Genomic DNA, 113284 nt, shown 5'->3' with positions numbered 1-113284 from the left:
CTGATTTCTCCCTCCAGCCGCTAGAACCACCAAGGTCCCAGGCATTCGTATCTCCCCCTCCTCCTTCCCCACCACCTTAGAAAGCAGCCCAAGTCTTTGGGTTTCCGGGTGGGTGGTGTGACCCTTCAAAGAGCACTGATTTTTTTAGGGCTTGAAAGCGACTGACCTTCATGCTCAGTTGACCCACAGCTGACAGAAGGTTCCAGAGGGCAGGAGGGGCTGGCTTGGGGTCACACAGCCAGAGGCCCACGTCCCGCCTCAGCGTCAGCGGCCCTGCCAGCGCCGCCCTCCCCAGCAGGCCAGCCCCTTCCTGATCACAGCCACCACGTGCCGGGGCTGAGCCCGAGCCTGCAGGCGCCGAGGAGTAGCGGGGCAGGGGCGGGCTGTGAGCGGAGCACGGACCCCAGACCCCGGAAGGCCATCTGGCCGCCGTCCCCTCCTACCTGCCTTGAGCCTTCTGGGCCAGCCTGCTCCGGGCTGTCCAGCTGCGGGCCCCGGGGGGGCAACGGCGCTCATGTCCCACACAGTGCCGGGTGGCGTGGCTGCCAGGGGTCCCTGCGGGGGGAGCGTGGCTGCCTTGGCGAGGGGGCTGGGGCGGGGTGGTGCTGGATTCGTAGGCTCTGCTCTGCGCTCCCGCCCAGAACCCCTACTAGCCCGGGGGCTGAGAACAGCCACTCTGCACTCACTCCCGAGCGCCCACGCTGGCCGCCAAGCTCCTGCGGGAGGGAAGGACCGTGAGCAGCTAACTGCAGGGGACAGTCTCCTCCAGGGCACAGGTTTGGACGACGACAGGGGTGAAGGGTGGGGTGTGTGCAAAAGAAGCCGGGGAAAGGGGCCTGGGTCCCAGGTGGAACCCCACACTGCCCAGGCAAGAGGCCTCACCCTGGACCTGGTGGGTACCCGCTAGACTCTGCTCCTTAAAGTGGGGGCCAGGGTGGGCTACAGTCTCCAGAAGGGGCAGGGACTGGGGGCCGGACATCTGGGCTCCCCAGTGGCAGGCGGTGGCGTCTGGATCCCCCAGGAACACCGTGGCACTCAGCCCAGTTGCCCGGGGTACTAAGGGCCGGAAAGCGGTACCCCGTGAACCGCCCAGGCAAGAGAGGAGGTGGGAGATGGGGTGAGCCCCTTAACAAGGCCGGTGCCGGGGGACTGGGGCAAATGCCCGGCGCAAAAGCTCAAAATGGCGCCAGGCTCCTCCTCGGGAGGTGCGGAGGGCCACGCCCGTCGTCTGCGCGGGGGAGGCGGTCTCCGCACCGGGCGATGCGGTAGGAACGCTGCGGGCTGTGAAATCAGGCTGGGAGGACGGGACCCACCCGCATCCACTGCTACCTCTTCGACTCCCAGCTGGGGCACAAACCCGAGTCCAGATTCAGAGCCAGGGGCCTGGGCAGTGGGGCCCAGAAGGGCTCCAAGGCCCCCAGACCCGAGTGGGCTCATTAGGGGCTGCCAGCCTGGGGGGGGTGGGCGCGCATTTCCGCTCCAGGTCCATCCTCGATCCTGCCACCCCCGGCTCTGGACTTATGGTCCCCGCGGACGCCCTAGCATCTGGCCCTGCCCTGTCTCCCTCTCTCCTCCCTTAGTACCCGCCACTCCCGACATCTGTTTCCCCTTCTGCTCTGGGGACCTTAGGACTGGAGGGGAATGCGGGGGCTCTGATTCCCGGACCCTGAGGCCTAGGAGGGCAGTGGAGGGTGGGGTGGGCAGAGGTTATCAGAAATGCAAGCACAGGGTCCTCCCATCACGAGTCCCAAGGGGAAACCAGGGGTCTGCCTTCCCAGCCCAGGCTTCCAGCCCCCAGGCATCCCGGTCCCCATCGGGTCCCTGAGCACAGCTCTTGGGGCTCTGAACCTGGGTGAGAAAGGGTTAAGGGCGGGTGGAGGCTAGGGGTGGGTGGCAGGGAGGCCTGGTTGTTTGGGTTGTTTGGTGATAATCCCCCTCCGTGCCCTGGGCGTGGAGAACAAGGTTAGGGCCCCACGTGGGAAAGGGCCTCCACTCTGATCCCCAATCCCTATGGGCCCGGCCTCCTGCTTCGGCTCCCCTGGCCCAGCACCCCCGGCCTCCCCCGTCCCCCTTCCGCCTCCCCCCAGGTCAGGCCTGCTGGACTCCTCCTGCTCCACAGGTGTCTCTGAGCCCCCCTGCCCACCTGTCTGTCTGTCTCAGCCCCCAGGCTCCCTGGGACCCGGTCCCCCCCACCCTGTGGACTCTGGTTGCCTCCTGGTCTCTCCTGGTGTCCATCCTCTCTCCTCGTAGTTCCTTCTCCCTGCCTGGCCCTTGCCCTTCACTTGCCTCTCCCCCCCACCCCCCCTACCCCCCCCACCCCCCGCCACTCTGTCTTTGCCGTCTGTGCCTCTATCTGTCCCTTTCCCTATTTCTTTGTCACTAAGTCTTCATCTGTCTCTAACTCCCCCTCCCCTGCCCACCCGGCTCCTCCTTTCTCCCCCTTGCCCCCTCTTTGGGTTTCCCCATCTGTCCCCCCTCCCTGCCCTCTCCCCAGGGCCCCCTGCCCCTCGACACTGACGGATAGCTCTGGGGTGTTAAGCTACGGATTAGTTCAGGCAAAATTCTCGATTTTGCTTGCGTTCTTTCCCCTTTGGGTTATGTAAACAGTAATTCTCCCCAGATGGAACTATTTTCCTCGCTCAGAAGCAGCCGGGAGGGGTCTGGGGCAGGGCTGGGGGTGGAATGCCAGGCTTCCTCAGGGAGCCTGGGGAGTGGGGTGGAGGCTGACCCCCGAGGGCGGCCTGCGGCCCCCAGCGCAGCCACTCCTCTCCTCTCCAGGTACTTGCCTCTGCCAGAACCATGCCAGTGACCTTTGCCCTCCTGCTCCTCCTGAGCCAGGCCAGCGCAGACCCATGCTACCATCCAGGGGGCCGCCCCCGCTTCTGCCTCCCACCAGTGACCCAGCTGGCCGCCATGGCTGCCTCTTGTCCCCAGGCCTGCATCCCCTCCCTGGGGGCGGATCTCGGCCCCCGGGCCACCTGCAATGGCAGTCTGACCCTGGCTCTGGGTGGCCCCTTCCTCCTGACGTCCGTCAGCCTGCGCTTCTGCACCCCGGGACCCCCAGCCCTGGTCCTGTCTGCCGCCTGGGCCACCGGAGGGCCCTGGAGATCACTGTGGCGCAGACCCGCCTGGCCGGGGGCCTTGGGAGGTCCCGAGACGGTGACCTTCCGAGCCCCACTGGGCCCTAAGGCCAGGGTGGTGGCCAGTCACCTCCGTGTGGAGCTCGGGGGCCAGGCAGGGCTGGCAGCAGCAGGAGTGAGAGGCCGCTGCCAGTGCCATGGCCATGCAGCCCGCTGTGCTGCCCGTGACCGGCCGCCCCGCTGCCGCTGCCGCCACCACACCACCGGCCCAGGGTGTGAGAGCTGCCGCCCATCCCACCGCGACTGGCCCTGGCGGCCTGCCACGCCCCGGCACCCTCACCCTTGCTTGCGTGAGTCCTGGGCCCACCCTGTCCCGCCAGCTGGCCCACGGCTCCAGCAGCTGGGCCCTTCTCCCTGAGGGGCAGGATGTTCTCCCCCTCCCCAGCGCTGCATGCTCCTTGCTTCTCCCCGTACTGTCCTCCAGCTAGGCCCCCTCTTCGCTTCCGCCCACTCCCTCCCCACCACCAGTGCCGCCCCCAGACTTCCAGCTGCTTACATGCCCATTAGGGGGCTCCAGCGTCTCCCTGACACTTGATCATGGTGATGGTGATATGGATAACATTTCCTGAGCTCCCAGCCCAGGGCCTGGCTTGGTGCAGGTGCTCAGGTGGTATTTACTGAGTGGTTGTAGGAAAACAGGGCAACTGGACATTTTCGGAATCATCAAATCAACCACAGGGGGTAAGGATTTATTCATTAGACACATATTTATCCAGCAACTACTATGTGCAGGGCAGGTATTGCATCAGGCCCATTTTACAGATGAGGAGACTGAGGCTAGGGCTGGGAAGTCCCTTGCGCAAGGACATGCAGCCGGAAAGTGGCAGGGCTGGAATCTGAGCTCAGGAGGATAAGCCCAAGGGTCTTAGCTTGTCCTTGCCGGCCACCTTTATGTGCTGTCACACTAGATGTTCTCGGGCAGCAGACACAGGCATGGCCTCAGCAGCCAGCCAGACTGCCTGGGCTCAAATCCCAGCTTCTCTGCTTCCTGGCTGTGTGACCCCCAACAAATGACCAAACCTCTCTTTGCCTCCATTGGCTCACCTGTAATGTGAAGATAGTAACAGCCCTTCCTTTACAGGCTGTAGTGAAAATTCAATACGTTAAAATACATAAAGTCCTTAGAATAAAGCCTGATACAGGACCTGGCACGGAGGAAGAGTTATCTGATTCTGCCAATGTTACCATTGCCCAGACGAGGAGGGTGAGGCCCAAGGGGACGTGTCACTTGCCCTATGTCTCACTGTCAGCAAGGGGCAGTGCTGGGACTGGACTCAGAGAAGTCTTCCGAGAGGCTGGGCCATCCACCGGCCTTCCAGCTGGACCAGAGCTCCCCAGGCCCCGCTCAATGCCCTCCCCCATCCTCGGGGTTTCCAGACTGGCCTCCTGAGTCTGGGCCCTTCCCCATCCCTCCAGCGGCTCTCCTCAGAGACAGCCCTCCTCATCCCACCTCCAGCCTGCAGCCTTGCTAGAGGGTCTGAGTGTGTTACATGGCCCTGCTAACGCCACTCCATGGATAGATACACACCACACACACACACACACACACACCCCATTCTCTCGCTCCTGGACCTCCCTCTCTCTCCACCTCGCACATCCTTTACCCGTCTCCCCCTCTACGTCTTCCTGCAATGTCACGTGGACTAACTTACAGACCATCCCAGCTATCCTCAGCTCCCCACTCTGTCCTCATCACACTTGGGTCCCCTTTGACCCGCTGTTCTCATCATCCCAGGTCTCTGTCCAGTTGGCCCATTCCTACCAGTAAGACCTGATGCCCCTACAGGGGAGTGAGGGAGGGGAGAAACACGTGGCCTGAGCGTGGGGTGGGGTCCGTCCTGGGGGAGGACAGGGCCTGGGAGCTGGGGAGGCTGCCCCTCTGTGCATCACCACATCCCCTCAGGCTGAGCTGGGCAGCCGACCCTCCGAACCTGGGTAACAGACCAACAGTGTTGTGATGGAGGAGGGTCTGGGCAGACAGGATGAAACTAACTCCTGTGGCGGAGCTGTGGGCTTTACAGACACAGTGGCCTGAACCCTTCCCCCAATCCAAGTTTTCTAGTGGGGAGTGAGGTGAAGTGATCACTCTCAGGTCAGAAAGAATCCAAAGCCCAACTCTACTGACTGATAATCTCAAGAGCGCTGCCATCCCTAATGCCTATAAAAACCCTTGAGAGAGGAACTGAGATCCCCACTGGATGGGAGGAAACTGAGGCTCAGAGAGGGGGAGTCATTTTCCCAAGAACACACAGCTGTCTCAGCTCCCTGACCTTCCCGCTACTCCTTGGGGCCCTCAGGACCTGCCAGTCCAGGCCTCTCAAACCTCTTGGGAGTCAAAAACTCCTTACATCTCTCCAAAGAGCGGTCCATGAACCCCCTGCATCAGCATCTCACTTTGGGATGCTTGCTAGACATACAGGCTCCTGGACCCACAGAAGCCCTGGGTTGGGCCCTGGAATCTGTGTTGCTCTTTTTAAACATTTCCTCCATAATCTGGATAAGCGGTAAGGTTTGAGAGCCACTGCTTTTGAAAATCTGATCAACACTCCCCAGCAAAATGTACATGCTAAGTGGTCCTCATGTGAGCTGTGTGAGAAGCACTGGAGTGAGCCTGGGTGCCAATCCTGCCTCTGACCACCCCTCAGCTGCGTTTCTTTGGGCAGGTGACCTCGCCTCTCTGCCTCAGTGTTCACATCTGTAAAATGGGGATGATGACAGCCCCAATCTCACAGAGCTGCTGTGAGAAGGAAACATGCCAAGCACTCAGCACATGGCACCTGGCACGTGGATGTGCTAAATGGGCAAGGGCATGCTCTGTGTCAGGTACTGAGTTAAGTAAGCACTTTTTACGTAGGTGGTTGCATTTAAACATCATGAAGTAGACACTATAAATGCCATTTTACACCAAAGGAGACTGAGCTACAGAAACGAGTCGTCACTTGCCCACGGAAACAGTGAGACACTTACACGCGGGGGTCTGATTCCACAGCCTAGGCCCAGAGCCGCCACTCTTCTTTACACCCCCTGGTTTCACACAGACATCCAGCATATTCATCAGTCCTCTCGGGCTCACCCAGCTCCAGTCCAGTGCACCCATTTTAAAGATGACAATGAAGAGCTTCTAGGACCCACACTTACCCAGGGACCCCCAGGCAGTCTCTTTCCTGAGGGCAGTGGGGAGAAAGCTGGGAAAGGGGAACAGAAAGCCGGGCCTGATGTGCCCTCACTCCATCCTGTTCCTAGCCTGTTCCTGCAACCAGCACGCGCGACGCTGTAGGTTCAACTCTGAGCTGTTCAGGCTGTCGGGCGGCCGGAGTGGGGGTGTTTGTGAGCGGTGCCGCCACCACACAGCCGGGCGGCACTGCCACTACTGCCAGCCGGGGTTCTGGAGGGACCCTAGCCAGCCCATCAACAGCCGCAAGGCCTGCAGGGGTGAGTGCAGCCTGAAGCCCAGCCTACAGGGAAAGGAGGCAGGCAGGTCTGAGCAGGGAGGGGCTGGGGGGTCTGGATCCTGGGTCTGAGGGGGGAGGGGCCGGGGGCCTGGATCCTGGGTCTGAGGGAGGAGTGGCCAGGAATTCCAGTCTCCTCAGTCCTTGGGGAGGAAGAGGCTGGGAGCCTGCACCCCACATCCCCAGCTCCTCTCCTCATGTAGCCTGCCAGTGCCATCCTATCGGGGCGACAGGTGGTACCTGTAACCAGACCAGTGGGCAGTGCTCCTGCAAGTTAGGGGTCACTGGCCTGACATGCAGCCGCTGTGGTCCCGGCTACCAGCAGAGCCGCTCCCCCAGGATGCCCTGCCAGCGTGAGTCCTGAGGGACAGGGCCCAAGTCTGAAGTGGGGTGGGTAGGAGACATCCCAGATCTCCAGGGGGCAGGTGCCGTGAGGACCTGGTCCGTAGGAGACGGAAGCTAGAGAGTGAAGGCCGGACTCTGAGTCCTTAGGGAGGTGAAGACTGAAAGTCCAGTCTCCTCCATCTTGGGGACGAAGAGGGTGGGAGCCTGGATTCCTGGGTCTGAGGGAGGAAGGGGCTGGGGACCTGGACTTCTGAGTCTTAAGAAAGTGGCTAGGGACCAGGACTCCAGGTCCTGGGGGAGAAAGGCAAAGTGTGCTTCCACTCTTGGGCCTCAGGGGAATAGACATTTGGGGTCTGGATGCCTGGCTTCCTCGGGGGGAGCGGGCTGCGGATGGGAGGCACTAAGGCCCTGTCTCTCCTCTGCTCTTTCACAGGAATTCCAGAGGCAACCACCACCCTTGCTACAACCCCTCATGCTTACAGCTCAGGTAAGACAGGCTGCCCTAGAAACCCCTGGCAGCAAGAGGGATCAGGGATGGGCTGACTGGGCCGCCAGGTGGGGATCCAGGGGTGCTCCACCGAGCCCAGTCCCCAAGCGTTCAGGCACCCCAGCTGTCCGTCAAGATGAAATGCAGGGGATGGGCAGGGGCAGAACGCTGCAGTCCAGGCCTCAGGAGCCCACTGCAGACAGCCTGACCCTCCCCAGACCCTCAGTGTCAAAACTACTGCAATATCTCGGACACCAGGGTCCACATGAGCCTTCGGAGGTACTGCCAGCAGGACTACGGTGAGTGCTGGGGAGGAAAAGGCCAGCAGCGGCACCGGGGTTCCGATCTGCTGCAAGCCACCCCCTTCTCTGGCCTTCAGTTTCCTCAGCTTAAATGGGAAGGGGTGTTGGACTCTACAGGGCCTTTCCTGATCTAGAACCTAACAGGACAGCAGACAATGGGCAGAAGGGGCAGTGGGGAGGGGGTGCTCCCTACCTTCCTAGGTCTCCTCTCTCCCCATGTTATTGGCCTTGCAGAGTTTCACGATCTCCTTCAGCCTGACATCTCTGAGGGAGGGAGGTGGCCTCCTGAGGATGGAAGGAGAAAGGGGAACTGGTTGAATGGAAGGGACCCTTGCACCGTCTTGTCTGTCTCGGACCCTCTGCCTCCTATCAGGGTCTGAGATATCGGAGCCCCACTCCCACAGACTCACCCCACCATTCCATAATCCACCAATCCACACCAGCCCCCGACCCCAGGGCCTGTGGCTGCAGGCTCTCTTGGACAGTCAGTTCCGCCCAGTCCCAGTTACTTCCCTCAGTGGTATAGGATCCCAGACCTCTCCTCCCTGAGGCTCAGCATCTGGCCACTAGTGTCCTTGAACTTCAAAGGTGGAGGCTTCTCCCCCCACCTCCCACAGGGATCTTCTGCCCCAAAAACCCAGCTTGTCTGCCAGAGTCCTGCTCCCAACACGTCTCACCTCACCCCCTCAGAGAGGACACGTCTCTGAATCACCACTAGTATGACCTCGACCCTCAGCTTCCAAGGACTGATCTCCTTCTGGCCCACAAATTAATCCTAAATGCAGATCCCTCCCATGGCAATACCCCTGTTTTCCAAGGGCTCTGTCTGCTCCTAACACCTTCTGACCCCTTGGCATTAGAGACCTGGACTTGCCTCTTGGGCCTTGTTCCCAGCCCCACCCACTGCAGGGTCCTCCTGGGACCTCTAACCTTTTAAGTAATCCCTGTACCCGCTGCTTCTAATATGACCCCCAAAGCGCCCCATCTGGCATATTCCTGGTGGGCCCCTGGGTTCCTCGCCCTGTCTGGCCTCCTCTCCAGAGGGACCCCCACCCCCGCCTTCCCAATCACAATCCTGTGACCCAACCTCTCGCTCCATAAGCCCCGCCCTCCTTGCTTTGACCCATCTCCCCAGAAAGATCTCACTCCTCACAGCACACGACCAGACCCCCAGACCTCTCACCCTCAAAGGTTCAAGGTCTCTCCCTACTGATGCGATCCCGGAAGCCCACTCTCGGGTCCCGGGCCCCTCCCCACCAGGACTGACCCCACGGGACCCAGAGGCTCCCCACCGCCCAGGCCTGACATCTCCCCTCCCCGCAGTGCTCCGCGCGCAGGTGCTGGCGTCCGAGGCGGCAGGCCCGGCGTGGCAGCGGCTGGCCGTGCGCGTCCTGGCTGTATACAAGCAGCCGGCGTGGCCTGTGCACCGCGGCGGCCAGGACGCCTGGGTGCCCCGCGCCGACCTGGCCTGTGGCTGCTTGCACCTGCGGCCCGCCACCCACTACCTGCTGCTGGGCAGCGCGGCCGCCGGCTCCGACCCCGCGCGCCTCGTCCTCGACCGCCACGGCCTCGCGCTGCCCTGGAGGCCGCGCTGGGCCCGGCCGCTGCGGCGGCTGCAGCAGGAGGAGCGCGCCGGAGGCTGCCACGGCCTGCGGCCTTCGACACCGAGCCCCGAACCCAGGATCTAGAGCCGGAGTCGGGCGGCCTCGAACTCCAAGGAAGGAGCTGGAAGCAACCGCGAGAGGAGTCTTCTACCTCGACGGTGCGTCCCTCAGCAAGCCAATCAGACGCCGCGGAGCCCCTGACGTCACTTGCATGCGCCAGCACCGAGGAGGCATGAGGGACTTTTAAATAAAGGCGGCAAGCCTCTTGGTCTCTGGCTAGGACACTCGGCCTGTGACCTACGCAGCTAGTCCCCTCAATAAAGTCTCAACTCTTGGGGAAAGTCGGCTACAGACCCCTGACCTGTGCTGGGAGGGTATCTGAGGGGCAAATGAAGAAGGCCACGAGGAAATCTGTGGAGCCGAATATGGCTACAGCTCTCTGACAGAATAGCCAATCCAATGAAAGAGCTGATATGACGTCACTGGGTGCTAGTCGGATTTATGTTGCCTGATGATTGGTTAAAGCCGGTGGGAGGGGAGGGTGGCTAGAAAAGGCGGGAAATACAACTGAGGAAAGCACAGCAGTGTCAGATTTCCAGAAAGTTCCAGATTGAGAAACACTTGGTTTCTGATGGCCCCAGGATGGTCTCTGAGAAAAGAATAATGGAACTTTGAGTGACTATCTGAACAGGGTTCTCATGGGTTCACCTGGTCTTGAAGCACAGCCTAAACCCTTGCCTGAGGGAATAGCCAATTGGGAGCCACAGAGTGGTGTGACGTCACTTGGTGCTAGGCAGAATTCGATTCCACCCAACAGCTGGGTACCTACAGGCCAGAGGGATGGGGTTAAAAAGGCAGGAAGCTTAAGTACTATGGAATGGAAGGCCGTCGGGGCCTATGATCTTCCTTGTCACCCTGACCTCTGCCCCCACAATCAACAAAAAAATTTCAAATTTGGGTGACCTTGGTAGGAGAGGAAGTGAGCTAGTACTTTGAAGGAATCTCAGACAAAGTGATATGACTTAAGGTCCACTGGGGCCTAGAGAGCAACCTATTCTCTTTCCCTGAGAGAAAAGCAGACCTCTTAGCCAGTGGGGAGTCAGGCTGGGCCATGCTGTCATTGGGTGCTAGGCAGAGAGAACAGACCCTCCCGCCAATGTTCTGGGTATGCTCCTGAGGAGACTAAGAAAGGCAGGAAATAGCCTTCAGGAGGTGACTGTTTGACCCCCAGGCTACCAATACTATCCTATATATGGGGAGGCTTGCCTTTGGCTTCCAACTGGGCCCTGGGTGCGGGCATCTCTGAAGCAGGAGTTAGGAGTCTTTAAGGGGTTTTCTAAGAAGAGTTCTGTGTTTCAGAAAAGTTCTAGATTCCTTATCTTGCTCTTTCCATCCTTTCTTAAAATCAGTTCAATTGGGCACTTACCCCACTACTTCACCCTCACATCTACTTACAACTTTAATAATATATTGGCCAGGGACTTCCCTGGTGGTGCAGTGGTTAAGAATCCGCCTGCCAATGCAGGGGACACGGGTTTGAGCCCTGGTCCGGGAAGATCCCACAAGCCGCGGAGCCCGGGCGCCACAACTACTGAGCTTGTGCTCTAGAGCCCGCGAGCCACGACTACTGAGCCCTCGTGCCACAACTACTGAAGTGCGCGCGTGCCTAGAGCCCGTGCTCTGCAACAAGAGAAGCCAACGCAATGAGAAGCACACGCACCACAACGAAGAGTAGCCCCCTCTTGCTGCAACTAGAGAAAGCCTGCACACAATGAAGACCCAATGCTGCCAAAAATAAATAAATAAAATAAATAAATTTATTAAAAAAAAATATATTAGCCAGCTTTTTTACGAACAAAACTGAGTTTATTAGGGACTAGCAGAGAAATCACAATCAGCGATATGCAAAGATGGGTGACCATAAGCAAATACAGAGAACAAGCAAGGGGAACATGCTTTTATAGGGAAAAGAGGAGAGTTGGGGGGGCCGTAATAACCAAAGAGTCCATTGGAGGAAACTGGGAGTCCAAAGTATGGAGGTTTCACATTGGTTGGCCTGCTACAGTCTGACTGGCTGAGCTGCCCTGGATGGAGAGAAGTTTTCTTCTTCCTTCTGATAGTAGCCTAGAGGTACCTTCCTATCACAGATGTAGGTTTACTTCTCTCCTGTTAATTGAGGTCTCCTGGCAGGATCCGAGAGCTCCCCCTACAGGCCTGTCCCAACTCCAACTCTACCTGAGGTTTCTTCAGTTACACATACTAAATATGTTCATAATTCGGCCATTTTTTTTTACCATTTCCACTGCTACCACCTTGAGCCAAGCCATCACCACTCTTTGCCCGGATTACAGGTAGTCTCCATACTGGTCTCCCCACTACCCTCTTAGAGTCTTCCTCACACAAAAGCTAGGATAATGATTTCAAACCTAAGTCAGACTGTGCTGTTACTATGCTCAAAACTCTTGATTGTCTGCCCATCTTTCTCAGAATAAGATCCGAAGTCTTTGCCCTGCCCTACAAAGCCTTACTTGATCCACTCCCACCCCATACCTGACCTCACCTCTTACAACTCTCCCTCATTCACCCCTCTGCAGCTACACTGGTCTCCTTCCTGTTCCTTTAAAAACCAAGAACACTCTGCTTCAGGGCCTTTGCACTTGCCCTTCTCTCTTCCTGGGACACACTGCCTTGTAGAGCAGCAAGCTAGTTCCCGTACATCATTAAGGACTTCCATTAGTCAGGTTAGGCTAGCCCTGTTGGCTTGACACAATGAGAGTTGATTTCTTTCTCATGTCCCTGTCCCACGCAAGTCAGCAAGGGGCGATTTTCCACACAGTCATTGAAGCACCCAGGCTCAGAGGCAACCACCGTCTTGTCACTGCACCAGCTGCAACCCATGGTATCCTTGATCACTGGGGAGGGGGGAGAGAGACAGACAGACAGACAGACAGACAGAGGGTATTGAATGGTCCCACACAAGAAATAGATGCTTTGGCCCAGGAACGACTCTAGCCCTTCCACTCACAGCTCGTTAGTCAGGATTACAGTTGCACAAAGGCAGGAAAGCAGAATTCTCCTATGTGCCAGAAAGAGAGAAGAACCAGTGTATTAGTTTTCTATTGCTGCCATAACAAAGTAACACAAATTCAGCTGCTAAAACAACACAGATTTATTCTCTGACAATTCTGGAGGTCCAAAGCCCAACATGGATTTTACTGGGCTGAAATCAAGGTGTCAGCAAAGCTGCATTCCTTCTGGAACCTCTAGGGAAGAATGTTTCCTTTCCATTCCCTGCTCCTAGAGGCCACTTGCATTCCTTGGTTCATGGCCCCTTCCTCTAACTTCAAAGCCAATAATGGTAAGTCGAGTCCCTTTCACACTTCAAATTTCTCCTGCCTCTTCTTTTTCTCCTCCTTCTCCTCCTCCTCCTTCTTCTTCTTCCTCTCTTTTTTTTAAAAAAAAAATTTGTCTCCTGCCTCTTCTTCTGTCCTCACATCTTTTTCTCCTCACAGCCTGGAAAGTTTCTCTGCTTTTAAAGGCCAATGTGATTAGATGGAGCCCACCCAGATAATCTAGAATGATCTCTCCATCTCAAGGACCTTAACCTTAATCATATCTGTAAAGTACATTTTGGCATATAAGGTAATATAGTCACTGGTTCCAAGGATTAGAGTGTGGACACCTTTGGAGGCCATTATTCTGCCTACTACCACTAGATATGGGTGAGCACTAGAATTTTCCACCACAAGGCTCTGTTCAAATTTCAGAGCATCAGAGAAAACTTCCCTGATGACCTTAACTAAATAGAAGCTTCCTCCTATCATTCTCATTCTTTTGTCCTGCTTTATTTTTCTTTTTAGCACATATCTTTTTAGCACCTGATATATTAAATGTTCCTCTATTGTTTACTATTTCTCTATTTCTTCCACTAGAACGTGAGCTCCATGGGAGCAGGGATTTTGTATCCCCTACATCTAGAAAGGTGTATGACATGTAGTATATGCTCAATAAATACTTGTTGAAAGACTGGTCAACGAACGGTCTAACTTGCAGCCCAACTGAACCTGAAGTGGTACCTCAAGCATCTGTATTATTAGGAGCCATAGTAAACCCCAAATAACATTGGCTTAAACAAAATAGAAATTTATTTCTCTCTTGCACCAAAGAGGTCTGAAGATGGTCACACCACTAGGAACCTTGTTGCTTTCCTCTCCACCATCCTTAGAAGGGTCCTTGTCTTCATGGTCCAAAGTGGCAGCTAATGCTACAGCCAGCACATCTAGATCCATGCAGCAAGATGGAGGCAGGCAAAGAGAAAAGACCAAAAGCTCCATGCAGCTGACTTACCATGTTTTCCAAAAGCTGCTACACAATCCCTCTGTTCTCATCTCATTGGCCAGAATTTAGTCACATGGCCACACCTAGCTGCAAGAGAGTGTGGAAATATAGCCTTTAATGCTGGGCTGTCTCAGACCCAATTAAATAGGATGTTTTGATGTCAAGGAAAGAGAAGAGAAAGGATATTTGGGGAAATTAATGGGCCTGGCTTAATGCCAGGCCCTCAGCCAACCAGAATATACAGAGTATACAATGACATCATGAGGTGTTAGGCTGAGCAGTATTTTGACATTTCTAGAAAAAGAGAAGCTGAGATTGGAAGTAGATGATGTATGGCCATGACCTTTCATCCTATGTCCTGTTGCCCTCACCTTGGATTTGTGGCTGTTTCGTTTGATGCTCTAACCCAAGCCCCTAGGACACAGTAAGTACGCAAAAAATATTTGCTGAATAAATGGGCAGGTCCTATTATTATACCCATTATACAGATGAAGCAATTGAGGCTTCCAGGGGGACTTCACCTTGAGATGGGGGCAGGGATTAAAACACACATGTGTTTGGGTTTGGCTAGAATCCTTAACCACCTCTTCAATAAAGAAACTGAACGAGAGGAACTTCCCTGGTGGTCCAGTGGTTACGAATCCGCCTTCCAATGCAGGGGACATGGGTTTGATCCCTGGTCGGGGAACTAAGATCCCACATGCTGCGGGGCAACTGAGCCCAGTGCACTGCAACTACTGAGCCTGCGCACCGCAATGAAAAACCCCGTGTGCCGCAACAAAAGATCCCACATGCTGCAACTAAGACCTGACACGGCCAAATAAATAAATAAATACAAATCTAAATCTTAAAAAAAAAAAAGAAGAAGAAAGAAAGAAGCAATGATAGAGGCAAGGAGACTTAGCATCCATCACACAAGTAGCTGGCAAGTAGCCGGCATTCAAACTTAGTTCTCCAGAGCTGAGCTATCCAATCAGTAGCCACTGCCACATTGGTGGTGGATGGATAACATATCCGACAGAGCAGATAAAGAACATTTCCATCATCGCAGAAACTTCTATTGGACGGCACTGCTCTAGAGACGATTTTCATGAAGTGCATGGACTCTGGAGCCAGACCACCTGGGTTCAAATCCCTCTCTGTCCCTCAGTTTTCTCATCTGTGAAATGGGGGTGGTGATGATGATGATAATAGGAAGTAACCCACAGGGCATATTATGAGGATTAAATGAATTAGCATGTGTAGGTAATGGGCTTAGAACAGTGTCTGGCACAGAGTAAGAGCCATTGGAGTTTGTTTTTATTATTTAAACACTGGTGGCCACACATCCCCCAGGAGAGGCGAACCCAGAAGGTGAGAACACAGATCGGGAGGATTTTTCCCAGGCTCTCCCAGAGAGTTAAGAGCAGGGAAGGAGGGGCGAGGAGGCCAAGGGGGGGCTGTGGGAACCACCCGGGCCTGGAGAGTCCTGGCCCTGCCGCCTCCTACGCAGGGGTTGGGGATGTAGGAGACAAAAGTGAGGAGCGGGGCAAGCCGCATATGTTCTTTTTGACCCAAACTTTGTTCCCAGTGCCTGAGACGAATAGGCGTGAAATTCACATCTGGGACCCACCTCCGGCCTGGCCATTCCCTCCCGCCTCTGGGCATTGAGCCCAGTCTGTCTTGCTGCTATAATGGAAGCAGCACAGGTGGCTTCCAGAAGTCAGAAGAGGCCCCTGCCCACCACAGCATCACTGATGGCTTCCTGAAAGAGCAAGACTCCTGAAATGCATATGAGCTGAGCACGAATTTGCCCAGCGGAGGAGGTAGAAAGAAAGGCCAAGTTAGAAGTTACAGTTTGTGCAAAGGTCCAGAGGCCAGAGGGCCCGGTGTGGTAAGAGAGGAGGAATGAGGCTGGAGATAGGGAGTAGCCAGGGCATGTGGGGCCTCTAAGACCAGGCTGAGGGCCTGAGTTTTTCCCCAGTGCCCCTGGGGAGCCCTGGGAGGTCTATGACCAGACGATGGGCAGGATCAGCCCTGTATGAGAAACAAACGTGATATGGACCACCACAGAGGCGGCTCCGTTCACTGGGCCAGCCCCAAGAAGGCCTTGAATACAGCCTGCAAGTCAGGAAACTTCTCTCAGAGGATGTGACATCTGAGGTAGGTCTTGAAGGACAGAGGAGGGACTTGGACATGACAAGAAAGGTGGAGAGGTGGGGACTTTGTCCAGAGGTGCTGGGGAGTTATGGGAAGGCTATAACTAGGGGAGAGGCGAGGTCAACTCTGAATGTAGAAGACCGCTCCAGGGTCCCTGGAGGGTAGACTGGAGGGGGAGGGAGACTGCGGTGGGGGGAGGGGCTGGAGGGAGGATCCTGGTGGGAGAAGATGAGTTCTGAGCCAGGGCTGGGGTTATGGGGACAGAAAGAGGGTCAGGAAAATGTTACCTACACTGGGAAGACTTCCTCTTACCCCCATGTAAGAAAATCTTTTTCTTAGCCATTTCTGAATGCAATGCCACAGTCCCTATATTTTACTTCATTCACTCACTTATTCATTCATTCAACATATTCTCCCAAGTTCTCCCTGGGAAATGCTGGGACCAGGACCTGAGTCAGTCCCCGAATTTGCCCTGGAGGAGCTCCCAGTCTGGGAGGGTGAGGTAGGAGAGAGACCTGGGTACAGTCACATTGGTGTGATGTGTAATAATGGGGGCAGCACAGGGACCAGCCTGGGAGGTCAGGGAAGACTTCTTGGAGGAGGTGAGGCCCTCCCTGGGCCTTGAAGGAAACCCAAGTGTCTCCCAGGCTGATGGGAGGGGTGAGAATCTCTAGGGAGAGACATCAGGAGCATCGTCTCATTCAATCACGCCCGACTTCTCTCCTGAGGACGCCCATGTCCTTTATGCAGGGTGATGCTGGGAACTCAGAGATGGGTCAGGCCTGAGCCCTGGAGGAAGGGCACACAGGGACACAGTCCCTCTCCTAATGAGATCTGTGCTCTAATGGAGGTACCCAGGACATTGGGAAGGTCCACAGAAGACACAGACCTAGGCTGAAGGTCAGGGAGGGCTTCCTGGAGGAGGAGAGTCAAAGTGTGGGGAGAGCCTACTCTTCCTGTCATGTCAGTCTGTCTTCTCTCCCTCCGTGTCTCTCTGGTTCCTTCATTGGCTCTCCCTCTGATGAATTCCATGTCTTTCTCATGATGTCACCCCACCCGTGGGGTAGGTGGCTATAAAAAATTACCACAAACTGCGGGGCTAAAAATAACAGAAATTTATTCTCTCACAGTTTTGGAGGCCAGAAGTCTGACATCAAGGTGTGGGCAGGGCCACAGTCCCTCCGAAGGCTCTAGGGGAGGATCCATCCTCGCCTCTTCCAGCTCCTGGAGGCTCCTAGTGTTCCTTGGCTTGTGGTTGCATCACCCCAATCTCTGCTTCTGTCTTCACATCACCTTCTCCTCTGTCTCAAATCTCTCCCTGCCTTTCTTTTCCCTTTTTCTTTTTTTTAAGTTGAAGTATAGTTGATTTACAATATTCTGTTAGTTTCAGGTGTGCACAAAATGATTCAGTTATATATATACATATGTATATATCTATGTAGATATATACATATGTATATATATCTATATTCTTGTCTCTTGATTCTTTTCCATTATAGTTTATTAGAAGATATTGAATGTAGTTCCCTGTGCTATACAGTAAATCCCTGTTGTTTATCTATGCCTTTATTTTATAAGAACTTATCATTGGATTTAGGGTTCACCCAGACAATGTGGGATGATCTGATCTCAAGATCATTATCTTAATTACATCTCCAAAGACCCTTTTGCCAAATAAGGTCCTATTCACAGGTTCTGAGTGGGCATGTCTCTTTTTGGGGGGAGGGAGGCATCAGTCAACCCATGACACGTTGGGTGAGTTACTTCCTTCTCTGAGCCTCGGGGTTCTATCTGTATAATGGGGCTAATACTAACCCCCACCTGATGGGGCAACTTTGAGGGTTAACAAAACCTAAAGAGTGCGTGGTACAGCCCCAGTGTCTAGAAAACTCTCAATCAGAGTGGCTTCCATTTATTTATTTGGTTGCACCGGGTCTTAGTTGCGCCGGGCAGGCTCCTTAGTTGCAGCTCGCAGGCTCTTTAGTTGTGGCATGCAAACTCTTGAAGTTGTGGCATGCATGTGGATCTAGTTCCCTGACCAGGGATCGAACCCAGGCCCCCGGTGTTGGGAGCGCGAGTCTTAACCGCTGCACCACCAGGGAAGTCCCTGGCTTCCGTTTCTTACTGACTTATTAGTCTGTCAGAGCTGGTTTCTTCTGCCAGTCTTTTCCTGCCACTTCCCCATAGTCTCTGCACATATGTCTCCATCATATTTTCTCCATCCTTCTTTGCTTCCTTCCTGTATAACTCTGGGCAAGCCCTTTGAGACTTGGCTTACTCATCTGTAAAATGGGATAATGACATCTTCTCTTTCATAGAGCGGTTGTGATGATTACATGAGTCAGTTCATAGAAAGTGCTCAGAACTTTGCCTGGTATGTAGTAGGTGCTTTATGTGCTGGCTGCTATTACTGTAATTATTATTACTACTACTGCTTTGGTTTCCTTTGTCTTGACTCTTTTCCCTGTCTCCGCAGCTCCCTCTGTCTTCAAGAGTCTCTCCTGACACATTCCTGCCTTTCTGAAAACGTGTCTCACCAACCTCTAAGCCTCACAGGCCTTTAAGAGTCTGTCTCTCTCTTCTCTCCCCACCCGTGATGGTTTTAAAATAAGCCCACATTCTTTGATACCCCTCTGTTCAAGAGGAGGAGCTTAATCTCTTTCCCTTTGAATGTGGGCTAGACTTAGTGATTCACCTCCAATGAATAGAATAAAGAAGTGATGGTGTCAGGAATTCCCTGGCGGTCCAGTGGTTAGGTCTCGGTGCTTTCTGCTGGGGCCTGGGTTCAATCCCTGGTCAGGGAACTGGGATCCTGCAGGCTATGCAACGCAGCCAAAAAAAAAAAAAGGGATGGTGTGTGATTTTGGACATAGGTCATATAAGACCCTGCTCTCTCTCTCTCTCTCTCTCTCTCTCCCTCTCTCTCTCCAATCACTCGCTCTGAGGGGGAAGCCAGCGGCCATGTTGTGAGGACACTCAAGCAGCCCTATGGAGGGGCTTACCTGATGAGCAGCTGAGGCCTCTTGCCAAGCACCATGTAGGTGAGCTTGGAAGTAATCTTCCAGCCCCAGTCAAGCCTTCAGATGACTGCAGCCCTGGCCAATAGCTTACTGCACCTTCATGAGAGACTCTGAGTTCTCTGTTGTTATCTGAGCCAGAGCCACCCAACTAAACTGCTCCAAAATTCCTACCCCTCAGAAACCATGAGATAATAAATATTTGTAGCTTTAAGCCACTGAGTTTTAAGATAATTTGTTATGTGACAAGGGATAATGAATATACCTTTCTTTCTCGCGTTTTCTCTGTCTCTCTCCATTTCTGACTCTCCTGGGTGTCTCCATCTCCCTCCATCACAGGTCCTTGAATGTCCATTTCCAATTCTCTATCCCTGAATGCCTCTGTGTTTCTGAATCCTCTTTAGTCTCATCCTTCATGTCAGCTGACCTGTTTCTGGGACTCTCTCCACCTATCTGGGCCTCTCCGTCTCTGTCCATCTGTTGGTCTCTGTTCATACCTCTTCCTCTGCATGAGTGCGTCTCTTTATAGATGTGCACATGTGTCTGCCTCGTTCTCTGTCTCCTCCTATCTATGCCCCTTGTTCTGGGTGTGTGTTTCTCTGTCGCTCTGTCTTTAGATCTCTTTTTCTGTTTCTGTCTCTCCCCACACACTTCCTGCCTGGCATCTTGCTCTTCCATCTTTAACCTGGTATGTGGGACTCTCTCTCTCTCTAGGTCTCTCTGCTTCTATCTCCAAGTTTGTGTGTCTACATCTGTCTCTCTGTGGGTCTCTGTATCTCTTTCTCTGCCTCCATCTGCATTTGTCTCCTTTTGTATTTTTTCCCTGTCATTCTGGGGGGTCTCCCTCTCTATGTCTCTCTCTCTCCTGCCGCCACCACCTCCCCCAGCAACCCCCCAACCGCCCCAGCCTGCTTTCTCATCTCTACCCTGCATCTCCCTCCACCACGGCTCTCCGTACCCATCTCAGGCTCCCCTTCCCTTCCCAAGCCTCCACTGTTCCCTGACCTCACCTCTGCTCCCTCTTCTCTGCCTTCCCGGCTCCTCCAGCCTCTCTCTCTCCCTCTCCAAGTCTCTGCCTCCCCCTCCTGGTCAGCCGCCCACATCGCGCGCCAGTCTCCCAGGGGATCCCCCAGCCGGGTTAAGGGAGCCCCTGGCGGAGGCCCGAGTGATGCATTGGGCGGGGGGCTGCAGGCACTGATGCAGGCTCCAACCTGGGTCCCCGCGACCTGGGAGACGCCGGATCCTCCGGGGCCAGCGGCCCTGAGCGGGAAGACATCCGAGGACTCTCCCAGCTCCACCTTAAGCGCCCCCCTTCCCCCTTCTGCGGAGGATGGAAACTGCCAGCTCTTGGGCCCCAGGTGTCCGGGCCACCCCCGCCTCCATGGCCCCAGCGAGGCTAGGAGCTGGGGACCAGCCCCCCAACGACCCCTCCATCCTGCCCCTGGGGCACCCCCCACACACACCCACGCCAGCCCGAGGAGGAGGGTTCTCTGCTGTGAGAGCTCCCCCCACTCCCAAACAACGACAGAAAAATTAAATAACAGCAAGAGAGAGAAGAGAGGGAGGGGGAGGAGGGAGGAAGGGAGGAGAGAGAAGAGAGAGACGGAGAAACAGAAGAGGCAGGAGAGGAGGAGGTGGGGAGAGAGAGAGGAGCTGGAGGCCGAGAGGGAGAGAGTGAGGAGGAGAAGAAGGGGAGAAGGGAGAAGCGAGAAGGGAGAGGCAGGAGCAGAGAAGGGAGAGAGGGAGGGGGAGGAGGAGGTGAGAGAAGCAGGATGGAGGTATGGAGTTAGGTGGCTTGGGAGAGCGTAATGAAAAGAGAACGAAGAGGGGGGTGTGGATCAGAAACCCAGAGGTAACCCGAGGGAGAAGCAGAAGGCAGAGAGGAGTAGGAAGATCGGGAGGTAGAGGGAGAAGGAGGCTTCGGGAAAAGAGGAGAGGAAGGGGAGGCATAGAGAGGCAGGAGAGGAGAGCGGGGTGGGGGAGTGGGGGCGTCTCAGTCCCCGGCTGCCTCAGTAATTGGGGAACTGGGACTCCCTGTGGGTAGGAGAGGAAGGCTGGAAGTCCGGGTGGGGTCGGGGTTCCACAAAGAGAGGAAGAAGCTGAGAGAGGGCGGGCCAGGGCATTGGGAAGGGGTCGCCCCGAGGCCTCCCGGGGATGGGGGTTGCAGCTCGTCTGAACGCCCCTCGAGCGCTGCTACTCTGGGCCGCACTGGGGGCGGCAGGTAAGGCCTGGGGGTTGGGGCAGGAGCCCCTGACGGGGGTGGGGGAGGGGTGCCAAGGAGAGGGGTTCAGGCTGCTCTCTCCCCAGCTCACATCGGACCCGCACCTGACCCCGACGACTGGTGGAGCTACAAGGATAATCTCCAGGGAAACTTCGTGCCAGGTGCAGCCAGGGCGGGGACCCAGGAGTCTGGGCTGCCGGGCGCTTTCTTCCTGAGACCCAGGAGTTCTCTCCTTCCCGCCCCCCCTCCCCCCAGGACGCAGGAGTCCCATCCCCTTCCTCCCTCCCTCAGGAGGCCCAGCTTCTGAACCCGAGGGACTCAGCATGGGACATTATACATGCGCATTTCAAGTAGTGAGTGGGAGGGAGTGGAAGGTAAGGGAGTGTGGGGCTGGAAAAGTGTGTGTGTGTTTCCTGGGAAAGAGGCAGGTAGGTCCTGGCTCCTACTGAGAACCAGAGGTTCAGTGGCCCCGTTGCCCACCTCGTCCAGCCCTCTCTTGCAATTCCTCCTCCCCACTACATTCATTATCCGGCTGTGGGACAAGGGGGACCAAAGGAACTACAACTCCCATGGGCTCTGGGGCAGGCAGGCACTGGATGGGTAGGCTGGCAGTCTCAGGGCCTGCTGGGAGTTGTAGTTCCTTCCCCAATGACAATTTAAGAGAGGTTTGATCAAAGAGACTTGAGGTGTTGGGGGGGCCGGGGCGGTCCTTAGGAAGCTCCTCCAAGATTCTTCTAGGACCCAGGATTCTGGATCCCAGCCCCCTCCTCCCTCAAAGCCAGGAGTCCAGATTCCCAGCCCTTCGTCTCCTGGGATCCAAGGAGTCCAGACCACAGCCTTCCCAGCAGATCCCAGCCTTGGGATCCAGTCCATATTTCTGACTCCCTTTCCTCCCTGCCCCACCCCTGCTCCCAGGGCCTCCCTTCTGGGGCCTGGTGAACGCAGCCTGGAGTCTGTGTGCTGTGGGGAAGCGACAGAGCCCCGTGGATGTGGAGCTGAAGAGGGTCCTTTATGACCCCTTTCTGCCCCCGCTGAGACTCAGCACAGGCGGAGAGAAGGTAAGGGGCCTGGAGGGCGGGGTTACCAAATCCACTGGGGCTGGGCCTGAGTGGAGGTGGGGGGTAGGGCTTTGAGTTGGGAGGCTAGCCTTGGGGAAGGAGGCCTACAACACAATGGGTGGAGAGGAGGCTACTTACACTCCACAGTGGATCACCAATTGTTCCCTCCTCAAACATGGCTCCTAGTCTTCCCATCTCTTAGAATCAGTGGTAAAACAGACTCAGTGTGCCAGGCACTGTTTTCAAACTTGATAAATCCTCTAATTTTCACAACAACCCCATGAAATAGGTACTAATATTATCCTTATTTTATGGATGCAGAAACTGAGGCACAGAGAGGTTAAGTTACTTACCTGAGGTCAAACAGCTAGAGAGTGCCAGGGCTGGGATTCAAACCTAGGCAGTGTGGTCCCAGAATCCATGCTCTTGCCCGCTTTGCAATACCATTTCTTTTTTTTTTTTTTTTTGGCCGCGCCCCGCGGCATGTGGGATCTTGCTTCCCCGACCAGGGATCGAACCCGCAACCCCTGCACTGGAAGCGCAGAGTCTGAACCACTGGACCACCAGGGAAGTCCCACAATACCATTTCTTATAAGAGGTGGCACTACCTTTCACTCAGCCAAAAGTCTCAGAGCTATTCCCCATCCCATTTCCTCCCTCACTCCCATTTCCCATCCATGAGTCTCCTTGCTAAACAGCATTTCACTTCTTGTCCCTCCACTGCTCCCACCATCATCTCGCACCTGGACTGGTGCCATAGCCTCCTTGCTGGCCTGCTTCTCTGCCTCCTGCAGTCCATTCTCCATCCCACAGCTAGAGAGATGTTTAAAAACACAAACCAGATCATATCACTCTCTCCTACTCAAAATCCTTCTATTAGGACAAGTAATAACAGCACACACTCACACAGTACTTAGCATGTGCCTGGCACTGTGCCATGGGTGTTATATACATTCAGTTATTTAAATAAAAATACAAAATACCCCATCCTTGCCCACAAGGCTGTGCACCATCTGGCTCCCATCACCACTCTCTCCTTTGCTCACTGGGCTCTGGTCCCGCTGGCTTCTTCACTGTCACTAAAATAGGCCATCTCAGGGCTTTGCACTGACTGTTCTCCCTTCTGGAATGCCCTTCTCCCTGCTCCTTGCAACTAACCCCTCCTTATCCTTCAGGTCTCCATTCAAATGTCACTTCCTCATGGAAGCCTTTCTTGACACCCCACCCCCATCCCAATCTATGGGTCCCCCCCCCCTCCTTTTTTTTGGCTGTGCTGCTTGCAGGATCTCAGTTCCCCGAGCAGGGATTGAACCCAAACCCTGGCAGTGAAAGTGCAGAGTCCTAACCACTAGACTGCCAAGGAATTCCCTGGGTTTCCCATTATACTTTAACAGAACTCCCAGTTCTCCCCAGTGTGAGCACAGGATGTAATTAACTAAGCATTTACTTATATGATTCAGAATTTATTGTCTTTCTCTCCTCCACTGGAGCAGAAGCTCCATGAGGCCCAGAATTTTTGTCTACTTGCTCATTGCTCTTTCCTGGCAACCTGGCAACCATAGTAGCAGCTCAGTAAATATTTGGTAATTAAATCCACCACTGTTGAGCACCTACCATGGACCAGCCCAGAGTCTGGAAAGACAGTAGTGTTCAGACTATGCTGAATGATTAGATGTTTGTTGGCAGAGGGAAATGTACGAATGGAAAACAGTAGGGAAAAGATCTTCTCTCTGCATCCCTATGAAGGCCTCCACCTCTCCCACAGCTCCGGGGAACCCTGTACAACACCGGTCGCCATGTCTCCTTCCTGCCTGCGCCCCGGCCTGTGGTCAATGTGTCTGGGGGGCCCCTCCTTTATAGCCACCGACTCAGTGAACTGCGGCTGCTATTTGGAGCGCGTGACGGAGCTGGCTCTGAACACCAGATCAACCACCAGGGTTTCTCTGCTGAGGTGATGCCTGCTAACCTCTGACCCTCGACCTTCACCCTGAGTCGACCCAATTCCTCCCACCTCATCCTCCTCTTAATGCCTCATCCCATCCTCCTCCACAGAACTACCCCCCCCCCAACCCTGAACACTAATCCTTAACCTGACTTGGAACCCCAAAGGCCCAGAGCTGCACCCATTGCCCATTCTGTCCCCCCTGTCTGCCAGGGGACCCCACTCTCTGTGCTCCCCTCGCAGGTGCAGCTCATCCACTTCAACCAAGAACTCTATGGGAACCTCAGCACAGCCTCCCGGGGCCCCAATGGCCTGGCCATTCTCAGCCTCTTTGTCAATGTGAGCCCAGGCAAGATTCGGAGGGAGGGAGGGGCTGGAACCTGGGGTCTGAGAAGAGGGAGGCTGGAAGGCCCAGACTCCGGGGTCCTAGGGGAGGAAGGGGTTGGGGGCTTGGGCTTCTGGGTTCCTATCTCCTCACCTCATACCTCCACACAGGTGGCTGGTAGCTCAAACCCGTTCCTTAGCCGCCTCCTTAACCGTGACACCATCACCCGCATCTCCTACAAGAGTAAGTCCCTGGGCATTGGAGGGTGGAGAGGGTGGGGGTCGGGTGTGCACATAGGGGAGTTCAGCAGGGGCACCCCTCTTCACTCTGACCTGATATTCCCGCAGATGATGCCTACTTTCTTCAAGACCTGAGCCTGGAGCTCCTGTTCCCCGAGTCCTTTGGCTTCATCACCTATCAGGGCTCTCTCAGCACCCCACCCTGCTCGGAGACTGTTACCTGGATCCTCATTGACAGGGCCCTAAATATCACCTCCCTCCAGGTGACCCTGGCAGCCCATTGCCCCCTCCCTGCCACCCCCAACCCATTCCTTGGCCTGGGTGTCCCCTTGCCTCACCTACCCTCCTACCCCCGGTTGACAGGGAACTGGAGGGGATTCGAGAGTCTGACAACCCTGGAGAGTCTGGTGGGGGCTGAGCAAGACCCCGCCCACCCGCTCTCGGGGGCCGGGCTTCCTGCGTGACGTCACCAGAGCCATTCATTATTCACTCCCAGTTTCCCACCCCCCCTTCCACGGCAGATGCACTCCCTGAGACTCCTGAGCCAGAATCCTCCGTCCCAGATCTTCCAGAGCCTCAGCGGTAACGGCCGGCCCCTGCAGCCCTTGGCCCACAGGGCCTTGAGGGGCAACAGGGACCCCCGGCACCCCGAGAGGCGCTGCCGAGGCCCCAACTACCGCCTGCATGGTATGATCCAGTCTGCACCCCGTCCACGTCTTGGTCTAACCCGCCTATGTGTCTCCCCTTGGTGTCTTAATATGATACAGTCCTACCCCCCTCTGCTGCTCTGTATGATCCAGCCTCTTGAGCTCTCACTCGCTCTTTCTCCCTTCCCCCTTTGTGTCAAAGTGGTACAGCCCACCTCCCGGTCATAGACCATTGCTGATCCATGATTTGTCTTCTTCGCTGCTTGCAACTTGGTGTATAACCCGAGCCCCCTGGTTTCCTAATGGTACGATCAAGTACTGGTCCGTGGTGCCTATTACTATGGCTTTCCGAAATGGTACAGCCCGAATCCTTTTCCCTGTTTTCATGTGGTACAACCCACCTCCCTTACTGAGAAACAACATGGTACAATCCCCTTTCCCCCCCACTGCCTCCTCGTGGTTCAGCCCAGTGATCTAACGTCTACCTCTCTGGCTTCTCAACATGGTACAGCCCATTACCCCCCCCCCCACCAATGAATACCTTCACGTAGTTCCACCTAATGCTGAAACCGGATGTCCCTATTCCACCCTCCTGCTGCCTCCCTATGGTTCAGCCCAGTGCAGTATAACTGACCATTTCCCCCAGCTTCTCAACCTGGTACATTCCGGCTCCCCCTTCGCAGCCCTCCCTGTGGTAGAGCCCCGGGCGGCCCACCCCACCATCCCCGCCCCCTGCATGCTCCCTTCAGGGTCCATCCTACCGTGCCTTAAACTAACGCCCCCAACCCGTGTCATCTTACAGTGGATGGTAACCCCCATGGTCGCTGAGACTCCCCACCGAGGATTGCGCCTGCCTTTCCCAAGCCTCCCCACAAGGGGAGGGGAGTCACCCCCAAAACAAAGCTATTAAAGGGACAGAATACTTCCTGTATCTCAGTGGTCTGATTCTAGGGGCGGCGGGGAAATATTTGGGTGTTAAAGAATAGCAGCCTTCTTCTAGAAACCAATCTCCCTCTTCCTAAACCCCACTACTCGGTTTTTTGGCTTCCCATTTCACCAGTCATTTGGATTCGTGGCTCCTTTAAGCGGCTCTTCTCCCCTCCCACCCCTTTACCCACCCTCCCCGTCAGGCAGCACGCGCAAAGCCATGTGCTTCCCCCTCCCGTCTGCCTCATTGGCCCGAACTGGGTCACGGTCCCGCCCCCAGTGCCGTCTCCCATTGGGTGAATGTAGGTCAGGGTCCCGCCTCTCTCCAAAAGGCAAGGTAACTTCACGCACTGAGACCCTCTCTCGCACTCCCAGGACTTGGCGGATCCAGGGGTCCCATTGGCTGTGCGTCTCGAGGGGTCAAGACGCGATTGGCCCGCGCTTTCAGCCGGAGGGAGGCACGCGGCTGGGGTGCAAGGCCGGAGTCGGGCGGGGGCCGAGAGGAGGGGTGCGCGCTGTGGCGTCGGGTGTTTTGGTTTGGCTTTTTTTTTTTTTTTTTTTTCCGCGAAAGAAGTTTGCTTTGGCCACGCCTCAAGGCAGCCGCCTCCTCCTGCCCTCTCCCCGGCCCTCCGCGCACACCTCTTGGTGCAGATTGCAAAGCTCCTTCCTTGGAGAGGGCTGCAGATTTTGCAAGAGCCAGGCTCGCCCACCTTGTAGAGGAGCGCCTTGTGTCCCCTTGAACCCTCGGTTGCAAAGAGCCGGCCGCCTGATTTGATCAGCCCCTCACCCAGACTGTATGGTCTCCTGGGACCCTGTTGAGTTGCACGTTTCTGCACCGAGGACTGCAAATCCCCGTCGCTCCTAGGATTTGCAGTGTTCTGGATACTGGAGGCTTGCAAGCTACGCTCGCCCGCCCCTGGGCAGACACTCGCCCGAACCACAGGAGTGTGCTGCTGACTGGCAAGCCAGCTGTTCGCCTCTCCATGAACCCGTGAGCCTGCGGGCAGGTGCCGGGCGATGGCGCGGCCCGTGAGCGACAGGACTCCGGCCCCCCTGCTGCTGGGCAGCCCGACCGGGGCCCCCCCTGGCGGGGGAGCGCTGCTTGGGCTGCGGAGCCTTCTGCAGGGGACCAGCAAGCCCAAAGAGCCAGCCAGCTGTGAGTTCTAGCCCCCATCTCGCCCAACTCAGACACCCTGCTCCCTTAGTGCCGGGAGGGTCCACAGCTACCTCCTACGTGCCAAGAGTCCATCCTCCCAACCTTTACCTACCCAAATATTGTACTTAGCTGTTTAGGCCCCTAGATCCCTCAGCACCCAGGACCCAAAAGTACCGGTTCTCATGCCTGTCCACTCCCAGGACTCAAGACTCTAGGCCCCAGCCCCCTCTTCCTTTTGGTTCCGAGAGTCTGGACCCCTGGGGTCCAGGGAGAAGGGAGGGGGGTGTGTCGGATGCTCACACGGTTGTTACACGGGCTTGGGCGGGGCCTCCTGGGGTCACATGGAGTCTAGGGATGAGGAATGTGCCCCAGGAATAGAGCCCCTTCCTGCCCCTTAGAGTGTGGGGGCAGGGAGGAGGGGGTACAGTGCGCAGAGAGTGGGGGGGGTTGTAGATTACAGAGGAATTAACAGAGCTGTCATTTTTAAAATCTCTCCTGCCCAACCCTCCACCTACCTCTGTCTGAACTTCCATCCCCCTTCTGTGTCTCTTATCCCTTCCTGGGTCTCTGTCCCCATCTCTCTCTTTGCGTCCCTGTCCTCCCCTCTTTCTGAGTCTGTCTTCCTCTCTTTATCCCTTTCTCGGTCCGCCGCCCCCGTCTCTGTCTTTTCTCTCTGGGTCTCTCTCCCTCTCTGAGCCTCTGTCCCCTCCTCTCTCTGGGTGTTTGCCCTCCCTCCCGGGTCTCTCACCCACTTCCCTTCTGTCCCCCCTCTCTCTGGATCTCTGCGGTGTGGGGTTCCATCCCCTCGTTCCTCGTGTCTCTCCCCTCTCGGAGTCGCTTCTTCATCTCCGTCTTCCTCCTCCTCCCCACCCTGCCCGCTCTTTCCCTGGCCCGCAGGTCTGCTGAAGGAAAAGGAGCGCAAGGCGACCCCGCCGGCAGCCACGGTCCCCGGGCCGGGCCTGGAGCCAGCGGGACCGGCGGATGCCTCAGCTGGGGCGGTAGTGGGCGGCGGGTCCCCACGGGGACGCCCGGGGGCTGCGCCCGGCCCGGGTCTGTTGGCGCCGCTACTGTGGGAGCGGACGCTGCCGTTCGGCGACGTGGAGTACGTGGACCTGGACGCCTTCCTGCTGGAGCATGGGCTCCCTCCCAGCCCGCCGCCCCCCGGCGGCCCGTCGCCAGCGCCCTCGCCCGTGCGCACACCTGCACCCTCCCCGGGGCCCGGCTCCTGCGGCTCGGCTTCCCCTCGCTCCTCGCCCGGGCACGCCCCCGCCCGGGCTGCCCTCGGGGCCGCCGGCGGCCACCGCGCAGGTGCGACGGCTGGGGCGGGGCAGGGCCCTGGTTGGGCGGGGCTTGGACTCCAGGGGGCGGGGCTGTGAGAATCTGGGGGTCAGGACGGTGGGACTGGGGCTGCATGCCCGAATTCCGGGTCCCCTAATCGGGAGATGTCGAGAGAGGAGTCCGGATTCTGTGTCCCCTAATGGATCAGGGACTGCGTATCCTGGATCTATAGGAGATGAGGGACTTGGGACCCCAAGTTCCAGGAAGCCTGCCCAGTGGTGAGGTCGTGTGAATTTTTACGTGGGACGTGAGGACAAAGGCTGTGGATACTCGAGGAGTAGGGATTGGGATCCCAGAACACTGGAGTTATTTACTGGGGAGTGGACTGCACCCCAGAATCTGGACCAGGAAGCGGTGGAACTGGGATAGGACCGGAAATCCTAGGCCCTCTACGAGGGAGGAAGACGAGGGCCGGGCACAGACTTCTGTTTCCCCAGGACAAAAGGGACTGGCAGCCCTGCCTCCTCGGCCCCCTCCAGTGGAGAGGGGCTGGCGCCCCGGGTCCCGGAGTCCTTCAGAAGGGACCTTCATCCTGCGTCTTCCATTGCGGCAAGGACCGAGCTTTCTATATTCCTGGGGGAGGGGCCTGGGGTCCCAGAATCGTGTATATCCTAGTGGCTAGGACGTTTGGGGCCTGAGAATATCGAGGGGGTCGGTTCTCGAGTGTTCCCTAGAGAGCAGAGGGGTCTGCCTCCTTGGCGGTTGAGAGGTTCGAGCTGGGAGACCCCAGGGAGCAAGAGGAAAGGTGTGCTCCCTCGGGCACCTTGGGGTAGCCAGGGGCGGACTGCAGGTCGGGGATTCCTGGACACACCTGCTCCTGGTCCGACCTCCGGGCAGGACCAGGGCCCTCCCCTTCCCAGTCGCACATTCCCGCGCCACGTGAGTCCTCTCCTCCCTCCTCCGTGCTTCGTGCTTCGCGCACGCGCGGTCACGCGGGAGGGGGCGGGACTGGGGAACTTGAGGGCGCCCGTGGCGGCAGGGGGGCGGGGCGGGAAAGCAGGCGCCAGCACGTGACTCGGCCCTGAACCTGTGTCCTGAGTTGCCCCCAGCTGGCTCTCTCTTAAAGGTACAGGCCGCTCTTATGCTTGAACCAACCTGGAACCTCAGAGCCCTTTATGCTTCTCGTCCCTAACTCTGGACTTAGTAGTTCTTAAGGAGCTAACTTGAGGTCTTTTCGGTGCATTAAATTCCTTTTCCCTGAACAGCCGGGGGTCTAGGCTTTGGTTGGGGATTCAGTTAAGAAGGGTAGGACTATAGAGAAGGAAGCTAACACTGTAACTCTGAAGTCCTGAGGTTTTAGAAACAATAATTCAGGTTCCTGTGCTACTTAGGGCAAGTCACGTATGATTGGGCCTCAGTTTTCCTGTGTGTAAAAGTGGAACTGGTTTCATGATTTCTGAGCATCTCTGTGGCTTAAGGAGCCTTCATATTTTATATTAGGGAGGTTGATCCCTGGCGGGCTTTATGTTAAACCCCATAAGGGCCTTCCTTGTGGTGGATATGATACCTGAGCAGGGGGTAGCCTCTGGGAACCCCCTCCCCAAAATAAATACACACTCAGGCGGCACATTCTATTTCCCCAAGGCCTGACCTCTCGGGACACACCCAGCCCTGTGGACCCAGACACGGTGGAGGTGCTGATGACCTTTGAACCTGACCCAGCTGATTTAGCCCTGTCAAGCATTCCCGGCCATGAGACCTTTGACCCTCGGAGACATCGCTTCTCAGAGGAGGAACTTAAGCCCCAGCCAATCATGAAGAAGGCGCGGAAGATCCAGGTGCCAGAGGAGCAGAAGGTGAGCATTGCTGGGTGTAGGACACAGGCTTCGTGGGTTCTGGCTCCACAGCCAGGGATGGCCCTTTCTTTAGTCAGACCTGGGTTTCTCACTTGGGATTAGCTCTCACATTCTCCTAACTTACAGCCAAGGATCAGTCCTCCTTGGCCAGGGGCTGCACAGGGACAGAGGTTTGGGCTTGAGATTTGTGAAAACCGTATCGTTGTGGGATTCAGACTCAGCCAGCACTGATGGGACCAGTTTTACAGGCTTGGAGCTTCTCCTATCGGTTGGACCCAACACCCTCATTGGGGCAGGCTTCAGGCTCTACCAGGCCCAGTTGCTAAGGATAGCATTCTTTAGGAATGTGATATCAGCCTGTTTCTTCTGAGCAGCCAACTAGGCAGGGGTTGGTCCTTTAATCTCTGATCTGGGGCATCCTTCAGGGCGATTGCATCCGCCTAGGATGAAGACTTTGCCAGCCCCTCTAGGCCTTGTTTTCTGGACTCACTGGTAAGAGGCCTCAGGTTCTCATTAGCGGCCAGGGCCACATTCTGATTTGGGGTGCTTTGGGCAGTGACTGCATCTCTGTAGCATTCTGTCTTTGTCAGTCCTGGGTTCTTCCCTAACAAGAAGTACCTGGGCTTGTCTCGCAAGACTTTGGCATGTCCTTGTGTAAGACACAACTACTTGAAGCAGTGAGTACTGGCCTGTAAACCAAATCTAGACCAGTGGTTTCTCTTGCCATGAGGCCCTGTTGCTAGGGAGTGGGTTTACCCTAGCAAGCAGGGACTAGGCTTTAATGAAATGGGGATGGAGGGGCATCTTTCATAGCTCTGGGTGGTCCTTGTACTAAGGAGTGGTCCTCCTCCACAGCCAAATTCCAGGACTGGAGAACTCTGAACATAATGGTGTGGGGAGGTCTCAGGATAGACCCCTTTGCAACCAGGGACTGTTGGGGAGGAGGCAGCTCCCTGGCCTCTATTCAAAGCCAGTGGGTCAGAGACTGGCTGTGGTCATTGGGACCACTTACACCTCACTTTTGTTTGCTGAGGAGGGGTGAGGTTGCCTTGGCAGCAAGGTCAAAAGGGCCCAGCTCTGAGAGGATTTTATGGGACACCAAACCCCATCAGTAGGGAACCTAGGCTTTCCTTAGCAACCAGGATCTGGAAAGGTGATGTATAGGGCAGTGCTTTTCAATGGGAGAAGGCTTCAGACCCTGAAGGTCTTGTTGCTAGGGAACAAGAATCCTTAGCAAACCAGGAGCTAACTGCAGGCTTTTTGTCAAGTGAGAAGAGCTTGGGCCTGCTCTGCACAGTGGAGACTTGAAGCTCAGTTGCTTGGGGTGGGAGGCTATCTCATGCCTTAGCTGTTGCTAGGGGCCTGCTGTCCATAGCAACCGGGGCCCTAGAAGGCCAGACCCTTGGGTACCCATTCAGGGGAGATGGGGTATCCTTTAGGCCCCACTGCTGGGTGAGAAGCAGCCCGGGGGTTGGGGGGGCACGGTTTCTTAAGTGCACTCTGGTCCTTGAAGGCACAAGCAAAGCTGTTCCTCCCTTCTCTCGCTGGGCCGGGGCCCCTCTGGACCTCAGTGCTTTCCCACCCATCCAGGACGAGAAGTATTGGAGCCGGCGGTACAAGAATAACGAGGCAGCCAAGCGGTCCCGCGACGCCCGGAGGCTCAAGGAGAACCAGATATCGGTGCGGGCGGCCTTCCTGGAGAAGGAGAACGCCCTGCTACGGCAGGAGGTGGTGGCCGTGCGCCAGGAGCTGTCCCACTACCGCGCCGTGCTGTCCCGCTACCAGGCCCAGCACGGAGCCCTGTGAGGCCGCCCCCACCCCAACAGGCGGAGCTCTCCTCCTCCTCGCTCAGACTTGCGCCCTGACGCCCTCTTCCCTCCCCGCCCTGTGGCCCACGGGCCGGCCAGCTGGGTGCCCCAGGGATGTGATGATGCAGATAAATACATTTATATTTTTAAGAAAAAGTGAGCCTCCCCGCTCCCTCGTGGGGGCGGGGAAGGTCCTCAGTGTGTGCCCCCCGGCACGTCGGGGACCCCATCCTCCCACCGCCTCCGTTAACACGATCCTGAATAAATCTTGAGAACCCCAGAGCCAGCTGTCGTGGGGGAGGAGGCAGCTCCCTGGCCCCAGTCCAAGGCCAGCGGGTTACGCTGGCCGCAGTCCATGGGCAGGTCTGGGCTTCGATCCATAAAAGGCAGGAGCTGCTGGAAGTGCCTAGAGTCTGTTCCCTCCCACGGGCTGCTGGATGGAGGAAGGGGCGAGGGCCTGAGAGGAATGAAGCCACTACCTTTATTGCATAGACCTTTTCAATTGCTTTGAAGACTGAGGCTAGGGGACGCACAAAAGACAGAGGAAACGAACTTCCCCGCCCCCACCCACGGGGGGAGGGACATTAGTGCAAATTGGAGCGCCGCCCGGGGAACTTGCCCCTCCTGGGCTGATTGGCCAGCTTGGTGGAGGCACCGGAGTAGACGGGTCCAGTTATCTAAGGCCTCCCCAGCCCGTACGTTCCAGGTCACGTCACTGGACTACGCGTTAAGACAGGCTCCGCCCTCAGCCGACCTGGCTTTCTACGAGCCGTTCTCGAGGGTCTGGAGTGAACCCGCCCTCGTTGATCAGGCACTACCCTTGGGGCGAGCCCACTTCTCCGTGACCGTCAGGGCCCCAACCCCCGGAATTCGGGACATCCTCCAGCATCACCTCTGGTCCCCTAGGGTAGGGCGCAATCCTGAGACCAGGCAGGACCACTGTAGCCTCCGCCCTGACTCTAGCAGCCACACCACGCCCCCTAGCTCAGGCTCCGCCCCCTCAGGAATGTAAGCCCCGCTCCGGGCGAGCTCCAAGCTTGGTTGGAGTTAAGGCTCCCGCCCAGGGCAGCCTGAAGGACCCGTGAGCAGAGTACCGAGGCCGGGATGCACCTGCGCCTGCAACGGCCCGTACTCCACCTGCTCCCCGTCCACCGTGAGCACGCCGCGGGGCGTGAGCGGCTCAAGGCGGAAGGCACGAGCCGCAGCGTAGCCCAGCTGCGGACAGCCCAGGCTGAAGTGGCTACCGCGCTCCATGGCCAGAAACAGGCGCAGGAGCGCCGCCCGTGAGATGCCACCGCGCACCCAGCACAGGTGCACCAGGCCGTCGTCAAAGCGCGCGTGGGGCGCTGCCACTAGGTCAGCCCCCAGGTGACTGGGTGAGATGGCCAAAATAAGCACAAAGTCCCCCTCCATTGTCACCCAGCCTGGGGGTAGTGGAGTGCCTAGAGGAGGGAGCAGGTGGTCAGGTGGGCCCCCAGCAGAGATGGCCACCTGGGCATCAGGGGTGGGAGGTGGGAGCCCAGAGGATGCTGGCGTTTCTGAGGCCCCCTCGGTGATGGGTGAGAGTTGAGCTGCCTTGGGGGAGCCAGGGGGCGAGGGCAGCAGTGGGTCTGGGGACAGTGGAGCATCCCCAGCCCCACCCCAGTCCCCAGCCAGCTCTGGGCCCCCACCGTTGAGGGACAGGATGGGCGGGGGTTCAGGTGAGCCAGGGGAGGTCAGGGCAGGCTGAGGCAGGGGCAGGGGCAGGTCAGACACTGAGCGGTGCAGGGGTGAGTGGGCCACGGGTGGGGCTGGGCCGGGGGCTAGGGTCAGCTCTGACTTGGCACGTGGCAGGCCATGGGGAGGGGCGGGTGAGGCGGGCTCCACCGTGGCAGGGAGGTAGGAGAGGCGGCCACGGTAGGTGTGCAGTGTGGCGAGGCCCAGGACCGTGCCCAGGGTGAAGCGAGCACTGCCCAGGGCCCTGAAGCGCTCGCTCTGGATGTCCACATCTGACACAAAGCCCCAGGCCACAGACAGGAAGGAGAAACAGCGGGAGCCGGAGGCCAGAGTGACGGAGAGCAGGTCCAGCGGGTGGCTGCCACCCCGGCAGAGCAGCAGGGAGCAGTTGAGCAGCAGGTCAATGCCCAGGGCCGGCTCAAACCTTCACAGTCACACATGGACGGATACAGCGGGAAAGAGGAAACAGGCTGGGTGAGATACACAGTGCCAGGCGGGGAGGAAAAACACACAGACGGGTGGGGCAGCAGACAATGGGGAGAGGAGGCCGGGCATGTCCCGGGGCCTGCCCGCAGCCATTTGGCCACCTCCAGACGGACTCTTCTTACTGAGCCAGGTTCCCTGTCAGTTCTTTCATTCCATAAGCATTCACTGAGTGCCTCCTGTGTGCCAGGCACAGTTCTAGGCACTAGGGAGACAGCTAGGAACAAGACAGGCAAAAATGTCTGGGGGGTGTGGGGAGCATCCCTCAGCCGGACTGATCTGGCTGAGGGGAAGATGTAGCGCAGATGTGCCAGGTCCCTGTTATACCAGGAGGGCTCCTCCCACCTACCCCCCATGCTGGTTCACGGCTCCTGCCAGCGCGTTGCCCGAGCCACAGGGGAGGATGCCCACGGGGGTCTTCACGGCCTCTTCCCAGTCGGGGCGTTCTAGGAGTCCATTCAGCACCTGGAGGGTGGGAGACCAGACACCTGTGTGTTGGTCCTGGCCTCCGCAGTCCCCCAGGGCTCAGGCTTGGGGCAGGGTGGTCCTGCCCTACCTCATACAGCAGCCCATCTCCGGAGACGGTGACAATGCCATCCCACTCGCTCAGGCTCAACCCCTGGACCAGCTCCCGGGCGTGGTTATGTCGTTCTAAGGTGGGGAACCAGGAAGTGAGGCAGGCTGTTCCACCCCTGACCCACCACCACTCCCCAGGGCTCAGGAGTCCTAGCCCGCAGCTCCCGCCTCCATCATGACACTGCCCTTACCTGTCTGGATGAGGTTGAAGGACAGCCCCGCTTCAGAGATCATGGGCAGCACATGGTTCTTACACCACTGCCAGGCCAGGCCCCGCCCCCCAAAGGGATTGACCAATAGGAGCAATCGGGGAGGCCTTGGCAGAGGGTCGGGGGTGATTTCTGCAGAGAGAGGAGAAGGAGTCTACAGACGTCAGGGAACCAAGCCCCTCACCTCAGAAACGGTAAATGCAAATAGCCTCCAGTGGAGGTGGTGGAGGGCTGGCATCAAAACCTGCTGGGAGTTGAAAGTTTTTTTCTCCCCGGCCTCACCAGCTCAGGCCCAGGTGTACAGCCCACCCCCGTCCGAGGTGCTGAGACAAAGGCAGGGATTCGGTGTATAATCCCAGTGCCCTTTGGACTCACGGGTGGGAGGAGAGCTGTGGTTTCCACCTTCCACACCCCCAAATACCTGGAACCCAGGAACAGGTTATTCCACTGTGCGGTCCTCACCCCCAGCCAGCCAGAACCAAGGAAGTCCCACCAGCTGGGGACCCTGGAACCTTTACCTTCCTGTGCCAACTGAGTACCCTAGGTGGGGCCCTCTGCCTGAAAGCCTCCTCTGAATCCCCACAGCTGGATTAGATGCCATCTCTGGGCTCCTGAGACGCCCCAGGGGACCTCTGCGAATGCCTGTCATCCAGAGTGGTGACTGAGCGTGTCTCACTTGGCTGCTCTCACCAGCCTGGGAGCCTCTGACTCATCTGTGGTCAGGACCCATGGAAGGGGGGAGGGGACAGAGACAGAAATCTCATGAGAGCAGCACACACAAATCCTTCTCTGCCTGGGATTTTGCCTTCTGTGCCCATCCCTGTCTGTGCATCACTCTTTCAGTATGAACCCAGAGAGACACACCACACAGACAGACACACAGAAAAGTAGAGACAGAGATGCCCACAGAGGGAGATCTGAGGAGACACCAAGGTGGCCTGAGGACAGAGAGGCTGCCCAGCGCCTCACCCCCGTCCCCAGGAAGTGGCAGTCCGCGGAGCAGACACGTGAGGGCAGTGGCCCAGCGCTGGGCCTCAGCACGGTTCTCCTCATAGGTGGCCGCCCCGTCGGCCCGGAAGGTGCGTGCAGCTCTGCGCCGGCCCCCACGCCGGCCCCTCGGGTAGGTGTAGATGCAGAAGTAGGCTGCTGAGTCCGAGGGGCTTCGGCTCCGCAGGGTGCAGCAGCCTGAGACCTCAGCCAGCAGGACCAGGCCACCCCGGGGCCGGGCTTCAGGCTTTGGCCGCAGCCGCTGTATGTGCAGGGCTTGTGGTGTGAGAGTGAGGGCGAAGCGTGGGCCTCGGGCTGGGTAGGAGCCAAACTCGCCATGCAGGAGTGGGGTGCTGGCGGTCAATGGCGGTGGCGGTGGGGGGGCCATGGCCTTGACCCTGTCCAGGGCGCTCCTAGGCCTGTGGCCCCAGCTCCAGGTCAGCTCCTGCTCTGGCCTCTGTGGGGAGGAAGGAGGGTAGGAGTCAGAGTCCAGGACACCCATGGTGGGCAGAGGGAAGCAGGGGCAGGGCCTGTGGATAAGAGGAGACAATGAGGGGTGCTGACAGGCAAGATGGGAGCACCAGAGACAGGCCCAGACAAAGTGTGGGAAGACTGAGGACACAGGGCAGAGGTCAGACACAGGGCAGAGGTCAGCTGGACAGGAAGGGCAGCATCCTGCAGGGTCCACGCCCAGGCATGCAAACGTTCATTCCTTTATTCCCCAAATAATTATTCAGTACTATGTGCCAATCATGGTGCCAGGCCCAGCAAACACAGCAGGGAATGAAACAGACGAAAATCCCTGCCTTCGTGGAGTTTATATTCTAATCGGAAGACAGGAAAACAAGGTAAAGACATAAAATACATATCGTGTTGGATGACGATTAAGGACTTTGGAGAAAAATAATGCAAAGGAGAGAGATCAGGATGGTGGAGACATATAAATAGACATGTAAAGATAGAGAAAAACACAACACACACACACACACACACACACACACACACACACAGAGTCAACTCCAGATGGAGAAAGTAACAAGGAAGAGGCACTCAGACACAAAGAAAAAGGTCTGAGAGCAAGAGAAACACTCGGAGACAAACAGCTTCAGTGAGATGAAACCTAGTGTAATGAAAGATACTTAGAGAGCAGAGTGAGAGTTTAGGGGCTCCAGAGGCCCTCTGAGAGTCAGACAACAGAGTTAGGAGAGAAAAAGCAGACAGGAGAGGCAAAAGGTAGGGGATGTAGTAGCTGGAGAAACTGAGAAAGGGGTGTGACATGGAGCAACTAAGGGGTCAGAGAGGTAGAGGAGCCACATGCAGGCACCTGCAAGGGACAGGAGCCAAGAGCTGGACCTCAAGCACTGACCTGGGTGTCTGGCCGCCTGCTCTCCAGGGAGAGAGTGGGAACTGGGCCTGAGGTCCCCTCCCCCTGCCCTCTGCCCAGTTTCTGCCTCCTCCTTCCAGCTCACCTTTGTTCCCCACTGCCCCGCCCACCCAGTCACCTATCAGTCCTGCCCCTCACCTTCCCCAGGCGCAGAACTGCCCTAGACACACCCCCATCTGTGGACTCACTCTCAGGAGCCACCTCTGCCCCCTACCCTGGGCAGCTCTTCAAGCCCCACCCCTAAACTTGCATTGACTCCCCCCACCCCCGACTTAGAGCCCTAGGTCTCCCCCAGTCCTGGGGCCTGCGCCTTGGTCCCTAGGTCCCCAGGTCTCTGGCCTGGTATCCATTCTCTCCACCCTCCATGTACCCCAGACCAGGGCCTGGGTCTCCATCCATAGGTCCCCCCAGTCCATAAGCCTGAGTGTCTGTCTCCGGTTCCCCGGGTCCCGGCCCTCCATCCCCACCCCATTTCCAGAACCCAGTTCCAGACCTGGGTTTTCATTCCTGGATCCCTCAGTCCTGGTTCTGGTTCTCCATCCCACACCCCTAGTACCCAAGTCCCGGGCCTGCGTATCTGTTCCTCTTGCTCCCTCAGTCGTCCTGACTCGGGTCCCTGTCCCGACACCCCAGACCCTCCTCACACGCCGGATCCTCCTCCAGGCGGCCACTCAAGTCAGCACCAAGTGCCCCCATCAGACCCAGGGGTGGGGGGAGGGTGTGCATCCGCTCAGCCAATGGCCGCGCGGCCGGCCTAAGTTGCACCAATAAGAGCGTGCGGGGGCGGGGCCAGCAGACTCGCGAGCTTGGCGCAGGGGCCTGCCGCGGGAGAGCGGGAGAACTGGGCGGGGTATCGCGCTTCGCGAGATCAGCCGCCATTGTAGGTGAGGGCACACGCGCAGCAGAGGCGGCTTCACGGAGACAGGGCCAGCGCCCCTGTCGCCATCTTTGTTGAGGGCAAGTGGACCTCTCCCATCCTTTGACTTTATAAAAGAGAAGGGGCAAGGGGGAGAAGGTCTTTAACTGCAGATAGAGAATAACCCTAACACAGGTAACACAGACCCAGAGATATGCAAAAACAGTAAAAGGGAAGAGTGAACCAGAGTCAGAGGCAATAAGAGACCTGAAGAGAGTGTCTCTTTTTCAGACAGTTACAGAGAGTCAGAGAGATAGACATAAAGAAAAGCAGAGATACAAACAAAGAGACAAAGACAATGGAATTAAGAATGTGCAAGGTGGGCTTCCCTGGTGGCGCAGTGGTTAAGAATCCGCCTGCCAATGCAGGGGACATGGGTTCGAGCCCCGGTCCAGGAAGATCCCACATGCCTCGCGGCAACTAGAGAAAGCCCACGCAACTAGAGAAAGCCCACGCAGCGAAGACCCAACGCAGCCAAAAATAATAAATAAATAAAATAAATAATAAATTAAAAAAAAAAAAAAGAATGTGCAAGGTAAGGACATAAGAAAACCCAGAAAATGATGGACACGGCGAGACATGGGGACAGACACTTTCAGAATGAAAACCAGGGAGGAGAGGTTCATTAATTCACAAACTATTTACCATGGGCACAAGCCAGCGTGGGGGCAGCATGACATAAATATCTGCCCAGTGAATGACCCAGTTACATGGTAGGACAGAGACTCAGGAGAGAGACTGGGAGTATCTGAGAGAGACCTCTAGGTCAGGGGTGAGGGACAGAGAGAATGTTAGAGGCTGAGAGGAACTGAGGCCAAGAGACAGAAAGCAAAGATGTTGACAGAGAGATACAGAGAGGCAAAGACACGATGAAATTGAAAGAAATCAAGGCAAGAATAATATCAGGTGACCTAGAAACAGAATTGTAGAGACAAAGACACATGCTGAAGGAGATAGGGACTGAGCTCGCTAGAAACAGATAAATGGAGGATGAACTTCATTTATTGCCAATCAATGTACCTAGTGTTCAACTGAGAACAGCAACAGCACCAGATAACATGTGCCAAAAAATGACCCAGGGAGAGAGAGGGCCAGAAACCCAGAAAGATGGAGAGACAGGCAAACACAGTGCGTGTGCTTAGGGCTCCAGGGGAAAGAAAGACAGATACAGTAATCAAAGAGGCTGGGACTCAAAGACCAAGGAACAGGGACAAGGAAGACAGAAGGAAACTGTGTTCCATCGTATGGTGATCTGGACTTCCAGATGGACCCTTACCTGGTCCTGCTGCTCCTCTGCTTCAAGGTGTCCATGCATCTGCAGGCCCTCTGCTGTGTTATCACATCAGCAAGACCCTGGCCTTGGGTCGGAGGCCATGGGAGGGTGGTATGGACAAGGAGTCAGGCCTCATGGTGCAGGCCTGGCCTGTGGCTCTGTGGAGGAGAGGTAAGTAGGAGCATGAAGGGCAGAGGAAAGGAGGCCAAGCTAGAAGTGCTGCAGGGCTTCCACGAAAACGAGTGGACAAGTCAGCTTCATCACTGCCCCAACCAGTCCATCTGGTCCCATCCAGTAAGGGCTAATAACAGCAATAGACGCCCCTTTTTGCAGATAAGGAAAGTAAGGCACAGAGAAGTAATACGACTGGCCCAAAATCACAGAGAGGTTGCCCAAGGTCACACCATTAGTAAGTAGCAAAGCCAAGAATTGAATTCGGTTACAGATAGTATCACCATCTTTCTGTCTCTTCTCCTCCTTGGATCTCCACCTTCCCTCTCTTTCTAGGTCTTCTAACTCCCCGGGTCACCATTTCGCCACCCTTGGTCTCTCTCCACTCCCCTTCTGGGTCTCCATTCCTCCTCCTCTTTGAATCTCTGTCTCCCTCTCTCTGAGTCTCTCCTCCCCTCTTTCAGGAGTTTTTTACTTATCCCTCTCTCCACCCCATCCCCCAAGCCCCGGGGGCCTCAGCTTGCCTCCTCTGTGCTCCAGTACCTTGCACATCCCTCAAACCGAACCCTCTGGGCCACTTGAATCTCTTGGCTGGGAAAAGCAGCCTCCAGGTGGCAGGGGCTGAGTAGGGTTCAGGGAAGGGTCATCCGGGGGCAGAGGGAGAAGCTGAACCTAAAAGGTGGAAATACGGGATGCCATAGACTGGACTGCAGCAAGAAGATCTCGGGTTAGACCTCAAATAAGACTTCCCGAGCTGCGACCGCACCTGGGAAGCGCAGCACGAGATAAGGCAGATGTGAGCCTGATAAGGAAACGCCCAAAGCCTGAGGTCAGAGGTTTCCCGAGGTCCCGACTAGCCCCGCCAGCCCCGCCTCCTCACCTCCAATACTCGGCCCTCTAGGTCCTCCGGGAGCCACAGAGAGGCCTTCGGCGTCGGGCCAGAGCGTCACCGCGCGACGCGTCTTCCTAGCTCCGCGCGACATCTCTCTGGCTCCGAGATCCCCTTCTGCCGGAAGACTATCAAGAACAGGGACTGCATAGGGCCAGAGAGGCCTCCGACGTGCTCCTTGGCGTAGCGCTTGTTCCCCTTTAGATGTTCCTCCACCCAATTCCGGAATCGCCCATCTAGCTGGTCCTCCGATTCACCATAGAGAGACACGAGTCAAGGTAGAGCGCCGCGTCGCGCCCATGTGACGTCACGTAGGCGCCACTCGCTGAAGGCTTTCCCCGCCCATTCTGGTTATGTTCTCTCTTTCCGGACCTGGCTGAGGAGGAGGCGCCATCATGGTGAGCGCGTTTTGCGGCGTTCGGGGCTTGACCATCCGCTGCCATCCGCCGCAGTCTCGAGCTGGGGACGTTCCAGAGTGAGGCAGGGGTTCCAGGGTGTTCGAAGGAGGCGACTCCCGCTGTGGGGAGCTATTTTGGGAGCCCGAAGACCAGGGATGGGAGTCCTCAACCTCCCGCCTCTCCCATAATCCTGTATTATAGGTCCCATCGAATAGATGACCAAGTTGAGAGGCAAGGAGGTTAAGTGATATGACCGGGGTCACAGTGCCAGTAAGTGGCGGAGCCAGGATTCGGACACAGGCGCTGGTCCCACAGCCACTTATGCCTGTGGTGTCCCTGGATCCGTCACTCCCCAGCCTGAAAAGCTGGGTTCTGGGGCGGGGTGGGGGGATGTCAAGCGTCCGGTGCCCGGGTTTGGGGGCCAGGCAGGCTTCCGTTCGAGTCTCAACTCCCTACCCACCGTATCATCATTCCTGTGCACAGAAAGCATCTGTTAATTGGAGACCCAGTAATTATGCCTCAAAGATGTGAGTTCGAGAAGAAATAAGTCAGAGGAAGTGCTCACCACGGGTCCCTGCATACATTAAGTGCTGGATAAATGAGAGCTATTAATAATTAGGTAGTTCTTTATAACTCATGACACAGCCTGAAAAACTTGCAGGAAAGCAGGCAGGGGGTGTACTGGAAATCGTGGGCTCCCTTCAGTTTTAGCACTACTGTGGGAAACTATACTTAATAAGGAGGTCGTTCTAGGGTTGGTCTGTGCAGAGTAAGTTCTAGAAAAAAGGGTCGTTGTCTTTATAAGAACTTGAAGTCTGCCCTTGGTTTAACTGTTTTTGATAGCGCTCCACGCATGGGAGCAAGGTTTGGGAGCTTAAATAATACTTATATTGTTGAAAAATACAGCTTCTAAAGAAGTAAAAACTTGAGTTAACGCGGCTGCTGTGTTAAGGTCTTTCACGGTGCTGTGTGCCATGTGTTGAAGGCTTTTTGTGTAGAATTAGGTTTCCCCCTCTTTTTTTTTAAACAAAGGAGTCACTTGAGGCCCAGGGAGTTTTAAGTATTTTCCCAGAGGGCTCCCAATGGTGGTCTGGGATTTGTTGTCTCCAGAGACTGGGGCTTTAGCTGTTTCTTAGAGGTGAGGAATAACAATGTTTATGGGGTGAGGAATCTGCCAGATCAGAGTTGGGTTCATGGTCTTCCCTTCACCCCGGCAGGGAGTTGACATCCGCCACAACAAGGACCGAAAGGTTCGACGCAAGGAGCCCAAGAGCCAGGACATCTACTTAAGGCTGTTGGTCAAGGTGAGGTTGGGGTCTAAGACCCCTGGGCAAGGCCACCCTGGAAATATCAATACAAGTTCTAGAGCCTCCATGCTGGTATTGGTCCCGGGCTCCTCGCAGGGGCCTGCAGGGCAGGCTCGAATCTCTGTTGCTTTCCCTTAGCTTCTGGAGATTACAGTGTTTTCAGCCTCTGGGCTGGTTTACCGCAGGGGAGTGGGGAGGGGGATTTTCCGGGTCCCTGGCCAGGAGGGACCTAGGCCAGCTCTCTCCCTTGGGCTTAATGGGATGGGGAAAGCCCTAAGTCATTTATTTGCCCCTTTGTTAGAAAGCTGGGAGGGAGGGGGGCGGGTGGGCTGCCCTGGGTTTTCATTTGCATTTTCCTTCCCTCCAGCTGTACAGGTTTCTGGCCAGGCGAACCAACTCCACCTTCAATCAAGTTGTGCTGAAGAGGTTGTTCATGAGTCGCACCAACCGGCCACCTCTTTCCCTTTCCCGGATGGTGAGGGGCTGATGCGGAGGGCATAGCCAGCCTGGGGAGCGACTGGATCATGTCTGGAGCTGGACTTCGGGTGGAAGGGCGGGCTTGGAGCTCTCTGGTAGCAGCCTGGCTATCAGCTGGCTTAACCTCATCCAGTGGTGGGTGCAGAGCTCTGACCCTCTGACTGTAGCTGAATAGTGGGGGCATTGGACTGGCTTGGCCTCTTGGTCTCATTTTCCTTCTCATTGTGTGTGTCTGGGGGCGGGTTACAGTGGCTTTATGAGATCTTCCTGAGGTTTCAAGTTATAGAGTGTCTTCTGTCAGAAGCTTTCTGTAGGAGAGATCCATGGAAGAATCTGTTTGTATTTTCTTTGGAGATTTTCCCAGACTGGACCTGAGATTAGGCTTGTGCTAGGTTGAGAGGTGTGGCATGGGTAGGTTTAGCCCAAACGGGACACAACTGTTGTTTCTTGGGATGGCTGAATGGGTGGGATTGGATTTAACCACCAGAAGGGACTTGTTTAATGTGCATTTCATCCCCACGCCCGCAGATTCGGAAGATGAAGCTTCCCGGCCGGGAAGGCAAAACGGCTGTGGTGGTGGGGACAGTGACTGATGACGTACGAGTCCAGGAGGTGCCCAAGCTGAAGGTGCGTGGGGGGCTCAGGAGCGTGTGGGGGGTGCTCAGGGTGAGGTCCTGTGGACCTGGCTCAACTTCTCGTGGTGCCGGCAGGCTCATCTCACCTCTGGGTGAGGCAGGCATCGTGCCTGGGTTGGAGGGGGGATTGTCCCTCACATTGTTGATGGCGGGTATCCCTGGACAAGCCCCTTCTGGGGCCCTGCTGATGGTGTTCGCTTTGGATCCAGACAGCCAGAGTTCAGACCTGGATCTCTCTGCCACTTTGTTTTTTTTTTTTTTTTTTTTAAATTTCTATTTATTATTTTATTTATGGCTGTGTTGGGTCTTCGTTTCTGTGCGAGGGCTTTCTCCAGTTGCGGCGAGCGGGGGCCACTCTTCATCGCGGTGCGCGGGCCTCTCACTATCGCGGCCTCTCTTGTTGCGGAGCACAGGCTCCAGACGCGCAGGCTCAGTAGTTGTGGCTCACGGGCCTAGTTGCTCCGCGGCATGTGGGATCTTCCCAGACCAGGGTTCGAACCCATGTCCCCTGCATTGGCAGGCAGACTCTCAATCACTGCGCCACCAGGGAAGCCCTGCCACTTTGTTATCTCTGGGCAAAGTCTTGGATCTCTTTGTGCCTCAGTTTCCTTACACGTAATAGCTTCGGGTTGCGGTGTTAAAGGGATTTCTAGAAGTAAAGTGGTAAGAATGGCTGTCGTGAACTCAGGAAGCTGCCTCCAGTAGTTGGTGGTGGTGGTGATGAGGCCGAGTAAGCAGCTGGGACTCCTGCTGGGCCTGGGCAGTGGACAGGCAGCCCCAGCAGCCCCTGGGTCGCCGTCCGGGGGGCTCTGACCACGCCTGTCCCCTGTGTCCCCCAGGTGTGTGCTCTCCGGGTGAGCAGCCGCGCCCGGAGCCGCATCCTCAAGGCCGGGGGCAAGATCCTCACCTTCGACCAGCTGGCCCTGGACTCCCCCAAGGGCTGTGGCACCGTGCTCCTGTCTGGTGAGTGGGGCTGAGCGGCTCGAGGCGGGTAGGGGGGTGGGAGGGGTCTGTCACGAGCTGTGGGACTGCTAGCAGCCTTTACCTTCCCAGGCTTGGGAGGTCAGTGACACCTCACCCCACCCCAGATCAGCCTGAGCCACCCCTTCCTTCCCTTCCCCAGGTCCTCGCAAGGGCCGAGAGGTGTACAGGCATTTTGGCAAGGCCCCAGGAACCCCGCATAGCCACACCAAGTGAGTAGACCTAGCCCTGGACCCCAGCCTGCAGGTCTCTAGAATATCCCCCCACCCTCTTACCCGCTTTTCCTTCAAGACTGCCTAAAGCTCTGTTCCTCGGGTGTTGAGCTCCCTGCACGGCCAGCATCACAGATGCAGGCTTCCCAGGGCCTGTGTCCGTCTTTCGGGTGGGGCCTGCATTCCGAGCAGGTGGATGGCCCCGGGGCCTAGTGCAGGCGCTCCAGCAGCCACTCCTGCCAGTTTCGCTTCCTGCGCTGCCAGGCTTTTCCAGCAGCGGACTTGGTGTCACCAACCGATGCTGCTTGGGTTGAGTGAGGGCCCTTCTGGTGTCCCTGTGCTGCTCTGTTAGAGCAAGCAGCTCTCTGCTGAGCTCCCAGCTGGCGAGCGGGCCCTGGCAGCCGGTGGCGGTGGCGTCCCTCCTCCCTCACTTGTCTGTAACGTGAGCCTCTTCTCACCCTCCCTTCTCCCTGCAGACCCTATGTACGCTCCAAGGGCCGGAAGTTCGAGCGCGCCAGAGGCCGACGGGCCAGCCGTGGCTACAAGAACTAACCCCAGATCCTACCTTGTTATTAAAAAGATTTTGGATGCTAATGGCCTTTTGTGTATTATTGGGGAACGGGGTGGGGGGAGGGAGAGGGTCGGAACCGGCGGTGAGAACGCCTTTGTTTGGGGGAGTGGTTGCCACGCCCCTTTCTGGGGCGACCAGCCTTTGGGATGAGCCCCTTCCGCTGTGCTGGGGGACGGAGACTTCGGTCCCAGGTGTGCGTGGTGACTGCCCTAGGCCTGTTGGCACCCTTGGACCTCGCTGCACCGTTGGGACCTGGCGGCCCTCCAAGGCCGAAGCCCCACCTCTTTCCCAGGTGTGGTGTCGACGCACCTGCTTCCTTTTCGAGTTAGCCACGCTTACTCTTAAAGGAACCGCGCTCCCCTCCCGGATCTCTGTGCTCGGGATGGCTGGCGGGGCTTGGACCGCGAAGTATAAATGGGGCGGGCCGCCGTGGGGGAGGGGGTGCGTGGGAATAGGTGATGCGCTCCCCCTCCCCCGAAGCCTGAGTCAGGCCGGCCGCCAGTGCCTGGGCGGAGCCCGTTGAGTGTATTCCTGGAGCTGGGACCTTACCGTCCTCTGCCTCCAGGGGCCTGTGTCAGCCCTCCCCCTGTGTTTGCACAAGGGGCTGGGTTCCCCGGCTCCCAGGAAGAAACCCGGTGATTGAGGCGAGGTGGCCGGAAGAGCCGCAGAAATAAAAGGTCTCCAGGCCCTTGATCTGACTGTTCTCTGAAAAGGCAAGAGAATGAGGGGTAGGGGTTGGAGACCTGGACGCAATGCGGGGGTCTGGGGAGGGCAGGAGGGAGAGAGAGTGGCCTGGCTTTATTCCCCTTCCTTCTCTTTGCAGGGCTGGTCGCTGTGGTCTGGAGAAAGGGAGCCGACTGGGTGCTGGGATTGGAAGGAGGGCTGCTTGTTGGCAGGGATCAGGGGACCACCCACCAGAGGCAGGGTCAGGATCCTCAAAGGGGCAGCTTGGGAGGGAGAGATACGGGGTGTTCCTTGTCCAGGAATAAGTGGATGGTCCGACAGCAGGAGATAGTGGGATTAAGGCAGAAATCCGGGCTGGAGTCAGCATTGATTAGAGGACAGCCAGAAACAACCCGGTGGCCCAGTCCATGACAATCAAACCCCCTGTGGAGGGCATCCACCACTGCAGCAGCCTGAGTGGGTGTGAACGCTCAGGGAGCAGAGTCCTCAACCGGCAGAGGAGACTGACCTAGTTCCCCAGCTGGGGAAGGTGATGCCGAGGTTTAGGGCTGGAGTGCATTCTTCCAAGGCTGAGAGGGGAGATTCAAAGAGAAGGCTTCCGGGATGGTCAGCCAGTGAGAGCTGGTGAGCCAGCCAGCTGGGTGCTCCACTGGGCGGTCAGATACTGAGAGTGTCAGTTGGAAGCAATCAGTGTCTTCCAGACAAAGAGACAGCCAGAGAGGGTCAGTTAGATGTGCTGTCTGCCAGGGACAAACAGGCATCTCGCTCTGCCTTTAGTTAGGGACATTTGGGTGTTCAGAGACGGGCAGCCTGTTGCCTGAAGATGGGGAAGTCAGCCTGAGCCAGCCAAAGGGTCAGTTGGGGGATCATGCAGCCAGTGGGCTGGAGGTGGCTGGTGTGTCAGGGAGCAGAGATGGGCAGCTGATGGATCGCACCGTTGGAGACAGTGTCAGGTGGTCAGCCTGACCAACACGCAGGGCCAGTCATAGGCTCAGCCAGACCATCAGAGGCTGGCAAGAAGCTCAGATGGCCGGTGGGCTGTTGGTCTGAGCAGTGCCACGCACCCGCTGGTTAGTCGCTTGGGCAGTCTGAGTATCAGGACGGCAAGCCAGGGACAGTGCAGGGAGCCATTTGGACTTAGGGCTGTCCTGGTCGCCTTGCACGGCTGCACAGACTCTGTCGGGAGACCCCCAGATGCTCAGTGCCCAGAGACGGCCAAGCCCTTGGACATCCAGACTCTCCATCCTCCCACCTGAACGGCCTGATGGCAGCCTCCCAGCTGGCAGCCCTGGAAGGAATGGAGTCAGGGACCGGGCAGCTGCCCCTGACCGAGGCCACTCCCAGCTTCCTGTATTCCGAAGGCCAGAGGCTGGCGCTGGAGGCCCTGCTGAGCCAGGGCGCAGAGGCGTTTGAGGCCTGCGTGCAGCGCGAGGGGCTGCGGCCCTTCCTGAGTGGAGATGAGCTCCGGGGCCTGGTGGCAACGGCTGAGGACTGGACAGCAGCGAAGCAGGAGCCTAGCAGGGCAGCAGAGGGAGCCACCGCCACCGATGGGGACTTGGGCAGCCTGACCTACTGGCCTGGACACTCAGAGGAGCCGGTGCCCATGCTGCGGCTGGGCTGGCCGGAGGACTCAGCATGGAAGGGTATCACCCGGGCACAGCTGTACACCCAGCCACCCGGCGAGGGCCAACCGTCCCTCAAGGAGCTGGTGCGCCAGGAAATCCAGGCCGCCCACAAGGTGGGGGCCTCAGGGGCCTAGCGTCCCTTCCCCAGACCCGGTCATCCCCACATGCCAGCCCCCAGATGTGGGAGTGAGTACACATCCCTTGGGAGCCAGGCATTGTGAGCTGTGCCCTCCTGGAACTTGTGTGTCCACAGCCCTGGAAGCCAGGAATCCACACCTCCCCGCCCCCAGGACCTGGACATCCACACCGCCCAGATCTCATCCTCTCCCTCTTGCATCTGGGGGGGGCCCCACCTTCTCCCCAGGACCTGGGTGCCTTAGGCATCCATGGCCCTTGGACCTAATTATGACCCCCCTGGTCTCAAGTCATCTCCTCTACCACCTCCACCACCAGGGTGGAGGTCTCCATCCTCCTTTCGGGGAGGGCCCAGATGTCTGCAGCACCCCTTGGACAGCCCTTTTTTTTTTTTTTTAACAGTTTATTTAGTTACATATTTTATTTATTTATTTATTTATTTAATTTTATTTTCGGCTGCGTTGGGTCTTCGTTGCTGCGCGCGGGCTTTCCCTAGCTGTGGTGAGCAGGGGCTACTCTTCGTTGCGGCGCGCGGGCTTCTCACTGCGGTGGCTTCTCTTGTTGCAGAGCACGGGCCCTAGGCGTGCGGGCTTCAGTAGTTGTGGCACGTGGGCTCAGTAGTTGTGGCTCGCGGGCTCTAGAGCACAGGCTCAGTAGTTGTGGCTCACAGGCTTAGTTGCTCTGCGGCATGTGGGCTCTTCCCAGACCAGGGCTCGAACCCGTGTCCCCTGCATTGGCAGGCGATTCTTAACCACTGCACCACCAGGGAAGTCCCCCCATTCTTTCACAATTTTTCTGTTACTGCTCCCGTGCTAAGTGCTTTATATGAGTTAACCTGCCTAATCCTCAGGAGGACCCTGTGAGGTTGAGACTTCATGTACCCATTGAGGAGATAGGGAAACTGAGGCATGGCATGTTGTCTCTTGCCTGTATGTGGCCGAGTGGGGATCTGAACCAAGGCTGTCTGGCCAGTGAGTCAGGTTTCATCACTACTACCTTTTTCTGCCTGCAAGATCCAGGCCTTCAGCAGCCCCCCCACCCCAGTTCCCAGAGCTCGCCTTGGTGGCCTGGCAGGTCATCCCTCCGGAGGACCCAGGTGGGCAGCTGCCCACAGTGCCCTGCAAGGACCTCCAGCCCACTGACCCCTGGGGCAGGGCAGCCATGTAGTAGTGTCACAGCTCAAGGGATACCGTTGCAGACATGTGATTTATGATGGCAGTTTTCAAGCAGTTAGAGGTGTGGGTCTCGAGGAAGGACTGTTTTCTTCTCATTCACACATAAGCGCTGCATGAACAGTAGTACATGTCTGGGGGGTCTCCCGCTCAGGCTCCCTGAACATCCCATGGAGACTGGGCCCTTAAACTCTCCAGAGCACCTCACTCTCTGAATGTCCCCCTGAGCCCTAGGCTCCACCCACAGCCCCTCTCCCCACCCTCAGCTGGTGGCCGTGGTCATGGACATCTTCACTGACCCAGACCTGCTTTCGGACCTGGTGGATGCTGCCACACGCCGCTGGGTGCCCGTCTACCTGCTCCTGGACCGTCAGCAGCTGCCTGCCTTCCTGACGCTGGCCCAGCAACTGGGGGTGAACCCCTGGGCCACTGAGGTAGGGGCCTGGCAGGAGGGACCCCTGAGTCCCCGAGGCCCTGGCACTTGGAGCATCAGGCGAAGACCCTTCCATGGGGTCCTGGGTCATCGAGGTGGATGCCAGCTGAGAGGGTCCCCTGAGATGTGATGCCCATGACAGGGGGGAAACTGGGGTGAGCCTTCTCATGGGGTCCCTCTGAGTCAGGAATATCTGCAACAGACCCCTGAGGCCCTGGGGAAGCTGGGACAGAACCTTCCAGAGAGTCATGGGCCACCTAGGTAGGACCAGCCCGGAGGGATCCTGAGCCCTCAGCACTGGGTGGAGGTCTGGGGGGTCGGCCTGAGCAAAGGCGTGCCTCCCCCACCCCAGAACCTGGACATCCGAGTCGTGCGGGGCTGCAGTTTCCAGAGCCGCTGGCGTCGGCAGGTGAGCGGCAACGTGCGGGAAAAGTTTGTGCTGCTGGACGGCGAGAGGGTCATCTCAGGATCCTACAGGTGCGGCTACCCCCCCTCACCACACTGCCCGGTCTCCTGTCCCCAACTCTCCCTCAGTGGCTTCAGACAGCAGTTGGCATCCCCTTTCCCAGACTCTCTTTCCGCATCTGTAAAATGGGTTTAAACCCCCTGCTCGGGAGAGAAGGTGTCCTGTGGCAGAACAGGCTGGCACTGGCCCTGCTGCTGGGCTGTTTAGTGGCCTGGGGGTAAGTCTTCATCTCTGTGACCCCTGTGTTTCCTCATCTGGAAAACTGGGCTCTCACTTGGTGTGTGGGAGTTTCCAAACCAGGGGGACCTGGATTGAAGTCTGAGCTCTGCTTTGGGTGAGTAACTCCACCTCTCTGAGCATCTGTACAAAAATCAGAGCTGGTATGCAAATGGCCCAGCCCTCAGACCATCTCATGTCCCTCCTCTGCTCTCTTTGGGGTCTGATTGACCCTGGAACCTGGCTCCGTGACTTCTTAGTTCTGTGACATGGGGCTGATGCCTTCCCCACTCTGAACCTCAGTTTTCCCATCTGGAAAGTGTGAAAATAGCAGCACTTACTTCCTGGGAACAGCATGTCAGGGGGCACGTGGACTCCAGGTCAAAGAGCCTGGGGTCACATCCTAGCTCGGACAGCTACTGGCTGTGTGACTTTGCATAACTGACTTCCCCTCTTTGTGCCCCAGTTTCGCCCTCTAGACAATGGGATGGTTCAGTTAGTGCGTCTACAGCAAGGTTTCTCAACAGAGGTACTACTCACATTTGGGGCCAGATGACTCTGTGCTGTGGGGGGGGGCTTTCCTGGGCTGAACTGCCCTCTACCCAGGAGATGCTGGTAGCGTTCCCCCTTCCCCAAGTATGACTACGCAAACCGTCTCCAGACTTTGCCCGGTGCCCCCCGAGGGGCAGAAGTGCCCACTTGATTACCTTTACTCTAGGCTGGACAACTTGTTAAAAAAAAAAAGCAAACAGATTTCTGAGCCCCGCTCCTTTTCAGCCGGGCTGGTATGGGGCCCGAGAATTGGCATTTCTAGCAAGTTCCCGGTTGATGATACTGAGGCTGCTTGTTCAGGGACCACATTTTGAGAACCGCTAGCATCGAGACTGGGAGGTTGGTTTTTTTTTTTCTTTTTTTTGTCTGCAACGCGCAGCTTGCGGGATCTTAGTTCCCCGACCAGGGATTGAACCCTGGGCCCTCGGCAATGAAAGCGCAGAGTCCTAACCACTGGACCGCCAGGGAATTCCCGAGACTGGGAGGTTTTGAGGAGAATCCACGTTCCCAGCTTCACTTGGGGATTCAATGAGATAATGATGCCTGGCACGGAACATAAGAAGTGCTCCATAAACGTCAGCTGTCGTTTATTATTATTTGTTTTTTTTACCATATTTCATAGACTCTAAGGTGCCACCAAAGCAAAGAAGCATCCTGATCAAAATGTGAAAAGATACGCGTCTTAGAACCAGTGAAATACTGTAGTACAGTCAAACCCATCGGGCATGGTTCCCCACCACTAAATCAGGCCTGAGGATGCCTCGCCGAGCCCTGGACTCTGGTGACAGCCCTAGAGTGGATGAGGCCAGGGCCACAAGAGGTTGTCCAGGGCCTCTGACCATTTGATAGGGGAAGGGGATGGAGGCGGGGGACACGGGGGGCAGTGCAGGCGGGAGACCAGTCTGGAGCCCTGCCCTCCAGGTTGGTCACAGCAAATGTCGGAGGAATAGCGGCACGGCCAGCGCCAGGCCGGTGGTGGCCCCTGCCATCTGGCCGCCTGCAGGGTGGGGGGCCCCGTTACACAGGCGGCCGGTGCAACAGTTGGTGGTGAGGCTGTAGGTGACACCCATGTAGCTGACGGGCTCCTCGTGGCCACACGAGGTGGCCTGCACGCAGCCTTTGTTGATGATGGGGCTGATGCCAGGGGCCACCCCGTGGCCCGTGAAGCAGTCCTCGTCATCGCCACAGCGCATGTGGGTGCCGGGACAGGTCGTGGAGTCGGTCAGCTCACAGAAGACGCAGTCCTTGGTGCCTGTCGTGCCTGGGGGCAGAGCCATCACCAGAAGCAGCAGCCAGCTGAGGACCATGGTGGCCTGGCGGCGGTGACGGTGCCCAAGCCAGGCCGTAGGCTTCCTGGGCCTCCCAGAACTGCTGAATGACACTCCTCACGCCCGCAAGACTTGTACCCCTGGTTCTGGTCTCCCAGGATCAGCACCTGGTGTGTCCTCGGTTCCCAATGCTCCGCGTCCCTCTTGGAAGCTCCGTTGTGACCACAGCTCTCCGGTCCTTGGGTCTCAGAAACTCCCCCGGGATGGAGACGAGCCAGTGGCTGCTGCCTGACAAGAGACTTTGTGGAGCGGAATGGGGTGACCTCACAGACCCCACCCAGGGTTCCCACTGGCTGCTCTGGGGGTGAGGTCATAGGTGGGGGAGGGGTGTCACAATCTGAGGGGCAGGCTGGCCGGCCGACCTGCCCGGGAGCAAGGACACTGCCACTCTGCCTAGGTAAGGAAGCTCAGACCAACTTTCATCATCTCGGCTGCGAACTCATCCGCTCTGCTGGGTGCTGGGTGCTGTCCTGCCGAGTGCAAGATACACAGCCCAGGGCGAGCCTGTTTTTCCGATGGGCAAAGCGAATGAAGCTCAGGAAGGGAAATTGATATGTCCAAGGTCCCCTGAGCCAGGACGAGAGTCCAGGTTCATTTAATTCCAAAGAGAGCATTTACTGAGCACCTGCTGTGTACCAAGACCTGTGCTCAATGCTTTAAATCACAACCACCGTGATCACAGGGATAGTAAGGGCACAGCTCACCACGGCTCGCAGGCTTTTAATGCTGGGCACCTACCAGGCCCTGGGCAGGAGGCCTGACCCATGTTCTCTGATTCTAATCTTCCTACGTTTTAGCTCCATATTACAGATGAACAAACTGAGGCAGGGAGCAGGCACGCCTAGAGCCTGACACACAGCAAGCACTTAATAAATGGCAATCATTGTAGGAAGCAGCTGACTCTTCAGTCCCTGAGGGTGTCAGAATCCCATCTCTCTCCAGAGGGGGAAACTGAGGTATCCCTCCATGGGGACAGGGCAGAGGCCAGGTTTAAACTCGAGTCTGATTCCAGATGATCATTTAAGGATGTTAACTCATGTTGTCTTCACATCAACCCTCTGGCGTATGTACTTCATTGTTCCCATTCTACAGAGGTGCATGTTGAGGCCAGAGGGATGGCAGGACTTGGCTGAGGTCACAGAGCCTGCCCTGGGACCAGGTTGGGGTCTGGTGATGGGGGCCAGACCAGGCTTCTGGGGCTGCTTGGAGATCCTGACCCCCACCTCTGTGCCCCCCAGCTTCACATGGAGTGACTCACGCCTGCACCGTGGTCTGGTGACCCTGCTGACCGGTGAGATCGCCGATGCCTTCAGCCGAGAGTTCCGGACACTCTATGCGGCCTCCTGGCCGCTCCCGCCCGCGCCCACCCGGGGTCCCTTTGTCAGAGCCCTGGGGGGGCTGCAGCTGGCCTACAGCCCGCATCGCGTGGCCCGCCGCTGCTCCGTGGCCCCGTCGCCGCCACCACTGCCTGATGGCTCACTGGCCCACCGCCTGGCCGCCTGCCGAGTCTTCGAGGGGGACAGACAGAAGACCCTGGCCAAGCCAGGGCCAGCTCTTAGCGACATCCTGAGGAGTGTACAGCGTGCCCGGACCCCCAGTGGCCCCCTGGCCCAGCCCAGCCGCTCCCTATGGGACCTGAGCCGCCTGTCCCAGCTGTCAGGCTCTAGTGACGGTGACAACGAGGTGAGACCTGGTGGCTGGCCTGAGAGAGAATAGCTGGAAGAGAATAGAGGCATGTGAGGGCCTGCGATGTGCCTGGCCCCGGGGGGGCGGGGTGGGGGAAAGCAAAACTGCTCCCCTGTGTTCATAATTGCATCGTCCACTTCCTGTATCCCTACCGTGTGCTGGGTAGGGGAGCGCCGGGTAACACTGGGTAGAGACCCCAAGAACCCTGGGTGTGAAACCTGGCAAGATATACCAACTGTGAGAGCCCGGGGGTGGGAGGCGGAGACTTGCCTTCTCTGAACCTCAGTGTTCTCATCAAGGAAATGGGCTGAGCTAGTGTCCCCATCCTCAGTTTGCTTGGGCGGAGGAGTCAATGAAATCGAAAGAAATAGAATAATCATCATCATTACAATAAATTCCCAAAATGGAATTTATTTTGATTTCCTGATATCCTCCCAGGGCAGTGAAGCGATACTCTTATTATGCTCACTTTTACAGATGGGAAAGCTGAGGCTCAGAGAGGTTGAGTTTAACTTGCCCAAGTCGAAGCAACGATCTTTTGCGGGCACCTTGCCACGTGCCAGGCCCTGTGCCAAGCGCTTTCACAGAGGTGGTTAAATGTAACCCTATGAGGTGGATGTGATTACAGCTCTCCACCCACCCATTTCACAGATGGGGAAACTGAGGCACCAGGGAGGAATTGGACCTTAGCCCTGGTTGCCTCCCAGGCAGAACTTTTAAATGCTCTGCTCGCTGGCTTCCTGGATTCGAGTGTGCTAGGGGTATTGGGGAGGGGATTAGGGAAGGTCAGGGGGGGTCTCCCCTCCCTTCCCCCAGCTGCTTAGACACTGGGGTTCCAGCAGAGCCTGCCCCAGTTCTCTGGGGAACCCTGGGCGGGGCCTCAGTGTCCTCAGCTGTGAAGTGGGCTATGGAGAGGGTAAGAGCAGAGCCACGTGGGAGAAACCAGTGGATTTTCCCTGGATCCAGACAGACCTGGGGTCAGTTCCTCTGTGAGCTGTGCCCCCTCTGAGCCTCAGTTTCCCCATCTGCTAAGTGGGAGCTCAACACCTCTCTGGAGGGTGAGGGAGAAAGTCCCAGGAATCACCTCCCTCCATCCGGGTCAAAGGGAGAAGAGGGATGGGCAAGGGCCAGGTCCTCACTTCTACCCAATCCTGAGCCGCCCTCACCCAGCATCAACTCCCTTGGCAAATATTTGCTCCCCCCATGAAGCTGCCGGCTGCTTCCTGTTCCTCCCCCACTGCAAATCTGCGCGTGGGGACGCAGCTCCTTGCCCCTTCTGTAGGTCTGGGCGTCCCCCGCCCCCCCACTCACTTCCCTCCTGGTTCTGGAGACCCCCTCGGAGTTTCACACCCTCCCCTCCGTCCTCACCTCCCTCCGGTCTCACCTCCTTCCTCCTCTGGGCCCCCAAGAGCCTCCTCTCACCTCCCTCTCTTTTCCTCCACAGCTCAAGAAGTCCTGGGGCTCCAAGGACACCCCAGCCAAGGCCCTGATGAGGCAGCGGGGCGCTGGAGGGGCCCCCGGTGGTGAGGCGGACTCCGGTCCACTGGCCCGCTTCCAGCCCCGGGGCGGCCCCTTGCCCCTCATCCCTGCCCGCCGCCTCCACTATCTGTCCCCGACCCGAAGGCAGTTTGGTGAAGATGCTGCCTCCAAACTCCCAGAACCCAGAGGCGTCCGGCAGCCAGACCGGGCCGCCCAGCCAGGACTCAGGGGGTGGCGCTGACAGGAGCCAAAGCCACATGGGGCTGGCCCCGTCCCAAGACAGTCAGACAACTGTCGCTCAAAGCCCCCTGCCTCACTGTTGTACCTTGAACAAGGCTTCTGGCCTCAGTGTCTGGGAAGTGGAAGGGATTTTTCTTTTCTTTTCACTTGTTCTAGAACTTGGGCAAGCCCAGTGCTCACTCCAGACCTCATTGTCACAGCCTAGAAAATGGGCACAAGGTCTCCACTAGCTGGGATCCTAGAACAGCACACTTCCTGTTCGGGCCGGGTCAGAACTTCTCTGAGGAGAGGCCTGGCTGAGTGGCCCCCATGCTGGAATTGTGTGGGGTGAAGACGGGGCGTCCCTGGGGCTGAGGGGAGGCTTCCTGCACCCGCCATGCTCAGGAGCTGTGGGTAAACTGAGCCTGGCCGAGGAGAGGAGAGAACCCGACCCGGGGAGCCGAGCTGAATCATGAGGGACTGGAAATCGGTGAGGACACACCTGTTGGGGAACAGGTCAGGGCCATGGAGAGGGACCCAGCAGGTGCTGCAACTGTTTTGTGGGCGCTAAGGGGTGATCGGTTAGGGCTGCCTTTTACCTCTGCTCAGAATAAAGGTGCTTCATGCCAGAAACTTGCATTTCCACAGTCTCATGGGAGACCCAGGAGTCCAGACCTGGCCCCCTACTCCCTCAGACCCAGGAGTCCGGGGCCCCAGCACCCTCCTCCCCAAGGACCCAGGGGTTCTGGTCGCCATCACTCTGCTTCCCAGGGATCCAGGAGTCTGGGCCGCAGCACCCTGACCTTGGGGGAGTCAGGTGCCCAGTGCTGGCCTCCCTGCCCCCACCTTTGCCTCTGGGAGAGGCTTCTGAGTCACCGACCCCACTGGCGTGCCAGGTGGGTTAGAGGACCTCGCCCTCCCCAGGCCTTGGGTGCCCTGCTCGGGTCCCCACCCCGGCCTCGGTGGCCGGCAGTGGCGCCCCGTCCGCCCTCGCGCGCCCCCTGCCGCCCGCCTGCGGCACGCCACCTCCGCGGCGCATCGAGGAGCCGGGGCAGTAGCGAGCGATGCGTTTATTCTCAGGGTCACGGGTGGGGTGGCTCGGAGTCCTGGTCTGTGCTGGCACTCGGGTCGGGACTGGGGTCGGGGTCCGGACCGGCGTCCTCGGGGTCCACGTCCCAGGGGAAGGTCGGCAGCCCCCGCATCCGCTCGCGGTAGACTCGGTCGAAGGCTTCGCTCTGCGCCACCGTGAAATGGTTCTTCCAGTCACCGCAGATCCCTGGAGGGAAGGGAGGGACGGCCGAGGTGAGGAGCATCCAGAGCCTCGTCACCCGCCCCCAAGATCCCAGCACCTTCTTTCCCACCTCCTGGCCTTTGCCTATGGCGTTCCCGTTGCAAGAAGCGCTGTCCTTCCCCCGCCCCCCTCCATCTCCATTTTTGCCCCTTTCCCTCCTGTGATGATGGCTGACACTTACTTACACTGGCCACCAGTCGCCTGGCCAGACCCCTGGGCGCCATTCTTGCCTCCTCCCTCCCTCAGCTTCCTCCTGCCCTACTCCTCCCTCCAGCAGACCTCCTACCTTCCTCCACCGACCTCTTAAATCTCTACCCAGAATATCCGCCTCCTCACCTAGCATTCCTGCACATCCTTCGCAGCCCCTGTATCACCTCCCCTGAGCCCTGTCCCTCACCTCCCTTGCTAGAACAGGGCTTCCTCGCTCCAGTACTCCTACAGCGCTCTCCACTACCTTCAGTATTGCTCTGACACTGGGAACCAGGGCTTTCCCTGCACTTAGTGGGTGCCTGGCATCCTGCTGACCGTTTGCCAGGATTCACTCCTTAGCCCCTCACAGCAACCGAGCAGGTAAGGGGCGTGACTTTGCTAGTTCTCTGTGCCCCGAGGTGAGCACTCAGATCCCTCAAGTTTCTTATCGCATGGGATAACCGGGGCCACCAGCCTTTACCTGGAGTCCTGGGGCCAAAGTCATTTGGATCACAGTGTTTTTTTTAACATCTTTATTGGAGTATAAATGCTTTACAATGTTGTGTTGGTTTCTGCTGTATAACAACGTGAATCAGCTATATGTATACATATATCCCCATATCCCCTCCCTCTCACCCTCCCTATCCCAACCCTCTAGGTGGTCACAAAGCACAGAACTGATCTCCCTGTGCGACGCAGCTGCTTCCCACTAGCTATCTATTTTACATTTGGTAGTGTATATATGTCAATGCTACTCTCACTTCGTCCCAGCTTACCCTTCCCCCTCCCTGTGGATCACAGTATTTTGAATTTTAGCAAATACACCACATTACATGACAACCCTAGTGAGGTCTGGGGGGCTCCCTGTGGTGGGCTGAATAATGAGCTCCCACCAAGATGTCCACGACCTAACCCTTAGAACCTATGAATATGTGACCTGACATGGCAAAAGGGACTTTGCAGATGTGATTAAGTTAAAGATCTTGACGCTTAATGGCAAACATCCTTATAAGAGGATGCAGGAGGGTCAGTGTCAGAGAGTAGAAGATGTTTTTGAAGGTGGAGGAAGGGGCCACGAGCCAAGGGATGCAGGCGGGTCTGGAAACTGTAAAGGCAGGGAACCGATTCTCCCCTAGAGTCTCCAGAAAGAACACGGTGCTGACACTTTAATTTTAGCCCAGTGAGGCTGATTTTGGACTTCTGACATCCAGAATGGTAAAGGAGTGAATGTGTGTGTGTTTTTAATCTTTTCTTTTTTTTTTTTTCTTTTTTTGGCTGCGCCGTGCGAGATCTTAGTTCCCCAACCCCTGGGCCACGGCAGTGAGTCCTAACCACTGGACTGCCAGGAAATGCCCTGAATGTGTGTTGTTTTAAGGCACAAAGTTTGTGGTATTTGGTTCCAGCAGGAATAGAAAACTAATACACTCCCACCCTCAGCCTGTAATCCAACACTTGAATATTTCTGGGGTAAACATTAATGCTAAGAAGGATTCGCAAGGACTCCAGATAGCCTCATAGTGTTCAGAGCTGGCTATGGCAACGCCTTGATGCGTTTTCTTCCCACGGGGAGCTCTCTGGGAGTGGTGGATCTGAGACGGCAGGCACATCCGCAGCACCAGCTGTGTGCCAGGCCCCGTGCTAAGCCCTGTGTGTGGATTCATGGGTCCACAGTGACCCCATGAAGGCAGTTCTGTTGGAGCAGCCCCATGTAACAGCCGGGAAAACAGGCCCAGAGAGGTTAAATAGCTTGCCCAAGACACACAGCCAGGCAGTGGCCTAATGGGGCTTGGAACCCCAGAGTCCCCTCACCTTTCCGGAGGAAGGCACCGTGGCGCTGGTCCAGCAGGCTGGGGGGCAGCAGGGAGAAGTTGGACATGGTGTTGGCCTTCATGGCTTTGAAGGCCGAGTGCGCCACGACGGACTCCAGCGCCTCCTCGCCCAGCGGCCGGCCCAGGAACTGGCAGATGCGCTGCACGGAACTGTGGAGATCCTGGGGGCAGGGGAGAGGGGTCAGGGGATGAGCCAGCGGAGGGAGGGGACCCCAGACCAGGGAGGAGCACCAGTCCCAGAGTTTGGATGCCTGACTCCCAACCCAGACCTGGAATCTGGGTGATTCTGCCTCTTTGCCTCAGTTTCCTCACCTCCAAGCCGAAGGGTTGGGCTATGGCCTCTGAAGGTTTTTGACAGTTTGGGGTTTTGGAGGGTTCTGTGGGTGGGAGGGAAGGGGTGGGCCTGGGTCAGAGGTCACAGCAGGGGGCAGAGGTCAGTCCAGCATCTTATGGAGTGTCACCCTCTTTCAGGTTTGAAACAGGTGTCAACTGGTCTGTGCCCCAAACCTGCCCCCCCACCCCTCAGGTCCCCATCCCAGAACAGCCCCGTCATTCACCCAGAGCCAGACTCCTGGCCCGGCCTAACCTCCCCTTGCCCCTTCCCCCTCTTGCCCCTGTCAGTCATCAGCCCCGTCCCTCCTGCTTCAGCTCTCTGCCATACCCCCTCCTCTGTGTCCCCACAGCCCCTAGCACTGGCCAGGCCTTGTCCTCGCCCTCTGGAGCCTCGCCTCACCCTCCTCCCCGGCCTCCCTGCCTCCAGTCCCTCACACCCAGAGCTGACCCTGCTCCTCCCCTGCTCCCAGCCCTCCTGCGGCTTCCCAGGGCCCCGGTCCCCAGGCCTGGCTTTTAAGGACAGGCATGGCGTGGTCTTTCCTCTCCTTCCCTGCGCTTTCCTCCCTGCAGGCCTTGGCACGGGGCTCTCAGGAATGCCCTGCACCACCCTTCTCCACCTGGCAAACTTACCCATCCAGATGCAGCTCAAGTATCACCTCTCTCATGACTGATGGCTCAAGTCACTGTGGATTAAGCACCTACTGTGTACCAATCTCTAGTCCAAGCCCCTCATGCGTATTTGTGCCAATCCTCCCAATAGCCTGGCAGAGAGGTGTCATTACCCCCATCAGTAAATGGAGGCCCAGAGAGGGGAAGACACTTTCCAGGGTCACACAGCCAAGGAGGAGCTCAGATTTGAGTCCCCAAAGCCCACAATCCTCTCTTCTATCTCCCTGGCTTCCCTGATATGCAGCGCCCGGCACAGTCAGCCTTCTGGTCAGTTCCACCGACCCCACGGCCCTGATTTTCCAGGTCATTCTTGGTTTCATAAGCCTCCATCCCTTTATCCTCTTGAACCACTGACGTGTCCCAGAAATTCTAACATGTTGGCAGTTCCTCACACTCAGGGGCAGCCCAGAAGCTCGGTCAGGCTGCGTGGCCCAGTTTTTGGTTCAGAGAACAAAGCTTGATGGAAAACAGAGGGGAGGGGTGATGCCGAAATCTTTTCTAGATCTTTCCATCAAAAGAGATTTACCAGGGTGGAAAAAAAAAACCAAACCCATGGGGTCTGCAGTGGAGAGCTATGTGCCTCAGGCAGTTTCTCAACTCTCTCGAGGTTATAAGCCCCCACTTTCCTCCTCTGTAAAATGGGGGCAATAATAATATTGGGGTGAACCATTTAAAAATTACCATATTTTGCAGCTTGAGATGCAGAAACATTAGCTGTTATGGTTATTATTAATCAGATAGGCCCTTGCTCAGAACCTAATTACTCTTACTTTGGCACACTATACTAACACTTTGCTGTACCTTGTCAGACGGTTACAATATGCCAATGCCAGGTACTGTGGTCCTCACAACAACCCTCTGAGCCAGCATTTTCCACCCATTTTAAGGATGAGACGTCTGAGGCTCTGAGATTTTAAAGAGGATTTTAACGGCTTTTTGAACACCAAAATCCAGGCTCTTTCTGCTACGCAAAGTATCAACAAAAAGGAGGATACGAAAAATACATGAAATGCACACACGGGAAGAGAACGTGTCTGGGGCCGTTGGTGAAGGAACATGTATTGGGAACCACTTAGATTCCCAGCCTCTCAGAACAGATCTTTGTTAAGAACACAGAAGAGTTGGACACGTTCACTGGGGATTGGTCCATCTGGAAGCCCAGCGTCCTCCTTACAGCCGGGCAAAGTCGTAGTCATTCTGCATGGTCCCTTCTTCCAGGCAGCCCTTCCTGATTGCCCCAGCCAGAAGGCCTCTCTCTCCCAGGTGCCTGCCCCGGGAATGTTTGACGGGGTGCAGACAAGCTCCCCGTCTGCCTCCAAAGGCTGTTTCCTTCCACTGCTTCCCTCTGCCTTTCAGGTCACAACCATAGTGAAACCATCATCACTTCCCATGGGTCACAGTTTTGTATCGTCTCATTTAACCTATCACCTCCCCTGCTCAGAGGCCACCTGTAGCTCCCACCTACTCAGAGAAAAGCCAAAATCCTCACTGTGGGTCCTGTCCCCTCTGTGCCTTCATTTCCCACCCCACCCCCTCTCAGCTCTGGCCACTCCAGCCTCTTTGCTCTCCTTGGAACACATCAATCACACTCTCACCTCAGGGCCTTTGCACTGGCTGTTCCCGCTGCCTGAGACACTTTTCCCCAGATAGCTCCATGGCTCTCCCCTGACCACCGTTCTGCAAATCATGCCCACACACATTCCGGATCCTCCTTCCCCACTTGCCTTTTCTCCTTAGCTCTCTGCCATCTGGGAAGGGGAGCTGGAGGGCGTGAGGAAGGGAGGAGTGGGGGGGCGCTGGGTCGAGGTGCGGGAGGGGGAATCACCTGCTGCAGCTCCTCGTAGGTGATAAACAAGAAGTTCTCTTTGCCCTGCATCCGAATCCAGCCCTTAATGTGGTCGAACCAGGAGCCGAACTGCACTGAGGGCAGAGAGGCAGGCAGGGTGAGGGATGGGCATCTGGGCCACCCCCCGCTGGGGCTCAGAGGGCCCCAACTAGCCCCACATGGCCCCAGGCTTTGGCCCCTTAGAGCTGGAGGCCTCCCTCCAAGCCCCCCATCCCTGCCTCTCCCCAGCTCCTTCTTATTCCTCCTCTGTCCACTAGGGGCTCCCCCCACCTCACTCTGCCCCAGTCCTCACCTTCGCCTTTGAGGAAGTTCTTCAGGAACTGGTCAGGCGTGCCAGGGTCCTTCAACTGCCTGGCGATCTTGGAGTAGTGATAGAGCGAGACCACCACGTCCCGGGGGTTCCGGCCCATGTAGATCACCTGTGTGTGGGTGTTGGGAAGAGGGGAGAAGATGTCAGACCCCGAGGTTTCGTGCCCTCGAGACTTCTCTCTTCTGATCCTGCAGCAGGACGGACTCAGGGTAGACTTCTCAAGGGACTTCCTAGCTAATGGGAGTTCAGATCAGTTCACCTCAATCCACAGGAGGGGAGAGCTCCCTCCAACCACATTCTAGGAAAAGAGAGGGACTGTTTCAAGGCCAGGTGGAGGGACAGTTTGGCTTCAGGAAATAAAGAGTGGAGGAGCAAGGCATGGGGTTCAGGGTAGGGAAGATCATGGTGAGGGGTGTTGACCAACAGAGAAGGACAGCCACCCTTCCTTCCTATTCCCGCAGCGGAGGCCCCAGCCTCCTCCTCAGCCTCCCAGCCTCCACACAGCCCCAGAGGGCCTTTCTGTACCCAGAGCTGACCGTGCCCTCCTTGGCTCTCCAGCGCCCCAGAGTGGAGTCCCAGACCCTGGGTCTGGCCTTCAAGGCCCTGATGACCTGGTTCCAATCTGTTTACCAGCTTGATATTCCACAACTAACCCCACTCCAGCCCCATCAGATACGTCCTTCCCCAGGACCAAGGTCAGCCACCCGGGTGGTCAGCCATGGCTATGTGGCCAACCTCCAACAAAAGCCCTGGATGCCGAGGCTCGGGTGAGCTTCCTTGGTGCTACTCCGTGTGTGTTGTCACATGTCATTGCTGGGGGACTGAGCACTGCCCATGCAACTCCACTGGGAGAGAGAGAACTTGAAGCTGGTGGCTGGTCTCACCTGGATGATCCCCCAGGCACCTCTTCCCTTCATCTTTTTTTTTTTTTTTTTGACTCTCCACACGACTTGTGGGATTTTAGTTCCCTGACCGGGGATTGAACCCGGGCCCTCAGCAGTGTGAGTGCCAAGTCCTAACCACTGGACCGCCAGGGAATTCCCACCTCTTCCTTTCATTGACCTTAATCTCTATCCTTTCTCTGTAATAAGCTGTAACCGTGAGTATAACAGCTTTGCTGAGTTCTGGAGTCCTTCTAGTGAATCACTGAGCCTGAAGGTGGACTTGGGGACCCCTAGATTGCAGTCTGATCTCTTCTCTGTCTATACTCACTTCCTTCCTTGGTGATCCCACCAGTCTCCTGGCTTTAATTTCTCTGTCTGTCTCTCTGTCTCTGTTTCTCTCTGTCTCTGTCTCTCTCCATATACATATATATACACATCTCAATAGGCTGCAAATAGATGTGTCCAGCCCACATCTCTCCTGTCAAATCCAGATTTGTCTATCTCACGGCCCACTGGCATCCTCCACCTGAGTGTCGATGGGTCACAGCAGAGCCATCTTCCCCCCAAACCTCTCCTCCCCAACCTCCCCATCTCAGTTCATGGCAGTCCCATCCTCCCAGCTGCTTAAACCAAACCCCCTGCAGTCACCCTTGACTCATCTGTTTCTCTCACACCCACATCCAACCTGCCAGCCACTCTTCCTGGTTCCACCTTCCAAATACACTCCAAACCCAGCCCTTTTTCTTCACCTCCCTGTGACCACCACCCTGTTTGCCTCCATTGTCACCTCCTCCCTGGCACCTGGCTTCTGCCCTCACCCTGATGGTCTGTTCCCTGACTTGCAGCCAGAGGGCGCCTGTGAAAACCTAAGTTGGATCCTGCTTCTCCTTGGCTCTGAGCCCTCCCCTGGCTCCTGTCTCACTCAGCGACAGGCAAACTCCCCACCAAAGTCCACACAGCCCTGCACATTTTGGTCCCTGTTACCTCTCTGACCTCATCTCTCTTCCTCTCCCCCTTGCTCACTTAGATGCAACCACACAGTCCTCCTTGCTGGACCTCAGGCATGCCACATCGACCCCAGGGCCTTTGCACCTGCTCGTGCCTCTGCCAGGAATGTTCTTCCCCCAGACCCCACCTTGGGCTTCCTTCCCTCACCTCCCAGGTCTTTACTCAAACCATGCCTTCTTACTGAGGCCTCCTTTGACCACCCTATTTATAATTGCACCCCCTACCCCTAACTCTAACCCCCACCTTCCCCTCCTTCTCAATGTGAACTGATCACCTTGGATGTATTCAATCTTTTCCTTATTTACTCCATCTATTCTTTGTCTGTCCCCTTTAGAATGTGGGCTCATAAGGTGGGTGTTCCTTGTGTGTGTATTTGCTGCTGTTCTAGATCAGGGCCGGGCACACAGTAGGTCCTCAATAAATATGTGCTGAGTTCATCAGTTAGTTATACTTTGCCCCACCAACACACACTCCCCTCCATCCTCCCACACCTTGGCCTTGGAGTTGAAGAAGGCCTTGGTGAAGAGCTGGATGGGGAGGTGGGAGCTCATGAGGCGAGGGCTGGGCTGGTCGGGGAGGCTGAAGGCACCCATGATGGCCTCACACCAGGGCGACCGCTTCCAAATGGGCACTGAGTGGATCCAGGAGGGGTCCCCGTCCTTTAGGATTAAGCTGAGGATCTCAATCATCCAGTTTGTGCCTGTTGGAAGAATTGGGCAAATTAATCAGAGGTGGGAAGGGGTGAAGGGGGGATACAATCAAATTCATAATGGCTGCATTTATTGCACAATTTGCTGCATATGTTTATTGCATGGATTCCTCACACAGCACAGAAGTTAGGATTGGTTATCTTTTTTTAAAATTGAAGTATAGTTGATTCACAATCTTGTGTTAGTTTCAGGTGTACAGCAAAGTGATTCAGATATTTTATATATATATATATATATATATATACATATATATATATATCTCTTTTTCAGATTCTTTTCCATTGTAGGTTATTACAAGATATTACATATAGTTCCCTGTGCTATACAGTAGGTCCTTGTTGTTTATCTCTTTTATATATAGTAGTGTGTATCTGTTAATCCCAACCTCCTAATTTATCCCTCCCTCTTCCCACTCAGGGTTGGTTATCTTGATTTTCAAAGCAGGAAACTGAAGCTCAAAGAAACAAAGTTGCTAACTAAGGCGGCAAAGCTAGGAAGTGGCACGTGGCCAGGATTGGCTAGCTGTCCCCCCAACCCCATTTCGTTTCTCTACCGGGAATATAACAGGGCGACATTTTTCCAGCCTCCCCTGAGGCTACACGTGGGACCGTGTGACTGAGTTCTGGCCAAGGAAGTGCAGTGGCAGCCATGTGCAGCCATTTCCAGACTTGGCCCATAAACACGGGCCACGTGACACATCCTCCCCACCCCCACCTCCCCGCCCCCTGCTGGCTGAGTGCAGAGATGCCAGTGGAAACTGGGGCTTCTGGGGATGGCAGAGCCATAAGATGGAAGGAGCCAGGATGCTGGAGACAGCATGGATTTCCCCGCAACTTCCCTCCATCTATCCTGCACTAGGTGGAATTTACAGGAATGAGAAATAAATTTCTTTTTTTTTTTTGACGGCGCCACGCAGCTTGTGGGATCTTAGTTCCCCGACCAGGGATTGAGCCCGGGCTCTCGGCAGTGAAAGCATGGAGTCCTAACCACTGGACTGCCAGGGAATTCCCAAGAAATAAATTTCTATTGAAATTTCTTCTGAGATTCTGAAGCACTCCATTAATACACAGAGGAAGCTGGAACTGAATTCAGGTGGCCAGACTTAAAATCTCAGCTCTTTTCACTGCCCTTTCATGCTAGACTTAAAATCTTAGCTCTTTTCACTGCCCTTTCATGGGAGTAAGCCCTTGATTTCTTGAGGGAGCCACAAACATCACATAGTAGGAAGGGATCTCATCCATGACCCAGTTCACAGGTCTGGATTCCAGGAGATTACAGGTAGGTCAGATGAGAAATAATAGTAATGTGAACAACCACTTGGTGTTAGTATTATATTGTCCTGGGTTCTAACAACTACCCTGTGCCAGTTCCCAGTGTATTGCCTCCCAGCTCCAAATCCACTCTTGGTTGCCCTGTTTTGTGCCCTTGGAGCTGTGTAAACGGATCTCCTTTGCCACCTAGCGCAATGTGAAGCTTTGTCAGTAGAGGGCGCAGAGGAGCCCTGCAGAAGGATGGGGTTTCTCTTCCTGGTTCTCCTGGGCTTCTCCCAGCCAGCTCTTGTGACGGACAGCGGCCAGCAGTGCAGTAGACCCCAGTGACACTTACTCCCCCTCACCCCGCCCCTCGTCCCAAAGCAAATTTCCTCGGGTGCTCTCTGCTTCAGCCCTAGAGGGAGGGGCTTCTCCCCTCATTGGCTCTTCCTGTATTGTTCAGGGTTCTCTTTAACCCTTGGTGTTTTAATCCCCTGTTACCAGTTAATAATTCTTTTTTTGTGGGTATGTGGCAAAAGATACGTAACATGAAATTTACCAATTTAACCATTTTTAAGAGTACGGTTCTGAGGCATTAAGTACATTCACATTGTTGTGCAAACATCACTACCATCTATCACCAAAGCTGTTTCAAGCAAAGCCTGCTGTTTGGGGAACAGATTTCCACAACTTCTGTGGAGGGAAATTTGGCTATATTCATCAAAATTGCAAACACACAGAGGCTCTGACCAAGCAATTCCGTATCTAGGAGTTTGTTCTACAGATAAACGCATACGTGTGCAAATGACACTTGCACAAGATGTGGCATTGTGTGTAAAGTTTATATTGTGTATAAGTGCAAAAGACTGGGGACTTCCCTGGTAGTGCAGTGGTTAAGAATCCGCCTGCCAATGCAGGGACGAGTTCGAGCCCTGGTCCGGGAAGATCCCACATGCCGCGGAGCAACTAAGCCCGCCACAACTACTGAAGCCCGTGTGCCTAGAGCCCCTGCTCTGCAACAAGAGAAGCCACCGCAATGAGAAGCACGTGCACCGCAGCGAAGAGTAGCCCCTGTTCGCGGCAACTAGAGAAAGCCCAGCCCGCGCGCAGCAAGGAAGACCCAACGCAGCCAAAAATAAATAAATTAATTTTAAAAAATAAATAAATGCAAAAGATTGGAAACCAGGAAAAGCTAATCAGTAAGGAACTAGTTAAACAAGAATTCTTGTACATCTAATGTTATGCAATACTATGGAACTGTAAGAAAAACCAAAAACCAGGAAGCTCTTTGTTTACAGTTCTAAGATGGGATGATATCAAAATACAAGGAAAAAGAAGGCACAACCATAAAACAAAACAAAACAAAAACATGAGGCAAAATGGCATGTATCACATGTTAACTTTTGTGTGAAAAAAGTAAAAAAAAATTATGTACATTTTTTCTTGTACATGCAAATTCTGGAAAGATACACAAAGACTACTGGTGACTGGGAGAAGAGAGATCTTACAGTGTAAACCTCTTTGTACCTCTTGAATTTTGAACTATGAATGCATTACTTTCTAAGAGAGAAATTAAGATATTTTAAACTTTAAAAAATAGCTAGAATAACTGGACAACCATATGCAAACAAAGAACCTTGATTTATACCTCATACCACATATAAAAATTATCTTAGATCATAGACTTTAGTGTAAAATCTAAAACTGTAAAGCTTCTAGAAGAAAACATAAAGGCCGTCTTTATGACTTTGGTTTAGGAAAAGATTTCATAGCTATGACATCAAAAGTCTGATCCATTAAAGAACAAATTGACAATTGGAGCTCATTAAAATTTAAACTTTTGCTCTTAGAAGACACTGAAAAGAAAATGAAAAGACAAGCCACAGACTCGGAGAAAATATTTGCAAAAGGCATATCTGATAAAGGATGTGTACTCAGATTATATAAAGAACTCTCAAAACTCAATATTTAGAAAACAAACAACCCAGTTAAAAAGAGCAAAAAAAAAAAAAGGAACAGACACATTACCCAGAAAGATAATGATGGCTAGTAAGCCCCTGAAAAGATGCTCAACATCATTAGCCATTAGAGACATGCAAATTCGAACCACAGTGAGATACTAGAACACATCTGTTAGAATGATTTTTTTTAAAACTTGACAATATCAAGTGCTGACAAGGAAGCAGAGCATCTGGAACCCACCTATGTTGCTGGAGAGAATGCAAGATGGTAAAGCAGCTTGCTTGCCAAAAAGTGCAAGATGGTTTCCACTATGGAAACCAGTTTGGCAGTTTCTCATAAAGTTAAGCATACATAATTCCCATAAACTCAGCAATCCCACTTCTAAGTATTTACCCAAGATAAACGAAAACGTATTTCCATGCAGAGACTTGTACACAAAGCTTCATAGCAGCTGTATTCATACTCATCCCAAACTGGAAAAAAACACAAGTGTCCTTCAACAGATGAACAGATAAACCCACCGTGGTCCATCCAGCTGATGGAATACTCCTCAGCAATAAAAAAATACAACAACTTGGATGGATCTAAAATGCATTATGCTGAGTGAAAGAAGTCAGTCTCAAAAGCTACATAGGGTACGATTCCACGTATATGACATTTTGGAAAAGGCAAAACTATTAGGGCAGCAAACAGATCAATGGTTGCCCGGGGCTGGGTTGAGGAAGGAGCTGACCACAAAAGGGTGTGAAGGGTTTTTTTGTTTGTTTTAGGTGGGTGATGGAACTATTCTATATCTTTTTTTTGGCCGTGCCACATGGCTTGCAGGATCCTAGTTCCCCCACCAGGGATTGAACCCAGGCCTCCTGAAGTGGAAGTGCCAAGTCCTAACCACTGGACCACCAGGGAAGTCCCTGAACTGCTGTATATCTTGATTGTAGTGTATCTTGTACATGTCTCTCAAAACTCATAGAACTCCAAGAGAAATGAAAACACGTCCACGGACAGACTTGTATATCAATGTTCCTACAGGCATTATTCATAAGAGTCAAAGAGTGAAAACAACCCAACTGATTGTTTATCAACTGATAAATGAATAAGCAGCATATAGTATAACCATATCATGGAATATTATTCAGCCATAAAAAGGAATGAAGCACTGACAACAACTTGGATGAACCTCAAAAACATTACTCTAAGTGAAAGATACCAGACACAGAAGACCGTGTATTGTATCATTCCGTTTACCTGAAATGTCCAGAACTGGCAAATCCATACAGAGAGAAAGCAGATACCTAAGGCTTAGGGATGTGGATGTGGGGATTGGGAGGTGATGGCTAATGGGTACGGAGTTTCTTGTTAGGGGTGATGAAAATGTTCTAAAGTTGACTGTGGTGATGGTTGCACAACTTGGTGAATATACTACAGCCATAGATTTGTACACTTTCAAACGGGTGAATTGTATGGTATGTGAATTATTTTTTTATATGTTACCAAAAACCAAAAGAACCCTCATCGAACTCTATGCTGGAAAAGGTGAATATAATATTTTGAAATTTTTCAAAAATATTTTGAAAAAAATTAAGAAGGCAGCTCCAACATTTTAGAGAAGAACCCCCCCCACCCCCTGCCACCAGGCCTCTCCTGTCACTCCCTCCACCGCAGTCCCACTGACCTTCTCTTGCTTCCTCAAACTCACCGAGCCACCTCCCACCTCAGGGCCTTTGCACATGCTGTTCCTCTGTCTAGGATATGCTTTCCCACTCAAACCGCTCTGCAGATTCCAACTCTCTGCATGAACATCTCCCCAGGAAGCCTGCCCTTATCCCGCAGACCTTCTTATTACCTACACTCGATGCTCTCTTCACCTTTCCTTGGGCGGGGGTGGGGGGGTGGGGGGGTGGGGGGGTGGGGACCCACCCTAACCCTAATTAGATAGTAATATAGGCGACTGCATGTTTAAATGAAGCCTGTTTTCTCCCAACAAATGTCTCCTTTGTTCAGAGCTGTGTCTCCGCACATGGTAGACAATCAGTAAGTAGCATTTCAGTAACCGAATGGAGAAAATTAAGATCTTTCTTTCCTTCCTTCCTTCCCTCCTTCCTTCCTTCCTGAAATGTTTATTGAATAAGTTCCAGGCACTGTTTTAGGTTCAAAGAACACAGCCGCGATCAAGACAAACCGGAATATCTGCACTCACTGAGCCATGTTCTAGTGAGGAAACCAGAGACTAAATCAACAAATGAATATATGATATAGTGGCCGGCAGCGAAGAAAAATATGAGGGGCGTTAAGGGATAGAGAGGGACAGGATGGGGACGCTATTTTAGCCAGGGAGGTCCGGGAAGGCCTCCCAAGGGGGGTGAGAGCCAGCCTGGTTGGAAGGGAGGGAGCGAGGCACACAGGGATCTGGGGAAGGGTGCCCCCTGGCGGAGGGACCGGCCAGTGCAAAGGCCAAGCTCACCTCGGTTCTGAACGGACCAAGGCGTCCCCCGTCCGCCCCACCCCCTCCCGCTTTCCTCTTCCATTCTCCTCAGTGTACCCTTCTCATCACCCACAACACTCTCCGTAGCACCCCTGCCCCGGCCCAGCGGGTACCTGACTTGGGGTAGGTGATGATGAAGATGTCGTCGTCCTGCACTTCCGAGTTCTCTGCGATACTGATGCTCTCAGGTGAGTAGATGCCGACGGGGAAGAGGATGCCTTTATACCTGAAGTATTCGCCTGACAAATTCTGGCTGTAGGAGGGTGGGGGAGAGACACCGTAAGGATCGGGGAGGAGGCGAGGACAGAGGTCACCCCTGGGAGAGTGGGGGGCCAGGGGCCTGCTTTTTTTTTTTTTTTTTTTTTTAGGTCGGCTGCAGGCGGAATCTTAGTTCTCCGACCAGGGATCGATCCCGTGTCCCCTGCAGTGGAAGCGCGGAGTCTTAACCACTGGACCGCCAGGGAAGTCCCACGGGGCCTGCATTTGAGTGTCCTTCGAGGTCCCAGGAGCCTGCACAGGGGTCCAGCTTTACAGCTGAGGCCTCCAGGACAGACAGCGGCAGAAAGTGGCAGAGGGATCTCGGGGCAGGTGACGGAGGGCAAGCAAGGAGATGGGCGAGGTGCACCCCGCTCGCTGGTGGAACTCTGGCAAGGAATTTTCTCTGCGCCCTTTTCCTCATCTGCAAAGTGAGGATGATTTGCTAACACCCCATAACAATCCTACGAGGTGACAATGATTAGTATCCCCATTTTCTGGATGAAGGAAGCGAGGCACAGAGAGGTTGAGTGACTTGCCCAAAGCCACACAGCTGGCGAGACAAGCAGCGCTTCACCTCTGCAAAGTGGGACTAAGCGCTTTCCACACGTTTACTCTTCACCCCAACCCTCCAGAAAGGCGCCACCCCCATTTTACAAACATAGGCCAAAGAGTCAGGTGTCCTGCCCATTCCTAAGCGGCCACAGAGCGGCAGGGCCACCTGCGAAAACCAGATGTGGAGTCCCTGGGAAGCTGGGGCAGTCTTAAGCTTCAAACCCCTCACTCAAGCTGCTTTTCCCAAAACCCTGCTATGTGTTCACATAACCATACAAAGAAGTACAGTTTTCCAAAGTGAGATGTTTTGAGAGCAATCCGTTTAATTCGATCACTCTTGCCTTTGCAGGTTCCCTCGAGGTCTCCTGACCCTGGCGTGGGTGAGCGATAGGTGTTTGGGGGACCTGGCTAAGCTAAAGCTGAGTTGGGGATACATTTCATTGGACTTTCCTGGGATATTTACAAGGTTTGCGGTCATGTCTGTGTATAGTTATGGGATGGCGAGCTGGCTGGGTGCAGGATTTGCTTCCGGGGGCACTTGCTGGGAGCAAGTAATGACAGGGAGGCTGGGGACACGGAAGTCGGATCACGCTATCACATGTCCAGGGGCGCTTGGTACCAAAAGTATGGGGTGGAGGAGGAGACTCAGGTTTGAAGCCAGAAGCTGGTGTGTTATTTTTCTGGAACGTTTGGAGTGTTTGCCAGCTTTCAAAATGAAACAAGTCACTGTAATTTCTTTTCTCGTTCTAAACAAACATTCCTTCTTCCTAATGTTGCAGTCACACGTACTGATTCTTTCTTTCTTTTTTTTGAAAAATTATTTATTTATTTTTTTTGGCCACGCCAGGTGGCTTGTGGGATCCTAGTTCCCAGACCAGGGATTGAACACGGGCCCACTGCAGTGGAAGTGCAGAGTCCTAACCACTGGACCACCAGGGAATGCCCCTGATTCTTTTTCTTAAGGGGAATCCCCTCAAACCAGTATAAGCTTCAGGCCCCATGAAACACGGATTTGCCCATTCTTAGCCGTTCGTTACTCGGCGCTAATTTCCATTTGTGGTCCTTTCTGGTACACTTAGGACAATACATCGAACTGGGGGAAAAATTATGCGTGTAAGTGGGTTGTACTGTCTGTGGATTTCATTTCAGGATAGTGAAGAGGATTTATAGATATTGTGAGGATTTATAAAGAGGGCTAGGGTCCGACCACACAGGTAAAACTCAGAAACAAAATGTTGAGCGAAGGATGAAGGACACAAGAGAGTCTAGATGATATGATTCGAATAAGGGGAAGTTGAAACACAGGGACAAATAACCTATGATGTTAGAAGGCAGGATGATGGTTATCCCTGGGAAGTGGGGGCAGATGGGGGCGGAGCTGGTTACAAGGCGTGCCCTCTTTGCAAAATTCCTTGGGCAATTGACTGAAGCTCTGTTCACAGCACTTGTGTTTTACTTTAATAAAACTTGCAATGCACATATGGTCACCTTACCTTTGATAAACGAGGCAAGAATATACAATGGAGAAAAGACAGCCTCTTTAATAAGTCGTGCTGGGAAAACTGGACAGCTACATGTAAAAGAATGAAATTAGAACACTCCCTAACACCATACACAAAAATAAACTCTAAATGGATTAAAGACCTAAATGTAAGGCCAGACACTCTCAAACTCTTAGAGGAAAACATAGGCAGAACACTCTATGACATAAATCACAGCAAGATCCTTTTTGACCCACCTCCTAGAGAAATGGAAATAAAAACAAAAATAAACAAATGGGACCTAATGAAACTTAAAAGCTTTTGCACAACAAAGGAAACCATAAACAAGACGAAAAGACAGCCTTCAAAAAAAAAAAAAAAGAAAAAGAAAAGACAGCCTTCAGAATGGGAGAAAATATTTGCAAATGAAGCAACTGACGAAGGATTAATCTCCAAAATTTACAAGCAGCTCATGCAGCTCAATATCAAAAAAACAAACACCACAATCCAAAAATGGGCAGAAGACCTAAATACACATTTCTCCAAAGAAGATTTACAGATTGCCAACAAACACATGAAAGAATGCTCAACATCATTAATCATTAGGAAATGCAAATCAAAACTACAATGAGGTATCATCTTACACCGGTCAGAATCTACAAACAATAAATGCTGGAGAGGGTGTGGAGAAAAGGGAACCCTATTGCACTGTTGGTGGGAATGTAAATTGATACAGTCACTATGGAGAACAGTATGCAGGTTCCTTAAAAAACTAAAAATAGAACTACCATATGACCCAGCAATCCCACTACTGGGCATATACCCTGAGAAAACCGTAATTCAAAAAGAGTCATGTACCACAATGTTCATTGCAGCTCTATTTACAATAGCCAGGATATGGAAGCAACCTAAGTGTCCATCGACAGATGAATGGATAAAGAAGATGTGGCACATATATACAATGGAATATTACTCAGCCATAAAATGAAACGAAATTGAGTTATTTGTAGTGAGGTGGATGGACCTAGAGTCTGTCATACAGAATGAAGTAAGTCAGAAAGAGAAAAACAAATACCGTATGCTAACACATATATATGGAATCTAAAAAAAAAATGGTCATGAAGAACCTAGGGGCAGGACGGGAATAAAGACACAGACCTACTAGAGAATGGACTTGAGGACACAGGGAGGGGGAAGGGTAAGCTGTGACAAAGTGAGAGAGTGGCATGGGCATATATACACTACCAAATGTAAAACAGATAGCTAGTGGGAAGCACAGGGAGATTGGCTTGGTGCTTTGTGACCACCTAGAGGGGTGGGATAGGGAGGGTGGGAGGGAGGGAGACGCAAGAGGGAAGAGATATGGGGATATATGTATATGTATAGCTGATTCACTTTGTTATAAAGCAGAAACTAACACACCATTGTAAAGCAATTATACTCCAGTAAAGACGTTAAAAAAAAAACAAACTTGCAATGAATGAATGAATGAATAAAACATTAAAGGGAAAAAAAATACGCTTCCCACTAAAACAACTGTTTTTAATGAAAAGGAGGTGAGGGAAACAAAAAATGGAGACGAGGTGCTGGGCCCAGTGAAGGTGAAACCCTAGCTGTCTTGCACAGGCCTTTTCTGTTAGTTTTTCCTCGTGCGCCCAGTTGACAGATGAGGAAACTGAGGCCCATTGAAGGTCTTGACTTGCCCAGGGATCTCCCAGTGTCTTTCCTGAATGCCTCCACCAGCTTCAGAGATTTGAGGGATGGGGAATTTCTCCAAGGCTTGGCACCAGGTTCAGGCTTGCAGGAGAAGGACAAAAGCTAGAGAATTGTTTCCTCTGCCTGGGGTCGAAGGAGGGCTCTGAGGAGCCCAGGTAAGGCTCAGCCCAGCCAGGGTTTCCAAAGGGCAGCGTCCCAAGGCGGGGCCGGGAGGAGGCTATGGAAGAAGCTGGCATGTGGGCTAGGGTCTATTGGAAAAGGCCCCCTTTGTTCCTGGCTGGGGGATGTTCCCGAGGGGACCAGGAAGGAAGAGCTGGTCACCTCAGAGGGGTGGTGGCAGGGGCTTTGCAGGCCCTGCTTCTAAGCTTCTAAGCTTCTAACCGAAGTAGGACAGATGTGAGAAAGAGTGTGGTTCTGGAGCTGGACATTGCAGGCTCAGAGTCTGGCTTTGGCACTCTCTAGCCGAGCTGAGGCCTGGGGCTTAATCTCTCTAGGCCTCAGTTTCCTCAACTGTAAAATAGGGATAGGAGAAGTAGCATGGTGTCTTGGTTAACGGCATAAACCCTGGAGCCAGAATACATGAGTCTGAATCCTACCTCTCTCCAGTCATGCGGCTGTGGGCAAGTCACTCATCCTCTCTGTGCTTCAGTCCTTTCATCCATAAAATGGGGATAATAAGTAAGCATTACCTCCTAGGATGGTTGTGAGCATGTAAAAAGTGCTTAGAACTGGGCCTGACATAGGAATATGCACTATATAAATGTTTCTTAATTTTTTAAAAATAGAGATAGTGGAAGGGTTTAATGCACCCATAGAAATAAAAATGATTAAAATAGAGCCTGGCTTGTGGTTTGCATTCGATAAATCCAGGCTAAAATTATTGTTATTATTATACTTAGTAATAGAGGCAACACCGGGCATTGTGTGAGCCCAGAGGAGGGGCTCCTTGGCACCGCCTTTGGCACACAGTAGGCCCTCAGCTTATTGTAATTGCTTTACTGTTCAGTGATGTCATAGGTTGAGCGCAGGCAGCAGAATTAGTGATGTCACTAGTTGCCAGGCAGATTTAGGCCAGTGGGCGGGGCTGTGAGGCCATCAGTCACTAGGCAGATTAGCTGCTAAGTGCCTGGGTCTTGGCTCTGGTGGGTCACATGTGCTCCCTCTGTGCCCTGGGCAGCAGATCTCACCTCTTTGAGCCTCAGTTTCCTCTTCTGACACATGAAGATAACAGTAATCTCAACCTCAAGGTTTTAATCCTACCTAAAGATTAAAAGGGATAATATACATTAAGCCCCCCGGCTCCTAATAAATGCTCAGGACACTGAAGCTCCCTTTAGCGTACAGCGCTATTTTTGTCTTTGATCTCACCAACAGCTCCTTGAAGGAGAAATGTCCTCCCCAGCTTACCGGAGAGGAAAACGGAGTTGCCAACCAGGAAAAGATACTGTGCCCTTCAGGAGTCCCTGAAATAGTCACTGAATACATACATGAATAAATATGAGGGTGTCCCGCCATCCGCCTCAGCACTTACAATCTCCAAATTGGGGGTCCAAGCCCCACCCCAGGAGGCCAGGGTGGAATCCACAGTTCTGGCACATTGTTGGTGCTCAACCAGTATTTGACTGAATGAATGAACGTGTGAATGAATGAATGTGTGGTTGAATGAATGTGCGAATGAATGAATGAATGAATGTGTGGTTGAAGGAATGTGTGAATAAATGAATGTGTGATGAATGAACGTTTGAATGAATAAATGGGCAAATGAATGAAGTGGGTTACCAGGAAAAAAGTTAAGGAAAGTCAAAGAGCACTTGTTACCTCCTTTCACCTGCCTCCGTGGTTCTCAGCCCTGGGCATTTTAGAATCCCCTCTGGGGACTTTAGAAACTTCCAAAGCCTGGCCTCATTCCAGGTGGACAGTGTCCAGACCTTACCATGCGCCCTCTGGGCCCAGAACAACTAGTTACTCAGTAAATGACTGTGCATCAATGTTCAATAAATAATCGAAACATGACTGGGGGAGAGCTGGGATCTCCCTGCATGTTACGAGGCGACAGGTGAGAAAATGGAGGTTGAGGGAGGGGAAGCGATTTGGCCAAGGCCATGCAGCAAGTACCGAGCAGAGCTGAGATTTGAACCTCAGCCCCGTAGACAGTTCTGTTCCAGGCCCTCCTTCCCCACGTCCCCCCACTCCAGTCAAAGCCCCCCAATGCACCGAGCACTATTCCAGCCTCTGGCCTTGTATCAGCTGTTCCTCCTGCCAGGAGGCTGGAGAGGGGGGACCCCCACCCGGATTCCTGCTTGGCTGAATCTTACTGTGTGTCCCCAAACAGGTGCTGTGCGTCTTCTCTCCCCACCTTGTAAATTAAATCTGGCCCTGGGGTGACCTTTCCTCTCCCTGGGCTCCAAGCCCATTCTTTTCCCATGCCAGGTCCAGGGCCTGGCATGCAGCTATTGCTTGGTTGGAGCAGAGGAATGAAGATGATAATTGGGCTGGGGCAGAGACCAGCAGCAGGAGAACAGCGGACAGAGCTACAGCCCACGTGATGGGCAATGGGCCAAGGATGTACTTAGCCTCCTCGAAGGGGCCTGGCCTGCCCTGCCAGGGAGACCCCAGGACATGAAACTCTAAGAATGGCCCAACCTGGCGACCCTCCTTCCTCCCATCCCCCCGCCCCCCAGCCCACCAGGCCTTAGCTTTTCTTCTCTGCCCCCACTACCCCTGTCCAGCTCAGGTCTCCTCCTCGCCCCCCTGGACCCTCAACGAAGCCTCCTCCCCAGTCTCTTGGCCTTCAGTTTCTCCTTCCTGTTCATCCCCCACGTGGCCCAGAGCTCAAGGCCCTCCGTAGCCTGGTGGTGGTGGGGGGGGGTCTGTCTGGATTGCCAATGTATCAAAACACGGAGGGCCTCCATCAATATTTATGAAGAAATACAAATAACACTCACAGTGCCCTCTGGCCCGACACTCCTCACTACATTATGTGCCTTAGTTCGTTTATTTCCTCAACAACCCCAGGAGGCCACCCGCTATAGTATGTCTATCCCCGCGTTACAAATGAGGAAGTAGAAGCCCAGAGAGGCAAAGTCACTTGGCTAATATCACACAGCGGCAGAGGCAGAGCTGGGGTTTGAACCCAGGCAGTGTAGCCCCACAGTCTGCACCCCTAGTCACCCAGTGCCATGGGGTAGCGCCTCGCCAATCGTCATACAGTTGTCCTCAGGAGTGCTCATTCTGGGCAGGGGCTCTGGGGTCTTGGGGGTGGGGGGCGGTCAGGAAGACACAGGTTTGACCTCAGGCAGCTTACATGACCTCTCTAAGTCCCAGTGTCCACCTCCTTCCCCTTGGTCACAGGAATATTTAACTCCCAGGTGTATATTATAATGATTATCATTATATTGTATTATATTCTATATCGTATATCAATAGACCTCAATGAAATATCTTAAGATAAGCACAGATTTTAAAGCAGAGTTCTTCCTTCTCCTGGGAGTTCACCCAAGAGAAACAAAAACTCTTTTTCACACCAACATCTGTACTCGCATGTTTATAGCTGCCCTATTCATAATCGCCCAAAACTGGGAACAACGCAAACGTCCGTCAGCAGGTGAGTGGATAAACAGTGGTACATGTACACCACATGGTGCTACTCAGCAAGGACCAGAAGCAAACCTTTGATACTCACCACTGCACAGATGGGTCCCAAAGGCATTGGGCGGAGTGAAGGAAGACAGACTCAGGAGATCACCATCTGTACAATTCCATTTAATGACTGTGGTGGTTGGAATGATGACCGCCCCCCCCCCCCGAAAGATGTCCATGTCTCAGTCTCCAGAAACTGCGAATATGATCCATTGCACCATAAAAGGGATTTTGCTGCTGTGATTATGTGCAGGATTTTGAGATGGGGAGAGAATTCAGTGGGCCCTAAATGTCATCACAAGGGTCCTTGTAAAAGGGAGACAAGAGGGTTAGAATCAGAGAGAGAAGATATAATAATGGAAGCAGAGGTCAGAGAGGAGAGAGATTGGAAGAGGCTACGCAGCTGGCTTTGAAGAGAAAGAGGAAGGGGCCACGGGCCAAAGGATGCAGGCCCTCTAGGAGCTGGAAAAGGCACAGAAGGGAACGGGAGGAGTGCCACCCTGATGACACTTTTGATTTTAGCCCAGCAACACTGATTTCAGACTTCTGACCTCCAGAAATGCATGAGCACAAATTTGTATTGCATTAAGCCACTCAGTTTGTGGTCATTTGCTGCAGCAGCAACAGGAAACTAATATGTCATTTTTGACAAAAGACAAAAGTATATGGAAGGGGAATAGATCAGTAGCTGTGGGGATGAGGGGTGGGAGGGGAGAGGGCAGCTAGGGATGGGGGAGGGTGTGACTACAAAGGGCTGATGGTGCAGTTTTGTATTCTGATTGTGGTGATGGTTACACAAATCTATACATGTGTTAGAATTCATAAAGCTATACACACCCCCCTACACAAAAATCAATTTTACTGATTGATTTTTTTTTTAAAAAAAACCTCTTTCGTATAAATGTCAATACTTAACACCCATTAACCACTATTATAACAAGACATCACGTTGGCCGGCGTCCCTCTTGACTACCCAGGGTTGTGCAGAGAAGCAACACCTGCCTATAGTACAGGCCTGCCTTTGATTTGCTGTGTAACCCGAGGTCACTCTCAAAACCTCTCTGGTTTCATTTGATGAACGAGCAGTGATGGGCGGGCAGGGACCAGGGACCTCTTTTCCAGGGACCTCCCAGTCTGATGTTCAAAGAGAGCTCACCATTCCAGGAGCTTTAGGCCATCTTGCCTGAGATGGGGCAAATTCATTCATTCCGCCCACAGATATTTATTGAGCCCCTACTATGTGCCAGGCCCTGGGGGATAGGAAAGTGAGTGCAACTGACAAAAAACACAACAAAACAAAAAAACAACAAAACAAAACAAAAAACCCTATTGCAGTTTATGTTTGAATGAACAATAAAATTAACACAGAATGTTTAAAATGTAGTGTATCGGATGGTGATGGAAAAAATGAAGCTGGTGGGGGCAGGGAGCATCTGGGGTTGGGAGGGTTTGCAATTTGAGATCGATGGAATCAGGGGAGGGCCCTCCGAGGAGGTGACATTTGAGCAGACCTGAAGGAGGTGAGGGAAGAGCTGTGTGTGTGTGTGTGTGCGTGTGTGTGTGTGTGCATGCGATCCAGCCGCACGAGGAGTTTTTCCGCAGCCCCGCTGTCCTGCTGACTCACAGCGGGTGCCTGTGGTCAACTCGCCTGCCTTTCTCCGGCGAGCATTGCCAAGGCTCCTCGAGCCTGAGCTGGGTTCAGTGCGCCTTATTCCCAGGGCACCTTGTGCAGTGGCAGCCGCCCTCCTTTGCCTGAGCTGCTCTCGCCTACAGGAGTGCCTTCCCTCACCTCCCGAAATTCCTCCGCCTGGAGCCCATCTGGGTAAGCGTCCCCATCTCCTCAAGCGTCCCCATCTCCTCTGGCCACCTCCGCCTCAGTGGAATGACTCACGCCTTGGCCAGAGCGCAGAGAACCGGGCTCTTTCACTCTCCTGCTCTCATCTGCTGCGGCCGAGGAGACTGATTAGAATAACCTCTTTGGAAGATCACTTGGCAACATTTTAAGTTATACAGGCCACCTCCACTCAAGCAGAGGACACCCGGTCCATGCGCATTTTTACCCCTCTCAGCATTCTGTTCTTTTCTTTCATAGCCCTTTTAATACTTAGTAACTATTTTCTTTGTCTATTGACTTCTTGAAATCAATCTTCCCCACTAGTAGTGGAGCTACAAGGGAACAGGAATTCTGCTTCTCCCATGTCCCACCTCCAAGAACCAGCATCAGACAGGCAGGCAGCACTCCATTATATCTGTTGGATGCACAAATGAACGTGACCTCCAGAAATTTATGGGATGGGTGCCCTTGAGGAAGTGCCCGGTGATATATGTACCACCATGCTAATTGCAACATTGTAAGGGGGACCCGAACAACAGAGAACTGGTTAAATAAGTCAAGACTGGATGAATAAATCACTGCCTGCAAACCTTGGAATCCAACCATTCAAAAGGAGGTGTTTATGTTTTGATAGGGATTGGGGTTACACATGTATTTCTCAAAATGGCACACTTAATAAGTTTGTGCAGTGCCCTGTATATAAACATCATCTATTTAAAAAAAAAAAAAGCCCATAAACAAGTGTTGAAGTCTATTTCATAATATGCAGCCTGGAATGTTTAAGGTGAAATGTTCTGATGGTTGCAAATCACTCCTTTGAAATGCATCACCAATAAAGATTGCTGGATGGATAGAAAGATGTACAGATATATGATAAAACAAGTATAATAAAATTTTAGGAGTAGTGGGTATAGAGGGGGTGCGTGCTGAATAATTCCTCCAACGTTTTTCTGTGTCTTGGAATTTTCATTATGAAAATTCCAAAAGATTGGAGGGGTAAGGAGGTGGCATTTATTTGGGAAGATGTCTGAGATATTACAGAGAGTGAAAAGACAAGGGGCAGAGCCAGATATAAAGTAGTATCTTACTTATGTTTAAAAAATAAGTAAGTAAAAACAAGATACACACATAGAGAAAAATTTTCTGGCAGGCAAGCATTAGAAGTGATTACTCTGGGGATGGGTCTGGGGTGGTTGCGAGAACCAGAATTTTCCATTTTATGTCCTTCTGCACATCTTGAATTCTGAACTGTGAACACAGTGGCAGTGACTGCCATGTTCTCGCCCTCTGCCCCCGTGGCTGGTGGGACCAGAGAGGTTTCTCCGGGGACTTGGGAGTCACGGGTGGAAGATGGCAGAGCCGGGCCTGGCATCACATCACCAGGAGAGCCCACGTGGGGCTGGGATGTGAGTTTGAAATGAACTTCTACCGTGTTAAGATCCAGGAGTGGGGGGATGTTTTTTACACCTGCTAGACTGCCTTAATACGGCACATGTGTACCTTTCCTTCTTTTTAGAAAATCTAATTAGGAAAATAACAGGAATTCCCTGGAGGTCCAGTGGTTAGGACTCAGTGCTTTCACTGCTGTGGCCCGGGGTTCAATCCCTGGTTGGGGAACTGAGATCCCACAAGCTGCACAGCAGGACCAAAAAAAAAGTTTTAAAAAAAAAGGGAAATAACAAATTATTGGATTGTATCTCTGTATCTATTGATCATCTGGGTTTATTAATAAGTTATATGTATTTATTATCATCTGGGCTTGTTAACAAGTTAATGGTCTCCCCCAGCACTGCCATGTCAGCCTCTGGGGATCCCCATACTACCAGCTTGGTGTGTAACTTAACCGCACTTATAGAAGTACATGCGAGCACAGAGTGGGCACTCAGCTTCCTTCTCTGCTCCTCCTCGTCCTGCTTTTTTTTTTAAAAAAGTATTATTTATTTATTTAGGCTTCTCCAGGTTAGTTGCGACATGCATGTGGGATCTAGTTCCCCGACCAGGGATGGAACCCGGGCCCCCTGCATTGGGAGCGGGGAGTCTTACCCACTGGACCACCAGGGAAGTCCCCGTCCTCCTTCTAAGCAATATTGATATCAGACCTTACTCTGCATCTTGCTTATTTTTTAGTTACTCTACTATGGCAGTCTTTTCAAATCTGCAGCTATCTCCTTGTTTTGATCTTATTTTATTTATTTTTTTAATTAATTTTTATTGGAGTATAGTTGATTTACAATCCTTGTTTTTAAAAATAGCTGCCAGAGCATTATTTACAATTGCCACGGTATGGAAGAAACCTAAGTGTCCATTAACACATGAATGGCTAAAGAAGATGTGATAAGGACTTCCGTGGTGGTCCAGCGGGTAAGACTCTGCACTCCCAATGCAGGGGGCTGGGGTTCGATCCCTGCTCTGGGAACTAGATCCCGCATGCGTGCCGCAACTAAGAAGTCCGCATGCTGCAACTAAAAGATCCCGCATGCCACAACTTAAAAAAAGAAAAGAAGATGTGAGATATATATATATATATATATATATATATATATATATATATATATAATAGAATATTCGTCATAAAAAGGAAGGAAAGTTTTCCATTTGCAGCAACATGGATGGACTTGGAGGGCATTATGTTAAGTGAAATAAGTCAGACAGAGAAAGACAAATACTGCATGATATCTCTTATATGTGTAATCCCCAAAACACAACAAACTAGTGAATAAAACAAAAAAGAAGCAGACTCACAGATATAGAGAACAAAGTAGTGGTTACCGTTGGGGGGAGGGAAGGGGGGAGGAGGAACATAAGGGTAGGGGATTTTTTAAAAAGGGTTATTATGGGATTATATGAAATCATGTTGTGAAACTTTTGAAAATTTTAAAGCACTATAGAATTTAAAGAATCTTTCATTCAATAAAAAAATTTTTTTTAATGGCTGCGAGATATCCCATTTCCATCTTGAACATTATTTTCCTGTTGAGGAAACGTCCTAATTTTTTTTTCGTGTTTTCAATTATTTTAATAACAGATGGAAATTATTATCACCTAAAGTTTTAGAATCATTATTTTTCTGCTTATGAAAAATTACATATAGAACATTTGGAAGATACAAAAAATAATAGAGAAGAAAATAAATATCACCTGCAATTCCCCCACATAGAAATGACCATGATATAGAGATAGGTGGATAGCCAGCTAGAAATTTGTCTCTCAAAGCCTCCTAATTTTAAGTGAATTTTGACAAATGCATAATACCTCCATGCAATCCGAACCCCTATCATAATATAAAAGAGTCGATCACCCCAGAATATTTCCTGGTGCTTCTTCCCAATTAGCTCCCACCTCCACCCTCAGGCTACCACTGTTCTGAGTTTTTCCATCATAAATTGACTTGGCTGGTCTTGGGCCTTCTAGAGCTGTCAACTTATAGAAAGTACTCTTTGGCTTCGTTTGCTTAGCATAATACTTTTGACATGCACCTGTGTTTGTGTGTGCATTATAGTTTGTTCCTTTTTATGGCTGAGTAGAAATCGACTGTATGAATAGATTACGGCGTGTTGACCCATTCTCCTGTTCATGGCTGTTTCCGGGTTCTGCTAATATGCATAAACCCACTGTGACCATACTTGTCTTCGTGTGGAAACTACATGATCATTTCTCTTGGGCAAATAAGTAGCATTGGAATTGCAGGGTCATAGGGTGGGATGTCATACTGTTTTGATTATAGTAACTTTATAGATTTTAAGTTCTGATAGGGTAAATTCTCCCTCCCCATTCTTTTTTTTTTTCTTCCCTGGCTATTCTTGCACATTTAAAATCTATACACACTTTTAAATGATTTTTTGGTTTATTACTTTGATGATGATGATGATGATGATGATAGAGGACAATCTAGCTAAAGAAATGAATCACTCTCTTCAAATTCTCAGGGTTCTTTGTACTGCATCCCTGGCTCTGTCCCTCAAAGCCCAGCAGATTCTTTGTGGGCCCGGTGGCCTGCACTGCCCCACCTCCCCTCGATTCCCACGCTAGCACAGCCAGTGTTGTTCCGTTCCCACTGTCAAGTTCAACTTGTTCCCTGCATACGCCATGCTCCACCACACCGCTGGAACTCTGCACGTGCTGTGCCTTTAGCCTGAAGGCTCTTCTCGACTTTTCTCTCTTCCCTTACCCTCTCTCTCTCTCCCTTCCAACATATATTTATTAAGCCCGTACTATGTACCTCTCCCCACCCTTGGGGCCTTTGCAGTCTAGAGCCATGCCATCCAATAGAACTTCCTCTGATGATGGAAACGTACCATTCTGTACCATGGCGGCCGCTGGTCTCGTACAGCTACTGAGCCCTTGAAATGTGGCCCATGCAACCCGGAGCGGGGCACAACTTTTAATTTTATTGAATTATTATTGATTTCAACTGAAACACTGACACTCAATTCAATTATTGGAATACCTTTTTATGCAGGTTTGGAAAAGCTCAGGCCTGAGAATCGACTTTTGTCAGCTGTAACGGTGATGAGAACTGAATGCAAATCAGATCTTTCTGATGTAAGGTTAGCACCTGATTTGAGAAAGTGCACAGTGTGTTCAGAGGCTTAGTATGAAAAGACTAAAATATCTTATTAATAATTTTTTTTCTATCGATTATAGGTTGAAAGAATATTTCAGATATAATGGATTAAATAAAACATCTAATTAAAATTAATTTCAACTGTTTCTTTTACTTTTTGTTTAATGGGACTATGAAAATGTTTACTTAGGGGGCTCAGGTTATGTATCTATGGGGCAGTGTTGGTCTGGAGGGTGGACAGACCACAGACTCATTGATCCCATTTGGGGTGACCAGCTCCCACCCCCACCCCGTGAAGGTGACGGCCACAGAGGGGCAGCCCCTCCCTGTAGTTCCAGGCCCCTGTCTGATCCCTTTCTCTAGCATGGAGGTAAAGAGAGGGGTCTCCGGAGCAAATCCCAGATGTACGAGTCCTCTCTGGGCCTCAGCTTTCCCATCTGTAAAATGGGAATCCTAACATCATCACCCTCACAGGACTGTTGTGAAAACGGAAGGGGTTCAGCCACACAAAGCTCCGAGCACAAGCCTGGTGCATGGCCAACGCTCAGGAAAGTCGTAATTATTACCATCTTTCACCCCGTCCCCACCCTTCCTGGCACCTGGGTTCTTGGCTCAGGAGTGGTCACGGGAATTAGAGAAGGAGGAAGGAAAACTGTGTGATCCCTGACTCAGCAGAGAACAGCAAGTCTGACATTTCCTGGGGCATCACCCACCGCACCCATTTCACTGATGTACATCTATCTGCCGGACCCTGTCTGCCCGGTGGGTCCCAGCTGGCGGGTGACATGGGTGGGATTTGAACACAGGGTTGACTTCCTGCGGGTTGCTTGACTCGTGATGCGGGCATTCTTGTCTGTAGTGGCAGAGACCTCGGGGTCCCTGGTCTAGGTCCCCTTGCGAGTAGCTGGCCACGCCACTCTTGGGGTCTCTGATTCAGGCCTCCCAGCGAGACCAAGGTCTCCCTTCTTGCCTCAGCATTCGATGCCACTGATGGTCCACTGGGTCCTGCTCTGCATCCCCCAGAGCCTGCTTTCGGCAAACTGGGCTGCTCTGGTTCTTTCCAAGTGTGTCCTGGATATTCCCACTTCCTGATCCCTATGCAGGGCCGCAGGCCTAAGTGGGATGCGGGCACACATCCTACCGCCCCCTCCCTGGCCTCTAGAGAGCAAGGTAACCGAAACACATCCTTCCCTTCACTCTCCAAGCCTGGGTCCCTTGCAGGGCGTGGTGGGGAGAAGGGAAGGTGGGGCTGTGAGCATCTTTTTCTAATCCTCACCAGGGCGCCTGATTTATTAGTGGAGGTCCAGAACCCCACCTCCGCTCTGCCTGACCAAATTCCACCCAGACAAGAGGTCCAAGGTCTAATTATTTGTTTATTGCCTTTTTATTAGCGGCCCCCTTCCCCTTGGGAAAAGCAGCTCTGAGACTGGCAGGACTATAGCCATAAAATCATCCAAGTAGCTTGGCCTCCCCAAGGAAGGAGGAGCCAGGGCTGTAAAACCAGGGTTGGTGACTTCAGCCATAAAAACGGTGAGATCTGAAAAGAACTTGTTTGGGGTTCTCCAAGATCAGAGGTAGGGGAGGAGCAGCAACCACAGGTCCAAATGCTGGCTAGGCTTCTCCTGGCCTTGACCTTCACCCTCTCCAGAAAGGGCTGGTCAAGGTGCAGCCCGGTGCCCGGGGTATTCCAGGAAATGCGGCAGAGCACAATATACCTACTAAGCCTCCTGTCTGGGCAGGGTTACCTCCTGCTCCCTCATCTTGCTTATCCCCAAATTCCTTCCACATCTGCCCACCCCTTCCAGGGTGTGATAGAGTCAGGCTGTCCTGGTTCACATCCTGACTACAGCTCACTTGACAGCTGTGAGACTTTGGACAAGTCACTCAACCTCTCCGGGCCTCAGTGGCTTTCGGCATAAATAGAATGACAATAGTTAATCTTTCTCGTGGCTTAATCTCGAACAGTTGTTGTGAGGATTAAATGAGGTAATAGGTGGAAGACACTAAGCAAGGTGAGCATGAAAAAGATTCTCTAGGGATTAACATCTTCTGGGCTTGTCTCTGTGCCACCTCTGCCTCCTGAAACTTAGTATAACTGCCTGGGTCCTGCTTACCTCCTGCTTCTAACTTTTTCCTCCTAAAATTTTGGTTTCGCCCTTAAGATCCCTTTTGAGTCCTTTGGATATATACAAGTCTCCATGGAACACATTTAACATTTCGAAACCATAATTTGTAACAAATTATGAACTAATGAACTAGAACGTTCCAAGCAATATGTCTCTCGGGCGCCTCTGGGCTCCTCCTTGTCCCATTGGCCTCTCCCCCTCCCCACCATCCGAATTAAATCCCTGTCAGTCACTTGTTTTTTTTAAAAGACAGTTTTTTTTTTTTTTTTTTAAGATTTTTTTTTTGATGTGGACCATTTTAAAAGTCTTTATTGAACTTGTTACAATATTGCTTTTTTTTTGGTTTTTTGGTCCTGAGGCACGTGGGATCTTAGCTCACCTGCACCCCCTGCATTGGAAGGCGAAGTCTTTAACCACTGGACCGCCAGGGAGGTCTCTATGCTTGTATTTTGAAAATGATATCTTGCTTAGCTTTTCTTGTTTCGGGGGAGGTGGGGAGCTTAAAAATGGAATCTGGCTGCAGTTAGTGTCCCGGGAATCGCTTCTTGCCCTTGACGTCAGGACTCATTCATGTCACGTCCAGCACCCGCTGTCCTTTTCCTCTACTGTCTCCTCCCCTGTGTGCCCTGCCCCTCCTCACTTGTCCTCCAGCCCTGACTCATCCTGCAAGTTCCAGCTCAAAGCTTGCCTAATCTCTCCTCCATTCATTCCTTGACATCATTCTCAGAGCCTTCACAGGGTCCCCGAGCCGAGGACTGCAGAGGTGGTCCCGACTCTGTCCCTGTCTGTGAACGGTTCCGCCTTTTGGTACCACGGCACAGGTTTGAAGCCAGAAGTGTGATCAGGGACCTACCTGTGGTGGCCAAGAATCTTAAATTGTGTGAGAAGGAGTTCGCCAGGTGAAGGAGAGAGATCATTCCAGGCGCAAAGGCTTCAAGGTGTGAGATCTGGGCTGGAGGGGATGCGGAAGCAGCCAGGTGGGGCCCATGGAGCAAGGAAGGTGGGGAGGGGGCTTGGGGGGGCAGAGAGGCGCTCCCACAGAGGGAGCTGGGCCAGCAGCAGGGCCCTAGCCCCACTCCCCCATTTTAAACCAGAGCAGCTCTGTTTTGATCTCTGTTACGTATTTCTGTTTGGATGTAAGATTTCTCCTGGACAAAGGAATCTGTGTCTTAAAAAGGTTTTGGAAACCATCGCTGTGGGTGCTGGGGAATCATGGAAGGGCCTTGAGCAGGGGGGTGGCCAGGGATAGATTTAAAGATTTAGAAAAGACTTCTCTGAGAATCCCTGCGGAGGAAACCATGTATGCAAAGGCACTGGGGCAGGGAATAGTGAGGTATAACCAGGGAATTTGAAGTGCTGGGGTAGATGGAATGCAGGTGAGGGAGGGGATTGACCTGGAGAAGCCAGGGTGCCAGGGCCTGGAGGGCCTCTGGACTGGGAGGAGGGGAGGGGCAGCTCTGGGAAAGACTGGAGGCGTGGAGGCCAGGGCGAGGCTCCAAGGGCAAAGATGAAGTCTGAGCTGAGACCATGAGAATGGAGAGAGTCAGGGGTCAGGAGAGTGGGGTTGGGGAGTGACAGGCCATGGGAGGGAGAGGAAGGAAGGGACAAAGACAGTTGGCGGCGGGGGGTGGGGGTCTGACCTGGTGACCGATGGGGCCATCCCTGAGATGGCAACCTGGGAGGAGGAATAATTCTGGGGAGCCGCTGAGTTCCCACACAACGCTGGGGACATTATGTGTCTGAGGGGCCTGCAGCAGGGAGTCCAAAAGGGATGTTAAGGGCCCACATGAGAGGCATCCTTCTGGGTCCAGGGGATTCCAGAAGCTCATGGAAAAGAAGATTTTAAGCCACCTCCCAGGGGGCTGCAGAATTTCGGTCCAGAAGTGTCTTATAGGTGAGGGTTATTTACTCCCATTTTTCAGATGAGGAAACTGAGGCTGGCAGAGGACAAATGACTGAATCAAGGTCACGCACTGAGCAAGGGCTGGGGATTTTATGGCCAACTGGCTGTGTGGGAGCAAAGAAGAGGGAGGCTCCCAGGGTCTGGTGGGAAGAAAAGGCTTCCTAGATGTGGGAACCCAGGAAGAGAACCAGTTTATTTCAGGAGGGAGAAATGGCAGAACCCAGAGGCCCAGAGAAAAGAATGCTGAAGAGAGAACGCTGGGAGTTTCTTCAAACAGAGCTGGGACCAGCCTGGTAGCCACTCTCATCCTGAGAGGCCCAGAGACCCAGGAGGCTTGTCTATGTCACACAGCACTCAGAATTCAACTGCTTATCTCTGGAGTCTGGGGCATGAGGGTGAGGGAGGGGAGTGGCGAGCCTGAAACAGTACAGTCAGGGGTGGCTGGAGGAGCTCAGGAGGCCAGGAGAGACTTGCCTGGCAGAATGCAAGATATGGAGGGTTGGGATCATCTAAACAGCTCACTGTGTGATCTTGGGCAGGCTACCTGCCCTCTCTGAGCCTCCACTTTCTCCTCTGAGAAATGGAGCCGTGGGGAGGGGTATCACTGAGGCTGTTGAAGAGAGGGGAAAACACGGGCTTTGGGGTCAGGTGGACAGGGTTCAGATTTGCTCTGGCTGTGTAATCATGGTCCCATCACTTTCCCTCTCAGCCTCAGTTTCCCCATCTGGAAAGTGGGTACTATAAAAGCGTCTGACTCATTCCTAGGAACAAAGGAGTCACACTTCTGAGGTGGGGAAAGCTCTGTCTTGGGGACCCATCCTTTGGGTCCCCAAGTCCTCCAGGGCCACAGACTCTGACTCTGAGATTCAGCTGTATCCCAAATCCAGTCCACCTCTGCTCTCCCATCCTCCCCCCACCAAACAGAACAGAAGCCCCTTGAGGGCAAGCACCCCCATTTGAAGGGCTTTTGGTTGTGTCTGGGAGGAAAGTGGGTACAAAAGGCCCTCCTGTTTCCCGGACAACTACCATGCACCAAGCCCCTGCTCTCATCCAGTCCTACATCAGGCAGACAAACTGCTTCTGGACCCGTTTGACAGAGAGACTAAGGCCCTGAGACGGACAAGACACCCCAAGCATCCCAACTGGTGACTCAGCACAGCCCGGGTCCTCGAATCCCTTCACAGGGAGGATCTGCGCTCCAGGGTGGACGAGCCAGCCCAGCCCAGGCAGTTCTGAGGCTCCAGGAGGCCGGGGGCCACCTTTGCAGGGGCCCCCGGCTCTTCCCCCAGGCCACCTCCTCCAGGGGCGCTGCCGGCACGTGCCCAGGTCTGGGCCTCACCTGATCTCCGAGATGTTTTTCTCATAGGGGTCCCACGCAGACTGGTTCCCGGGCTCGGCAGGCTCATCCATGGCAGGAGGGCGAGGGTGGGGAGAGGAGGACGCGCTGGGAGCAGATAGCATGGGGAGCAGGTGTGTGCGGCGGTGGCGTCTGCCACGCAGCGAGCCCGCCAGGTGCCTACCTCCACGCCCAAGGGGAGGCGCGGCATCCAGCCGGTTCTCCCAGCTGCTACCCACGCCTCCGACAGTGGGGAGAGGCCAGGAGGGAGCCACCCTTCTCTGAGGGTGTAGAGGAGGGTGATGGGCACCTCCTGGGCATCTTGCCAGTGGCTGGGGACAGAGTCCAGGGGGTCAGAGACAATCCCACACCGGAACCTTCCGTGCTGGTGGCTGTGGGCATGTCTGTGCCCATCTGGAGTCTCAGTTTGCTCATCTGGTCAAGGAGCTAGTCCCATCTCAGAGAGTTCATTCATTCATTCATTCATGCCTTTATCCATTCAAGAAATATTGATTGAGCGCCTCCTGTCTGTCAGGCGTTGTTCTAAGGGTTGCAACACTGCTGGGAACCAGACCGACAGAAACTGCCCTCGCGGGCTGACACTTGTAAGGGGCACACGTCGAAACAGATTGAGAGACGGGGACAGACGCAGCCAGGGTCACAGGGGCACAAACAGGAGAGAGGGGGCCACCGAGAGAGGGTCAGAGACAGCAAGAGACACAGAGAGAACGAGGTAGAGACAGAGAAACATGCAGAGCGTCAGAGACGGGGAGGAGCTGAGGGAAAGCAAGAAACACTGAGGGTCGGAGATAGTGAGAGACATTGAGAGACACAAAGAGATACAGAGATGCAACAGATAAGGGCCAGAGCTGGTTGGTGTGGGAGCTTGAAGCTCACAGTGCCTGGTCTGAGCCCCAGCTCCAGCACCTCCCAGCTGTGCGGCCTGAAACCAGTCCCATCAGCCCCCGGGCCTCAGTTCCTCCGTAAATGGTACCCACGTCATCGGGCTGTTGTGAGGACCGGGTGAGACGTTTCTCAGATGCTTTGCGGAGAATCTGACACACAGGAGGCTCCACAAAGCCCACGTCCCCTTCTGCTCTGTCCCCCACCCAAACCCAGCTCCTCCCCACCTGCTGGTCTCCTGACCCTTCAGACACTTGGCATCTGGTCACAAAACCCAATCTCCTCACCAGAAATGACTGCTTTTTATAGGACAAAGAATGTGTGTACCTTGTTTAAAAAAAAAAAAGATCTCAGTCGATAAGTCCAGAAAGAAAATAAGCATCCCTGGGACCCGCCTTCTACCCACAGAGATAAACACCATTAACGTTTTGGCACACTCTTTCTAGAAACTTCTTCTCATCTTTCTACTATGTGCCAGAGAAATTTTGGTTGGATAAATAAATACAAAAATATCATCATTTAAAACTCTATTTAGTAGAGACACAGATGTAGAGAACAAACATATGGACACCAAAAGGGGGGGGGAAGTGGCGGGGGGTGGTGGTGGTGGGATGAATTGGGAGATTGGGATTGACATATATACACTAATATGTATAAAATAGATAACTAATAAGAACCTGCTGTATAAAAAATAAATAAAATAAAATTTAAAAAAAACACCTCTATTTAGGAGGCTCCGTTATGCCCTCCTAATCAATATTTCCCCAAAGCTAATACTATCCTGACCTTTATAACCACAAATTAGTTTTGCCAGCTTTTGATCTTCATATAAATGGGCTTATACAAAAACAAACAAACAAAAAACGACTCTAAAATTAAAAGTTTGTTTAAAAAGAAAAAAAACCAACTCATTTACTGACCAATTACAGTTTGCCATGTTGTGTAGGTGAGGGGGGTGGGGCATGTCAGACTCACGTAATCGATGCAGAAGGGGGCTCAGAGACGTAGAGTGACTTGCCCAAGGTCACAGAGAATTGCCCACCCTCACTCTGAAAACAGGCAGAAGACAAATGTCCTGGGGCGTCACGCCCCCTCAGTTTATCTGCCCAAAGGCGCATCTCTAGGATGTTGGGATATGAAGAGCCTCCCCCTACCTCACACCACCACAACTGAGCTCGAATTCTGTCTCGGCCACTTTTTTTGGCGGGGTTGGGGGCAGGCCACACTGCATGACTTGTGCGATCTTAGCTCTCCACCAGGTATGCAACCCGTGCCCTCGGCAGTGAAAGCGCAGAGTCCTGACCGCTGGACCGCCAGGGAGTTCCCATGCCTCAGCCACTTTCAGTATTAGCCTTGATGTTCCCATCTGTGAAAAGGGCTCCCTCACAGGGAGGGGGAAAATCAAGAGGGCCACCTCTCTCAGTCTGGGGCTGAGTGGATTTCCCATGTTGGGGTTGTGGGAGGTTGAGCGAGACATCCCTCCTGGCCTTCTGGCCTGGACTGCCTGGCCTTTGTTCTGCCTTCAGTGACCCTTTGTTCCTAGCTCTGAGGAGGTGACAACCTTGCCCTGTCCCTCCTGTGGGAACCTCTCCTGAACCCGTCCCCAGGGGCCCCACAGAACCAGAGGGGAAGAGCACATGTGCCAGCCAGAAGCCTCAAGTTCCAGAGGAGAGGGAGAGTCTAGGGGGAACAGAATGCCTAGATCCTTGAGGGAGATGGGGGTGGGGGGAACTTGGGGGCGCAGCCCTGGGGAACAAGGAGATCCAGGGAGACCCAATGAGAATTTCAAGGAAGATGTTTAAGGGGAGAAGGTGGGCCTGGAGGCTGTGCCAGATTGGGCAAGGGACCAGAAAACAAGGGGGCCCAGATACACAATGCTCCCACCCCAGGGCCTTTGCACTTGCTGTTCCCCTGTCTGACATGCTCTTCCCCAGACACCTGTGAGCTTCACTGTCTCCCTTTATCCAAGTCTGCCCTGTCTCACCTCCTCCGAGCTTGCCCACCAACCTCTCCTCCCACCTTTCCTGTTTTGTTTTTTCCAGTAGCGCTCATCACCATCTGACATTCTCAATGTTTTAATCTTTGGTCTTGTTGACTGTCTCCTCATCAGACTGTCAACCCCATGAAGACGGGGCTTGTTATCTGTTTGTCTCCCATTGTATCCCAAGGGAAGTGCCTGGCGGAGCTCCTGGAACGTGGTAGTTGTTCCATAAACACTGCTGATGGAATGCGTGAATCGTCACAGGTGATGGGGAATGAGTGACGGGTCGCGGTGGTGATGGAGGAGTTGGTTGAGTCTCTTCAGAACATGGGGATGGGGATGGGGAGATGCAAAGCCTGATTATAGATGGAGAGGGGCCCAGACTCCTGAGGAGGTGGCAAGAGGAACCAGAAGGCACCAGAGTAGCATCTTGCCCAGAGACAGGAGGGGAGGGACAGTAATGGAGACCACTGACCCCACAGAAATGGATCTGGTGGGGGGAGCCTAGGCATCTGGGGACAGGGAAGAGACTTGGAAGGGTTGGGAAGGAGAGAGTGGGAAACCCAGTGCCAGCTGCCACGGAGGTGGGTAGGTTCTGGGAGGAGCAGGGATTGTACAATCATCCATTCCTCTGTCTATCTATCCATCCGTCTATCCAACTGTCCACCCAACTGTCCATCTATCAATCCATTCCTCCACCCATCCATCCATCCAACTGTCCATTCATCCATCCATCCATCCGACCATCCACCCTCTATCCATTCATCATCCATCCATCTATCCATTCATCCAGCTGTCCTTCCTTCCATTCATCTCTCCCTCCATTCAGCATCCATTTGTCTATCTGTCCTCCAAACATCCATCCATCCATCCCTCTGACTAATATCTGGGGAAGCCTCCTCTAGGTCAGGACTTGGCACTGCGTCCACAAATGAGACAGGTATGTAGAAACAGCTTAGAGCTGTGCTGTCCAACACGGAAGCCACTGGCCACATGTGGCCATTGAGCACTAGAAATGTGACACCTGTAACCGAGGAAATGAACATTTCCAATTTCATTTCACTTTAATCAACTTAAATTTAACTTTAAAAACAGAAGCAATGTAATTCCTCTTAAATACAACATGAATGCTTTGGGAAGACTGTATTTCACTTAACCCTTGGAAACGGAGCATCGGAATTGAGACGAAGCATGTAAAATATCTCACAGGTAATTTCTGTATTGATGACGTTGAAATGATGATATTTTGGATATATTGGATTGAATGAAACATATTTCTAAAATTAATCTTACTTTTTTTTTTTAAATGAGGTTACTAGAAAGTTTAAGATGACACACGTGGCTAGCATAATAGTTGAATTGATTCTGCTGGCCTGGGGGACATTGTCTGCTTGGTATCCTGCCTGTAGATACGGGTCTCTTGGGGAGGAAGAGGATGGTTTCCCAGGGGCAAGGCTGCCCCAGTAGGGGAACACACCAGGTGAATGATCTGAGTGAAGAAAGCATCCAGATGGAGGGCCTGGTGGGGCAAAGGCATAGAGGCTGGGGAGGCAGATGGGAGGTATTCCTTCCAATCCAAAGAGGGGACATCCGGGGATAGGGCGCATTCCTGGGTCCATGGGTGGGAACTCACACCCATCCCTGGGGGCTTAAGGGCGCAGGGAGCAACGCCAGGTAGGGCTGGGCTGGGCTGGTCAGGACATGCCCTCCGCTCCTGGGAGCCCCCAGGAAGATGAACACGTCATCCACATGTGTCACTGAACACGTAGGTCCCCTTCTGCCGCAGACCTCAGGGACTGAATGTGAAAGGGTAGCAGAAACTGGTCTCCCCCGCTGGGGCTGAGGGCCGAGGGCAGAGATGGGGAGCTCTCAAGTGTGCCACCACCACCACCACCCCAGTCCTGGGTCCCCCATGCCAATTCCCTGGCCTCCCCCCTAGGCTCCACACTTGGGTTCCAGGAAGCCCCAAGATGTGTCGTTTTGCGCCTGGAGCTCAGACATGGGCAAAGGGAGGTCACTGGGTCACGAGGTCATGTTTCCACAGAGTCAGGGCCATTGTCACCTCCAGAGCCCGACCTTTCCTTTAAAAGCTAGTAATTGCCGGGAATTCTGGGAAAGCTGAGGACAGGCCAGCGAGGGCGCTTATAGGCTGGGTTCCCCAGAGGGCAGAGGCTGGAGGTAGGGCTCCCAAATCCTGGAGGTGGGAACAAGGACTTTGAATGGGATGAGGAAGGAGGACAGTACAGGGGCTGGGGGCCTGGACTCCTGGGTCCTGGAGGAGGAAGGGATGGGGGCTGGGATTCCTGCGACCCAGACAGAGATGAAACTGGGACACCTAGACATCTGGACCTGAGGAAGGGGTGGGTCATGGATGGCGGGGGGTGCCCTTGTCCCCAGGGCTACCAAGGTCCCCTCTGAGAAGGAAACGAAGAATCATGCTGGGTGGGGTGGGAAGAGGGCAGCTGACACAAAGCCGGCACGGCTCCCTCCCCCCAGCCCTCTAATCAGTGGGTCCATCTCGGGGTGTGCAGCGTTGCAGAAAGCTCCTTCTCCGCTCCCCACCCCGATTTCTCCATCCCCATGGAGGAGCCCGCCCCAGGGCAGATACCGTAGACCCAGCTCCACCCCACGCGCTCACACACGCAGGCGCCCCGCCCACCCTGCTCCTGGAGCCCGGACTGGCGGGGGCGGAGCCACACCTCGCCTCCCGGGGAGCGGACGGCTGGAGGCGGACCGAGACGGGGGAGGGTTGCTCGGGCTGGGGGTCTGGACTCCTGGGTCTGAGGGAGGAGGAGGTTAGGGATGGAGAGGTTAGGTTCCTGGTCCCTGAGGCTGGGACAGACAGTGCCAAGTGAGCCTCCCGGGGTTGGGGGGCGTTGGGTATGGGAGTCTGGGGTCCACAGCGATGGATCCAAGAACAAAGGAGCGGCCCCTCCCCCGCGACTTTTGGTGGACGCTCCTCACCTGTCCCCAGGGCTCTCTTCTGCTGAGATGCCAGGACCGGCCAAACCAGCTGTGCCAGTTGGGCATCCCCGTGACCCACTCCCCACATTCTCTCCCTTCCCTAAGATGGCCCCAGGGAGGCCCGGGCCCAGCTCCAGGGAGAGGATGGTGAGTAGGTGGATGGAAGGCAGGCTCAAGTGCCGGAGAACAGGACGCCCCAACGGCTGTTTCATTTCTCCGCCTCCTTCCCGCCCTGCCTGCCCTGCTTGCCCAGCTTATGCCTGCTCCTTCCATCATCCTGCCCTGGGCAGCAGGCACTGCCCCTACTCCCTTCTGAGGTTGGCACTTCCTCCTTGACCCTCAGTCCCCACAAACCCTGCTCCACCAAACATCCATCCTGCTCTGCCCGCTGTTTCTGTCCCATTTATTCATTCCGCAATTCCTACCGAGGGCCTATCCTGTGCCAGGTGCTGTTCCAGGCACTGGGGCTACAGTGGGAACAAAAACTGAACAGTGACCCTACCTCCTAATCGCAGAATATGTCGGGAATTCCCTGGTGGTCCCGTGGTTAGGACTTGGCGCTTTCACTGCCGGGGGCCTGGGTTCAATCCCTGGTCAGGGAACTAAGATCCCACAAGCCCAAGCCACCCAGCATGGCCAAAACAAAACAAAACAAAAACAAAACAAAACCCAAAATATGTGACCTCAGACAGCAAAAGGCACTTTGCAGATATGATCAAGTTAAGGGTCTTGAGATGGGGAGACGGCCCTGGGTAATTTGGGTGGGCCCAGTGTAATCACAAGGGTCTTTACAAGTGACAGAGGGAAGCAGGAGGGTCAGAGTTAGAGAAAGGCTGAAGTCACTATGCTTCTGGCTTTGGAGATGGAGGAAGGGGCCGCAAGCCAAGCAATGCAGGTGGCCTCTGGAATTTGGAAAAGGCAAAGGAACGTATTCTCCTCTAGGGCCTCCAGAAAAAAACAACCTTGATTTTAGCTTAGGAAGACCCATTGTTTTTAATACATTTATTTATTTATTTTTGGCTGTGTTGGGTCTTCGTTGCTGTGTGTGAGCTTTCTCTAGTTGTGGCGAGCGGGGGCTACTCTTCGTTGTGGTGCGCGGGCTTCTTATTGCGATGCCTTCTCTTGTTGTGGAGCACGGGCTCTAGGCGTGCCGGCTTCAGTAGTTGTGGCGCACGGGCTCAGTAGTTGTGGCGCACGGGCTCAGTAGTTGTGGCACACGGGCTTAGTTGCTCTGTGGCATGTGGGATCTGCCCGGACCAGGGCTCGAACCTGTGTCCCCTGCATCTAATTTCTATTTGTGTCAATTAGAAAAAGACACATCTCCCTTTCTCAAATGAATTTTTAAAAATATTAATATATTACTGAACAGTCTTAAGAATGGTATTTGGTTGCCCTGCAAGGAGAGCTGTCCAATAAACATGTCAATAGAGTGCTATGGAAGAAACGAAAGCGGTGGGGGGGGGGGACTAGGAGACCGGGGGTGGGCATTGAGTTGAATTGCAATTTTAAACCCAAATGGTGACATCTGAGCAAGCACTTAGAAGAGGAAAGGGAAACAATGAAGAAGACAGCAAGGGCAAAGCTTCGGAGGTGGGACAGTGCCTCTCAACAAGCAGAATGGAGAGATGGAGGGAGCTGGGTCCCCTGTGATGTGGCAGGTTCTCTCCCAGCTCAGGGAAACCGACACGCCTTGCCAAGGCACAAGGACACCCTTGTGATACCAAGATACACAGTCATAGTTTTAATGTATCTGTCAAACCCTTATGTGGCACTTAGTGCCTGGGGCAGAGCCAAGAGATCTACACAACTCCTCATTTAATCCTCGTGATGACTTTAGGTGGCCGGCACTTTTATTTATTGGGTTGGCCAAAACGTTTGTTTGGGTTTTTCCGTAAGATGTTACAGAAAAACCCGAACAAACGTTTTGGCCAAGCCAATATTTCTTTATTTACTTATTTATTTAGGCTGTGCGGGGTCTTAGTTGCGGCATGCAGGATCTTCATTGCAGCATGTGGACTCATAGTTGTGGCATGCATGTGGGATCTAGTTACCTGACCAGGGATCGAACCTGGGTCCCCTGCATTGGGAGTGCAGAGTCTTACCCACTGGACCACTAGGGAAGTCCCCCAGCTGGCACTATCATTAAGCCCATTTTACAGATGAGGAAACCGAGACACAGAGGGCTAACGTCACTTGTCCAGCTTGGATTCGAATCTGGCAGCCCGTGCTGTTACCTTAAGGCATGAACGGGGCTGGAGGAGAAAAACATTTTTGCACATTTCCTGGCCCACCATCAACGCTTAATCAATAGTAGCTCGGGGTCACCAGTTCTCATCCTGGCTGCCCATCAACATCCTCTAGACACTTTTTAAAAGCCACTCCCCAGGCTAAGTCAGAAGATCCAGAATCCTAGTGTAACTGTCTGTCTCTCCTGTTGGTTGGTTGGTGGTCCCTGGAGGAGGGATTCTGTCCACTGCCCTCACCACCAGGAACCCACAGCTCTTCTCGGAACAAACTAGGAAGAATTCACAACGCAAATATTGAGCCCGGCGGTGCTCAACCAGAGACAATTTTGTCCCCTCCAGAGGACATTTGGCAACGTCTGGAGATATTTTTGGTTGTCACAACTGGGGAAGGAGATGCTACTGGGATTAACGGGTCAAGGCCAAGGATGCTGCTGAACGTCCAACAGGGCACATGTGGCCCTGCGACAAGGAACCATCCAGCTCCAAATGTCAGCAGTGCCAAGGTGAGAAGCCCTGCTCCAGACACAACTTCCAGTTTCCCCCAAAATCTGGTGGCGGTAGTGGGAGGGTCCAAGCTAAAGAAATCTACAAGGAGAGAGAGAAATCCGGGAGGTGGGACGTCCCAAACAGGACAATATGCCAGTGTCTTCAGTGCCTCAGATCGACGACGGCAAAAGGGAAGAGTCACACAAGTTAGATTTTTCATGAAACTGAGTTAAATTTTGTGCATTTCACATTATGTAAATTTCACCCTGTTCTGAAAAATACAACTGTGAACGCTGAGCCCTAGTTAATGATATGTTTGTTGAAGGGTTAGATGTGCCTGTACTCTTTTCTGCAACTCTGAAATGCATCAGAAAATTATCATATACCTTGAGATTGTGATTTATAATAAGAAATATGCACTTTGTCCCTGTTTCCAGCACAGAGCTCCTAAAACCCTTGGAATTTCCTAAGTGATAAGAATGATAAAGTTGTCTTGATACTCATAATAAACCTCTTTCTACCACACCAGAGTTTATGTTAATAAGGTGACTTTTGGAAAGCACCTAAGGATGGAGGCTGGTTGCCAGGACAACCAATCATGTGATTGAAAGGTTGGAACTTTCATCCAAGGCCTGACCTTGTGGGAGGAGACAGCGGCTGGAGGTTGAGTTCAATGACCAGTGGCCAATGGTTGAATCAATCACACCTATGTAAAGAAGCCTCCATAAAAACCCAAAAGGGTGGGCTTTGGAGAACTTCTGGGTTGGTGAACACATGGAGGTTTGTGAAGAGTGATGTACTCACAGAGAGTTTAGAAACATCATGCCCATTTCCCATACCTTGCCTTATGCATCTCTTCCATGTGGCTCTTCCTGAGTTACATTCTTTTATAATAAACTAGTGATCTAGTCAGTAAAATGTTTCTCTGAGTTCTGTGAGCTGCTCTAGCAAATTAATCGAACCCAAGGAAGCGTCATTGGAACCTCTGATCAGCTAGTTAGAAGCACAGGTGGCAATCTAGGCTTTCAATTGGTGTCTGAGGTGGGCATGGGGGGTGATCTTATAGCACTGAATCCTTAACTTGTGGGATCTGACACTATCACCAGGTAGATAGTGCCAGAACTGAGTTGAATTGTAGAACACCCAGTTCATGTCTGAGAATTGCTTGGTGGGGGGGAAAAACCCACACATTGGAATTGGAACTGGTGGTAGAATATTACATACCCACTAGAATGGTGATAGAATATTACATACCCACTAGAATGGCTAAGATTTAAAAGATCAAGAGCTGGCAAGGATGTGGGGTAATTGAAGCTCTCCTATACTGCTAGAGGGAGTACAAAATATTCCAGCCAGTTCGGAAAACAGTGTGTCAGGGATGGGGTTCAGGGTAGGCCAACCCACAATATGCCGCTTTTTTGGCACATGGATTGTTTTAGGCTGAAGATAATCAAGGCCCAACAAGACCTTTTCATCTCCCCCTTAACTGCCTAAAAGAATTCAGATAGGGAGCTTGGTCCAGGAAGAAAACTATCACCAGAGTATGGGTAGGTATGGAATCTGGGGGGGAACTAGCTTGGGCCTGTGTGTTCAAATTCCTCTGTGTCCCGCTGTCTTTCCATGGCATGGCAAACTTTTGTTAACCAAACATCTCCCATCTTTCTGTGAATTATCTTCCTTCCCTTTGAAGCCGCAGGCCGCTACCGCCTTCTCCTTAGCTCAGGATGGCATATAAGCCTCAATTGCCTGTCTTTGAGCCTCTCTTGTCTATGTGAGGCTCCCGTACACACAAAATTAAATTTGTTTTTCTCCTGTTGATCTATCTTAATTCAATTTAATTATTGGATCAGCCAAAAGAACCCAGAAGGGTAGAAGAAATTTTTTTCCTTCCCTATAATCGGTGATCATGAAGGACCAAACCTCACTGACTGGATCCTGTTTGTTCTGGGTCTCCTACAGCTGAGAGATCCTGGGACCTTGCACAGAAAGCTGGCAGAAGGGTATTATTTACGATAGCCAAGATATGGAAGCAACCGAAGTGTCCATCAACAGGTGAATGGATAAAGAAGATGTGGTTTATGGAATACTACTCAGCCATAAGAACGATGAAATTTTGCCATTTGCAGCAACATGGGTGGACTTGGAGGGCATTATGCTAAGTGAAGTAAGTCAGACAGAGAAAGACAAATACTTTATGATATCTCTTATATGTGAAATCTAAAAAACACAACAAAGTAGTGAATATAAATATATAAAATAAAAAAGGGACTTCCCTGGTGGTCCAGTGGGTAAGACTCCACACTCACAATCCCTGGTCGGGTAACTAGATCCCGCGTGCATGCCGCAACTAAGAAGCCCGCATGGCACAGCTAAAAGATTCCGCATGCCACAACTAAAATCCAGAGACCCAGAGCAGCCTAAATAAATAAATATTAAAAAAGAAAGAAAGAAGGAAAGAAGGAAAGAAAGAAAGAAAGAAAGAAAGAAAGAAAGAAAGAAAGAAAGAAAGAAAGAAAGAAAGGAAAGGAAGAAAAGAAAGAAAGAATTAAGAAAGAACGAAAGAAATCCGGCAGAAGGTAAGAATTCTTACCATGTCAGTCTCCCAGATCTCTGCCTGAAGGTCCAGTGAGGATCTTTTTTTTTTTTTTTAATTTCTAAATTTAGATTAGCAGGAGAAAATATTTGTGGAACTAGTTTCTTGGGTATAGAGACACTGGTGAAGATTTGTTACACTTACTCTTGGTTTTTATTGATCCTTTTCCTCCCAGAAATGGTCACTGTCATGGTCCGAATGCGGATTGGAAAAGAATTTCCAGACACCAGGCAGAATGTAAAGAAGATAGAATTTATTAGAGGGAAGGGTCGCTGCCAGAACAGCGGGCCTACTTGCTAGTAATCTGAAAGAGTTGAGCACAAACATATGCTATTGATCAGTTTTTATAGCCAGAAAACAAAAGAGTGGTCCGAGGTGAAAATTTTGCTTACTGATTGCTCGAGGCACATATACCTTCCTTCTATAGGTTGAGAGTGGGACAGGCCAGATGCCTTTCCTTATTTGGGATAGGTCCCGTTGCCCAGGTGGGCATTGCCCAAGTGGGCTCAGGAATTTCGTAACCATCACAACATGATGGGGAGGGCAATTAAGAGTCCGGTAGGGGGTGTAACGCTGAAACTTTTTCAGGCAGGGCTGTCCTTGAAGCACCATGTCCTTGGAGCACCACAGTCACTGTTTTTCTTTGTCTCTGTCTGTTGTGTCATTTGTCATAAGGAAGAAAACCCTAAGGCAGAACCTGGGCATCAGCCCTATAAGCCCGCCGTTTGAGCCAGCCTCACAGACCGGTGAGGTCACAGTTCTCACCAGATCAGTGTCTCTTTAGGCAAACTTAGTTCTGGGTTAAGGCACACATGAGATAAAGGCTGTTGCTAAGGGACATCTTGGAAGCCAAAGCCGTGAAATTGGTGGGTATGGGTCGAGCACTTAAAAGCTACTAGAGGGCTTCCCTGGTGGCGCAGTGGTTAAGAATCCGCCTGCCAATGCAGGGGACACGGGTTCGAGCCCTGGTCTGGGAATATCCCACATGCCATGGAGCAACTAAGCCCGTGCGCCACAACTACTGAGCCTGCGCTCTAGAGCCTGCGAGCCACAACTACTGAGCCCGTGAGGCACAACTACTGAAGCCTGCGTGCCTAGAGCCCATGCTCCCCAACAAGAGAAGCCACCGCAATGAGAAGCCCGCGCACTGCAAGGAAGAGTAGCTCCCACTTGCTGCAACTAGAGAAAGCCCACGTGCAACAACAAAGACCCAACACAGCCAAAAAAAAAAAAAAGCTACTAGAATACTCACCACCTAACTCAAAGACTCCTGTGTTAGGGTAAGTTGGTCACAGAATGGGTTAGATGAACACTAGGTCACCCATCAACCTGAAGAAAATTTCCATGCAGTGAGCTACACTGTAAAACGCCACACAATCCCCAGCCCAGTGGCACATCCCTCTCAGGTATTAGTTTGGTTAGACACCCAAGGTTTAGCTAAACCTGTTCATGTACATATAAGAAAATCAGGTAATTCCCTGGTGGCGCAGTGGTTAAGACTCCACGCTCCCAGTGCAGGGGGCCCAGGTTCGATCCCTGGTCAGGGAACTAGATCCCACACGCATGCTGCAACTAAGAGTTCGCATGCCACAACTAAGGAGCCCGCGTACCGCAACTAAGGAGCCCATGTGCTGCAACTAAGGAGCCCACCTGCCGCATTGAAGACCCAGCGCAATCAAATAAATAAATAAATATTTTTAAAAAAAGAAAATTAAAAAAAAAAAAAGAAAATCAGATAAGGTTTTCTTTTTGTCTCGTTCTATGCTTTGAGTACTTAGCTTTGTGACCAGTGAGAATATTCTCTCTGGTGTCCGCCACCCGGAAAGTGCATGTATGGCATACATCTTGGGGGCCAGTCAAATATACTGGGGTTCTGAGACGCAAAGTCACAAGCAGCACGCTCTTTGTTTGGTTATGCCAGCTCTTAGGGGGATTTATCATAAGGGGTTCCAGTGCATAAGGGGTTTTTGTCATCTCGACCTTCGTTGCTCGGTCAGTGCGGGAGAAGTCTCATTTCATTAACATCGTCAACCTTCTGGTTCCAACCAGTCTGGGGTCTCAATACTTACCATCCTCTACCTGGGTGGGGACCTTAGTCCCTGCAGGACCCAAAGATATGTATCAGATTGTTATGTATATCCCTTGAGGAGGAACTAGGGCTCTGTTTTATCACGGAACTATTGTTTCCTGACTGCTTTTCCTTTGTTTCTGCATTCCGTCACTTCCCTAATTAGTAACTGCTGGTCTGCTCATTGGAACAAAGGGAAGGTCTAGGAGTCTAAAGCCTTTTTTTTTTTTTTTTTTTACAAACAAGAACTGGGGGACACAGAGGGGCTTTTGTACCCAGGAGGGCCCCTCAGAACTCTGCTCGGTTTCAGTTCTACTAATTCTCTGTCTGAATTGTCTGTCCACTCTAAAGAGACTACAAGACCCTAAACAAAAGTCTGTCAAGCTCGTTGCCTTACAGATGCTCCCATATCTACCCTCAAAAGAGGGTCCCCCTATGGGCGCCTCCCAGAGTTGATGGGACCCTGAGGGATTTTCTGGTAAACTACTCTGCTATTCCCTTAAACGGCCAAGGGGAGACTAACATTAAAATTAATGGAAAACTGTTGCAGGAAGGGGGACCCCCTTCCAGGGCCCGAGAGTGGGCTCTTGTCTAACACTCAGTAATGAATTGTCCAAGGACACACACGTGCTGACAAAGCAAGAGACTTTATTGGAAAGGGGTGCCTGGGCAGAGAGCAGCAGGGTAAGGGAACCCAGGAGAACTGCTCTGCCACGTGGCTCGCAGTCTCAGGTTTTATGGTAATGAAACGGGAGGGAAGGGGGCAGGGCACAACATTTGAAAGAATGACATAGCCCGAGGACATGACATAAACTGATTAGAACCAAATGGGTCCAACCTGGCGGACGAGTCGACTTCCACTAGACCTTGAGCCTCAGTGTACCCACTAGACCTTGAGCCTCAGTGTACGCTCACTGTAACACATCAGCAAGCTAAATGACACACCCTCAGGTGCCATGACAGTTCCAAGACCAACCATAAGCATCAAAAAGTGGGTGGTGGCCCAATTACTGGAAATCCCCACCCCTTCCTGAAATAGCTGGAATACTCCGCCCACTCATTAGCCTATAAAAACTGACAACCCCCGTACCCTGGTGCCTTTCTCACCTTCTGAGATGGCCCACACTCTGTCTGTGGAGTGTTTCTCCCAAGGCTGCTCTCCCCTTCCGAGATGGCCCACGCTCTGTCCGTAGTGTTTCTCTCTAAATAAATCCACTTCTTGCCTATCACTTTGTCTCTCACTGAATTCTTTCTGCCATGAGAGGTTGAGAACCTGAGCTTCATTAAGTCCTGAAACCAGGTGTGTGATCTCAGTTGGAAGACCGTGGGTTTGGGCCAGGTCCTGGCCACGTGGCTTCGAGTCCCAATCTGAGTTTTGGCCGGGTTCGAGTCCCAGACACGTGGGTTCAAGTCTCCATCTGAGGTGCACAGCTTCAGCGATGGGGTTAGTTTCCCGGTTGTCTCTGGCCAATCATTCCGACTCAGGGTCCTTCCTGGTGCCGCGTGCATCGCGCTCAGCCAAGATGCAGTCCAGCGAAAAGGATTCTGGGAGGCTGGTAGGACATATGGACTGGCGTCTCTTCTCTGATTCTGACCTTTCCTGAATTCTTCCAGTTGGTGGTAGCTTGTTAGTTCCGCGTTCCTTACCAGGACCTCCTGTTTTAAGATAACGCATGCAAGTGATTATTATCATGGCTGGCCAGGGCAGGCAGTTTCTGTCAGTCGTTCCCCTAACAAAACCTTGCCAATTTCTGGTAGCTTACTGGGGCCTGCAGATGGGATTCTGGGAAAACTAGCAGAAGACAACTAAGGTTTAGAATTCTTACCAGAGTTAGCTCTCCTTACTTGTTTTTTATTTTTTTATTTTATTTTATTATTATTATTATTTTTGGCTGCACCACATGGCTTGTGGGATCTTAGTTTCCCGACCAGGGATAGAAACCGGGTCCACGGCAGTGAAAGCCTGAGTCTTAACCACTGGACCACCAGGGAATTCCCAGAGTTAGTTCTCCTTGAGGCAGGAGCTAGATGGGCCCCAGGCTGAGCAGCTCAGAGTCTGTCCCCTGTGGACAGATAATCCAAGATGAAGATAATAACAGGAGGAGGAGGAGCTGAGCCCTGCCCAGATAAGAGATAAAGAGACCACATATTTCTCATTCTCGAGGTTGAGGAGACCTTCCCAACTACACATGCACAGAAAGGCTCCTTGAGGGCCAAAAAGGGAGGGGGCGCCACCCCATAGTAAGTGATGTCAACCTACCCATAGGCCTCTTTGATAGAATCCATCTTGGCTGAGATGTACACGCACACATGGGAGGACCCTGAGGTACACCAAGTGCAGACTCAGAGCCAGACAAAACAAGATGATTGACCAAAGGAAACCCAGAAGAAATGCCCCATATAAGTGATTCAAACTACCACGAGGGCTCGACTCTCTCTCTGAGCCCGCTGGTGTGTGCCTATTCACATGTACTGTACTCTTTTTCCTCCTCATAAACACTTTACTTGTTTCACTAATTTCCCTCTCTTTGTGGAAATTCGTTTCTACAAAGCTGATGGGCCAGAGCCTTGTCACTGGCTATTGGCCCTTGTGGTCTAGTGGCTAGGATTCAGCACTCTCACTGCCAGGGCCTGACTTCAGTCTCTGGCCAGGGAACCGAAATCCTGCTTCCAAGCGCTGCAGGGGGAGACCACCCAAGATCATCCTGAATCTCTGCTTGTAGTGCCCAGTCAAGAGAGGAAAATAAAATTTCACATTGCCACTTTCTTTCCAAATCCAGACCCATTGGTTATCGTTCTTTTCTCTCCCAGGGATATTTACTGCCTTCTTGTTTGTCTTGTTTTGTGTCCTAGGAAATTAGCTTGGCTTTCTGCCTGCCTGGAACATACACATTGTCAGTTCTTCCTTTTGGTTATCTTCGGGATTGACTCTAGAACTCGTGAAGGTATTGTCTTTTACATACTCTTTGAGGATGTCTCTTGAGTCCATGGGTTGTTTAAGACTGAAACAGGAGGGAAGGGGGCAGGGCACAACCTTTAAATGAATGACATAGCCATAGGACATGACGTAAACTGGTTAGAACCAACTAGGTCCAAGATGGAGGAAGATTCAACTTCCAGTAGACCTTGAGCCTCATTATGTGCTCATTGTAATACATTAGCATATGCTAAATGACACACCCACCAGCACCATGACAGTTCAGAGGTTAATCATAAAAGGCCAAAAACTGGGTGGTGACCCACCCCTTCCCTGAAATAGCTGAAATAATCCTCCCACTCATTAGCCTATGAAATTACCCAGCGCATAAAAACTAACCACCCCATATTTCGGGGCCTCTCGTCTTCTGAGATGGCTCACATTCTGTCTGTGGAGTGTTTCGCCCAATGCCATTCTCGCCTTTTGAGATGGACCACATTCTGTCTATGAAATGTGTATCTCTCTAAATAAATCCACTTCTTACCTATCACTTTGTCTCTCACTGAATTCTTTCTTCAAGGAGACATCAAGAACCTGAGCTTCATTTTAAGTTTTGAGACCAGGTGTGTGATTTCAATTAAGAAAACCATGGGCTCAAGTCCCAATCTGGGTTTTGGCTGGGTTCAAGTCCCGGCCCGTGGGTTCAAGTCCCACCTGAGTTGCACAGTTTCAATACTGCCACAAAGGGGCTTCCTTGGTGGCACAGTGGTTAAGAATCCGCCTGCCAATGCAGGGGACACGGGTTCGAGCCCTGGTCCGGGAAGATCCCACATGCCGCGGAGCAACTAAGCCCGTGAGCCACAACTCCTGAGCCTGCGCTCTAGAGCCCATGCTCTGCAACAAGAGAAGCCACTGCAATGAGAAGCCCGCGCACCGCAGCGAAGAGTAGCCCCCCCTCACCGCAACCAGAGAAAGCCCACGCACACAGCAACAAACACCCAGTGCAGACAAAAATAAATAAATTAAATAAATAAATTTTTAAAATACTGCCACAAATATTTACTGTTTGTCCCAGATGAAACCTGACAAGGATTTAATAACTCTATGATCAAAAATTTGGCCAAATTGGAAGCTGACCTTCAGAACCTGATGGAATTTTTTTAGGCCATTTCCCCTAAGCTAAATGTTTCCAGAGAGAAAGAAAAACATTCCAACATAGGTGAATGGGTTTATCAGTTCTTTGATGTCATTTTGGCAGCAACAGAATTCTTCAAGGGATTTTAAAAAACTGTCCATGTTTTACAAATCTAGTCTTTACGGTATCAGAGGTAAGGCTCCAGACACAACTCAAAGACCACTTACCCATTTTATCACTTCCCAAGTCTCCCCATTTATCTCAATAGGCTTATAAATATTGTAAAAATTCTGGCCTTAAGGGAACAAGAGCCCTTCTAGGAAGTGCTTGCATTCTTCCTCTGTGCCTATGAGATGTAAATGTTTTACCTAGTCTTCTCCAGGAATTGTTATCTAGGTCATTTCTTTAAAATACCAACTTCAGGGAGGTAATTTTAATCAGAAGAAAAACAAAAGGGGGAAAGGTTATTTGGAACATAGGCAACAAAACAAAAACTAGCAAACAAGAAACCAAACTAAACCCATGCCCCATAGAGTTAAATAATCCATCCTGAACATGTGTGCTAACACAGTTAGGTGTTAGCAGACATTCTTGAGATTTTCTTACAGCTTGCTAAAAACCCCTTTGCTCGTAGCCCACCTTCACTGAGCAAGCTTGCCTTAATTCTTTTGTTACAAATTACATACCCTCTAAGCTTCACATAGCTTAAACAGTAAGATGTTTGTTGGAGTTGTTTTCCAGGAACTTGGAGTCAGCTGTGTCTAGTTCGACCTGGAGCCAGCTGGTTGGGACCATTGACCCTAAAACTGGGCCTGTGCAGGTGTCTGATGAATGACTTTTTGACATCAGAGAGCCAAAAACTTCACCCTCAGATCATGCTAAGCACTTCCATTTTTTAACATACATCCCATGAAGAAGCATGTGACTCAGATATGCCTGCACAGAACACCAGTTATCTCACCTTTTCTCCATCTCCAGTAAACTTCCCCACTCCCAAGACCACCCTGCTCCTTTATTCCATAAATATCTCAAGCCCCTCACCTTCGCGGAGGTGGGTCTGAGACTTGTTCTCCTGTCTCCTCGCTTGGCTGCCTCGTGAATAAATTCTTTCTCTGATGGAAATCTCAGCATCTCAGCATCTTGTCTTGCTCTGCGTCAGGCAAACAAACCTGGTTTGGTAACAAAACCTTAAATATCTTCTCCACAAATACCCATCTCATGATTAAAACTTTAAAATAGAAACTATGAGGTCTCTGCATCTGTCTGCATGGTCATGTGTGTCTATATATATGTGTTGTAGAAGTGTGGTATTTTCTACCTCTAGTTGGTATTGCCTTGAGTAAGGAAGGCCACTTCCTGGCAAGGGCAGGAACCTCAGGATATTCTGGGGACCCTGAGAAGAGAGGAATTGACCCAAATCTATAAGTTTGGCAGGCAAAGTCTGATGGTTAAGTCTTTGGCTTGACTTCCTAGCCTTGAGAGGCTTTTAAAAGTCCAATATGAGATTCCTTATAAAAAGTTCAAGCAAAGCAGATTAAAAGATTCTATATGGCCAATCGCTGTTCTTGCTGCAGTTACGTAAATAATCCAAGCTTTTTTAAACTAGACTTAATTTGTCTCACTATGGTTATCTTCTTTTGTAAATATTTATTTATTTATTTGTTTATTTATTTATTTGGCTGCACTGGGTCTTAGTTGTGGCACGTGGGATCTTTGTTGCAGCATGCAGGATCTTTAGTTGCTGCATGAGAGATCATTTAGTTGTGGCATGCAAACTCTTAGTTGTGGCACGTGGGATCTAATTCCCTGACCAGGGATTGAACCTGGGTCCCCTGCATTGGGAGCATGGGGTCTCAGCCATTGGACCACCAGGGAAGCCCTCACTATGGTTATCTTTGATAGAAATGAGAGTGATCGTAGAGAGAAAAATTATATTTCAGTAGACACTATAATACACAAGTGTGGATATTAGATTCTAGCTCTGTTAATTGTCTTTGATATTTTGTTTTCTACCTGTACACTGAACTAGAGCCTGAACTCATCTAGTTTCCTCCAATATTTGACTACTCTCCACACTAACATTTCCAATTTTCTTCCCACCCTTCTGACTTGGAATCACTGAAGACTAAAACTGTCCTTTTCCCAAAGCCATGCAAACTAAAGTTGGGCAACTTGATATAAAAACCACAACAACTCATGTATGGACACTCTTCAGGCCTGTTGCAATGTGACCACACAGAAAGATCACCAGAGACATTCAAACTACAAACCAGGAAAACCTGTCAGATTGCCATGGCCTGTCCCCACTCCATCTGAAGATGCTTTGAGCCCAACATGTAGAAATCTTCTCAACTGTCTGACTTCAGAACTCAGAAACAGGGATTATAATCTTCTCCAATCATTAACCATGGTTTTTCTTTTGTTTCCATAGAAACGCCTTATTAAATACCCAATTTCTCACGCAGTAGAGGCCTAACTTTGGGAGCCCAGCTGTACCACCACCTCCTAAAAACGAGATACAACTGTTTAACTGAACTGACCTATTTTCAAGACTAAAAGATTAATTCAATGAAATAATGGAATGATCTACCAGTTCAGCTTTTTGTATGTGAAATTTTCAAGGAAGTGTCAGAGGAGGGGACTGATGGGTTTCAGGGCAGGCTGCCCCAGAATGTGCCACTTTGGTATGTAGATTATTTTAAGTTGAAGAAAATCAAGGCCCAACAGACCCAAGAAATGTTTTTTACCTCTTCCTTAACTGTCTAAAAGAATTCAGATAGGGACCCTGGTCCAGGAAGAGAACTATCACCAGAGATAACTACAAAAAGAGTAAGTGTGGAAGCTGGGGGGAGCTGGCCAGGGCCTGTTTGTTCAAATTCCTCTCTGTAGCCCATTGTCTTTCCAAACATGTTAACCAAACATCTCCTATCTTCCTGTGAATTGTCTTCCTGCCCTTTGAAGCCTCAGGCCCCTACCCCCTTCTCCTTAGCTCAGGATGGCATATAAGCCTCAATTGTCTGACTGCCTTTGAGCCTGTCATGTCTATGTGAGGCTCCCGTACACACAGAATTAAATTTGTTTTTCTCCTGTTGATTTGTCTTAATTGAATTTAATTATTGGACCAGCCAAAAGAACCTAGGATAGAGGAAATTTTTTTCCTCCCTACTCTTATTAAGTTAAATTTACATTTATCATATGACCCAGCAATTACACTCCTAGGTCTTTACCCAAGAGAAATAAAAGCACATGTCCATAGGAAGACCCAGACGTGAATGGCCATAGCAGCTTTATTTATTATAAGCAAATACGAGAAGCAATCCAAATGTTCATCAACAGGCAAATGAACAAGCAAAGTATAGCACAGCCAGACCATGGAACACTGCTCAACAATAAAAAGGAATGAACTTCTGAAGCACACAAAAATGTGGACAAACCTCAAAATAAGTCTGCTGAGTGAAAAGAGCCAGACAAAAAATAGAACATTCTGTATGATTCCATTTATATAGAAGTCTAGAAAATGCAGACTAATCTACAGTGATAGGAAGCGGGTCAATGGGTGCCTGGGGATGGGGGGGTGGGGTAGGAAGGAGGAATTACAAAGGGGCACAGGAAACTTTTGGGGTGATGATGTGTTCACTATCTCGCTTGTGGTGATGGCTTCACAGGGGTACACATATGTCAAAACTTACCAAATTGTGCACTTTCAAATATGTGCAGTTTATTGTATGTTAATTATACATCAATTAAGCTTTAAGTAAATAAATGGAAACAAACTCATTCAACTATATATTTTAAAAGTTTAACCATGTAATTTAAGAAGGTGTGTTTTATTGTATGGAATTGTATGATTATTACATAAATTATACCTCAATAAATCTGACTTGAAACAAATGATTGCAACTAGTAGATAAATAAGTCCTGGAGCTCTAATGTAGAGCATAGTGATTACAGACAACGATACTGGATTATCAACTTCAAAGCTGCTAAGAAACTGGATTTTAATTGTTCCCACCACAAAAAAGAAATGATAATCAAGTGACATGATAGAGATGTTAGCTAGTGCTACAGTGGTAATCATATTGCAACATATAAATGTATCAAATAATCATATTGTACACCTTAACTTACACAATGTTATATGTCAATTATATCTCAGTTTAAAAAGTGGATGGAGGGGGCTTCCCTGGTGGCGCAGTGGTTAAGAATCCGCTTGCCAATGCAGGGGACACAGGTTTGGGCCCTGGTCTGGGAAGATCCCACATGCCACGGAGCAACTAAGCTTGTGCACCACAGCTACTGAGCCTGAGCTCTAGAGCCCGCAAGCCACAACTAGTGAGCCCATGTGCCACAACTACTGAAGCCTGCATGCCTAGAGCCCGTGCTCCGCAACAAGAGAAGCCACGACAATGAGAAGCCCGTGCACCGCAACCAAGAGTAGCGCCTGCTCGCCGCAACTAGAGAAAGCCCGCGTGCAGCAATGAAGACCCAACGCAGCCAAAAATAAATAAATAAATAAACTAATTAATTTTTTAAAAAGTGGATGGAGGGACTTTCCTGGTGGTGCAGCGGTTAAGAATCCGCCTGCCAATGCAGGGGACACAGGTTCGAGCCCTGGTCTGGGAAGGTCCCACATGCTATGGAGCAACAAAGCCCGTGTGCCACAACTACTGAGCCTGAGCTCTAGAGCATAAGAGCCACAACTACTGAGCCCGTGTGCCACAACTACTGAAGCCCACATGCCTAGAGCCCATGCTCCACAACAAGAGAAGCCACCGCAATGAGAAGCCCATGCACTGCAACAAAGAGTAGCCCCCGCTCGCTGCAACTAGAGAAAGCCCGCGCACAGCAATGAAGAACCCAATGCAGCCAAAAATAAATTAAAAAAAAAAGGTGGGTGGAAAGATAAGCCATAAAGCAAATGGAGTGAAAATTCTACAATGAATATAAAGGGTGGGTATGGAATATTCAGTGTATAATCCTTTTGATTTCTCTGAGTTTGAAATATTTTATATTAATGTGAGTAAAAAAGGGGTAAAGGAAAACGTTCTCTACTCACACTTCCGACACCAAATATATATTCCTCCCCCCACCCCCACACCAACCAATTCTACAGACACCAACTGTGTGTTCAACAATTCAATTAAATTCTGACACCAACTACCCAGAGTCAGCACAGACCCCACAGGTTAAGGGCTCAGTCCCACAAGACTGGCCTGACTTCAGACACCAATCACAAGTCCCAGGTTGTCACCTGTACTTCCAACGAACCAGCTATAAATCAGGGGTTCCCATGACCCTCTCCTCAGGTTCTGGCCTCCAGAACTCTTAAGAGAATAGATGTGTGTTGTTTTAAGTCACTTAGTGTGTGATGATTTGTTACAGCAGGAATAGGAAACTAATACAGCTGGTCTTTTTCAGGATTGAGTGAGAAACAGGGAACCAGCGATGGGTTGGGGAGACCAAGCTTAATTATGATGTTCCCAGACTCTGGAATCAAGGGTCCTGCCCCCTCACCTACTGCCCCTCTGCAATGTGGTTGAGGGACTCCAGTCCTAGAACCTAAGGAGAGACACAGCCCCAGCCTCATCTAAGTTTCCTGAGACTCTTCTCTGAGCCTCTCTGTGGGTAGAGTAGGGGCAGCGTGTCTGGGACCTGGATCCCCCTCCTCAGACCTGAGACAGGACCAGATCACACTCAACACACTGGGGACTCACCAGAGGGGGATAGAGGAACTTTGTGCATCAATCTAGGGGTGTCCTAGACTGGTTCCCAGAAAATGGAGTGCAAATTGCATTCTTCCAAATCACACCTTATTTTTGTTTTCATGAAAACACAGGCTCGAAATGGAAAATCGGACAATTACAAAAAAGGAGGAAGAGGAAAGGGCAGTCTTCCTGGTGGGCCGCTGGTATGGCCCCTGAACCTTTTCATGTGTCCTCTCCAACCTGCATTTTCATTTCTTGGAATCTCCCTAGAGACGTACTTGAACATTAACCCACGGCAGGATGTGCAAGTATGTTCACCGCGCTGTTGTTGGTGACAGCAAAAGCATTTGAAACCGCGTAGGTGCTGCCAATAAGGGGATAATCAAATAAACTGAGACTCGCCCTTCTATGAAATGCGATGCAGCAGGTTAAAATCACAAGATGGTGCTGGTGATAGATTAAGTTCTCTGAGGACTATTAAGTGATAAAAGCAAGTTGCAGGACAATTCATCCAGGACGCTGTACAATGTTTAGGTGAAAAAAAAACCTACAAAAATGTGTATTTATGAAGATTTAAATATGTGGGAAATACCTAGGGGAAAAAAAACCCTGAGGAGACGGTTGATCCTACAGACAAGAATTGGTCCCCCTGAAGA

At 52.7% G+C, this 113284-nt stretch overlaps 8 protein-coding genes and 1 long non-coding RNA gene across 30 annotated transcripts; 5 read left to right on the top strand and 4 right to left on the bottom strand.

Moving 5' to 3' along the window:
* The first annotated feature begins 638 nt into the window (after positions 1 to 638).
* On the top strand, positions 639 to 12357 carry NTN5 (netrin 5). Of its 4 annotated transcripts, none has more exons than XM_082368637.1 (7): positions 639 to 776; positions 2779 to 3430; positions 6384 to 6572; positions 6793 to 6942; positions 7368 to 7421; positions 7640 to 7720; positions 9047 to 12357. In XM_082368637.1, exons 2-7 carry the CDS (start codon positions 2800 to 2802, stop codon positions 9409 to 9411), a joined length of 1470 nt encoding a protein of 489 aa, XP_082224763.1. In that variant the 5' UTR covers positions 639 to 776; positions 2779 to 2799; the 3' UTR covers positions 9412 to 12357. The 4 variants fall into 4 exon arrangements, with proteins under 4 accessions (XP_082224763.1, XP_082224766.1, XP_082224765.1 ...); XM_082368640.1 differs by having other exon boundaries at positions 7958 to 9169; XM_082368638.1 differs by lacking the exon at positions 639 to 776 and adding an exon at positions 838 to 1265.
* An 8480-nt stretch (positions 12358 to 20837) lies between these two features.
* CA11 (carbonic anhydrase 11) lies at positions 20838 to 27163 on the top strand. Of its 5 annotated transcripts, none has more exons than XM_082368648.1 (9): positions 20838 to 21042; positions 21129 to 21203; positions 21958 to 22100; positions 23866 to 24051; positions 24286 to 24381; positions 24538 to 24610; positions 24715 to 24869; positions 25128 to 25293; positions 27046 to 27163. In XM_082368648.1, the coding sequence occupies exons 1-9, from the start codon at positions 20976 to 20978 to the stop codon at positions 27135 to 27137; spliced, it is 1053 nt and encodes a 350-aa protein (XP_082224774.1). In that variant the 5' UTR covers positions 20838 to 20975; the 3' UTR covers positions 27138 to 27163. The 5 variants fall into 5 exon arrangements, with proteins under 5 accessions (XP_082224774.1, XP_082224773.1, XP_082224772.1 ...); XM_082368647.1 differs by lacking the exon at positions 27046 to 27163 and adding an exon at positions 26556 to 26922 and having other exon boundaries at positions 21988 to 22100; XM_082368646.1 differs by lacking the exon at positions 27046 to 27163 and adding an exon at positions 26556 to 26922.
* A 34-nt stretch (positions 27164 to 27197) lies between these two features.
* On the top strand, positions 27198 to 32558 carry DBP (D-box binding PAR bZIP transcription factor; the record flags this gene model as incomplete). Of its 4 annotated transcripts, none has more annotated exons than XM_082368676.1 (4): positions 27198 to 27336; positions 28234 to 28644; positions 30259 to 30470; positions 32061 to 32558. In XM_082368676.1, the coding sequence occupies 4 exons, from the start codon at positions 27198 to 27200 to the stop codon at positions 32274 to 32276; spliced, it is 978 nt and encodes a 325-aa protein (XP_082224802.1). In that variant the 3' UTR covers positions 32277 to 32558. The 4 variants fall into 4 exon arrangements, with proteins under 4 accessions (XP_082224802.1, XP_082224803.1, XP_082224804.1 ...); XM_082368677.1 differs by having other exon boundaries at positions 32042 to 32235; XM_082368678.1 differs by lacking the exon at positions 27198 to 27336 and adding an exon at positions 29112 to 29223 and having other exon boundaries at positions 28335 to 28644.
* Positions 32559 to 32736: 178 nt separating this feature from the next.
* Positions 32737 to 41008, bottom strand: SPHK2 (sphingosine kinase 2). 8 transcript variants are annotated; one of them, XM_082368605.1, is made up of 8 exons: positions 40760 to 40843; positions 40537 to 40665; positions 39826 to 39980; positions 36232 to 36706; positions 35245 to 35394; positions 35034 to 35128; positions 34827 to 34942; positions 32737 to 34418 (listed from the first exon to the last, which is right to left on the bottom strand). In XM_082368605.1, exons 3-8 carry the CDS (start codon positions 39862 to 39864, stop codon positions 33326 to 33328), a joined length of 1968 nt encoding a protein of 655 aa, XP_082224731.1. In that variant the 5' UTR covers positions 39865 to 39980; positions 40537 to 40665; positions 40760 to 40843; the 3' UTR covers positions 32737 to 33325. The 8 variants fall into 8 exon arrangements, with proteins under 8 accessions (XP_082224731.1, XP_082224729.1, XP_082224730.1 ...); XM_082368603.1 differs by lacking the exons at positions 40537 to 40665; positions 40760 to 40843 and adding an exon at positions 40874 to 41008; XM_082368604.1 differs by having other exon boundaries at positions 40518 to 40840.
* Positions 41009 to 41143: 135 nt separating this feature from the next.
* On the top strand, positions 41144 to 45486 carry RPL18 (ribosomal protein L18). Its single transcript, XM_082368693.1, has 7 exons — positions 41144 to 41280; positions 42498 to 42584; positions 42955 to 43062; positions 43593 to 43691; positions 44539 to 44662; positions 44823 to 44892; positions 45369 to 45486. Exons 1-7 carry the CDS (start codon positions 41278 to 41280, stop codon positions 45442 to 45444), a joined length of 567 nt encoding a protein of 188 aa, XP_082224819.1. The 5' UTR covers positions 41144 to 41277; the 3' UTR covers positions 45445 to 45486.
* Positions 43593 to 44532, bottom strand: LOC309617070. The gene is made up of 2 exons (XR_014237740.1): positions 44244 to 44532; positions 43593 to 43925 (listed from the first exon to the last, which is right to left on the bottom strand). It is a non-coding gene; the product is annotated as an uncharacterized lncRNA (long non-coding RNA).
* Positions 45487 to 45555: 69 nt separating the features above from the next.
* FAM83E (family with sequence similarity 83 member E) lies at positions 45556 to 56132 on the top strand. Of its 2 annotated transcripts, none has more exons than XM_082368635.1 (6): positions 45556 to 46176; positions 46287 to 47885; positions 49346 to 49513; positions 49865 to 49989; positions 53313 to 53757; positions 55205 to 56132. In XM_082368635.1, exons 2-6 carry the CDS (start codon positions 47412 to 47414, stop codon positions 55478 to 55480), a joined length of 1488 nt encoding a protein of 495 aa, XP_082224761.1. In that variant the 5' UTR covers positions 45556 to 46176; positions 46287 to 47411; the 3' UTR covers positions 55481 to 56132. The 2 variants fall into 2 exon arrangements, with proteins under 2 accessions (XP_082224761.1, XP_082224762.1); XM_082368636.1 differs by having other exon boundaries at positions 45556 to 46191.
* On the bottom strand, positions 50920 to 53339 carry SPACA4 (sperm acrosome associated 4). The gene has a single exon (XM_082368696.1). The coding sequence runs from the start codon at positions 52051 to 52053 to the stop codon at positions 51673 to 51675; it is 381 nt and encodes a 126-aa protein (XP_082224822.1). The 5' UTR covers positions 52054 to 53339; the 3' UTR covers positions 50920 to 51672.
* Positions 56133 to 56511: 379 nt separating the features above from the next.
* On the bottom strand, positions 56512 to 89837 carry SULT2B1 (sulfotransferase family 2B member 1). 4 transcript variants are annotated; one of them, XM_082368669.1, is made up of 8 exons: positions 89634 to 89837; positions 70335 to 70474; positions 64309 to 64517; positions 61908 to 62034; positions 61494 to 61689; positions 59080 to 59144; positions 58748 to 58928; positions 56512 to 56734 (listed from the first exon to the last, which is right to left on the bottom strand). In XM_082368669.1, the coding sequence occupies exons 1-8, from the start codon at positions 89753 to 89755 to the stop codon at positions 56722 to 56724; spliced, it is 1053 nt and encodes a 350-aa protein (XP_082224795.1). In that variant the 5' UTR covers positions 89756 to 89837; the 3' UTR covers positions 56512 to 56721. The 4 variants fall into 4 exon arrangements, 3 of the variants coding, with proteins under 3 accessions (XP_082224795.1, XP_082224794.1, XP_082224796.1); XR_014237738.1 differs by lacking the exon at positions 59080 to 59144; XM_082368668.1 differs by lacking the exon at positions 59080 to 59144 and having other exon boundaries at positions 61595 to 61689; positions 89634 to 89830.
* Between the last annotated feature and the right edge of the window lie 23447 nt (positions 89838 to 113284).

The sequence above is a fragment of the Balaenoptera borealis genome (assembly GCF_965194805.1).
Source record: "Balaenoptera borealis genome assembly, chromosome: 19".
NCBI lineage: Eukaryota > Metazoa > Chordata > Mammalia > Artiodactyla > Balaenopteridae > Balaenoptera > Balaenoptera borealis.
Note: the sequence above shows the minus strand (reverse complement) of the source record. Positions and strands in the feature narration are given on the sequence as shown.

Bases quoted from the DNA above. Each gene is read 5' to 3' on its own strand.
- NTN5 (XM_082368637.1), top strand. From the start codon at position 2,800: ATGCCAGTGACCTTTGCCCTCCTGCTCCTCCTGAGCCAGGCCAGCGCA. The intron at 6,943-7,367 runs GTGAGTCCTGAG...GCTCTTTCACAG, and splicing joins CCCCAGGATGCCCTGCCAGC to GAATTCCAGAGGCAACCACC. The intron at 7,721-9,046 runs GTGAGTGCTGGG...CCCTCCCCGCAG, and splicing joins GTACTGCCAGCAGGACTACG to TGCTCCGCGCGCAGGTGCTG.
- CA11 (XM_082368646.1), top strand. From the start codon at position 20,976: ATGGGGGTTGCAGCTCGTCTGAACGCCCCTCGAGCGCTGCTACTCTGG. The intron at 21,043-21,128 runs GTAAGGCCTGGG...CTCTCTCCCCAG, and splicing joins GGCCGCACTGGGGGCGGCAG to CTCACATCGGACCCGCACCT. The intron at 22,101-23,865 runs GTAAGGGGCCTG...CCTCTCCCACAG, and splicing joins TCAGCACAGGCGGAGAGAAG to CTCCGGGGAACCCTGTACAA.
- SPHK2 (XM_082368603.1), bottom strand. From the start codon at position 39,864: ATGCATGGACACCTTGAAGCAGAGGAGCAGCAGGACCAG. The intron at 35,129-35,244 runs GTAAGGGCAGTG...TCCCCACCTTAG, and splicing joins CTTCAACCTCATCCAGACAG to AACGACATAACCACGCCCGG. The intron at 34,943-35,033 runs GTAGGGCAGGAC...CCCACCCTCCAG, and splicing joins GAGATGGGCTGCTGTATGAG to GTGCTGAATGGACTCCTAGA.
- RPL18 (XM_082368693.1), top strand. The intron at 43,063-43,592 runs GTGAGGGGCTGA...CCACGCCCGCAG, and splicing joins CTCTTTCCCTTTCCCGGATG to ATTCGGAAGATGAAGCTTCC. The intron at 44,893-45,368 runs GTGAGTAGACCT...TTCTCCCTGCAG, and splicing joins ACCCCGCATAGCCACACCAA to ACCCTATGTACGCTCCAAGG.
- FAM83E (XM_082368635.1), top strand. From the start codon at position 47,412: ATGGCAGCCTCCCAGCTGGCAGCCCTGGAAGGAATGGAGTCAGGGACC. The intron at 47,886-49,345 runs GTGGGGGCCTCA...CCCCACCCTCAG, and splicing joins AAATCCAGGCCGCCCACAAG to CTGGTGGCCGTGGTCATGGA. The intron at 49,514-49,864 runs GTAGGGGCCTGG...CCCCCACCCCAG, and splicing joins TGAACCCCTGGGCCACTGAG to AACCTGGACATCCGAGTCGT.
- SPACA4 (XM_082368696.1), bottom strand. From the start codon at position 52,053: ATGGTCCTCAGCTGGCTGCTGCTTCTGGTGATGGCTCTGCCCCCAGGC.
- SULT2B1 (XM_082368668.1), bottom strand. From the start codon at position 89,755: ATGCTATCTGCTCCCAGCGCGTCCTCCTCTCCCCACCCTCGCCCTCCT. The intron at 64,518-70,334 runs GTACCCGCTGGG...TTCTTCCAACAG, and splicing joins CATCACCTACCCCAAGTCAG to GCACAAACTGGATGATTGAG. The intron at 61,690-61,907 runs GTGAGGACTGGG...CTCTGCCCTCAG, and splicing joins GAACTTCCTCAAAGGCGAAG to TGCAGTTCGGCTCCTGGTTC.